General features: G+C 37.7%; 3 protein-coding genes across 3 annotated transcripts; all 3 read left to right on the top strand.

Moving 5' to 3' along the window:
* LOC102180086 (ubiquitin-like protein 5) lies at positions 34,367 to 34,564 on the top strand. Its single transcript, XM_013968287.1, has one exon. It carries the CDS (start codon positions 34,367 to 34,369, stop codon positions 34,562 to 34,564), a length of 198 nt encoding a protein of 65 aa, XP_013823741.1.
* ATP5G3 (ATP synthase, H+ transporting, mitochondrial Fo complex subunit C3 (subunit 9)) lies at positions 46,718 to 49,889 on the top strand. The gene is made up of 5 exons (XM_005675936.3): positions 46,718 to 46,847; positions 47,035 to 47,146; positions 48,288 to 48,365; positions 48,871 to 49,064; positions 49,624 to 49,889. The coding sequence occupies exons 2-5, from the start codon at positions 47,108 to 47,110 to the stop codon at positions 49,736 to 49,738; spliced, it is 426 nt and encodes a 141-aa protein (XP_005675993.2). The 5' UTR covers positions 46,718 to 46,847; positions 47,035 to 47,107; the 3' UTR covers positions 49,739 to 49,889.
* Positions 64,168 to 143,889, top strand: ATF2 (activating transcription factor 2). The gene is given in 15 exon segments (XM_005675937.3): positions 64,168 to 64,338; positions 75,144 to 75,243; positions 86,863 to 86,937; positions 88,420 to 88,489; positions 99,764 to 99,860; positions 102,883 to 103,001; positions 103,129 to 103,257; positions 106,947 to 107,125; positions 108,628 to 108,742; positions 111,922 to 112,008; positions 123,101 to 123,250; positions 126,075 to 126,281; positions 136,891 to 136,996; positions 141,340 to 141,545; positions 141,547 to 143,889. Coding segments are annotated over 13 exon segments (1,521 nt in total). The 5' UTR covers positions 64,168 to 64,338; positions 75,144 to 75,243; positions 86,863 to 86,905; the 3' UTR covers positions 141,571 to 143,889.

The raw sequence follows: 144,179 nt of genomic DNA, 5'->3' as shown, positions 1-144,179 counted from the left end.
CAAGGGTTTTTTAATGAATTCTGACAAGACAGAAAAGGTCAAAGCAGATTTCTTCAACATGTTCAGATGTCCTGATTATAAAGATTTTTATAAGAGTATTTAGGCTATTCCTTAAAATGACTGCAGAATTCTGCTATACTTGATGGGTCAAATTTTGCCTGGAATACTCTTCTCTCTAGGGCCCCCACCTTCTGCCCTGCTAGCCTCCTCATCTTGCTCTTGGGTGTGATAGCACCTGCCAGAAGTCTTTCCAGGACCCCAAGATATAGCCAGTTGCCCCTTCTAATATCCTCTTTATGCCCAGCCTTTACCTCTATTATAGCACCAAGTTGTAATTACACTATATTGTAATTGCCTGTTCACTTGATTTTTCACTGTAAGACCAGCTTCCTGGGGCCAAAGACTGAACCTAGAATGAAGCACCTCTGAAGCTAGCACAACACCTACAAAAAGTACGTGCATTTGTAAGATTAAGGGACATTCTCAAAACAACTGACCTGTACTCTTTGTAAAAGTGTCAAGGTTGTGAAAGACTGAGAAACTATCCCAGATCAGAAGAGACTGAGAAGCCTTGACTCTAATCCTGTTTTGGATCCTGAATCAGAAAAGGAACATTAATGAGACAACCAGCAAAATTTGAATAAGCTCATAGGCTAGTGAATAGTATTTAATAAATGTTAATCTCCTGGTTTTAGTCACTGTACTGTGGTTTTGTAAGATAACATTTGGGATGGGTTAAACTTGAGAGCTTTTATAGCCCAAGGTGCCTCAAATGCCAAGTTATTACCAAGTTCTGAGCAGTTTAATTAATAAATGGTGTTCATGACCACAACCTTATGTAATCCTTTCTTTGCTATTTACTCTTGAGCTTTGTTCCATTCACTTTCAGATTATTTCAGATTATTATTAGATTTAATGAGACCCCGAGTGCCTGCTGTGTGCCAGGCACAGTGATAAGAACTTAGGGTTGATGCAGATGGGGTAGGATGTGATCCTCGTCCTCAGAGAGGAGTGTGAGTCACAGAAAAAATCTAAGCAAAAAGCAAATGAAGGGTAGTGACACAGTGAGAAATGTGCAACTGTTCCCCAAATACCAAATTGGGACAAGACTTGGAAGGCGTCATGCTAAGTGAAATTAAGTCAGATAAATACAGCATGATCTCATATGTGGAATTTTTTTAAAAAGAGCTTATAGGTACAGAGAACAGATTGGTGGTTGCCAGAGTGCCAGAGGCAAGGGCGTGGGGTGGGCGAAATTAGTGAAGGGGGTTAAAAAAACACAAATTTCTGGATGCTTGGGGCTGGTGCACTGGGACGACCCAGAGGGATGGTACGGGGCGGGAGGTGGGAGGGGGGTTCAGGATGGGGAACACGTGTATACTTGTGACGGTTTCATGTTGATTTATGACAAAACCAATACAATATTGTAAAGTAATTAACCTACAAATAAAATAAATAAATTTATATTGAGAATGATTTGCATATAAAAAAAGATACAAATTTCCAGTTATAACATAGATAAGTCTTAGGGACACAATATATAACATGGTGACTGTTGCTAATAACATTGTTATTCTTGTTGCTAGTGGTGTCTGACTCTTTGTGACCCCATGGAATGTAGCCACCAGGCTCTTCTGTCTGTGGGATTTCCCAGGTAAGAATACTGGAGTGGTTGCCATTTCCTTCTCTAGGGAATCTTCCTGACCCAGGGATAGAACCTGCGTCTCCCGCAACGGCAGGAGGATTCTTTACCACTGAGCCACTAGGGAAACTCTTATAGCTAATAATACTGTATTATTTATTTGAAAGTTACTGAGAGAGTTGATCTTAAAAGTTCCCATCACAAGAAAAAAAATTTTAACTGTGTGGTGATAGATGTGAACTAGACTTATTGTGTGATCTCTTCACAACATATACAAATATCAAGTCATTATGTTGTACACCTGAAGATAATATAATTTATATGTCAATTGTACCTCAATTAAAAGAAAAGAACCAGCGCAGAAAAGCGATGACTTTCTTGAGAGGACAGAGGCTTCCCCAAAGAGGCGATATGTAAACTGGGTCTTGAGAATAAATCAGGATTTACCAGCAGACAAAATTGGAAACAACATTCCAGGTACCACATGTATAGGATCTCAGAGGCGAGAAACAGCAAAGTGAGTTCAGTACAGCTAAAATAAAAAGCATCCACAGAAGAGTGGATTCCTTTTTAGTAGCTTTATTGGGATATAATTCACATCTCATAAAATTCACCCATTTAAAGGGTACACTTCAGTGGTTTTTAGTATAGTCACAAAGTTGTACAACTATCATCACTATCTAATTTTAGGATATTTCATTAGCCCCTAAATGAAATACCATACCCATTAGCAATCACTTCCCATCCCCACCCCCCACACCCCCAGCCCTAAACAACCACTAATCTACTTTCTGCCTCCACAGATCTGCCTGTTCTGGACATTTCATATTGCAGAATCATACAGTATATGGTCTTTTGTGGTTCTTTCTTTTACCATAATGTGTTCCAAGTTCATCTGTTCTGTAGCATAGATTAGTACTTTATTCCTTTTCATTGCCAAGTAATACTCCAGCATATGGATACATCACATTTTACTTATGGACATTTGGGTTGTTCCCACTTTTTGGTTGTTACTAAGAATGCTGGTATAAGCATTAATGTTTTTATATAGGCATACTTTTTCATTTCTCTTGAATGAAAAAGATAGATTTAGAAGTTGAGTTGCTGGGTTTTATGATAACTCTATTTACTTTTTGAGGAATTATCAGTCTTCCAGAGTGGCTGCACCGTTCTATTAATACATTCCCACCAGCTACATATGAAGATTCCAAATGCTTTACACAACTTCACACTTCTTATTGTCTGTCTTTCTTATTATAGCCATGCTAGTGGGAGTGAAGTGGCATATTAAGCTTTCTAAGGCCTGCTGTAACAAATACCACAAACCGGGTAATTTAAAGCAAGAGAAATTTATTCTTTCACGGTTTGGGGTACTAGAAGTTTTTAATCAAAATGTCAGCAAGGTCATGCTTTCTCTAAAGCCTCTAACAGAAAGCCATATCCTTCTCTTAGTTTCCTGTGTTGCCAGTAATCCTTAGCAGTCCTAGGCTTGCAGGTACATCACTTCAGTCTCTGACTCTCTTCTCACACAGCGCTCCCCTGTGTCCTTCTCTTATCCAGTCATATTTGTTTAGGACCCACCCTAATCAAATGTGTGCTTCCCTGGTGGCTCAGGTGGTAAAGCGTCTATCTACGATGCAGGAGACCTGGGTTCAATCCCTGGGTCGGGAAGATCCCCTGGAGAAGGAAATGGCAATCCACTCCAGTCCTATTGCCTGGAAAATCCCATGGACAGAGGAGTCTGGTAGGCTACAGTCCATAGGGTCGCAAAGAGCCGGACACGACTGAGCACACTTTCTTTCTTTCACCCTAATCCAATAGAATCTCATCTTGAGCTGCGCATCTGCAAATAAGACTCTGCTGCTGCTGCTGCTGCTGCTGCTGCTGCTGCTGCTGCTGCTTCTAAGTCGCTTCAGTCGTATCCGACTCTGTGCGACCCCATAGACGGCAGCCCACCAGGCTCCCCCGTCCCTGGGATTCTCCAGGCAAGAACACTGGAGGGGTTGCCATTTCCTTCCCCAATGCATGAAAGTGAAAAGTGAAAGTGAAGACGCTCAGTCATGTCCGACTCTTAGCAACCCCATGGACTGCAACCTAACAGGCTCCTCCATCCATGGGATTTTCCAGGCAAGAGTACTGGAGTGGGGTGCCATTGCCTTCTCCAACTCTATTTGCAAATAAGGTCATAGTCACATGTTCCAAAGTTAGGACTTCATATCTTTTGGAAGGACACAATTTAACCTACAAGTTATATCACATTTCCCAAGTGGCAAATATTGCTTAGCATCTTTTCATGTGCTTACTGGCCACTTATATGTATATCTTCTTTAGAGAAATGTCTATTCAAATACTTTGCCAATTTTTAACTGAGCTATCTATCTTTTTATTCTTGAGTTGTAAGAATTCTTCATATATTCTGGACCTTTATCAGATATTTGATTTATATTTTCTCCCATTTGTGAGCTATCTTTTCATTTTTTGATAGTGCTCTTTGAGACCCAAAAGGGTTTAACTTGGATGAAGTTCAGTTTACCGATTTTTCCTTTTGTTATTTGGGCTTTGGTGTAATATCTAGAAACTATAGACTGATTCAAGGTCATAAAGATTTAAGCCTTTTTTTTTCTTCTAATAGTTTATAGTTTTATAATATCTTACACTTCAGTTTCTGATCTCTTTTGAGTTAAGTGTATATGGCATGTGATATGGATCCAAATTCATCTTTTGCAGGGGTATAGCCAGTTGTCCCAGTACCATTTGTTGAAAATTATATTCTCCCCCCATTAAATTGTCTGGATACCATTGCAATATGAATTAAATGTATGGACTTGTTTCTGGACTCAGTTCTCCTTCATTGATCTGTACGTCTATCCTTTTGTTGACACTACTATTTGATTACTGTGGATCTGAGATCTGGAAGTGTGAAACCTCCAACTTTATTCCTATTTTTTAAAATTGCTTTAGTTATTCTTTTTTTTTTTTTTTTAAGCTGTGCTGCAGACATGTGTGATCTTAGTTCCCTAACCCCTGGAGGGGAAAGGCAGAGTCTGCCAGGGAAGTCCATGATTATTCTGAGTCTCTTGTTTTTTTTTTTTTTGTTTTTTTTTTGGCTGCACTGGGCCAAGATATTAGTTCCCTAACCAGGGATAAAATCCACATTTTCATATGAAATATAGAGTCAGATTGTCAATTACTGCAAAAAGCTAACCAGGATTTTTATAGGGATTATGTTGAATCTGGAGATCAATTAAGGGAGTATTGCCATCTTAACAATAGTAAGTCACCAATCCATGTGTACAGATATTTTTTCTATTTATTTAAATATTCTTTAATTCATTTCAACAATATTCTGTGATTTTCAATATGAAAATCTGACATTTCTTTTGTTAAATTTATCTTACATGTTTTATTTTTGTTATTATAAATGAAATTGTTTCTTAATTTCATTTCATTGTTCATTGCTAGTATGTAAATTTATTTTGTATATTGATCTTATATCTTGCTATTTGAATTCATTTAAATAGCTTTCTTTTTAGTGGATCCCATAGGATTTTCTATATATAAAGACTGTGTCACCTACAAAATGAGATACTTTTACTTATTTCTTTCCAATCTATGTGCCTTTTATTTCTTTGTCTTGCCTAATTGAGTGAAAGAGGAGAGCGAAAAAGTTGGCTTAAAGCTCAACATTCAGAAAACTAAGATCATGACATCCTGTCCAATCACTTCATGGCAAATAGATGGGGAAACAGTGCAAACAGTGGCTGACTTTATTTTTCTGGGCTCCAAAATCACTGCAGATGGTGATTGCAGCCATGAAATCAAAAGACGCTTACTCTTTGGAATTAAAGTTACGACCAACCTAGAAAACTAGACAGCATATTAAGAAGCAGAGACATTACTTTGTCAACAAAGGTCCATCTAGCCAAGGCTATGGTTTTTCCTGTGGTCATGTATGGATGTAAGAGTTGGACTGTGAAGAAAGCTGAGCACCAAAGAATTGATGCTTTTGAACTATGGTGTTGGAGAAGAGTCTTGAGAGTCCCTTGGACTGCAAGGAGATCCAACCAGTCCATCCTAAAGGAGATCAGTCCTGGGTGTTCATTGGATGGACTGATTTTGAAGCTGAAACTCCAATGTGAAGAGCTGACTCATTTGAAAAGACCCTGATGCTGGGAAAGATTGAGGACAGGAGGAGAAGGGGACAACAGAGGATGAGATGGTTGGATGGCATCACCGACTCAGTGGACATGGGTTGGGGTGGACTCCGGGACCTGGTGATGGACAGGCATGGCATGCTGTGGTTCATGGGGTCACAAAGAGTCAGACACAACTGAACGACTGAACTGAACTGAACTTGCCTAATTGCCTTAGTGGAAGTGAAAGTCTCTCAGTTGTGTCCAACTCTTTGTGACCCCATGGACTTTATAGTCCATGGAATTCTCTAGGCCATAATACTGGAGTGGGTAGCCTTTCCCTTCTCCAGGGGATCTTCCCAACCCAGGGATCGAACCCAGGTCTCCCGAATTGCAGGCAGATTCTTTACCTAATTGCCTTAACTAGAGCGTAAATGCTAAGTGGAAGGGGTAAGAGTAGATATCTTTGTCTTTTTTATGATCTTAGCAGGGAAGCATTCAGTCTTTTCACCACTAAGTATGATATAGTTGTGGATTTTTCATAAGTCCCCTTTATCAGATTGAAAATTTTTTCTTCTTTTTCTAGTTTGTTAAGTTTTTTGTTAAGAAAAATTGTTGGATTTTGTCAATTGCTTTTTCTATGACTACTGAGATATTCATGTGGTTTTTGTCCTTTGTTCTAGAATATTGTGTATCAATGTTTATTCTTCTTTAAATGCTTGGAATTCATCAGCGAAATTGTCTAATCCTGGGCTTTTCTTTATGGGAAGTTTGTTTTGGTTTTTTTATTATTATTATTACTGCTTCAGTCTTTCTACTTGTTATAGATCTATCCAGGTTTTCTATTTCTTCTTGACTCCATTTTAATATTTTGTGTCTTTCTAGGAATTTGTCCTTTTCACTAGGTTATACAATTTGTTGACATATGATTGTTCATGGCATATCTTTGTAATCCTTTGGATTTTTTTAAGTTTAGTGGTTATGTTCCCTCCTATCCCTGATTTTAGTAAGCAGAGTCTTTCTCTCTCTCAGTTAGTTTAACTAAAGAATTATCTGTTCTGTTAATCATTTCAAAGACAAACTTTTCAGTTCATTGATTTTTTTTTTCTGGTTTTCTTGTCTTTATTTCTTCCCTAATCATTATTATTACTTTTTTTTTTTTTTTGGCTTTGGGTTTCGTTTCCTCTTCTTTTTCAGTTTCTTAAAGTGAAAAGTTAGGCCGTCTATTAAAATCTTTCTTCTTTTTCACTACAGGCATTTATAATCTGTTTACTGCTTTAACTGCATCCCATACATTCTGGTATTTATGCTTTCATTCCCATTCATCCCACCTACTTTCTAGTTTTGTTTATAATTTCTCTTCTGATCCATTGGTTATTTAGGAGTGTTTAATTTTCATATACTTCTGAATTTCCCAAATTTTCTTCAGTTGTTGTTTTTTTAAGATTTTCCCCTGTGTACAACAGGCACTTTACTTGTGATTGCAATGCAATTATACCAGCGGCGTGCAAACAAAATGGGAGGAAGGGAAAGCCAGAGAGAGTGGGATCCTGGGATGAGCAAGACAAGAAGGCAGGAACATTGGGATGTAGCAAAGGGAGGCTAGAAAACCCCTTGGGTTCGGCAAGTTTAGCACAGGATCCCCAATGCGCCAAGACTGGGCACAGGAAGTCAGTTTCCTAGGGTATCCATCACCCACTACACATCCCTCCCTCCTCCAAAAAGCCCCTAGGGTAGATTCCATTTCTTTTCTCCATTACAAAGAAATCTGTGTCAATAGCTGACTCCTCCAACATTTTCATTATAATGAACACCCATTTTGAAAGCCACCTAGATTCACAAAACCTCAGCTTTGCCCGGATATCTTTTTTTTCCCCTCAAGAAGCACATTATTTTATTTACAGTCCCACTGTTTTATATGTACATTTATGGGCTGTCCAAAAGCACTTTTTTTTTTTTTTAAGCAATCCTGGCAATTTTAAATGCTCTAAGCAGCTCCTGAAGATCAAGTTGTCAAATTCCTCACCAAGGACAGCCTTAGGTCATCTTCGTGCTTCCAGAGAGTTAAGTATTCAGTTGGCAGCAGTCTATGCTTCCAGCGTCCATCACCTGCAAGGATGGCGATACTCATTTCCGCCAAATTCTGCACCATGACATGGTTATCAAGATCTACACCTGAAACGACACTCTCGCGTTGACCTGACTGCACACCACGACATGGTCGGCATACGTGCTGTTACACAGTGAAGCCTTTCCCTTTCACACGCACAAAATTCCCTCATTAGAAATTCCCTGACACACAATGAACTCAAAAGCCCCCACCCCCATCTCCTGGCATGGAAAAGCAGACTTGGGCCGCTTGGAGCCTCCTGAGATCTCAACGACAACGTGGCGGAGGCCAAAGCAGGCCGTTGCCCTCCACGCGTTCAGGTGCTGGGAGCATCTTGCCCGGCCCGGTTGCGGCAGCAGCCTCCCGAGACTCAGGGAGGCCTCAGGGTCCTGCCCGGTGCCCAGGCCCTCAGAGGCCTGGCTGCGGGACGACCCGAGCCATCCGAACCTCTAGCAAAGGAGCATCCCCACAGAGAGCCGAGACCAGAAAACTGCCCAGATATCTTTATGTTATTAGAGTCTAAGCGAAAATGCCAGCGTAGTGCTTCTTTTCTTGAAGTGCCTCTCATCCGAGGAGTTTTTTTCTCAATAGGCTATTTTACTGTTTTGAACAGTTTTACATTTAGTGTCCCACAAAGAACAGGTAAGTCATGGAAGAAATGCAAGACCATATCCCTTATCTGAAAACCTGGAGGTCACATGTGCTTTAGAGGTCAGATATGCCTCAAAATTCAGACTTTGTGATTCTATACCAGTCATGAAACACACAGTGAAAACCAAAATGTCCCTTCCAGTAATACATATCACTAGCGGCCATTTCCTTGGAGTGGATAATCAGGGACCACAAGCTGTGAATTCATGGCACCTCCCACAAAGACAGCAGCAGTCAGGTGTTATGCCCAGAGTCCGAGTCCCCAAAACTGAGAGAATAAGACGTCCACAGCAATGCAAAAGCATAAAGGGGTTTTATTGCCAGCTCGAGCCAGGGCTCCTGTCTCATCCAGCGCAGTGGAGTCTTGAAGAGAGCCCTGAACCCAGATTTACAGCAGTATTTATAAGTTTAGAACAAAGACAGGGATTTGGCAAGGGTTGATTGGCTGCAGGGGTTTCCTGGTATTTACTGATTGGCCAGTCATCATCCCTCTGATTGGCCAGAGTTACCATCTCTCTGATTGGCCAGAGTTACCATCCCTGGAAGCCCCGGAAGCATGACTCAGGGATTATTTTTGGCCTAGTGTACCTCTCTGAGCCTGTCATGGCTCTGGTGAGGTTGTAACATTCCCCCCTGTCTTTAGATCATATAGAGGAATCTTCCTCCTTGTTTTGGGGTACAGTTTGATATTGCTGTCTAAGCAGAAATAGTTGAACTGTATTAATATGTTTTTTATAAACGTAATGAGCCGGGTGTTTGTTTTGGGGCCCAGTAGTCGGACATTATCTTTTCAGGGTGGTATAGGATTTTGGGCATTACAGTCACTATTATACAGAACTCTCTGTTTTGATTAAAAACTGATGCATGTAAACATGGAGTTAGCCCGATGTGTGAACAAATCCACCATCTTTTGTCTCAGACACAATCTAATTTGTCTTATTTAGTCTTGTAATATTGGCCACCTGGGCACATAGTGGGGCTTTTTACTTTTAAAGATAGGGCATATGGGAGGGGGCCTCTCATACGTAACTTTAAAAGGGGTTAAGTCCAGCTTGTAGGGGGTATTACGCGCATGGAAGAGGGCGAAGGGAAGGAGAGTCACCCAGTCCCCGCCAGTCTCTACTGCCAATTTTGCCAAAGTTTTTTTAGAGTCTGATTTATCTTCTCAACCTGTCCTGAGCTCTGGGGATTGTATTTACAATGTAGCTTCTATTTGGTCCCCAGAGCTAGGGCCAGTCCCTGTACAATCTGACTCACAAAGGCAGGCCCGTTATCAGAGCCAATAGTCACTGGCAGCCCAAACCTAGGTACTATTTCTTTTAGGATCTTTTTAGCTACTATCATTGCTGTTTCTCTATTAGTAGGGAATGCTTTTACCCACACAGAAAAAGTATCCACCAAAACTAACAGATAACGGTATCCATACTTGCCTGGTCTTACCTCTGTAAAATCTACCTCCCAGTGTTGCCGTGGCCTCTCTCCCCGGTACCTCATTCCCGTATGCTGTCCTTTTTCTGGCTTCATCATCTGGCACACTTTGCAGGCCTGGACTATGTCTCGTACAGTCGCCTGTTGTCGGGGAAACCGCAAACGTGCTGTCGTGTAATAGGGTTAGGGTCTTTTTTTTTTCTAGATGGGTGGTCAGATGTAGGTGCATACAGAGGTGTTGACCCAAGTTGGTGGGAAGTATCAAGTTGTCATCTTGGTCCCAATACCATCCGTCTTTGCCCTCCTGAGGGCTGGCATTTTTTTTTTTTAATCTAATTGAGATCAGAAGAGGAATACTTGGGGGTTGGGGGCAAGGTTCCCATACCTGGGGGTGGCAGCCCCACAGTTAGTATAGGGGCTGTGCAGTCCCTGTTAGCCGCCTCATGAGCCGCCATATCAGCGGCTCGGTTGCCTTGAGCCTTAATGTCTCTTCCCTTTTGATGTCCAGGGACATGTACTATTGACATTGTTCGAGGCTGTTGGACGGCTATTAAGAGTCTGTGGATTTTAGGCAGGTTTTTAACTTTTTTTTTCCTCAGCTGTCAAAAATCCCCGCTTTTTATATATTGGGCCCTGGATGTGTACGGTGCTGAGTGCATACCGACTGTCGGTATAAATAGTGACTCTTTTCCTTTTGCCCTCTACAGAGCCTGTATTAAGGCTATTAGTTCCGCTTTTTGGGCAGAGATACCTGGGGGAAGGGCTTCAGCCCATATTATCTTTCCAGAGCCATCAACTATTGCAGCTCCAGCCTTTCTCTGTCCATCTTTTATAAAACTGCTTTTATCTGTAAACCATATCAGCTCACTGTTATTTAAAGGCACATTTGTTAGGTCTTCTCGTATTGCCGTCATCTCAGCCAATATCTCACTACAATCGTGGAGGGGGCTGTCTTTCTCTGGGTTGGGTAAGAGAGTGGCTGGGTTCAGGAAGCAGGGCATCTGGAAGTGTATCCATGGGGTGTCCAGCAGCAAAGCCTGATAATGGGTCAAACGAGCGTTAGAGATCCATTTATTTGGTGGCTGCTTTAGAATCTCTTCGATGGCATGGGGAGTGTAGACCAGGAGTCGCTGTCCATAAGTCAGCTTGTCAGCATCATGGACCAGGAGGGCAGTAGCCGCAATGATTCGGAGGCAAGGTGGCCACCCCACAGCCACTGGGTCCAGTCGTTTGGATAGGTAGGCCACTCGTCGCCTCCAAGGCCCCCATTGCTGCATCAAGACTCCTTTTCCCATTCCCCGTTTTTTATCTACGAACAATTGGAAGGGCTTGGACGGGTCAGGGAGAGCAAGGGCTGGGGCTTCTAGGAGAGCCTGTCTGAGTTCTTGAAAAGCCCGTTTCATTGGCTCAGTCCAAGTCCAGTTTTTTGTTTTTTGTTTTTTTTTTTCAGATAGTGGCCGGGCCTTTTCAGCAAATCCCAAGATCCATAGCCGGCAATACCCAATGGTCCCAAGAAATTTTCTCACTTGTTGAGGAGTTGCCGGCTCAGGGATCTGTAATATGGCCTCTTTTATGGCCTGTGTCAGCCATCTCTGTCCTTGTTTTATTTTATACCCTAGGTATATGACTTTTTTGTTTAGCAATTTGGGCCTTCTTTGCACTAGCCTGGTACCCCAAGGTCCCCAAAGTTTGAAGGAGGTTGCCTGTTGCTTTTAGGCATGTTTTCTCAGTGGTTGCGGCTAGCATAAGATCATCAACATACTGCAATAGAACAATGTTGGGGTGGTCAACCCGGTACTCATGGAGGTCTTCACCCAGAGCCTCATTGAATAGAGTTGGTGAATTCTTGAAGCCTTGCGGAAGTCGAGTCCAAGTTAGCTGTCCTGAGGTCTGGCTGCCTTCTTTTATCCATTCAAATGTGAAGATCTCTTGGCTCAAGGGGGCCAAGGGTAAACTGAAAAAGGCATCTTTCAAGTCCAGGACAGTATACCAGACATAGTCTGGTGGGAGGCCACTCAAAAGGGTGTACGGGTTGACTTCACAAAGATCTTGCACAGGCCTAAAGTTCGTTCCCCCTGGCATTTTTTTACAGGTAACAAAGGAGTATTTCATGGAGATCAGCACCGTTTAAGAATTTTTGCCTCCAAAAGCCATTGTATATGTGGTGCGATTCTTCGCCGGGCTTCTAGGCTCAAAGGGTGTTGTTTTACCCGGATAGGGGTGGCGTCCGATTTAGTTTGACAATGATGGGAGGCCTCTGCTTGGCTAGCCTTACCCCCGCAGTTTTTGCCCAGGCTAGAGGGTATTTTTGGACCCAAGGTTGTACATTGGGGTCAATGGCCATGAGCGGCTTTGGCTGATACAGTCTGTATTTGTCCCTCAATGCCAGAGACAAAACTTGTATGGGATGTCCGGTCCCATCTAGAACTGATATCTCTCCATGGTCAAAGTGAATTTGGGCATTGACTTTAAATAGTCTCTTTCCAACAAGGGTGCTGGGCATATTGGTATCACAAGAAAAGAGTGGGTCACCTGCTGGGCCCCCAAGTTCACTTGACTACTAAACAGTAGTCCATCTATATCGTTTAATCCCGGTGGCCCCTTGTACCCAGCTGGTCTTTTTAGACATCGGTCTGTCTTTTTGATTAAGGACTGAGTATTGAGCTCTTGTGTCCACCATGAAGCCAACCGGTTTCCCCGCCACATGTATAGTTATCCAGGACTCGGGGAGGGGTGCCGGGCCCTGAATTTTTTTTCCTCTCGCCTAACACGTTCCTCCCTTTCCTCTGGAGTCTCTCTATGATTAAAACCCCTCTCTGTTGCCCTCACCACATCTTGCAGGGATTGCTCTCCCAACCTCTCTATTTTTGTAGCTTTTTCCTGATATCTGGGGCTGCCTGATTCACGAATGCTAGCATGACGGCTGCGTGCAACTCATCGGCTTGTGGGTCCATGGGGGTGTACTGTCTAAAAGCTTTCATTAATCTCTCAAGGAAAGCTGCCGGGCTCTCATTTGGCTCTTGTCTAACCAGATTTATTTTAGCCAAATTTGTTGGCCTCCTGGCGGCTGCTCGGAGGCTGGCCATGAGAGTCTGGCGGTACACTCGGAGCGCTCCCTACCTTTAGTGAGCTCGAAGTCCCAGCAGGGCCGCGTCAGGGGAAATCCCTCATCAGTCAGGTTAGGCTGTGTAGTGGGTCTCCCATCTACCCCCGGCACATTTTTTTGTGCTTTTGACAAGATCCATTCACGTTCCTCTGTAGTAAAGAGCACTTGTAACAACTGTTGACAGTCATCCCAGGTGGGGTTATGGGTGAAAAGGATAGATTCTAAAAGGTCAGTGAGGCCCTGAGGTTTTTCAGAGAATGAAGGGGTCTGAGTTTTCCAGTTGTAAAGATCACTGGTGGAAAAGGGCCAGTACTGGTATGTCCATTCTCCGTCTGCTCGGGCAGGCCCCGCCCGAACTGGAAATGCCTGGACTGTGGAGGAGGGGGCTTCTGGTTTGTTTTTTTCCGCCATATTGGTGATGCCCCTGGTTCTTCCCCGAGTTCCTTGGGTGGGGCCTCCTTCCCGGGCTGGGGCCAAAGGCTCGGTGTCCCTTTGTATCCCTCCAGAAGAGACCTGAGGAACCTGTGGGGGCAGAAGAGGATCCGCATAGGGGGGCGGGGAGAGTTCAGTCTCCAGGTCAAGTAAATTAGGGTATAGTGAGGATTCCTGGAACAGTGGTTTCACCTGGTTGCTGTGTTTTTTGTCTTCTTTCTCTTTGGATGCTTCCACGACTAGTACCTGTGGACGTAATGAAGCTGAGGGCGGGGAAGAGGGAAGGGAAGTGAGGGGCTGAAAAACAAAAGGTTTTAGCCATGCCAGGGGGTTTTCCACCAGGTCCTGCCAGACCAAAATGTATGGAGTTTGGTCTGGATGGGTGCCCCGAAGGGTAGGAGGCGAGCACCTTCTCTCTGACTGCTCGAATAGTAGGCAGGCTGAAGGTGCCTTCTTGTGACCAGCTGACATCAAAAGCAGGCCACTCGGCAGAACAAAAAGTTACTAACTTGCTTTTCTTCACCAGCAATGATAGATTCTGTGCTCTAGACTTAAAATCAGAGAAGTGGTTAATCATAAGAGACAAAGGAGTAGAAGTTGTTTGTCCCATGATCACAGAAAAGTACACTGGGAGCCAACAGAGCACACAAAGAGCAACACAGACAACACAAATAGACAAACAGATAACAAACGCAAGGTGGCCACCAACAATGCACTCAGTCTTACCTGCAGGATGTTCACAGAGCCAGCCGCCTCCCCGGCACGATACCAGGCCTCAGCCTTACGCTGGACTTAATCCAGTAACCAGAGCCAGCCACCTCCCCGGCACAATACCAGGCCTCGGCCTTACACTGGACTTAATCCAAAACTAACACCGGTGTTCAGATATCTCTCCTCCTAGCAAGGAAACCCCTTCTACCGGGAGAATGTTATTCTTCCCAGTTAAAGGGATCCCGAACGAGCCCACAAATATTATGCCCAGAGTCCGAGTCCCCAAAACTGAGAGAATAAGATGTCCACAGCAATGCAAAAGCATAAAGGGGTTTTATTGCCAGCTCGAGCCAGGGCTCCTGTCTCATTCAGTGCAGTGGAGTCTTGAAGAGAGCCCTGAACCCAGATTTACAGCAGTATTTATAAGTTTAGAACAAAGACAGGGATTTGGCAAGGGTTGATTGGCTGCAGGGGTTTCCTGGTATTTACTGATTGGCCAGTCATCATCCCTCTGATTGGCCAGAGTTATCATCTCTCTGATTGGCCAGAGTTACCATCTCTCTGATTGGCCAGAGTTACCATCCCCAGAAGCCCCGGAAGCATGATTCAGGGATTATTTTTGGCCTAGTGTACCTCTCTGAGCCTGTCATGGCTCTGGTGAGGTTGTAACATCAGGCAGGTGGGATGCACCTTTTGTCCTCCTTCTCCACCCTCCCAACCCCTAATCCCCCACCTCCCTGGTCTCCCACAGAGAGTAAAGTGCTGGAACCTGGGGGCAGACGGAGACCTGTTGTTGATTTCTAATTTAATTCCATTATGGAATTAAACCATATCAACTTACTTGATGTGGTTTCAGTCCTCTTAAATTTACTAAGACAGAAGAATGTACTCTGAATCTCAAAAGTCAGGAAGAACTTTCAAAGGGTTTTAACCAAGATGTAAGCAGTTAATTTAAGGTATCAAAAAGTCACTCTGGAAGAAGAGCAAAGTGTGCACGATTAGAGGATGACATGGAGGAGGAAAGGCCCGTCAAAAGGCTATTGAAAGTTGCTCAGACAAGATGTTCCTAGACTGAGGCCGTGATAAGGAAAAGAATGAATGAACCAACATTATACTCAGGAAAGAGTGTCACTAAAGATGAGAATAATTATCTAGAAGGAGGAAGTCTAAAATGACTCTTGGGATTCTTGGAGCAGGGGAACTGCTCTGCATAATAATATAATGGTGGATAATGCCATTATACATTTGTCCAAACCCATGGAATGTGCACCAGGAGTGAGCCCTGATGTAAATTATGGGCTCTAGATGATAATCCAGTGTAGTGTGACAAATGTTCTATTTTGGTGCAAAACACTGGCAGTGAAGGAGGCTAGAGTGTGTATGGTAATGGGTAATATGGGAGCTCTTAATTTTGCTATGAAAACGAAGCTGCTCTAAAAAATAGTTTATATTATAAGAAGAAAAATGGTTTAAATAAAATAATAAAATGACTCTTATTTGAGATAGTAGTGACTTGATACATTCTATGACCCAAATAGGTCCAATCAGAGTCTTGGACTTTGAACCTTGAGCAGTGAAATTCAAAGCACTGAGGGCTGATCTGCACTTTCACCATGCCCCCAAAAAACTGTCCTCCTGCTTTGAACCCAGAGCTGTGCCAGTTTTCATCCATCCACGGCCAGGATTAGGGTAAGGGGGTGGAGTAAGTGAACATGGAGTACAAAATTTAAGAGGCACTCCAAAAGCTCAATAATCAAGATAAATATTTAATGCAATATTTTTAAAAATCCAGATTAATGCAGATCTCCATGATGAACAAAATATCAAAATCTTAAAGATAGGATCAGCGTTACTGATTTTTCCTTTTGCCTCAGGCTCAAATATGGCTTGAAATGGCACATCTGAGCCTTGGTTGTTCACATTTTCCTTTGTTTCCATAAACCAGTCCCCGTCTTTCCAATAATTCCTCCTTTTCATAAGTTAACCAGAAAATGTTTCCTTAGTTCACAACCCCAAACCCACCTGAGATGGAGTCTAACTTTATAAGTAAAGGTATTGTTGTTGTTATTCACTGAGTAATGTCTGACCCTTTTGTTACCCCATGGACTGTAGCCTGCCAGGCTCCTCTGTCCATGGGATTTCCCAGGCAAGAATGCAGGAGTGGTTTGCCATTTCCTTCTCCAGGGGAATCTTCCCAACCCAGGGATCAAACAGGCATCTCCTGCATTGGCAGATAGATTCTTTACCACTGAGCCACCAGGGATATTCCTTGGCTGCCACTGATTCTGAAGAATCAAAGCTACTCCATTTTGTAAGGTTCTGGGAAAAGACCCTTTGGAAATCCCCTGACCTCACCCCACCACCTGTGAACCAATCAGAACCCTTGGCCATCCCAGGAAATTCGAGTCAAGCCCGGGAAAGGAGAACCAATCAGAACTCAACACCTAACCCTTCACCAGAAGGTGACCAATCAGACACGGAGACTCCCGTTTTTTGAATTTTTCATGTGATAATACCCTATATAAGCAATGTAACCCAGAGCTCAGGGCTCCTCCCTATAGCTGCTGCGTCGGTGTCGGTGGGAGCCCCAGCTCGAGCTTGGTAATAAAAACTCTTTTGCTTTTGCATCGGATATTGGCTCCCTGGTGGTCATTGGGATATTTCCCGACTTGGGCATAACAATTCCAAGTTACTCTTCTAACTGATTGACCTTCTATTGGACAGATTCTATGTCATCCTGGTGCAAACCTAAAACTCCGTTTACCTGAAGACTATTTGAAATCAGAGGTTTTCTTTTAAAAAAAAAAAAGCCACTGATTGAGAAAGAATCTCAAAATAATTACACTGAGTGAAAGAATTCAGAAAAAATGAGTACATATTGTGTGATTCCATTTACATAAAACTCCAGAAAATACAAACTAATCAATAGTAACAAAAAGCAGATCAGTGACCACTTGAGAGGTAGGGGCGGGATGGGCAGGGAGGGATTACTAAGGACATCAAAGAAACTGGGGGATGATGGATGTGTTCACTATCTTGACTGTGGTGTTGGATTCAGGTATACACATATGTCAAACCTATGAGAGTATACACTTTAAATATCTACAGTTTATTGAATGTCAATTATACCTCAATAAAGATGTTTTTTAAAAGCCACCTATTGGCCTTTAGATGTTGCAACTTTACTATAATTTCCACCTTTGGAAATTTTAAAAGTTTTACTTGAATACTACATAAAATAGTTTGACTTGATATTTCAGATGTTTAATATATTTTACTTATTCCATTTCGTCCTTTCTCTATACAGAGGTGGATTTATTCAGATAATTAGAAATTGTTCCAAGGGAAGATTTCCCAAGGTTGCAATGGAATAGTAATTTAGTCTATGAACAGCATAACATATCATCTGAGAAGTGTATGAAAATTATACCTGATGTGCTGATTTCCTGCTCAAAAACTCTTGTGTGCAAACGATTCTCCACTTTTGAACAGATTGTCTTAAGGTTTTTGTTCATTTCTAAGCTGTGTACTCCACTCTTGGGTCATACTTTCTCAAAGGAGAGATGTTTTACAAGCTGGACTTGTCCATAGGCTCATTCCCTTAATCCTATTTGAGTATAGCCACAAATCCAACCTTGAAAATAAAAAGGAATAAAAAAAATTTTCCTTGAAAAAAGAGATAAATAATAAAGAAAATAGAATTTAATTATAATAAAATAGCATTTAATTACTATAATTAAATAGCATTTAATTATAATATATTAAATTTTCTTTAATTTAACTTTAGAACTTGCCCTTGAAAGAAAGAAGTTGTATACAGAAGTTGGAAGGATGGTCAATGGAGACCTCAGTGGAAATTCTGAAGGAAACTTCAAGACACTTCCAAGGGCTTTACAGGCTAATAAGGAACTATTATTTCTAAATCTATTTTCCTCATTCAATCAAGTAGAGAGAGGTGATAAAAATTATTTTCTATAGTCACAATTCATTATTCTGCTTTGCTTTAGGTCTTATGGCCAGAGGTTCCTTTCCCTGGAAGTTGAGGTAAATAATGGTTCAGTCTCTGACACATCTTTCAAGTCCACTTAATCAAATATAAAATCCAAACCACAGGAAAGAAAGAGGACTATCTTTTTTCAGTTTTCCTTGCCCCTTCATTCTCCCAGCCCCAGTTTCCCTTGTACAATCCCAGAATAATCTATATGATTTCTTAAAAGATTTTGCAGTCCTTATAAATTAATGGATTTCTTCCTAAAAATTAATAGGTTTCTTTTTTAATTGTTTTACTTTGTATTTATTTTCAAGAGCTAGAGGAGTTTTTAATCTAAAAACTAATGTTTTAATCTAAAAATATTCAAAGATCTCCTTAAAACCCACATTTGATTATGGGACAAATGAAATAAATACACTTCAATTTGTAATCAATGTAATTGATTTATAATGTATTGGAATTCTATAGCAGAAAACTCCATTTTCTGCTGACATTTTTATAGAACTCTTCTGATTTTAAGAGTCAAATCAGAGACTTCAGAAAACTGTTGATCAAAGGGAAAAAAAAAGGCTAGCTCAGAAAAACAGAGTGGAAACCTTTGTTAAAAGGCAAAGATGACTTTGCTTTTGGCAAAGTGGCACAGTGGGTAGGAATCCTCCTGCCAAGGCAGAGGGTGCAGTTCGATCCCTAGTCTGAGAAGATTCCACATGCCGCAGAGCATCTGTTCTGTGCATCGCAACTACTGAGTCTGTGTTCCATAGCCTGAGTGCCTCAACTACTGAGCAGTTACCGAAGCCCGTGTGGCTAGAGCCTGTGCTCCACAAGAGAAGCCACTGCTATAAGAAGCAGAAGCACCGCTACCAAGAGTAGCCCCTGCTTGCCACAACTAGAAAAAACGCACGCAAAGCAGCAAAGACTCAGCACAGCCAAAAACAAAATAAATTTAAAAACAAAAACCGCAAAGATAATATATATTTTAAAACTAAGATAAAGAAAAAATTTAATAAATATACAAAAAGAAAAAAACCCAATAATGACATTTACAAACAAATGCATGCAGTTGATCCAAATTGTTGTTTTCAAGCATTACATGTGCAAAGTCCTTATGAATGGCTTCCAGCTCACTGAAGAGAGAGTACTTCTCTACATGCCCAGGTACAACACTAAGGCAGATTGAGGGAGAAATGTAATCAACCATTTGTTGATTATTTATTTTTTAATCATGTCCTCAAGTATCTACAGATGTAAGAAAGCATGTAGCCTCAGACTGGAGCTGTTTGCAAACAGCAGGATCACCTGGCCCAAGAAACAGCACTCACTGTGTGATGAAAACCATCCCTCCACAACCGTGTTTGGTTAGCACCTATGCCCTGCTGAAATTGGCATAGCACATTCTTCGTGGGCTTGCTGCCAGCCTAACAGATGGGCATGAATGTAACTCTGCCAAAGAACCAATGTGTGCAGTGAGCTCACAACTGTGGTTAGACAAGTTTCCAAGGATGTTGCATCTACTTAAGCTGCTCAGAAAAAAATTTATTACTTACATGTCTTCAGATGGCATTAATGAATATGTAAATTGGTGGTTCTCAAAAGCATAGTTCCTTGTATCAGCAGCAGCATTGGCACCATTGGGAAGATGGCTAGATCTACAAATTCTCAGGCTCCATCCCAGACCATTGAATCAGAAGCTCTAGGAGTGAGAACCAGCAATCTGATTTAACAAACTCTCTGGGTCAGGGGTCCCCAATTTCTGGGATCTAATGCCTGATGATTTGAGGTGGAGCTGATGTAATAATAATAGAAATAAAGTGCACAATAAATGTAATGTTCTTGAATCATCCTAAAACCATTCCCAGCCCCCTGTCACCACTGACCCATGGAAAAAACTGCCTTCCACAAAACCAATCCCTGGTGCCAATAAGGTTGCTGTTCTAGATGATGCTAAGGCAACTCGAGAACCACTGCTCTAAACCATGTTCTCAAATGTTCAGATTACTTGAGAAATTAAAAAAAAAAAAAAAAAAAGACTGATGCCTATGTCTCAGGCCCAGAGATTCTGATATAACTGGTCTAGGATGCAGCCTGTGCCTCGAGAATTTTATTAATAAAAAAATCTCAGGTGATTCTAATGGACAGCAAACGTGAGAAGCCCTTTTCTAACAAGCCTGGAATACCCTATGAAGACTTTGGGAAGAAAGACTTCAGACTTCCGCAAATGCAGATAAGTCTATTTTGAAAGAGCGTTTGTACAGATCTTTGCTTAAATAATTCTTTGACTTTTTGATCTCTTTATTTTAAGCTATTGGATAGGATAAAGTTTATATAATCTGTGGCTTTTGGCAAAGTCCTGTGTGCTCTGTGTTACCATCAAGATCACCCTTTCTCAAAGCACTGTAAACTTTACACCCGATTTCAGGGTACTGTTTTTTCTTTAACCATTTTTTTAAAATTGAAGTATAGTTAATTTGCAATGTTGCATTACTTTCAGGTGTACAACAAAATGATTCACTCATACACACACACACATATATATATACATACATCTATTATTTTTCAGATTCATTTCCATTATAGTTTATTACAAGATATCAAATATAGTTCCCTATGCTATACGGTAGACCCTTCTTGTTTATTTTATATATAGTGGTATGTGTATGTTAATCCCAAACTCCTAATTTATCTCTTCCCACCTCAGTATGCTCTTTTAATCTCATGAACTCAGCATCTTCTAATATGATATCCCCAAACTCTTTTCTACTGGTATGTCACTGCTCTGGTTCTCTTGAATACTGAAACCTAGTCTTCTTCCCAACCAGGAAAAGATCTGTTATAGTATAAGAGAATTAAAACTTCAAGAAGTCTAAATTGAGAAAATAAAAAACAGAAAAAAAAAAACAAACCCCTTTAGCCCTGTGCTCTGCTTAGTCGCTCAGTTGTGTCCAACTCTTTGCAACCCCGTGGACTGTGCATGGACTGGGAATTCTCCAGGCAAGAATACTAGAGTGGGTTGCCATTCCCTCCTTTAGGGGATCTTCCCAACCCAGGGATCAAACCCAGGTCTCCCACATTACAAGCAGATTGTTTACCATCTAAGCCACCAGGGAAGCCTTTTAACCCTAAAGCCCCTTTAACCCTAAACTTACTCAGCACATTTAGTGTAAGTATTCAACAAAGAAAGCAAGAGCCAGGAAACTTGAAATACCCATTAATTTGCTGTGCGTTCACTGCCAGTGTCACGTCAAGGCACAAGCAGACATGGTAATATTTGCCCATCCCACTAGAGTGAATGGGAGAGGTTGCTGCCAACTGGCCACTCTGAGGGCAAGAGATCAGGATCCTACACAGACCAAACTCACTGCTGGAGAGCTCTGAATCGATGAAAACTCAGATTCATGGATTAAATCTTAATATAATTCTTTGGGAAATGAGACATCAAATACTTGATTTCCCTTCAGTTTTTCAGCGGCTAATCTATTGTAAGATAATGATGATAGCCCTTGGTACTATTCTGGTCTCTAAGTCCATTTAACACTGATAAGAACTATGTGAAGGGTGAAGTTAAGCAAGGAGACTTTGCTTCCTATGGGGGAATCTCAATTTGGTCACCTACTAGCAGTGTGACCTTGGGCAAGTAATTTAATTGTGCTTTACCTCAATTTCTCTACCTGTGAAATAGAAGAATGATAGTATCTATCTCATAGGGTTATTGTGAAAATTAAGTGAGCTAATGAGTTCAGTTCCGTCACTCAGTCGTGTCCGACTCTGTGACCCCATGAATTCCAGCACGCCAGGCCTCCCTGTCTGTCACCAACTCCCAGAGTTCAGTCAGACTCACATCCATCAAGTCGGTGATGCCATCCAGCCATCTCATCCTCTATAGTCCGCTTCTTCTCCTGCCCCCAATCCCTCCCAGCATCAGAGTCTTTTCCAATGAGTCAACTCTTCACATGAGGTGGCCAAAGTACTGGAGTTTCAGCTTTAGCATCATTCCTTCCAAAGAACACCCAGGGCTGATCTCCTTCAGAATGGACTGGTTGGATCTCCTTGCAGTCCAAGGGACTCTCAAGTGTCTTCTCCAACACCACAGTTCAAAAGCATCAATTCTTCAGCGCTCAGCTTTCTTCACAGTCCAACTCTCACATCCATAATGACTACTGGAAAAACCATCACCTTGACTAGATGGACCTTTGTTGACAAAGTAACCTCTCTGCTTTTGAATATGCTATCTAGGTTGGTCATAACTTTCCTTCCAAGGAGCAAGCGTCTTTTAATTTCATGGCTGAAAGATTGATTATATTCTTTGCAGCCAAAGACGGAGAAGTTTTATACAGTCAGCAAAAACAAGACCGGGAGCTGACTGTGGCTTGGATCATGAACTCCTTATTGCCAAATTCAGACTTAAATTGAAGAAAGTAGGGAAAACCACTAGACCATTCAAGTATGACCTAAATCAAATCCCTTATGATTATACAGTGGAAGTGAGAAATAGATTTAAGGGGCTAGATCTGATAGATAGAGTGCCTGATGAACTATGGATGGAGGTTCATGACATTTTACAGGAGACAGGGATCAAGACCATCCCCATGGAAAATAAATGCAAAAAAGCAAAATGGCTGTCTGAGGAGGAATTGCAAACAGCTGTGAAAAGAAGAGAAGCGAAAAGTAAAGGAGAAAAGGAAAGATAAAAGCATTTGAATGCAGAGTTCCAAAGAATAGCAAGGAGAGATAAGAAAGCCTTCCTCAGTGATCAATGCAAAAAAATAGAGGGGAACAACAGAATGGGAAAGATTAGAGATCTCTTCAAGAAAATTAGAGATACCAAGGGAACATTTCATGCAAAGATGGGCTCGATAAAGGACAGAAATGGTATGGACCTAACAGAAGCAGAAGATATTAAGAAGAGGTGGCAAGAATACACAGAAGATCTGTACAAAAAAGATCACGACCAAGAAAATCACGATGGTATGATCACTCACCTAGAGCCAGACATCCTGGAATGTGAAGTCAAGTGGGCCTTAGAAAGCATCACTACGAACAAAGCTAGTGGAGGTGATGGAATTCCACTTGAGCTATTTCAAATCCTGAAAGATGATGCTGTGAAAGTGCTGCACTCAATATGCCAGCAAATTTGGAGAACTCAGCAGTGGCCAGAGGACTGGAAAAGGACAGTTTTCACTCCAATCCCAAAGAAAGGCAATGCCAAAGAATGCTCAAACTACCGCACTATTGAACTCATCTCACACACTACTAAAGTAATGCTCAAAATTCTCCAAGCCAGGCTTCAGCAATATGTGAACCATGAACTTCCAGATGTTCAAGCTACTTTTAGAAAAGGCAGAGGAATCAGAGATCAAATTGCCAACATCCACTGGATCATCGAAAAAGCAAGAGAGTTTCAGAAAAACATCTATTTCTGCTTTATTGGCTATGCCAAAGCCTTTGACTATGTGGATCACAATAAACTGTGGAAAATTCTGAAAGAGATGAAAGAGCTAATGAGTGGTAAGTCATAATTAAGTGGCCGCTATTCTTATCAACAATAGTTACAGGTAACAGTGGTGTTGTGTGGACCTTATTGGCCCTCACCCTCATCTCCCTTGTCTCAGTCTCCGGTGGCCCCCACCAGTGGACCTACTGAGTGGCCATTCAGCCATCCTAACAGATGAACAGACAAGGCACAGCAACAAACAGCAAACTGGTAAGGCATGCTCTGCATCCAGACAATGAGCACAAAGTGCCCGCACTCTAGGAAGGTGTGCTGATGGCGTGGTTTTCAATTAGAGTGACAGAACAAGCTGGGGCAGGCGGGGAGGTTGGACATATTTGGAAACATTTCTGGCTGCACAGAGCTGAGGAATGCTACTGGCATTTGGCCAGTGTTGCTCAATGTCCTCAAATCAATGGAGACCAAAATGGCAATAGCATCCACATCAAGAACAAGTCAGAACAGAACCAGACCCCAGTGTGATGACTGGGTGTAAGACAAGTCGTCAGTACACGGACTTGAGAACAAGTACTAAGAGTGAGGACCAGTATCTACTACACTGTGGCCCAGAGAGGGATGTTTATATAGGACCCTCGAGATGAGCATCTATGGAAGGAAGGGGGCTTAGTCTGTTCAGGCCACTATAATTAAACACCACCAGATGGGTAGCTCAGAAACAAAAGGAATTTTTCTCACAGTTCTGGAGACTGGAAGTCCAAGATCCAGGCACCAGCATGGTCACATCTTTTGGTGAGGACCCTCTTCTGGTTCCTAGCGAAGGCTTCTACTATGTTCTCACAAGACGGAAGGAGCTAGAGAGCCCTATAGAATCTCTTTTATAAGAGCACTAATCCCCTTCATGAGGGCTCTACCTTCATGATCTAGTCACCTCTCAAAGGCCCTGCCTATTAAAACATTACCTTTGGGGTTATGACTTCAATACACAAACTCTGGGGAGACACAAACATTCAGACCAGAGCAGGGACAGGAGCAAGACTGGGAAATGGGAGAAATCAAGCTGACTCTGTGGGAAGTGCTGGAGCTAGCTGTCGTCTCAAGTTGGGCCAAGATGTCAGTGTTTTTACTTTCCCCGTTGGTCAGTCATTGGATGTGGGCTGCCCTGTAGAGGGTGACTCTTAGGCAAGGCCATTCTCTTTTGTTAGGAGTTCATGAAGGGGCTAACAGCTGAAGGCCATCTGTTGACAATACTCTTAACAGCTCAGTTATTAATAGTATTAATAAGATCCATTGGAGAAGGAAATGGCAACCCACTCCAGTGTTCTTGCCTGGAGAATCCCAGGGACTGGGGAGCCTGGTGGGCTGCCGTTTATGGGGTCGCACAGAGTCGGACACGACTGAAGCGACTTAGCAGCAGTAGCAGCAGCAGATCCATTAAAAGAGGATCAGAGTGGCATGTAACAGATGAATAAGTATGTAGAGTAACATGAACTCCCAGTGGCCAGTACCACAACACAGCCTCCTAGATCAACTTTCAGCACAAACACCTTCATCAAACACATTAGTTCTATGTCTAGAGTTTGGTTGATGATTTATGAAGTAGGGAATTTGCGCAATCTCAAGACTATGCCCTGTTAACCTAACTTGGAATGGTCTGAAAGAAGGAATCAGTCAATAAAGTGATGAAATTACCCCAACTCTCCAGCAAGACCCTAGGTGTCACAGTCTGTTTTGTGTGTTCAAGCCAAGAAATAGGCATTGGACACATTCAACTTTGCAGCTCAGACCACCATGTTGTTATGCTTAAGAGAACCAAACATAGCTTTGTTTAGGAACTGCTTCTCCTTTCCTCAATCTTGTCTGGAAGGGATGAACAACAGTCTTTCAACATGAATCCCTGTCATAAATATTCAATCCGAAGGAAGGAGTTTTGACACTAGCTCTGGTTTATCCAGTGGTCCAGCATTGCCCTGAGTGTGTTTGCTCAGCGGGAACTCTCTCAGTCTACTTCGTTCTAGTCAATCTGGTTTTCCCAAGATTTGGATCATGTTCTTATCTCCCTCCACATGCTGTCTGGGATCTTGTTTTCATCAGAACCAAAGTGATACCAGCCATTGAGTATCACCAGCATAGCTGCCGCTCAGAGAATCTTGCCACAGGATCCCAGTTCACCTTGCCTGATACCTTAATTTGGATTTTGTGATTTGGACTTCTGGTCCAGCTTCCTTGAAAACTCATCAAGTCAGTTCCCCAACCCCTGCCCCTTAAGCAAAGTTTAAGCTTGCTCTCATCTCCTCATAGACCCCACGCTGTCGAGGGTCCAAAATAACCACTAGAAAATTATATGGTCTATGACATCTAGAAGCCTCTTAGAGGGATGTTTCCAAAGTACAGACTTCAGGAATCAAATTAGTATAATAAGTCAACTCTAGCCACGTAGAGATGGCAGACTTTAACCCACAATTTCCTTGGCCTCTTTTCTTCCCAGGTCTCGGTCTTTCCCCCACAAGCAAGGTTATTTTACTTCATACATCAAGGAGTATTCCTCTAAACACACCAACCCCTTTGCTAGAACACGACTAAAGACATCGCTCAACATCTCAGACGCCCTTGGGGCTTCCTACTCAGGTTTGGTTTCCTGTCTGATTGGTATTCCTTCTGCAGTTAACTGACTGCACACAATCAATAGTCGACATTTCCCAGGCTCTTTGGGATAACTCCAGCTCCCCCAAAACTCTGAGCAGTGGCTTTGTCCAGATAAATAATAACACCTTAGCCATTTAAGTAATTAAGATAAATATCTTAACCATAAATGATATGTATACTATGCATACCTGTATAATATTATAACGAATGTAATGTTAAATAAAATGTCTTAACCACTTAATAATATCAATAATGTGAGTAATATCTTAACCATCTGATACCAATATTGCAAATAAATCCTAGCCATTTAATATAAATACAATTTATATAAATCATAAATAATACCTGAACAATTTATACCAATATTATTCATTTGAAAGGGACTCTGCACAAATTCGTACAGACTGAAGGTAGAATAGTGGTTGCTGCGGGCTGCATGAGGTGACAAGAGGAGTTATTGTTTAATGGGTACAGAGCTAGGGGTGATGAAAACATTCTGCAGATGGACAGTGCGACAGTCGCACAACAATGTGAATGTGCTTAATGATTCTGAACTGTGCCAGTCAGTCAGTCAGTCCCATCACTCAGTCGTGTGCCACTCTTTGCGACTTCACAGACTGCAGCACGCCAGGCCTCCCTGCCCATCATCAATTCCCGGAGTTTACCGAAACTCTTGTCCATTGAGTTGGTGATGCCATCCAACCATTTCCTCATCTGTCGTCCCCTTCTCCTCCCGCCTTCAATCTCTCCCAGCATCAGGGTCTTTTCTAGTGAGTCAGTTCTTCGCATTAGGTGGCCAAAGTATTGGAGCTTCAGCTTCAGCATCAGTCCTTCCAATGAATATTTAGGACTGATTTCCTTTAGGATGGGCTGGTTAGATCTCCTTGCAGTCCAAGGGACTCTCAGGAGTCTTCTCCAACACCACAGTTCAAAAACATCAACTCTTTGGAGCTCAGCTTTCTTTATAGTCCAACTCTCACATTCATACATGACTACTGAGAAACATAGAGCTTTGAATAGACGGACCTTTGTTGGCAAAGTAATGTCTCTGCTTTTTAATATGCTGTCTAGATTGGTCATAACTTTTCTTCCAAGGAGCAAGTGTCTTTTAATTTCATGGCTGCAGTCACTATCTACAGGAATTTTGGAGTCCCCCAAAATAAAGTCTGTCACTGTTTCCACTGTTTCCCCATCTGTTTGCCATGAAGTGATGGGACTGGATGTCATGATCTTTGTTTTCTGAATGTTAGTTTTAAGCCAACCTTTTCACTCTCTTCTTTCACTTTCGTCAAGAGGCTCTTTAGTCCTTCTCCACTTTCTGCCATAAGGGTGGTGTCATCTGCATATCTGAGGTTATTGATATTTCTCCCAGCTATCTTGATTCCAGCTTGTGCTTCCTCCAGCCCAGCATTTCTCATGATGTATTCTGCATATAAGTTAAATAAGCAGGGTGACAATATACAGCCTTGACGTACTGCTTTCCCTATTTGGAACCAGTCTGTTGTTCCATGTCCAGTTCTAACTGTTGCTTCCTGACCTCCATACAGGTTTCTCAGGAGGCAGGTCATGTGGTCTGGTATTAGTGGGTAGCTGTTCCCTTCTCCAGGGGATCTTCCCAACCCAGGGATCAAACCCAGGTCTCCCACATTGTAGGCAGATTCTTTGCCAGCTGAGCCATCAGGGAAGCCCTCTGAACTGTATACTTAAAAATTATTACAATAGTGAATTTTATATTATGTATATTTTACCACATTTTTTCAAAAAGGACTCTGGAAACTAATATTTTTCTTTCATATCACTCCTAGTTAGTTACCTTGGTTGGAAGGGGACAGATATTCACTCAAATCCCCACAATTATGGCTGTTTATTGTAAGACTCAGGATGGAGCCAGAATCTCATGACAGTCAAGGAACGAGGATCAGGTTGGATGAGAAACTGCACTGCAAAAGAGAGCTGCGACTCGTCCCTCGAGTGCTCCATCTCCACAGGGCTCAGCGCTCTCCCTCTCCCTACTTCTCACACTTCTTGCTACTCCTCCCACAAAAGACTAGCTTTCTCTTCTCCATCTTTTCTCCTTCTCATAGGTTCCTCTTAATTATTGTCTTGGGCTTCCTTGGTGCCTCAGACGGTGAAGAATCTGCCTGCAATGCGGGAGACCCAGATTCAATCCCTGGGTCAGAAAGATCTCCTGGAGAAGGAAATGGTAACCCACTCCAGTATTCTTGCCTGGAAAATCCCATGGACAGAGGAGCCTGGCGGGCTACAGTCCATGAGGTTGCAATGAGTCAGACGCGACAGCAACCAATACACTAATCATTGTCTCAGCCTCTTTACAGCTTAGCTTCCTCATACCTAGCTTTGCTCTTGGCCTCTATTGTGCATTGTACCCCCCTCTCTACTTTCATACCAGCTCCTACTGTTACCCACCTCATGTTCTATTTCCCAGATTGGATTCCCACAAGCGAGCCTATGATTGGACCAGCTTGTAGTAGTGCTTTTTGAGCCAGGTCACCCTATAAGCTGCTCTCCAGTCAATATTTTGGCTCCCTCTAGTGCAACCAGCCATATATAGGAAAGGAAGATTTATATGGTACAGAACATGGCCGCTTCATCTCCTCTTTAGCAGAGACCGTAGCTATAATTGACACTGTGATAGCCATGTCCAGTACAACCTCATTCCCCATATCTTCACTCCTTATGCTGTGGATGATAATCCCTTTCCAGGCACCCATGGCAATGGGTCAATGACATATCTGGGTCCATGACATCTTTGACATCAGTAAATTTCAGGAATATCTCTACTATCAGATGGAACTAAAGACCAGATCCCTGACTTATGTTAGCTAGAAGCCCTCCTTGCTTTAGGGATCACCAGAGAGCACACCTCAGGTGAGAACACATAACCAATTTGAAACACTTAGCTTGATTTTAGGACACGTTTTTACCCCCTGCTGGTTAATTATTAGGTTCCTAATGTTGGCATAACATAAATCCGAAAACTCCTTTGGACAAATATATCATTTTTAATCAGCAAATTATTTTTAGTTCTTGGTTTTGGTCATTAAGTTCTAATAATGGCCCATAGCAAATGTACTAAGTATTAATGTTTTAAATAGCACATAATCACAATTTATTGTGCAGGCAACATGCTAAGGAAAATATTCCTCCCAGTTGGAGATATGGGAGGCGCTTCCTTGAGACATCAGATGTGGCTGTCTGAGTCCTGTAGAGCAGCCTGAGCTATCAGCTGGCTCACCTGCAGCTCTGCAAGGCTTACAGCTTCTGGACAGCAGAACAAGCCGAAAAGCTGCATTGTGGGTGCCCCCAAGTGGGTACATTTTGATGTGCATGCTGAGGATTTTCTGGCCAGCAACTCCAGCATTAGGTCATGTCTGGGGAACGTTTTTAAAGATGGGAAAAAGCTATATTTTGTGTATGTTTTTTAGCATGCACCTCTTATAACCTAGCATTTACTGAAATAATATTTAATACTTCAGGTTATCACAGATCATTTATTTTCTAACTAATATCTTATGGGAAAGGTTTCAAGTTATAGCCATATAAGAGTGTGGAAGTGAAGATGATGGACTTTAATGTCAGACACAACTTGACTTTGAACACTCAGTCCCTTATTACTTGTATGACCTTGGGCAAGCTACTTAATCCCCCTAATCATAATTGTCTCATTTTAAAAATGGGATTCAGGAGTATTTGAAAGAGCATTTATCTTATAGGTCATGTTTTATAATATGGACAGTGTCTGACACACTAGAAGTGCTCAGTAAATATTATTTTTGTTTATAGACAAAAATAGTTCTGTATGTATATAAAACAATATTTGCATATATATGCAAAATAAAGTGTATTTATTGAGATATGTCAAGGAGCTCCCCAGTGCCTTTTTAATAAGTTCCTTTCCTGGTCAGTCAGACATAGGAAATTTCTGTAATTTATGACTGAGAACTGAGCAATGTATCTGGTTATGGCAAGATAAAATGAATGAAGTTGACCTGGTTCCTCAAAAATGTCAGTGTCATGACAGACCAAGAAAGGCTGAGGAAATGTTCTAGATAATAACAGATTAAAAGACACAGTGACTAAATACAATAAGTGACTTTGGACTGGGTCCTGTATGAGAGGGGAAAAATTTCCATAAAGGACCGTATTGGGACAACTGATGAAACTGAAGCATATGATGTAGGTTAAATAAAAATATTTTGTTAATGATAAATTTTCTGAATTGATTGCTGTGATTATGTAAGAAAATCTTCTTGTTCTTAGGAAATATGCAGAGAAATATTAAGGGACATGATGTGTGCAACCTACTCTCAAATGATTTAGAAAAAATAAAAATATAACATCTGTGTACATATACAGATAGATATAGAGACATATTCATGTATGAAGATAATACCATACATACACCATACATGTATACAAACAAAAGGAATAAGAGAGAATATGAAAAAGTGTAGAAAGTGATAAAATTGGTGCCAGAGTAAAGGGTTAACAGTACTTCTTTATTCTCTTTTTGCAATTTTTCTTTAATACTTAAAATTTTAAAATTTAGGTGAATTTTTTTTTTGCAAAAAATATTTTTAAAATAATGAAGTAGTTTCTTCCCCAAATATGAGCTACCTATCCAGTATTTTGACACAAACCCACAAAATTATTGCAAATTATTTGGCAAACAAAGTATGCTATATGTTAAAGGGCTATCTTACACCCTGAAGAACCCTAGAACATGTTAACTGATTCCTTTCAAAATTGAGAAATAGAGCATAAGTGTTGTTATGAATAAGAAAAATTATGAGCTGTAAGAGCTCGAAGAGACCTTAGAGAACACCTAGAAACAGGCTTTTTTCAAATAAAGAAATCATCCAAATTTCCTTAAAGATTTATCACCCACTCTAAATCACTCTAACTCATTTCCTGATCATTTAAAATTACCTATGATTCATTATTCTGAAAACTGTAATAAAGGGAAAAAATTAACAATTTATTCTGCCTTTTCTATCCTAACTAATACAAGATAATAAAAATAGTTGCCATGGGAAAGATTTTCCTTGTAGAATAATCCCAGCTAATAAGTGAAGAAGAAAAGATTGAAAAAGACCATGGCCATGTTTCAGTCCTAATGAAATAATGGATCTACGAAGTAATCATCAGTTCAGCTCAGCTCAGTCGTTCAGTCGTGTCCGACTCTCTGTGACCCTGTGAATCATAGCACGCCAGGCCTCCCTGTCCATCACCAACTCCCAGAGTTCACCCAAACTCACGTCCATCGAGTCGGTGATGCCATCCAGCCATCTCATCCTCGGTCGTCCCCTTCTCCTCCTGCCCCTAATCTCTCCCAGCATCAGGGTCTTTTCCAATGAGTCAACTCTTCGCATGAGGTGGTCAAAGTATTGGAGTTTCAGCTTCAGCATCAGTCCTTCCAAAGAAATCCCAGGGCTGATCTCCTTCAGAATGGACTTAATTGGATCTCCTTATGGTCCAAGGGACTCTCAAGAGTCTTCTCCAACACCACAGTTCAAAAGCATCAATTCCTCAGCACTCCGCTTTCTTCACAGTCCAACTCTCACATCCATACATGACCACTGGAAAAACCATAGCCTTGACTAGACGGAATTTTGTTGGCAAAGTAATGTCTCTGCTTTTGAATATGCTATCTAGATTGGTCACAACTTTCCTTCCAAGGAGTAAGCGTCTTTTAATTTCATGGCTGTAATCACTGTCTGCAGTGATTTTGGAGTCCAGAAAAATAAAGTCTGACACTGTTTCCCCGTCTATTTGCCATGAAGTGATAGGACCGGATGCCATAATCTTAGTTTTCTGAATGTTGAGCTTTAAGCCAACTTCACTCTCCTCTTTCACTTTCATCAAGAGGCTCTTTAGTTCTTCTTCACTTTCTGCCATAAGGGTGGTGTCATCTGCATATCTGAGGTTATTGATATTTCTCCCAGCAAATCTCCACTATTCATCTCCAGAATTTTTTCAGCATTCTAAAGAGACACTCTGTAACCACTAACAACAACTCTCCATTTCCCTTCTTCTCAGTCCTGGTAGCCTCTACTGTAGTAATATTTCCTATCTCTACAAATTTGCCTATTCTAAGTACATCATAAAGGAGGAATCATACAATATTTATCCTTTTGCATGTGCCTTATTTTTACTGTTTTTAATTTCATCCATGTTATTGCATGTATCAAATTATTTTGCTGAGATACAATCATTTTTTTCAGTCATAATTTTTGTTTCTATTTTTAAAAATCTCAATTATCTAAAGCCTACTTCTGTCTCTCTTTTTTTGCAACCGAAGTATAGTTGATTTACAATGTTTGAGGTATACTGTAAAGTGATTCAATTATATATAAATATATATACATATTCATTTTCAGATTCTTTTCCATTATAGGTTACTATAAAATATTAAATATAGTTCCCTGTGCTATACAATAGGTCCTTGTTGTTTATCTATTTTATATACACTAGTGTGTATCTGTTAATCCCAAATTCCCAGTTTACCCATCCCTATATCTTTCCCTGAAGAACTATGGATAGAGGCTTGCAGCATTGTCCAGGAGGCAGTGACCAAAACCATCCCAAAGAAAAAGAAATGCAAGCAGGCAAATGGTTGTCTAAGGAGGCTTTACAAACTGCTGAGGAAAGAAGAGAGATCAAAGGCAAGGGAGAAAGGGAAAGATATACCTAACTGAATGCAGAGTTCCAGAGACAAGCAAGGAGAGATATGAAGGCAAAAATGAACAATGCAAAAAAATAGAGGAAAACAATAGAATGGGAAATCTTCAAGAAAATTGGAGATATCAAGGGAACGTTTCACACAATAAAGGACAGAAACAGTGAGGACCTAATAGGAGCAAAGATATTAAGAAGAGGTGGCAAGAATCACAGAAGAACTGTACAAGAAAGTCTTAATGACCTGTATAACCACAATGATGTAGTCACTCACCTAGAGCCAGACATTGTGGAATGTGAATTTAAGTCAGACTTAGGAAGCATTACTGTGAACAAAATTAGTGGATTTGAGCTAGTTCAAATCCTAAAAATGATACTGTTAGAGTGCTGCACTCAATATGTCAGCAAATTTGGAAAACTCAGCAATGGCCACAGAATTGGAAAATGTCCGTTTTCATTCCAATCCCAAAGAAGGGCAATGGCAAAGAATGCTCGGACTACTGTAGAGTTGCACTCATTTCATATGATAGCAAGGTTATGCTCAAAATCCTTCAAGCTAGGTTTCAGTAGTACATGAACTGAGAACTTCCATATCTTCAAGGCGGGTTTCAAAGAGGCAGAGGAACCAGAGATCATATTGCCAACATTCATCGGATCATGGAGAAAGCAAGCAAGTTCCAGAAAAAACATCTACTTCTATTCCACTGACTATGTGAAAGTCTTGACTGTGTGGATCACAACAGACTGGAAAATTCTTAAAGAAATAGGAATACCAGAAATAGGAATACCAGAAATAGGAATACCACTTTACCTGTCTCCTGAGAAACATATATGCAGGTCAAGAAGCAACATGGAACAACGGACTGGTTCAAAATTGGGAAAGGAGTACCACAAGGTTGTATATTGACACCCTGCATTTCACATGAGTACATCATGTGGAATGCCAGTCTGGATGAATCCCAAGCTTGCTTGTGATTGAAATCGAGAGTGCTGGGAAAAATATCAACAACCTTTGATATGCAGATGTTACCACTGTGATGGCAGAAAGTGAAGAAGAACTAAAGAGCCTCTTGATGAGTGTGAAAGAGGAGAGTGAAAAAGCTAGCTTGAAACCCAGCATTTTCAAAAAACTAAGATCGTGGCATCCAGTCCCATTACTTCATGGCAAATAGAAAAGAGGAAACAGTGCCAGATTTTATTTTCTGGCTTCAGAATGACTGCAGATGGTGCCTGCACCCACAAAATTAAAAGACACTTCCTCCTCGAAAGGAAAACTATGACAAACCTAGACAGCATATTGAAAAGCAGAGATATTGACTAGAGTGAGGAGGTTGTGGTGTCAGTCAGTTCTAGGCAATTTAAGCTTCAGCCAGGATGACTGAAGTTGTTTGCAATGACCATCTGGGGAAGAAGGTCTGCATTTCATGCAATACTGATGACACCATTGGGGACCTTAAGAAGCTTATCACAGCCCAAACTGGCACCCATTGGAACAAGATTGTATTGAAGAAGTGGTACATGATTTTTAAGGACCAGGTTTCTCTGGGGGACTATGAAATCCATGATGGATGAATCTTGGAGCTTTATTATCAGTAGAGCAGAATTCCTTCTCCCTGCCCTTCCTTCTCCTCCCGCACTAATATGGATGCTTGTTTTTGGAAACTCATGTTAATAAAAACTTAGGGACTGCAAAAAAAAAAAGAGACATCACTTTGCCAACACAGGTCCATAGAGTCAAAGATATTTTCTAATAGTCATAGATTATTTTTCTATAGTGAAAGACTATTTTTCTAATAGTCATGTACAGCTGTGAGAGTTGTACCAGAAAGAAGGCTGAATGCCGAAGAATTGATGCTTTCATACTGTAGTGCTGGAGAAGACTTGGTACTTGAGAGTCCCTTGGACTGTATGGAGATGAAACCAGCCAATCCTAAGGGAAATCAAACCTGAATATTCATTGAAAGGACTGATGCTAAAGGTGAAGCTTCAATACTTTGGCCACCTGATACAAAGAGCTGACTCATTGAAAAAGCCCCTGATGCTGGGAAAGAATGAAGACAAAAGGAGAACGGGGTGGCAGAGGATGAGATGGTTTAATAACATCACTGACTCAATGGACATGAATTTGAGCAAACTCCAGGAGATAGCAGAGGACAGAGGAGCCTGGCATGCTGCAGTCCATGGGGTTGCAAAGAGTTAGACATGACTTAGCTACAAAACAGCAATACTCCCTTTCCCCATTAAGTTTGCTTTCTATGACTGTTTCTGTTTTGTACATAAGTTTACTAGTATCACTTTTTTTTTGGATTCCACATATACGTGATATCATATGATACTTGTTTTTCCCTGTCTGACTTGATTTCATTTAGTATGAGAATCTCTAGGTCCATCCATGTTGTTGCAAATGGCAATATTTCATCCTTTATTATGACTAAGTAATATTCTGTTGTAATATTCCATTTATGAATGGATAAAGAAGGCATATCTTCTTTATCCATTCATCTGTTGATGGACACTTAGGTTGCTTCCATGTCTTAGCTATTGTAAATAGTGCTGCTATGAACACTGAGGTACATACATCTTTTCGATTTAGAGCTTTCTTCAGAGATATGCCCAGGAATGGGATTCCTAGATCATACGTAACTTTATATTCCTTAGTATTTAAGGAAACTTCATGCTGTTTCTCATAGTGGCTGCACCAACTTACATTCCCACCAACAGTATAGGAGTGTTCCCTTTTCTCCACACCTTCTCTAGCATACATATCCCATTGTATGTATACACCACACTTTGCTTATCCATTCATTTGTTGATAGACATTTGTATTATTTACACCTTTTGGAATATGCTGAAGAATGCTGCTATAAACAGATGTACAAGTATCTGAGTCCCTGCTTTCAATTATTTTGAGTATATACTTAGAAGTGTAATTGTGGATCATATGGTAATTCTTTATTTAGCTTTTTAGAAGAGACATCACATTGTCTTCAACAGCAGCTACACCATTTTACATTCCAATGATCACTGCACCAGGATTCCAGTGTGTCTGCCGCCTAATCAACTATTGTTATTTTTCGTTGTTTTGGATCATAGGCTTTCTTATTGGTATGAAATGGTATCTTATTGTGGTTTTGACTTGCATTTCCCTAATGACTAGTGATGTTGTATATCTTTTTATGTGCTTATTGGGCATTTGTATATCTTGTTTAGCAAAACATGTATTGAATCCCTTTTTTCATATTTAGATTAGGTTGTTTGAGGAGTTTGTTGTTTAGTTGTAGGAGTTCTTTACATATTCTGAATATTAATACCTTATCAGAGATACGATTTTTAATATTTTCTTCCATTATGTGGGTTATCCTTTCACTCTCTAGATAATGTCCTTTGATGCATACATTTTTTTAATTTTGATGAAGCCCAATTTATCTTTTTCTTTTGTTGCCTCGCTTTTGGTTTCATATCCAAGAAATCATTATAATATCCATTGTCATGGAGATTTTTTCTAAGGGTTTTATAGTTTCAGAGCTTACATTTATGTCTTTGATTCATTTTGAGTTAATTTTTGTATAAATGTATATGGTAAGATTTGCATATGGTATAAATTATATGGTATAAATGTATATGGTAAGATTTGCAGTATTTCACATGCAAATATCCAATTTTCCCAGCACTATTCATTGAAAATAAGATATAAATTTTTAAGAAAATTAAAAACTCTATTCATATATATCAATATCCCTATATTCTCAGATGCTCAGTCATGTCCAATTCTTTCCATGTAAAAATATAGTGAAAGTTTGCAACTCCATGGACTACAGCCTGCCAGCCTCCTCTGTCCATGGAATTACCCAGGCAAGAATACTGGTAGCTATTCCCTTCTCCAGGGGATTTTCCCCACCCAGGGCTTGAACCCAGATCTCCTACATTGCAGGCAGATTCTTTTCCATCTGAGCCACCAAGAAAGCCCAGAAAGGAACACACTATACTGTTAATAATTTTTATTTTTAAGAAGGAAACCAATATTAGGGAGGAGGATAAACAACAGTTATAATTTTGCTGGCTATAATTTTATATTGTTTAGATTATTTATAAGCCTGTAGTTATACATTATTTATATTATTTTGGAAAGACAATTTTGATGGGATTCTTTTCCTGATGGTTTTTAAGAGAAAATTGGTTGGATGTCAAAGCATGTGATGAGTAAGCCAAAAGGGTTACTATTCTGGTAGGTTAGAGGTCCAAATTTAATAAAAACTCCAAGGCAAGAGAAGTGTAATGTGGGAAAGAATTATCAGATCTCAAGAGAAATACTATTTGTCTAGATAATCTTGGAGCAACGATAGTAAATAGAGACACTTAACAAAACTTGGTCCTAATTCTTAACACTGCACTTAGTCTGCTCCCCCCATTTGTTCTGTTTTTAACCTTCAGCTGAATTTGAGTAGCATGTATTTTGTTGACATATATAAGAGGTAACTGAACACTCAGAAGTCCCCCTGTGCTTTGCCAGGCAAAGCGGCCAAAGTTACAAGGGTGGGATGCATTGAGAGAGTAGCATGAAAACCTATAGAAGACCAGAGGATTTTAATAGCAACATAGTAGGGAGCCAGGGGGGGAGAAAAAGGCTTTTAATTTTACCTTAATTACTACATATTTTATTCTAGAATTCTCAGCAAAGAAAATCCTTATAGAAAGCAGGCTCACAATTTTATAAAATAAATAAATAAAATGCTGGTTGAATGAATGATTGACACATGAATCTGAAGGGAAAAAATGTGAAAAACTAAATAAAAGTAGAGTAATACGAGAGTTGCTTGGTGGTCAAGGTTAGGATTCAGTGCTTTCACTTCCACAGCCCAGGTTCAATCCTTGGTTGGAGAACTGAGATCCCACAAGCCGCATGGCATGTATGTGTGTGTGTAAATGTATATACACACACATATAGCTGAAACTGACAATATACCTTCCTATCACATAAAAGAATACAAGAAACTCCAATCAATATATAGATAAGAAGGTGTACACACCCACATCCACACATACATGATGCTTTAAAACAGGAATAGCCTTACCATGAATAGATTAGCGTTTGAATATAATTTGAAATATATTGGATAGGGCTACTGCCTAAAAGTACACCCAAGCCCATCACCAAGAACTGAAATTCAACATTTAATAATACTTCCCTTTGGTTTCATTAACGCAGGTGCCACAGAGGGGATAATATAATACATTTATCAGTTTTAAATTAAAACTTTTCTAACATATTGCTTTTTTAATTGTTGAAGTTCATGCTTATGGTAACATATCAAATAAGGCAGAGGTAAGCACGCATATCCACATGTGAAGAAAATTTAACAGTTTCTCCTTTTCTTCTCCAATCTCATTGCTTAAAAATGGAGTGAGTGCCTATAAATAGGTAAAGCAAGTTCTAGGCTATGTAGAACTAGCAATAAACAAAACAAAGTCCCTGCTCTCATATCAGTTCAGTTCAGTCACTCAGTTGTGTCTGATTCTTTGCGACTCCATAGACTGCAGCACGCCAGGCCTCCCTGTCCATCACCAACTCCTGGAGTTTACTCAGACTCATGACCCTTCAGTTGGTGATGCCATCCAACCATCTCATCCTCTGTCATCCCCTTCTCTTCCCACCTTCAATCTTTCCCAGCATCAGGGTCTTTTCAAATGAGTCAGTTCTTCGCATCAGGTGGCCAAAGTATTGGAGTTTCAGCTTCAGCATCAGTCTTTCCAATGAATATTCAGGACTGATTTCCTTTAGGATGGACTGGTTGGATCTCCTTGCTGTCCAAGGGACTCTGAAGAGTCTTCTCCAACACCACAGTTCAAAAGCATCAATTCTTTGGAGCTCAGCTTTCTTTATGATCCAACTCTCACATCCATACATGACTAATGGAAAAACCAGAGCTTTGACTAGATGGACCTTTGTTGGCAAAGTAATGCCTCTGCTTTTTAGTATGCTGTCTAGGTTTCTCATAGCTTTTCTTCCAAGGAGTAAGCGTCTTTTAATTTCATGGCTACAATCACCATCTGCAGTGACTTTGGAGCCCCAGTAAATAAAGTCTGTCACTGTTTCCATTGTTATCCCATCTATTTCCCATGAAGTGATGGGACCAGATGTCGTGATCTTAGTTTTCTGAGTGTTGAGTTTTAAGCCAACTTTTTCACTCTCCTCTCTCACTTTCCTCAAGAGGCTCTTTAGTTCTTCACTTTCTGCCGTAAGTGTGGTGTCATCTGCATATCTGAGATTATTGATATTTCTCCCGGCTATCTTGATTCCAGCTTGTGCTTCCTCCAGCCCAGTGTTTCTCATGATGTACTCTGCATATAAGTTAAGTAAGCTGGGTGACAATATACAGCCTTGACGTACTCCTTTCCCTATTTGGAACCAGTCTGTTGTTCCATGTCCAGTTCTAACTGTTGCTTTTTGATCTGCATACAGATTTCTCAGGAGGCAGGTCAGGTGGTCTGGTATTCCCATCTCTTTAAGAAGTTAGAGTCTAATGTGAGATACAAACAAACCGGCTATATATGATGCCAAGGTAACAATAACAGCCATGGAGAAATATAAAGTTAGGTAAAGGATCCAGGAAAGCCACACTTAAGAGGTGCCTTGAGCAAAAACTTGAATGAAGTGGAGGTTAAGCCAAGAAAACATAAGGTGTTCCAAATTAAGTAGCAAAACATGTAGTTCTACGGGGCAGTATGGTTGGGGTGCTGGAGGAACAACAAAGGGGCCAGGGAGCATGAAGCTGATGATCAAAGAGTTGTTTGTTCTTTTTATCCATTTCTGGACTCTTTGTACCTACAAAGAGTAAATTGTGGTTATGCTACCAACTAGATACAGTAGAATTCATTTGCTTCCATTTGTAGGAGATTTAATTTTCTTTTCACCTTTTTAAATGAGTTGCATGGTTCCAAATCCAAATCCAGAAAGCAAAGTATATTCAAAGAGGGTTAGCAGCAGCAGCAGCAGCAGCAGCAGCGTCTATTCCTGTTCCCTTCTATCCATTCCTTCTCATATTAGGAACCATTTTTGAACCTTCTATTTTTAAAAAAGGAAATGTATTTGTAACTCTCTCCCCTTCTTAGCTGCATTCGCATTCTTTCTCTGCTTGTGAGGTAAACAGTAGCAGACTATAAAAATATGAAATACATGATGGATTTGCGTGTCACCCTTGCACAGGTGCCATGCTAGTTTTCTCTGTATCATTATAATTCTGGTATATGCACTGCTGAAGCAAGCAATAAGCTAGATTTTACATGGGTAAGAGCTCAGAAGCGGAAACTATCTGGAAGAGATAGCTTCAGTAGCTGTTGCCATGGAGAGCCTAATGTAGCCACGAGACGCCAAGAAAGTACAAGGTGCGGGCAGAGAGAGTCAGTTGCCCACTGACAGACCAGCGGCTTTGAGAACAAAGTCGAGGACTAATCACCGACAGACCTTGCCTGCCTCACAAGCCAGCCAGGGCCTATTCTGCTTCTGCTCGTGCCCCATTCCTGCCAGTATTCCGCTGTATCACGTGCGCTGTGTGTGCTCGGCCATGCATGCATGCACATGTGCACGTTCAGTCGCTTCAGTCACGTCTTAGTCTTTGCTGCCCTAAGGACTGTAGCCCTCCATTCTCCTCTATCCAAGGGATTCTCCAGGCGGGCTCAGTTGTGTCCAACTCTTTGTGGCACCCTGGACTGTAGCCCACCAGGCTCCTCTGTCCATGGGATTCTCCAGGCAGTGATACTGAAACGGGTTACCATTTCCTTCTCCAGGGATCTTCCAGACCCAGGGATCGAAACGGCATCTCCTGCAAGGGCAAGTGGATTCTTTACTACTGAGCCACCTGGGCAGCCCCTTTGTATCATAGAACAGGTCAATAAAGGGCTTTATTGTTTTGGTTTGTTTTTTAAATAAATTCTTTAGGTACATAAGACTATAAATACAGAATCCTTCTTAGGTACACACACAGAATGTTTATTTGAACAAAGTCATGCCACAAATTTAAAAAAAAGAAAAGAAAATATTCCTTGAGTTCTCTAAGTTTGAACTTTGCAATACAAGTAAGAAAAAGAAATTCTAGAGGTCATTCCAATTTGTCCCAACAGCCTAAAATTTTAGTTAGAAGAATAAGTTTTTGCAAATTACTTCAACCATACTAAGTACCTTAGTTACTACTGAGCAAACATTTATTGAGTGACTACTATGTTTAATACTCTATGTTAGCTGCTGTGGAAGACATAAACATGAATTAGGCCTAATTCCTGCCCTTAAAAATCTTACCATCTCTGCTAGTTAGTAACTTATGACTCTCAGCTAGAAATCCATGCTTCTTTGCCTTGTTTCTATTCTACAACTGGACCCTATAGGCATTTCCGCTATGACAACTGGCAGAATGTTCGGCTTGGCCAATAGAGGGTGCTGGAAAGACACTATGAAGCCAGACCAAGAGGAAGGACTTTCCTTTCTTCTTCAGGTGGATTGGCTTGCAGCAGAGGCCTGGTTGTGTTCACCTCAGCAGTCCTCATGGTTCACTGTGCGGGCCCTGCCTCCAGCAAGTTTCTTCACCACAAGTGGACTGTGGACTGCAAGTTCCTGTGACAGTGATGCCCTCGCCTCTAGATTTCTAAGTTCCTCCTTACTGTTCATTCTTCCTCAGCCAAGGGTAGCAGCTATTCTTATAGTTCCTGCTTCTGGACCCTTTAGAATCTACTCTCCCATTTTTAGTAGTTAGATACCCTTTTCTGGTTAACAAAGTTTATATCAAATTTCCCCTGTTCAAATTACTAATATGATTTCTGTCTTGTGGTTGGTCCCAGCAGAAATACCTAGCAGATAAGGGGAAAAAGACAGATGTAAGTTAATGTAAATTCTGTGAGAGAATAGGCCACTATAATCACAGCCCCAAATCCAAAAAAGTTTCAGGTGTAAATCTACGGAATTATGGTATCAGTTTGGATTGTGTTCAGCTGCACATAACAGAAAACTGACTTCAGTGGCTTAACCAAATAGATTGATTTTCTCCTGTACCATGAAGTCCCTAAATAGGCAGTTAAGGGCTGCTGTAGCTACTCTAAAAAGAAGTTAACTTAGACTCCTTATTTATTTATGTTTTAATTGAAACATGGTTGATGTATAGTAAAGTTCGAGGTGTACAACATAGTGATTAACAATTTTTCAGGATTATGCTCCATTTACAGTCATACAAAATATTGGCTATATTCCCTGTGCTGTACAGTATACCCTTGTAGCTTATTTATTTTATACATAACTGTTTGTGCTTTTTCATCCCCGACCCCTGTCTTCCCCATTCTCCTTCCCCTCTTCCCAGTGGTAACCACTAGGTTGTTCTCTGTATCTCTGCTGCTGCTGCTGCTAAGTCACTTCAGTCGTGTCCGACTCTGTGCGACCCCACAGACAACAGCTCACCAGGCTCTCCTATCCCTGGGGATTCTCCAGGCAAGAATACTGGAGTGGGTTGCCATTTCCTTCTCCAATGCAGGAAAGTGAAAAATGAAAGTGAAGTCGCTCAGTCGTGTCCGACTCTTCGCGACCCCATGGACTGCAGCCCACCAGCCTCCTCTGTCCATGGGATTTTCTAGGCAAGAGTACTGGAGTGGGTGCTACCTTGTTTTATTTTTATATTCCACATATAAGTGATATAATATAGTATTTGTCTTTCTCTGCCTGACTTATTTCACCTTGTATAATGACCTCCAAGTCCATCCATGTTGTTTCAAATGGCAAAATTTCATTCTTTTTTATGGTTGAGTGTTATCTGGCTCCGTTTCTTTCCCAGCTTCTCCATACTTAATGTGTTGCTTCTGTAATCATGGTTGCAAGACTGCTGCTTCACCTCCAAACACTGGGTTCATATTCCAGGCAAGAAAAAGAAAAGAAAAAAAAAATAAACCAGTTGCCTCTAACTTCTTTGCAAGCATTCTTAGAGGCACTGCCAAGTAACTTCAACTCACAAACCACTGATAATTCCTAACTGTAAATGAGCCTGGGAACCTCAGTATTTTTTTCAACTGGGAGCAGGATCCTGTAAGTAAGAGAGAAGGGGAGAATTAAGCTGAATAGGTAACTAGCAGCACCTGGCATATTAATTGGAAAAGGAGTAAGTTACTTACTTCGAGATGGGTTAGTCAGCAGAGGAACATGATCACATATTTATATACGTATTCATTTTCTTTTAATATTAATGATCAAGCAGTAGATTAGATGAGATGAGTAGCAAAGTCACATTGCACAGGAGCATGCAGGATAGGGAAGGATTTATTTAGAAATTATAGTTCATACTTCTTTTTACTGCCCCATTCCTTTCTTCCTCATGCCATCATCACCCAGTTATCAGATATTACCTAATTCTAATGTCCCATAACTTAACATGACTGACTCCACAGCCTAAGAAAAAATGTAGACAGGATTAAATACTTATGACTAACTTATTATTTGACTTTCTCTGTGTCTCTGTCTCTCTGTTTTAAACACGCGTGCACACGCACACACACCGTTCTCAAAGGTAGAACATCTGTTCTTTGAACACCTAAAATTCTTTGTAAATAGTTAAACTCTAACTCACAGAACCCACAAAGGATCTATTCTCTTCTAGGCCAACTCATCTGCTCCTTGACGTGCTGACACATATTAGGAGGGAGTCTGGACACAGAGGGTACCTCTCACTCCTATAGGCAACTAACCTATACGCACCATGGAAGTGAGACTGTTAGGGGGCCTGGCTTTTCTCCTGCCTCTTCTCAATAGTTACTGCTACTGATTTATGGCTGGAGAGGAAGGGCTTTTCTCTAAGCCATTTCCATACACAAATTTCATTTAGAATAATTTTTCCTTTAAGATAATCTATTACTGAAGTATAAGGCCTGTGATGATTAATTTTATGTGCCAACTTGACTGGGCACAGGAGTATGTATATTAAACATTATTTCTAGTGTCTGTGAAGGTGTTTCTGGATGAGATTTTTTTTTAACTGGAGGATAATTGCTTTATAGTGTTGTAGTGGTCACTGTCATACATCAATGTGAATCAGTCATAATTATATATATAATTATTTATATATACATATAAATATATTTTTTATATTTTACATTTTATATATTTTATATAAATATATTAAATATATATATATATATCCCCTCTCTAGTGGGCCTCCCTCCCCACCAAGATCAGCATTTGAATCTGTGGACTCAGTAAAGTAAATTGCCCTTCCCAGTGTGGGAAGCCATCATCCAGTCCATTGAGGAATAGAACAAAAATCAGAGAAAGGAAGAATTCACTTTTTTCCTCCCTATCTCACTACTGAAGTGGGCCATTCCATCTTATTTTCTCAGACTGGGATTTATATCATTGGCCTCAGTGATTCTCAGGCCTTTAGATCCAGTTCAATTATACCATCAGCTTTTCTGAGTCTCCAGCAATCAGTTCATGGAACTTCTCAGTCTCTATAACCACATAAGTCAATTAATTCCATATGGTCATTGTGTGTGTGTGTGTGTGTGTGTGTGCGTGTGCGCACACACGCATGCAGGTACACACACTAAGTCATTTTCGTTGTGTCTGATTTTTTGCGATTCTATGAACTGCAGCCCTCCAGGCTCCTCTGTCCATGGGATTCTTCAGGCAAGAACACTAGAGTGAGTTGCCACGCCCTCCTGCAGGGGATCTTCCATATCTCCTGCATTGGCAGGTGGGTTCTTTACCACTAGTGCCACCTGGGAAGCCTATAGATATATGTAAACAATAATGCTTAATATAATAATGCTCTGTGTTAGTCCAGGTTCTCCACAGAAACAGAACCAGTAGGATCCTGCCAAGAGAGGTCAAATTTTTCTTCCAGCTAGTTTTGTTTCTCTGGTGAACCCTGACTATGACAGAGCATTATTGTTTCTTCAACTTTAGACATCAAAGGACATCTTACCACATACTTCAGGCAAGAATTGAGTGCTTCAGAAAATATACTAATGAGTTTTCCTTGAACTGCACATGTGAATTAACTCTTTTATGTGCTAAAGATTGAGCCTAAAATGATTAGCTTGTGTGTGAGTTTGAAGCATTTGCCTCTGAAGCTGGATCAGTGTCTTAATTGCCTATGAAGTAGATCAGTCTTAACTCGTTCTTCAAGTTTTAGTTCTGAGGGCTTCTCCCCAGGATTACTGCTAGATGATACTGCACTGTTGTGCCAACTAGAAAAAAAGTGATCCTCTGGGTCCATGTTGTTTCAGGGCTCTAGGCCAAGTAGGTCGGATTTCAGTCCCTAGACATCCCTAGATACTTAATCTTTCATGTTGACTTGTACCACTTTCACAGCCACTTGTTAGAACTACTAAATCTGATTTACAGAATTCAAGACCTGACAGAAGTCCAGTAAGAGCGATTTTTTTCCTAAGATATTTCTGTATTCATCTGAAGCCCAAAGATACCCACAAATGTTAAAGTTGGGTCAGTTTTGAAAATACTCGGACTTTCTTTAGTCCCTGGCCCTACAGGAAAAAACATTTACAATCCCTTAATTCTCCCAATCACAGGGATGGGAGAAAAACCAACCTCCCTCTCTTTACCAAGAGGTAACTTTGTGCCCAAGTCACAAAGCTCTTAGATCTATTCATTTGCTTATTCTTTTGTCCCAGTACTTTTTTTGGGGGAGGGGGGCTTATTCCTTTGTCCCAGTATTATTTTGGGGGGGGGCTCCAAAATCACTGTAGATAGTGACTGCAGCCATGAAATTAAGACACTTGCTCCTTGGAAGAAAAGCTATGAGAAACCTAGACAGCATATTAAAAAGCAGAGACATTACTTTGTCAACAAAGGTCCGTCTAGTAAAAGCTCTGGTTTTTCCAGTAGTCATGTATGGATGTGAGAGTTGGATCATAAAGAAAGCTGAGCTCCGAAGAATTGATGCTTTTGAACTGTAGTGTTGGAGAAGACTCTTGAGAGTCCCTTGGACTGCAAGGAGATCCAACCAGCCAATCCTAAAGGAAATCAGTCCTGAATATTCATTGAAGGACTGAGGCTGAACCTGAAACTCCAATACTTTGGCCACCTGATGCGAAGAACTGACTCATTTGAAAAGACCGATACTGGGAAAGAGTGAAGGCGGGAGAAGAAGGCAACAACAGAGGATGAGATGGTTGGACAGCATCACCAAATCAATGGACATGAGTTTGAGTAAGCTCTGGGAGTTGGTGATGGACAGGGAGGCCTGGCTTGCTGCAGTCCATGGGCTTGCAAAGAGTCGGACAGGACTGAGCAACTGAACTGAACTTGTCCCAGAAGGTCAGGCCCACTTTCCCCCAGAAGATTATTCCAGACTTCTGGAACTCTTTTTCAGATTCCTTTACAGAAATGTATTTTCACTTTCCGCTAAGCAGTGAATAAAACGTTTTCCCACAGAGTCCTATTTCACAGAGAAGAATGACCAGGAAGGGATCTCTTTTAAGAAAGAAACCTACCAACTGATAAAAGGCCAAATCTCATTAAGAAAGTCAACTGAAAGATTAAGTCCCACTATCCTGCGACCAGCTTAGATCAAAGGTGAAATAATCCGTTCGGTTCCCTCTCCCTGGGCTAGTTTTCAATATCTACTTTTTGTCTCTCCTTCACCCTTCTTCTTCCCGCCACTCCATCTTGGGGCGGCTGTCTCTGTCCTTCCGGACTGGTTACCAATAAAGTTGTTACAAAGTGACCTTGAGCGTTTTCCGGGCTGCACCCAATTCCCCGCCTTCTCCATCCGGGTGCTGCGGTGCGGATAAGAGCGGGACTGCGCGTGCGCGCCCAGCCCCATTCCTTCGACCTCTGCCGCCGCGGCCGCCGCCACCTCCGTGGAAGGTAAGCGGAGGGCGCGGAAGCTGGGTCTGGCCGTGGTGAAGCCGCGCCCTAGAGGGACCCATTCATTCTGCCGGCACCTCGTTTGGCGCTGGGCCCGAGCTGACCGCGTGCACGGGAACCCGAGGGACTTGGGTGGAAGTACGGGCCCTCGGAGGACACTTGACCTTAAGCCTCTTTGCCTCCGCAGAGAGGAAGCGGGAGAGGAGCCCACGTCTCCTGTCACCCAAGTCCTCCAGCTGCGCTGTCCCGAAGAGTGCAAGATGTTCGCCTGCGCCAAGCTTGCCTGCACCCCAGCTCTGGTGCGTAGCCCAGACTGGGCCTGGAGCTCGAGGTCCAGACCTCTTGGCCCGGACGTCCACGTTGTTGAATGGGTCACCTCCGCGTGGAACTCACGGCCCTTTCAGGACAGTTCCCTCACGCCTCTTAACCTCTGTGTCTTTTTATCCCTTTCCTGGGGTTTCTTACTTCGCTCCTCCCCTCCACTCTGGCTATGGAGAACCGCCGAGGCCTAGTTCCTAGTTGTCAGGTCCAGCTCGGTGTAGGTCAAACCCTCCTTGCTCCTTGTCCTGGAACGGCCCCTCCCCCACCTCCGCCGACACCCAGTTGGATCGGGGCACGCAAGGGTTAGGATGCAGAGAAGGGTGGAAGGGGCCTCGAGGCCTACATTCGCTACTGCTGCGGTCTCCATTACGATTTGTAGGTCAAACTCGATGCTGCAGAGGAACTTTGCCTTACCCTGTGTGGGCGGAGGCGGCTAGTGCAGGAGCTGAAAGTTTCTACTGCCTTTAGGGTGTTATTTCCAAAACCATTTTGGGGCACTTTGTGTGAAGATCTGGGGGGTTTATCTTAGAGAATCAGGTCTTGGTTCTGAAGGAATTCTCTATGACCTTAGTGGACACTCAAGGGCAGGAATATGTCCTGATGGTCAGACTGTTTAAAAGATTGTTCTTCCACCAATGTGGAATTGTTTAAAATGCTTTTTAATTTTATGATTAATGGACATATAGGAATAATCTTAGAAATAGCGGGAGCTCATGTTAACTAATGGGCTATTTAAAATGACAAGCGTTTATAGTACTTGTTGATCCACTTATCAGAGAATGTGGGGTATTTATTGCGGGTTTTCTGATCTGAATTGTGGTACTATAATAATTGAAATTTTAAAAGCAATACTTACTCTTTCTAACTAATTGTTCTTAAAAGTTTTGTTCAGAGTATTACAAATACATTATGAATAAGTTTTAAAATTTCATTAACAGTTTTGTTAAAATTGCTTCATGCATTGAAACATGATCAAATAGCCAGGATAAGAATCAATAGAGAAAAATCATGATGTTTCTGACTCATTTTTGCAACTTGCCTTTTTAGAATTCATGGTGTGGGAAGGGTCCTTGAAGTCATATCTGTTGTCTTAATACATGGAATCTTTTTCATGAACAGATCAGAGCTGGATCCAGAGTTGCATACAGACCAATTTCTGCATCAGTGTTATCCCGACCAGAGAATAGGACTGGAGAGGTAAAATTAACTAATGCTACCAAAGAAGTCTTAGGGTCTTTATCAAAGCAAAGGGGGAAGACCTCGTTAATGAATGGTTTTAGGCAGGCCTTTCCACCCTTTCATGCAAAAAATTTGCAGAGGATGAGCCAATGAAAAAAACTTTATCCAAAACTTAGTCACCTGAATTTTGGCCAGGAAGTATAATTAATATATATGTTTAAGTGTTTTGAGTTGCTGGTGTTTATGATTTTGATAACAGTTACTGAAGAGCCTACTCTATTAAAAAGCATATGCACATACACTTTCTTAATTTTCAAAGACCTTATGTGGTGTAGAACCTGTTGTTCCTTTTCTGCAAGACTGGAATTATTCTAAGCCCTAGAGTTTTCCATTGTGCCACACCATCTTCTATTCAAACTCAGCTACAAATATAGAGCAGTGCTTATCATTTTGACAGTACCATGATTAAAATCGCTAACTATGATTACTGATTTGACCTTTGCCTTTATTTCCTGCTCTCCAGGGCTCTACGGTATTTAATGGCACCCAGAGTGGTGTGTCTCAGTTAATCCAAAGGGAGTTTCAGACCACTGCGGTCAACAGAGACATTGATACTGCAGCCAAATTTATCGGTGCAGGTGCTGCCACAGTAGGAGTGGCTGGTTCTGGTGCTGGTATTGGAACAGTCTTCGGCAGTCTCATCATTGGTTATGCCAGGTAATTTATATTGCCAAATAAATAGTTTGAAACATGTTTGAAATAGTTGGAAACTTAGAAAACTAGTGACATAATAATAGCTACTTTCTATTAAGCGCCTTTCTGTGTCTTGCATTACATTTTGAGTACTTTGTATGCATTATCACTGGTCCTAAAACTCCTTGGAGAGACTCCAGTTTACCTATTAAGGACTAGAGAAACTCCTTGTCTAAAGTCAGAGCAAGAGAGCTCATGCTTTAAAAAAATACCAGTTTCCATTATTTAAGACCTTTTATTTAAACTATCAAATCTTAAACATACTTTTATAGGGATAAGAAGGTCAGAATCCTTCATAATGGATGAAGACTGACCATTGACATAGGGAGATAATGCCTCCCTTTTCCCATATGATTAGGAATGAAGGGAAAGGAATGTCACAGGCAGAACCAAGAGAGATCTGGGCAGAACGCTGTGCCAGTACTTTTCAGCTTACAGAGAACCCAACACTAATAATCTGGTTCTTTAACATCTATCAACCATGCTAAAATTTGAATAATATGATATGTGTTGTCTCTTTTAGAAACCCTTCACTGAAGCAGCAGCTGTTCTCATATGCTATCCTGGGATTTGCCTTGTCTGAAGCTATGGGTCTCTTTTGTTTGATGGTTGCTTTCTTGATTTTGTTTGCCATGTAACAGAAATTACTGCTTGAAATGTTGGCATTCATATTAATTACGGATATAATTCTGTGTATCTTACTGTGACTCCGAAAACTGTAGTGTTGGTGTCATGGAAATGTCTGTTATTTCCAAAGTCATTTCATTAAAGATGAAAACTTTAATTTTTGCTGTGATTTGTATTTACCTAAATTTAAATTTAGATCATCACTGAGAAGAACGTGTATTCAGGCAGAGGCTGTATCAGTCCCTGATGATGGGAAATATGCTAATATAATTTTTATGGGAATTATTTTAATGTTTTGCACATTGTAAATTATAGGGCTTTAGTTTATTCATATAAAGGGGAAATGTTTGCTTTGAGCTTCTATGAAATATGATTAAATCAGATTAGTTAATTACTTAAGATGGTCTTATGTTTTGAAGGGCTAACATGAATTACAATACTTGGAAGCAGTATTACCTTCCAAGACTAACCTGGCTGGTCTTACACACCTGGATCTAAAAATAAATCATGTCAGGTTTTTAGGAATTGAAACTTTATTAAATGGGTGTTGGGATTAGGGAGGCAATTTTTGATTGTCAGTAAGTCTCACATTAAGCAATTGTGTGTCTGTAGTGAATCTTATCTGTCTTCTTAGAAGAAACTCAATATCAAAAAGTAAACTGAATTGGCTGCAATTTAAAGCCAAAAGTTGCTACAGCCTTGCTTATCTTTGGTACTAACAAATGCTTATAATAGGAGTCTTGGGAATGACAGCTGGTTCAGTTACGGGCTTCCCTGGTGGCTTAGGTGATAAAGCATCTGCCTGCAATGTGGGAGACCCAGGTTCGATCCCTAGATCGGAAAGATCTCCTTCTCCAGGGGATTGCCATTGCCTTCTCTGATCCTTCCCACTACCTAGTGTCAAAACCTATAGAGCTAGAGCTACTGCCACTCTTGACTGGAAAATGCCATGGATGGAGGGGACTGGTAGGCTACAGTCCATGGGGTTGCAAAGAGTCGTACACAACTGAGCGACTTTGGTTTCTTTCGCTTTCAGTAGTAGTTTATTTGTAATACTATGTGTTGCTTATTGGTCAAGTTTTGCCTATTAAAATGGAGAAAGTCTACTATAGAAAGACTTGAGTTTTCCTCGTAGCAGATATATACTTCCTCAGCAGATACATTATTTGTCATCACAGTTGCATTGTTTCTGTAAAAGATTAAGATGACAGTTGGGAAAGCTTCATTTTACTCCTTTAATCCCTTCTGCCTAATCTGATTTCAGTTGAGAAAAAGCCATCAGTTTCAAGGGTAAGTACAGTGGTGGAAAGACCATCTCCATCAGAATCATCTAGGATGTCTATAAAGTACAAATTGCTAGGCTTCAGACCTACTGAATTAGAGTATCTGGCCTTGAGACTCAGCCATCTGCATTTTTAAAAACGTTTGCCAGGTAATTTTTGTGCACACTATTTGAGAATCACTAACTTTTCCGTATCCTTCCCACTGCTGCTGCTACTGCTAAGTCACTTCAGTCATGTCCAACTCTTCGCGACCCCATGGACTGCAGCCTACCAGGCTCCTCCATCCATGGGATTTTCCAGGCAAGAGTACTGGAGTGGGGTGCCATTGCCTTCTCCGATCCTTCCCACTACCTAGTGTCAAAACCTATAGAGCTAGAGCTACTGCCACTTTTTGGTTAATCATCTAATGTATGTTACATAATTTCCTGGAGCCTTCACTATTTTCATAAATAGTACCACTCAGTATTTGAATTCGGCAATTTAAATGAGAAGTATTATATGACCCAGCAATTCCACACCTTGGTGTATATCCAAAAAAAATTACAAGCATTCAAGCAAAAGCTTTATATACGGATGTTCACAGTTGCACTGTTCACAGCAGCCAGAAGGTGGAAACAACCAAATTGATGTTTGGATGAACAAATGATGGTGTTTGCATAAACTGATGATAAGATGTGGTATATCCACGTAATGGAATATTCAGCCATAGAAAGGAAGGAGGTACTGATAAGTGTTACAACATGAATGAACTTTGGAAACAGACTAAGTGAAAGAACCCAGACACAGTAAGACTGCATATTATATGATTCTATTTATATGAAATACTCAGAATAGGCAGATACATAGAGACACGGAATTCCTGGTGGTCCAGTAGTTAGGACTCTGGACTTTGACTGCTGAGAACCCAGCTTTGATCCCTGGTTGGGGAACTAAACCCCACAAGCCTTGCAGTGCGTCAAAAAACAGTCCACAGAGACAAAGCAGATTGGTGGTTACTAAAGGCTAGTGGGAGATTGGGAAGTGCCTGCTTAATAGTTGGGATTCTTTTTGGGGTAATCAGTGTTCTGGTGATGGTTGTACAACACTGTAATTGTACCAAGTGCCACTGAATTATACACTTTAAAATTGTTGAATATGTATTTTACAACTTAAGTACTGTACAATTAACATAAAGAAGTCATACCAAAGTTTTTAAGTCCTAGGGAAATACTTAGATTAACCAATCCTTTGTAACAACTTCATTTTGTTTATTTTGTTAATTTTTAAAGGCATAATTCATTTATTTTTAAACTGTTTGGCTGTGCCAGGTCGTCTTTGCAGCATGCAGTATCTTTAGTTATGGCATGCGAACTCTTAGTAGAGGTATATAGGATCTAGTCCCTAAGCAGCAATCTAACCTGGGTCCTCTGCATTGGGAGCCCGGAGTCTTCACCACTGGACCACCAGCAAAGTCCCCAATTCATTTTAAATAAGATCAACTTAAGTCAGACAAACCAAAACCTGCTCTTAGTGCTGGTTTGGTGTTAAAGAGGCCTGAAACATTAATTACGGAACAGGTTTCTTAAAAGATGCCCTTAGCTGAGGAAATCCCCTGAGAATGAAAAGGAAATTGTGCTATGACTGCTTGGCTTCTAAATTACTGAACAAAAAAATTCTTAGAAAATAAGTATAACTTAGCAGTGTAACCACAGGCAATTTTAATTACAATAACAAGTTTCCAACACTGGAATATATCTTTAACAGCAGAAATGTTTATTGTACAACATTTTTGCAGCAAGTGCTACCAACCTTACTAGCAAATATTAATGGTGTTTGCTTTTCACTAACTTTTTAGTTTCTGAACAGAGGCCAATAAAGATGTTTTCATGTCAAAGACCAAATGAATTTTCCATGTCAATAAGAGTTTGGCCTGTTTAAATACTCTGAGAGACACCATCACCCAACGGTGGTAGAAGAATGTTGTTCCTGATGGTATTTCAGATTTCCGTGTATACTTATTTAGTGACACGTTGTTAACCTTTCCTCATTGCAAAAATGTATTTTTGATGCCTTTGGGATTAACCTCAAATGCAGATTTGAATATAAAGTATAACTAAAGAGAATCTTGTCATCTAGCCACAAACACTAGACACTTAGGGAAATAACTGAAACAAAGTAGAATGGTGAGTTCCAGAAGAGTGGCAGAAAGTACTATGATGTTCAGAAGGGGTAGGAAGAGTTTTCTAGTGATGGAATTACATGAAGAAGAGTTAATTTTCTGCTAATTGAACGTTGAACTGGTGGAATGAAGAAAGCCCAGATTAAGAGGATATCTTAGGCAGTGAATAGCATGAGGTAAAGTTTATGAGAAACAACTGCCAGGGTAGGGAAATAGTATAGGCTACAAAGGTAAACTGAGGCCAAATTATGTAATCTGGCAGATGTAATTCATTTGCCCACAGCCAGCTATTGAAGGTCTAGATCTGCTTAAAGTTTAATACAAGAACAGTGTGTAGGATGGACTGGAGCCAGTTATGGTCAAGATTGAAGCATTCTCTTATTAAAGACTTGTGGGCTCGAAAACGGGAGATGTAGTCCATTCTGAAGGAGATCAGCCCTGGGATTTCTTTGGAAGGAATGATGCTAAAGCTGAAACTCTAGTACTTTGGCCACCTCATGCGAAGAGTTATTGGAAAAGACTTTGATGCTGGGAGGGATTGTGGGCAGGAGGAGAAGGGGACGACAGAGGATGAGATGGCTGGATGGCATCACTGACTCAGTGGATGTGAACTCTGGGAGTTGGTGATGGACAGGGAGGCCTGGCGTGCTGCGATTCATGGGGTCACAAAGAGTCGGACACAACTGAGCAACTGAACTGAACTGAAGGTATATGATGTGGAGTGTATGTAGAATAAAAGAAGTGCAGAGCAGGGGTAAGGACAGTGACCATGGACTCAAAAAGACCTGGGAATACCTTAAGTTTACACATCAGGCTGATCGATCCTTGGCACAAGAGCCCACGATGATCAAAAAATTAAATCTTACAGAAGGAAGATAATCTGATTTCCAGAGATCCACATTATTAAATTCAAATGTCCAGTTTTCAACCCCCCAGAAAAAACGATCACAAAATATTTAAAGGAGTAGGAAAGTATGGCTCATTCAAAGGGAAAAAAAAAATCAGAATCTTCCTGATAAAGACCTGATGGCAGATCTAGTAGACAAAGACTTAAACACCTATCTTAAAGATGCTTGAGGAGCTAAAGGAAAATGTGGAGAAAGTTAAAAAAAAAAAGAGAATTCCCTGATTTAAAAAAATTTTAAATTACAGTAATCAAAACCATGTGATACTGGCTTAAAAATGGATACAATAGACCAATGTAATAGAGAGCCCCAAAGTAAACCCTTCCATATATGGCCAAATAATCTTCACACTTTTTAAAAGTATAGTATAGTTGATTTATAATATAGTCTTGGTTTCAAATGTATGGCAAAGTGATTCAAATATTTTTTCAGATTATATTCCATCATGGTTATCACAAGGTATTGAATATAATTCCATGTGCTTGTAAGTAAGCAACAAGTAAGTCCTTGTTGCTTATCTGTCTTATGTACAGTAGTTTGTTAATTCCATACTCCTAGTAATTTGTCCCTCCTCTCTCCCTTTTGGTAACAATATGTTTGTTGTCTGTGTATCTGTTTTGTATGTAAATTCATTTATACATTTTTTGAATTCTACATATCAGTGGTTCAGTTCAGTTGCTCAGTCGTGTCCGACTCTTTGTGACCCCATGAATTGCAGCACACCAGGCCTCCCTGTCCATCACCAACTCCTGGAGTTTATCCAAACTCATGTCCATCGAGTCAGTGATGCCATCCAGCCATCTCATCCTCTGTCGTCCTCTTCTCCTCCTGCCCCCGATCCCTCCCAGCATCAGGGTCTTTTCCAGTGAGTCAACTCTTCACATGAGGTGGCCAAAGTATTGGAGTTTCAGCTTCAACATCAGTTCTTCCAATGAACACCCAGGGCTGATCTCCTTCACAATGGACTGGGTGGATTTCCTTGCAGTCCAAGGGACTCTTAAGAGTCTTCTCCAACACCACAGTTCAAAAGCATCAATTCTTAAGCACTCAGCTTTCTTCACAGTCCATCTCTCACATCCATACATGACTATTGGAAAAACCATACCCTTGACTAGAGGGACCTTAGTTGGCAAAGTAATGTCTCTGCTTTTGGATATGCTATCTAGGTTGGTCATAACTTTCCTTCCCAGGAGTAAGCGTCTTTTAATTTCATGGCTGCAGTCACCATCTGCAGTGATTTTGGAGCCCCCCAAAATAAAGTCTGACACTGTTTCCACTGTTTCCCCATCTGTTTCCCATGAAGTGATGGGACCAGATGCTGTGACCTTTGTTTTCTGAATGTTGAGCTTTAAGCCAACTTTTTCAGTCTACTCTCAGTTTCATCAAGAAGCTTTTTATCATATAGTATTTGTCTTTCTGTGAATTCACCACATATAATATCCTCTAGGTCCATTCATGTTGCTATAAAAGGCAATATTTCATTCATTTTTATGGGTGAATAAATTTTTTTGTAAAATAACTTTTTATAAAAATGCTAAACTGTTCAATGGGGAAAGGACAGTCTTTTCAGCAAATGATATTGGGAAAACTGGATATGCTCATGCACAAGAAAAATGTTGGACCCTTATTAACAATCTACAAAAATTAACTCAAATTGGATTAAAGATTTAAACATGAGACTTAAAACTATAAAACTCATGGAAGAAAACAGGGCAAAGTTTGCAGACAGTTGGATATGGCAGATTTCTTGGATTTGACACCACAGGTACAGGCAACAAAAGAAAAAATAGATAAGTTGGACATCATGAAAATTTTTTAATTTGTGCAATAAAAAATCTTAACAATGGGAGAAAATATTTGTAAATCATAAGATTAAATTCCATATAGAGTAGTCTTAAAACAACAACAAAACAATTTAAGAATGATCAAAGGACTTGAATAGATATTTCTCCAAAGAAGACACTCAAAAGGCTAACAAGGATACGAAAAGATGCTCAACGTCACTAATTATTAGGGGAATGCAAATAGCCCACGAGAATAGCTACATCAAAAAATAACAAAAGTTGACATGGATAGGGAGACAATGGAATCCTTAAGCGCAGTAAGTAGAAATGTAAAGTAGTATGGCTGCTGTAAAAAATAGTATGATGTTCCTCAAAAAAAAATGAGAGTAGTCAAAATCATGGAGACAAAAAGAATCATGGTTGCTAGGGGCTGAGATAGGGGGAGTTGGGGGGGGGTATAAAATAATGAGTGTAGAGTTCAAATTTTACCAGATGGAAAGAGTTATGGAGATGGATGGTGGTGATGCTTGCACAGTACTATGAATGTATTTAATGACTGAATGTATACTTAAAATGGTTAAGATGGTAAATTTTATGTGTATTTAATCAAAAACTTTTCAAAGGGAGGGATTAAGGGCCTAGAGATTTCAATAAGGTTGAAGATCCTTTCAATGTTTAGACAAGTTCTTTTAAATTTCAGTGTTCAAGATCTCAGAAATAAGGTAGGTGCAAGGAATGATGAAATTTTGTGGGTAAGTTGCTGAATGGCTAAAGTTGGGTAGAAAATAATGTTATTGAAGTTAAGCTTAAGGAAGAATTGTAGAGAAATGGGAAATAACATTTAAGAATCACACTATCTCATGCTTCTACTGTAAGCTTAAAATTCTGTTTGATCATTTTAGCTAATATGGTTTTGTTTGCATGATAAGTAAAGAAAAGTTTGTTTTATTGCAGTACTGTCCTCTGCAAAACCTTTTAAAAATGTGGTTTCTACACATGAAATAATGAGTTGCTGAATTTCTGTACATGCTGAGAATATATAAATTTCATAATTTCATGGTATTACTCTATTGATAATATGATGAACTTCAGAGACGGTCTATGACTACTTGCCCAATTATTAGGGGCAAAAAATTTTTTTTTCAGATCTAATACCATTCTCCTCTGCCTCAACAAACATAGCAACATTATGCCTTAGCTTGCTTTGATAGTTAACTAGTAGTGAAAATCTGTCATAGTATAGAATTTATTGATTGGAAGGACTGATGCTGAAGCTGAAACTCCAATACTTTGGCCACCTGATGCGAAGAATTGACTCATTGGAAAAGACCCCGATGCTGGGAAAGATTGAAGGTAAGAGGAGAAGGGGACGACAGAGGACGAGATGGTTGGATGGCATCACTGACATGAGTTTGAGGTTGAGTTGGTGATGGACAGGGAAGTTGGTGATGGACAGGGAAGTCTGGCATGCTGCAGTCCATGGGATCGCAGAGTCAGATATGACTGAGCAACTGAACTGAACAGGATTTATAAGAAACAATAGCATCTTAATAGTTTATTTTTTAAGTATTTAGCATGAGTCTGTTTATACTTCTCTCTTTCCTCCACTTGTCCCCATCCTACACTTCCCTCACACACAGAAGCTCACTTGTGCATAGTCCTAAAGGTTTTCTGGTGATGTGTATATCATAATTTACTTGAACAGTGCTACTCAAAGTGATGTCCGTGAATCAACACCATTAGTATCATCTGGGAGCTTGTTAGAACTATAGGTTCTGGAGCCTCACAGCAGATCTTTTGAGTCAGAATCCGAAGTTTAACAAGGAACCCAGATTATCTGCATATATTAATACATTAAACTCAAAGCTTATAGTGCTTCTCAAAGCAGCACTACCAGAATACTACAATTGCCAGCATGCCACGACTCAGACTCCTTTATCTTTCAAAAAGCTATCAACTCACTCATTGGGAGACTTGTTTTCTCCTCCCTAATACAGTGTACCACTTGCAGTGATACATTATGCAGTGATACACTGCAGTGATTCTTAAAGTGTAGTCTGAGAATTCTGAGAGCCCTGAGAGCCCTTCAGGAAGTTCATGAGGTCCTCTCTTCCATTTACATAACTCCGTGGGGCTAGATTTTCATCATATACTTCAACTGCAAATCAACTGCAGAAGATACAATAATGCAACTATCTTCTCTTAAGCATGACATAATAATTTGCAAAAATTTTATTCCTTTTGTTTTGGAAAATATTATTTTTCCCCAAAATGTTACTTATGTTAGCATGTGGTTATGAGGTACAGGGTCCCAAAGTCAGGAAGTTGAGAAACACTGGTCTAATTTGTCAGAGAGAAAACAGCCTTCAATACACATCTCAAAAATCTATAGAAATGTCAATTTTGTAAATTGGGAGTAACCTGTCTCCCTAGGTCATACCCTTTTAGCTATCAATCTCGTTATAATCTTAAAAAATTGGTTCTTGGCAAGAATCTATACTTCTTTCTCCCAAATGAGGTAAGTAATCTGTCTCTTAGATATTTTGTAATTTAGAGCTTCTTTCTCAACAATAATGAAGGGAAGAACTGACCTAAGATCAACAGGGACTCGTAAATCCAAGAGCTCCTGATTGTTCTGCCTATTAGCGTTAGCTACCATCCTGCAGCAGATCTTGGTAGAGACTCCTACAAGGACTCATGGTTGTTGTCAGTGGCTGCTTTTGAACAAAAACCATTTAGTCAGCAATTCCCAGCCATGGAAATTCCAGGATCTGCTCCTCTTACAAAAAAGTCACAGGATTTGCTTCCTCAAATAGCTGCATAGGTTGGCTGAGTCTCTCGGATGCTGGACAGCTCAGTATTATTCCCTCAAGACTTGTATCTAAAGGACAGTTCAAAGCATTTATCTACTTCTCTAGAGAGGTCTAAACTATCTGTAGTTCTCAAGTCCTGTAAAGCTGTATAAAAGGAGTAAGCTTATAATACTGCATGTTATCACACTCCTGCTTTTTCTCCATAGCACTTAACAACCACTGAGTTATCTTACTATTTATATACACACTGTGTTGCCCCTCCTCCCAGCATGAGGATCTGCTTAGAGGACTTTGCCTTGTTTAATGTTGTGGTCTTAGGGCCAGGAACAGTGCCTGACATATTGAGTATGTTTTATGCTCCATAAATATTGACACTTGATGAAAAATAGACAAAGCATTTGGTTGACAGTGAACCTGAGAGACTGTCCAAGGTAAGAAGATAACTGGAAAGAGCTAGGTAGTAGCTAGGGCCCAGGAGAGTCCATATGACTAGACCTACCTTGGTTTCTAATAAATAAGGAACTCATGGTTTTGGTCTTATTTGGGCCTCAGGTTGATAAGTAGACTAGATATGGGAGCCAGGCAGGGTAGACACAAAGGACAGATAAAAGTCTTTATTCTGGGAATAGTGCTGCTTTACTGGTAATTTAATAGTGTGTGGAAAGCAGACCATAATGATGACAAACCCTCTCTGTAGGGAGTGGGATGAGAGAGATAAGAGAAGTCATTGAGATGAAGGATGAAAATGAGCCCTTAAATTCCATTCTCTCTCTTTGGGCTGGTGTCACTGAAGCTGGCATAAGCTAATTGGTGTAATTTTAAGATAAATACAGCTCCATAATGCCACACACAACGATAAATTCTTTTGAGAACCAAAGATTGGGGGTGGGAGGTGTGTAGTGGTCTTTCTTGCACTTGAAATGTTCAGAATGGAAATTTCCATGGTGAGAACAGGCGCTAAGAGAGAACCATATCATAGGTCATGGCTGTCAGTGTACAAGAAAACTCTGGCACTGTACGAGAGAATCTGCTATGAGATAGAAGCTACCCCAAAAATCAACTAAGGTATCTTAGGCTATGCAGTCTTCATCTTTCAGATATCAGGTGGGTGGGTAATTATTCTGCTTCACACCACACAGACACACATAAACACACCCTTCCTGATTCCACAGGCAAAATCTAAACCACTGTACTGAGCTGCACCTTGAGGATACCTGTGAAAATGTACAGACTCTTTCCCCTAGTCCAAGGCAGACATAAGGAATGCCCTGGACTATGCTATGTTTTGTTTAGTTACAAACAGAAACTACATCTTAGAAATTAAATCTTCCCATTTTACTCTGTATAGACAGATATTTATCTATCTGTATATATAGTAGGGTTTTAGTAGCATTCTTATGAGCAATAACAAGAGTTATGGATTAATAATCTCATAAATACTTCTAAATAAGATGGAAACACAACATTCTGTGGCATTGGGAAGGTTTTGAGAGCATTTAGAGGCCACCATTGTTTCTTGTGTTTATTTAGTAACGGACGCTTTTTTCAACAGAAAGATGTTTTCTTCAAATAGTCTCTCCTTGTATCGAATGAACACCAGTTTTATTCAGAAGTTATGCCAGTTTCTTAAAGGTGGTTCACCAGGTCCTCACTAATTTTCCTAGGAGTATAAGTTAGATAGATACATATGGGGAATAATAAGACAGGCAAAGAAACAGTCCAGAAGTTTCCTGCCCTTGTAAAAAAAAAACTTGTAGTGAGCTTACAAGTTCACAGGATCCGAACTGAAAATACTGACTGCATTTTGTACACACCGAATGTTTTCTCCATTGCAGAAGAGCTACAGTGAAGGACCTGTTGTGGAACTAGATGTAGATGAAGTAAGCTACTTTGCTATGCCAAACTGCTACATGTATATATAACAGATTTGCATTCATTCCACCTGTTTTTCCCTCTGACCTCCTTCATTTTTAAAAAAGTTTTTAATTTTTTGGCTGCATGGCATGTGGGATCTTAGTTCCCCAACCAGGAACTGAACCCAAATTCCCTGCATTAGAAGCATGGAGTCTTAACCACTGGACAGCCAGGCAAGTCCTCCTCTGACCTCTTTTATGCTTTTCAGTTTTGATATATTTTCTCTTTAGAAAATTAGCAAAAGGTATCCTCACAACTGGAGAAGGCAATGGCAACCCACTCCAGTACTCTTGCCTGGAAAATCTCATGGACGGAGGAGCCTGAAAGGCTGCAGTCGATGGGATCGCTGAGGGTCGGACACGACTGAGTGACTTCACTTTGACTTTTCACTTTCATGCATTGGAGAAGAAAATGGCAACCCACTCCAGTGTTCTTGCCTGGAGAATCCCAGGGACAGGGTAGCCTGGTGGGCTGGCGTCTATGGGGTTGCACAGAGTCGGACATGACTGAAGTGACTTAGCAGCAGTAGCAGCATCCTCACAACAGATCAGGGTACCATCTGTATTACTAATGATTCTTCTCTTGTCTAAAAGGACTCCCAAAGACTTTTTAAAAAAATGTTTTAACCCATTATGTAGATAATTATCAACTTGGCAAAGTCCTGGAGGAGGAGGGATGAAAAGGAGAAATATAAAACCAAACCTACTGCCAACTGAAAATGAATCAAAACTAGAGAAAAGAATTTCAAATTTTTGACGTAAGTGAATGGAAAATGTTTTTTTTTAAGTCATCTAATTTGAAATGCTGTGACTTTTATAACTCACTTATAAATGAGTGACATGTGACAGTATGCAGTAAACAGGGTGACATATACACCTTGTACTCCTTTCCCAATTTTGAACCAGTCCATTGTTCTATGTCTGTTCTGACTGCTTCCTGATCTGCATACAGGTTTCTCAGGAGGCAGGCAAAGTGGTCTGGTATTCTCTTTAAGAATTTTCTATAGTTTGTTGTGATCCACCCAGTCGATTTAGGATTTGAAATAGCTCAGCTGGAATTCCATCACCTCCACTTGCTTTGTTCGTAGTTATGTGTCCTAAGGCCCACTTGACTTCACACTCCAGGATGTCTGGGTCTAGGTGACTGATCAAACACACCATTGTGGTTATCCGGGTCATTAAGATCTTGTTTTAGTTCTGTGTATTCCTGACACCTCTTCTTAATATCTTCTGCTCCTGTTAGGTCCATTACTGTTTATGTCCTTTATTGTGCCCATCTTTGCATGAAATGTTCCCTCGGTATTTCTGATTTTCTTGAAGAGATTTCTAGTCTTTCCCATTTTATTGTTTTTCTCTATTTCTTTGCATTGTTCACTTAGGAAGGCTTTATTATCTCCCTTTGCTATTCTTTGGAACTCTGCATTCAGATGGGCATATCTTTCTTTTTTTCCTTTGCCTTTCACTTCTTTCTTTCCTCAACTATTTGCCTCCTCAGACAACCAGTTTGCCTTTTTGCATTTCTTTTTCTTGGGGATGGTTTTGATCACTGCCTCCTGTACAGTGTTACGAACCTCCACCCATAGTTCTTCAGGTACTCTATCAGATCTAATCCCTGAGCTCCTGAGGTTTTAACAATCAATGTTACGCTACACTAACAGTACTACAGTGTTACTAACATATAGGGATGGTACTTTCATTTTAAGTTGAGACATAAACTGTGTCAATACTTTGGCTTCTTTCAGGTCTCTTGAGTAATGATATTAGTTTTAAAAGAGGGGTTTGTTGACTCACATACAGGCATACAGGCCGGAAACCTGCTAAATGCCAGATACCGTGACTAAACTGCAGTTCTTTTACTGTCAAATACATGCCCCACAATCTTCCAACAGTTTCTGTTTCACTTGAGTTTGGAGATGTTCGAGAGTACCGTTTGTGCTCATGAAAGTGAAAGTGTTAGTTGCTCAGTTTTGTCTGACTCTTTGGGACCCCATGGACTAAAGCTCGCCAGGCTCCTCTGTCCATGGAATTCTCCAAGTAAGAATATTAAAGTGGTTTGCCATTCTCTTCTCCAGGGGATCTTCCCAACCCAGGGAATGAACCCATGTATCTTATGTCTCCTGCATTAGCAGGTGAAGTTTTTATTGTCGAGCAAATATGTTCATATGTAAACTCAATTCATAATTTTGCTACAGACTAGAAATGATCATGTAATAAGCAGAAAAAAAGGCACTGGAAAAAAATGCAGATTTTTGCAGGGGTCCCTATCATACTTTTCAGTGGTGCTAGTGTGCATTTATTGAACAACCAATATCCCTACAGTTAACATTTGAAACATTTAAGTTGTAAAAAGAATTACAGATTTCTACTTCTGCTTGTTGGGAGTGTATTTGTGTCAACTGCGGCGCAATAAATATGATCTCTTTTGTTTTTCATGTTAATCAAATGACCCCCCCCACACACACACACACACACTTTTTAAACAGGTACCTTCAAAGTTTGACAGATATTTTCTTGGTATTGCATCGACCTGTGAAGCAGTAGGATAGTAAGGTGGAAAGAGCGCTATTTCTATGCCCTGTTGAGTGTCCTTTGGTTTTTCTCTAAAGTGTTAACACGGAGTTGTTCATGTTCTAAAGATCTGAAATTATTTCTACTAAAATTGATGTATTTTTGCCTATAACTACTTAGTAAAGGAAAATTGATAAAATAGGAGACACCATAATATGGAAGATTTTCTCTTATTAAAAACTCCCTGTTACTATTTTAAGTTAGGGAGATATAGTGTAAAGCACTGTATTTCCTTTTGGTAAGTTACTTTGAACATAATTATATGCTAACATCACGTACAGGGCGCTAAGAGCCGGAGGAATCAGTTTCACCTATAGCTTAGTAAAATTCGAAAAAATGCCATTCATAGTAAAGGCTTTCTCGTTTATCTTCAGAACTGACATCTTGCTTTCCCATTTCAGACGTGTTGGGGGCTCTAGAGTTAATTTCCAGCACACTCTGCTTCTTCTAAACCGAAGCTCTGCGTCTCAGGGTTCAGTTGTAGCTGGAAGGTGGGTTTTGGTGAGAGCCTCCCTACGCTTTACTCTTCTTTCTACCTAGGACCGGGAAGTGACAGCAACGGAAATACCAGGTTTCCGGAGCTGGGCTCAGAGGACTCCTGCTTTCTCTGCCGCCGCTCGCAACCTTCCCAGAGTTCACCTTTCCTTCCTGCACACCATCAACCTCACGCGACCTCAACATCCACCTGCTCCAGCGCCCCACACTCGCGCCCGCCTCCCAGCCGTCTGCCAATCACAGTCTTCAGCTGCTCGCGGGTTACAGACACACAGCTCTTTTGACTCTCTGGTCCCGCCCCCTCCATAACTGCTTCCCGCCCTTCGAGTTCTTTACCCAATAATCAGCGCCCGAGTATCCTTTGGTTCCCGCCCCACTTTCCCTGCCCTCCTGAAGTCCCACCCCCTTCCTTAAGCCGGACGGAACCACCTGACCCGGAGGCGCTCGGTCTGAAGGAAGGCTAGAAGGGGAGTGTGCGTGTAGGGGAGGGGCGCGAGAAGAAAGGAGGGATGCCGGGAGTGGGGCGGAGAGAAGGGTTGTCAGTCCGATCTCGCGAGAGAGGACGGAAGCCTGTGGGAGCCCGTGGCCTTTAAAGTGCGGTTCAGCCCTTTCCTCTAGGGGTAGTTTGTAAACACCGCGGAGCTTGGGTCTTCCCAGCGACCGAAAAGAACATGAACTAGTGAGCTGGAAAGGTGAGTAGTGATGAGGAGAGGGCCGCAGGACTGGAGACTGTAGGGATACGGAGAAAGAAGGCACTAACATGGCGACGTCGCTCACCATAGTCCCCACCCCCCGCTTCCCATCACCTCGGGCTTTCCTGCCTCTGTGCCTAGCCCTCGGGGCAGCTGTGGCTGCGCTGCCGCCTCTGCGGCCCGCGCGGCGTCGGCTTCAGGAGCCGGACTGGCCAGGCCGGACCGTTAGGTAACTGGCATTTGTTGTTCCGGCCCCTCCCCGCTCGCGCGCTTTCCTAACGAGGAGGAAAAAGGAATAACGGCTTCTCTTAGACCCCTCCCCCGATGTACCTTCCCCTTCTCTGGTCAGTTCAGAGGTCCCGGGGGCACATGTCGGAGTCGCAGAGGGCGCAGGGAAACCCCCCTTCAGTTCTGGGATGGAACAGGAAGAGGGCCGGCTCTGGTCTCTGCACTCAGTGGTTGGGCACTGTATATGATGGTGGCGTGGGGAGGAACTGGAGGCGCCGTTGAAAATAGGGTCAGGGTCTTTGGCTGCGGTGGAAGCTGACGGAACAAATGGAATGGAGAACCTGGGAGTTGGAAGTCTTTGCCTTTTCTGTCCTTTCTGCCCCTTTTCACTCCCGCCACCCCCCACTTTTTCCCGATGGGGCGGGGCTGAGGTGCGGGTGCAGATTGATTCTAGTATTTTCCCTCATTTTTTTTTTTTTTTAATTTAAGCCTTCCTGGGTAGACTGCAGAGAATCTGTAGGGGTATAACCTTTTTTTTTTTTTTTCAATTGATGCCCTGGGGACCAGTACCGAGAGTATGTGTATGTGTGTGTCGGGGGCGGGTGGGGGGGGGTGCGGTTCTGTGTTCAGTGGTTCAACTGACGCTAGAAGGAGGGAGAGAGCGAAAGAGATGGGGACTATTTTTGTGCCCTTATATCGTATAAAATTATCTTTGCCTTTCCTTAATGAAGAGTTTTAAAACTGGCCAGGCCAAGAGCAAAACTACTGTGAATATGATGAAGTAAAAGGGATTACTCCTGATGGACTTTAGGCTATTGACTGATACCTATTATTGTGTGAAAGTAACAATTTCTAGGGAATATTAAAATTTGGAGACAGTAACAGTAGATACACTTAATGTATAGATTTGAAATCAGAACAAAAACTGTTGCACTGAGCACATTTTTTGTCTTATCTGAAGAAATTTATAACTACTGTCAGTCTCTTCTAGGCAATACCTTAAAACCTATATCTTTGGTCTTTTGTACCAAAACTATGAAGGTGAGAAGCTTCTTAGAAAGTCATCTCTATATGGTTAAGTGCCCTGAAAGACAAATATAATAGCAGTTATATTTTGTTATTTAATTGATTACACTGACTTCAATAATCTACTAAAAACACTGTTCTCAAAACTGCAGGAACATCATTGTAAAGTATGTTAGAAAAAATAGAGATGCCTTTCTTCATATCAAACAATTAAGGCCATCGATAATTAAATCCTAATCTTTGTAAAATAATCTGTAAGAATAGTCCACATTTACAGTGCTGTGTATGCTGCTTCCCCAAGACATGTTTAATCTTATTCTGAGAGGATGCTGGCGCCATTAGGTTTTTAACTAAAATATAATATTGTGGTAATTTAGAACATAAGTGCTTGTTTTTTAATTGTCATTAAGGATGGAGCTTTCAGGTGCTTTTGTGCGTATGTTTTTAAGGTACATAATACCTTCTGCAGATTTGATTGTATTTTCTAGAAGTTCTTTTTAAAACATTTTATTAGAATGTTTATTTCATATTTGGGGCACTATATTATCTATTAGATAATGTAATCCAGAAAGTCCTACATTTACTTTACTTGGAATGTTTGTTTCATGTTTTAAAACTAAGATTAACAGTAAAAATGATTGTGTCAGCTCTTTCATAAATTGGAGTATTTGTATTTAGGATTTAGAAGCTATATAAATTTCGTTTTTAAAAACGATATACTCTGCCTCAAATTTCTACTACCTATAATTAGCATTAACTTTCAATTAATCGTCTACATTTTTTCTACTTAAATTTTTGAATTTTGGAAAAGTTGGGGTTTAATGACTTGTATGTTCTCTGCTGGTAAATTGTTGTTAGATCATATTAGATCAAGTAAACAGTCACACTGTACATGCTGTTTCCACTCATTTTCGTTTTCAATCTCTTCCTTCCAGTATGAAATAAAGACTATAAGCTGGTACTTCTTTCTCTTTAATAGTCTTACTGTAATGTCCTCCGACAAAGTAGTTGAAGTCTCCCTATTTAAAACCAGATTTTCACCAGTCTCTCATTGAAAACCCAGTGAGTAGCAATAATTTATTTTTTTAATTAATACATAAAATGTTATTCTAGGCTCTAATTAAAATGTACTGTAAATAAAACAAATTAGCAGTTATAGTCAGTAGTTTAACTTACTATATTTCTGTTTATCTTATTCTCACACCTATTCCTTAAGACTAAGAACGTACATAAAATTCCTAATGTTCTCTTAATGTAACTTAATGAGGAGGTAGTAGTAATAGTATTCACCCATTCATATCTAGGGGCCAATCCCACAGAACATCTTATTTCTGTTTTTTAAGGTTAAAAAGTTAGTGTAAGGTATAGTTTCAAAGAAATTTGAGGAAGTTTGTGGATCTTTAAGGCCAACAGTAATTGGAATTATTTTACATATATATTGTAATTGTAAATAGATAATTATTACTTTCACTTCTTTTTAACAAGCTTGAAACTGATACATTCATTTATATTTTTATTTTTAGTGATGCTTTTTTTTCTCTTGGCATTTTGGTAATTGCAGTAATTAAAAACATTTTTTGCAACAAGAAGGTATGTAAATAAATGCTTTGGGAGCTAGGCCTATTCACCCGTGTCTGCAGTCTGTGTCTTAACAAAGATAGTGATTCTCAGTCATTTTTTCTGTCACAATATCCAAGGAATAGAAAGTACTCCCAACAGCTGTTGTTGTTTAGTTGCTAAGTTGTGTCCAACTCTTTGCAACCCCATGGACTGCCAGGCTCCTCTCTCCTTGGGATTTCCCAGGCAGGAATACTGGAGTGGGTTACAATTTCCTTTTCCAGGGGATCTTCGAAATACAGGGATCAAACTTGTCTCTCCTGCTTGGCAGGCTGATTCTGTACCACTGAGCCACCTGAGAGGCCCAGTCCCAATAGTAATAGTAGCTTATTATTGGAGAGATTCTCAAGATTCGTTGAGAAAGACAGGTGGGAATGACTGTAATTGGCAAAAGCCAGTTGGTAAATCAACAGGTGTATTTTGGTATTATATGGCTACCTTAATAATGACCTTAAGTTTATAAATATGTTCCCTAAACATTCTTTAGTTTGCCTCATGGAACCTGAATCTTTTTGACATTCCAGTTTTGTAACTTAGTTTTTTTCTAATTCTATTGTTTGGGTTAGTGAGTTTCTTTTTATTTATTGGATACTTGCTAAGATAGTGTTACCAGAAATCACTGAAATGATAAAATTGTGATACTGTGATTTCTATGCAATCCAGTTATCATTTTCTTCTACTTCACCAATCCCACTATAAACATTTCAGTGAGACCTTTTATTTCTTCCTCTCCTCAGTGGAAGAGATGATTCAGTTTAAAGACCATACTTCTAATATTTGTGCTTTTGATTTCTTTACTAATTATTTACTGTAAGTACAACATCATTTCTCAGTCACAGTGTTGAGAGTCACTGGTATCTTTTATCTTTTGTAAGATAGATTTTAATGATTGTGGAATATGGATGTTGGAATGAGGGTTACTTCTGAGGTAATATCTCTTTCATTTACTTGAATTTTGACATACTTTGTATGGTGTAGGAGGAGGTAAGCTTACTAGTGTTGTTATGGGAATTGTACATAATCTATATCTTATTTGTGCCCTCTTCATAATGAAAAGTTATTGATGTACTCCTGAGTGGTGATTATGAATTATTTTAATTCTTGCTGAGCTGTGAATTTTCTATTTAAACAGAGATAAGTTTTTAGTGAGGAAAAGCAGTGATCAAGAAGCGCATTTTGTTCATCTGCCTTGAGCAAAAACAATGCTGGAGGTGTTATTTCACATAACTGATATGATTACCAAGTCTAAAATAATGTTATTGGTAAAAACTTGGATTAGCACTGTTCATATTCATAACCACTAATCTGTAAGTTCTTTGTGTTTATATATTTCTAATCTTGTTCTATTGTAATTTTAAACTTTAAAATAAGAACTTGCTTACCTTGTATCACCTAGGAAGTAGAGGTCTGGGAATAATCAAGACTCACTTGAGAAAAGAAGTTTGACTTAAAAATTGGACTGTAATTTTTATTAAAGATTATTTTGAGACTTTGGGCTGATTTCACTATTCACATACAGCTATCCCTCAATATCCATGGAAGTTTGGTTCCAGGATCCCCTGTGGATACCAAAATTTATTCATGCTCAAGTCCCATATATAAAATGGCATGGTATTTGCATATAACCTAAGTATATCCTCCCATGTTCTTTAAGTCATCGCTACATTACTTATGATACCTAATACAGTGTAAATGCTGTGTAAATGGTTGCCAGCAGGAGACAAACACAAGATTTGCTTTTTAGAACTTTCTAAAATTTCTTCCCCTCAATTTTTTTTTTTTTTTTTTGGGCCACACTGCTTGGGATATTGGAACTTCCCTGACCAGAGATTGAACCTGTTCCCCCAAATATTTTTGATTCAAGGTTGTTTGAATCCATAGGGCCATCTGCACTCAAAATGTACTTTCATGAATACAGTATTGAGAAAAGTCTGTGATGTTCTTCATGTATCTCATCAACTTTGAGGAATTTCATCAAAACTTTGGTATACTCTTGGGAGTGGTGATATGTATGAAAAACATCTGTCATGTGTGCTGTGCGTATGTATGTGGAATTTTCCAGACAAGAATACTGGAGTGGCTTGCCATTTCCTACTCCAAGGAATCTTTCTGACTCAGGAATCTAACCTGTGTCTATTGCATCTCCTGCTTTTGCAGACAGATTCTTTAGCACTGTGCCACCTGGCAAGTCCCATGTCTGCTGGGAGTGGGCAACAATTAAAACTACTGCTTTCATCCTTAAAGCTGAGCTCATATTTTTCTCACTTCCTTACACTGATGAACTAAACATGTACCAGATAACTTGAGGGGATAACATCAAATTCATGGGTTAAAGATTAATTAAAAAAAACTTCTGTCTAAAAATTTAACTAGTTCTCACCTTCAGACTTAAAAATAAAGGAGGTAGTAAGATTAGGATTATTAGGAAAATGTACACTTAAAGTCAAAATAAAACAGTAAAATTTATAATAAACTAAACAGATACTGTATGAGTGCTGTGCACTGTACTTAATGTATTTTACATAGACAGTAATTTCACTTTTTTTGGACAATTCTAAAACTAGTATATTTTTCTTACTGGAGAGGATAGTAGTGATATCATACCATTTAAATTTTTCCTAGCTTAGAAACTCAAAGAATCTTAAACCTTGAAAGGGGAATGAAGTCCTTCTAGCTTACAGCTTCAGGTTTTCAGCTTCTTAGGTTTAAGTTTATTATGACTATACTGCTGTTCCCAGTATGAGCTCTAGGATCATTTCTTGGCTTTTTTTTTTTTTTTTTTTTTTTTTTTGGTGCTTACCAAGATATGAGAAGGAAATTAGAGCACAGAGAAAACTCTAATAAATCTGTGCAGTTCCTTGATCTGCAAGCCTGTCCTCCTGAGTCCCTATGATTTTTGCTTTATTAATTTTCTATTCCTCATCAAAAATAACCACATACTTTGCATTATAGAACAACCGAAATTTATCTCACAACTTTCGTCAGAAGTCCAGCTGGGCCCTCTTTTTAGGGCCTTACAAAGTCTAAATCGGTATGTTCACAGAGCTGCATTTTTTTGGGGAGGTGGGGAGTCTCTTGAGGAAGAATCCACTTTCCAGTTCATTTGGATTGTTGACTGCATACAGTTACAGGACTGCTGATCCTCTTTCCTCGTTGACTGTCAGTTGGAGCTGGTCTTCACTCGTAGAAGCTAAAATGCTTTCAGTATTGCTGCCTCCAGTAATGGCAAGTAAAGTCTATCTCTTGCTTATCTCTGACTTCTGCTACTGTCAGAATCTGACAGAGAAAGTTCTCTGCTTTCACTGGGTCATATGTTCAGATTGGCCCATTTGGATAACCCAGGATAACCTTTCTGTTTTAGAATCTGTGACCATTTTTATATCTGCAAAGTCCATTTTGCTCTGTAACATAACCTATTGATAGATTCCAGGGGGATTGGGGTTTGGACATCTTTGGGCAGCCATTCTGCCTGGTATGCTCATACATCTACTCCTGAAAATAAGTTTGATGAACTATGTACTCTTGCACATTTCTAAGTTTATTCCTAAAATTTTTCTTTGTAAGTTTAGTTTTAGTTGGCTTAAAACTCATCATCCAGAAAATGAAGATCTTAGCATCCAATCCCATCACTTCATGGCAAATAGATGGGGAAAAAGTAGAAACAGTGTCAGATTTCATTTACTTGGGTTCCAAAATCACTGTGGACCGTGACTGCAGCCATGAAACTGAAAGATGCTTGCTCCTTGGAGGAAAAGTTTTGATAAACTTAAGACGGTGTATTAAAAAGCAGAGACATCACTTTGCTGACAAAGGTCTGTATATCAAAGCTATGGTTTTTCCAGTAGTTGTGTATGAATGTGAGAGTTGGACCATAAAGAAGGCTGAGTGCCAAAGAATTTACACTTTCAAACTGTGGTGTTGGAGATGACTCTTGAGAGTCCCTTGGACAGCAAGGAGAGCAAACCAGTCAATCTTAAATCAGTCCTGAATATTCTTTGGAAGGACTGATGATGAAGCTTCAGTACTTTGGCCACCTAATGTGAAGAGACAGCCCATTGGGAAAGACCCTGATGCTGGAAAAGATTGAGGGCAAGAGGAGAAGGGAGCAACAGAAGATGAGATGTTTGGATGGCATCACTGACTCAATGGACATGAATTTGAGCAAACTCCGGGAGATAGTGAAGGACAGGGAAGCCTGGCATGCTGCAGTCCATGGGGTTACTAAGAGTCGGACGCAACTTAGTGACTAAACAAGTTGAAAAAAAGAATGATTTCTGACTTTTCAAGATATTGACACCATTCTAAGTACAGTTGATTTTTGAAGAACCCAGGTTTGAACTGCATGGGTTGACTTATGTGGGTTTTTTTTCAGTAGTATATACATTACTGCGTCACCTGCCAGTAGTTCAGTCTGTGGGAGCAGAACTGCAAAAGTGGAGAATCCACAGATACAGAGGACATCTCTTAAGTTACATTCGGGTTTTGGAAGTATGGAAGATTGGTGCCTGGAGTCGTTCGAGCGTCAACTGTGATCCTTAGTGATTCGATCTGTCATTGGTTTAAAAAAACAAATGACTTAATTCACCTTTACCAATTGAGCATTTTTATTGTTCCTTTTTCTTACTGAACGTATAATTAATAATTTTATTTGAATCCAGGGTATTTTAATGCTTTAAACTATTTTGATCACATCACCTTATCCTACTTCTTTGCAACAAATATAAATTGAACTTTACAAAGTTTCCTATTGATTTCCTCTTTGCTTTGTTCTCATGAAGCTCACTCTCAAGACAATGCATTTTTCCACAGTATTTTGAGAATAGAAGAGGCAATCATTAAATGAAAGGGTTTTTGTTCCTGTCATCACATTGTTCAATACATCTGAATTCAAAATATTCCTCAACACGAGGCACGACACCATTCTTAAAAAGCCGTGCTTTGCTTTAACAGCACTATTTATAAGGGCGCCTTGATTAATGGAGGCTTGAAGACACTCTTATTTTAAATCAGCCCCTTGTTTTGTTCCATGGAGATTTTTACAGTCCAGAGCAATGCATTGTAATATTTGGTATGGCTAAGAGGTATGGGTTTCTTTTCAAATACGGAATTATGAACACTTAGGGAAAGCAGGCAGATTATTATTAGGAAAGCAAACATAGGGAAGTTGAAGATACAGGAATTTATTTTCTTAAAACATGTCTGTCTTATGACTCCGTTGAAAAGTCTTAGTGTATCTGCAGTGATACAAATACCTGTCTGAATGTTGCTGCCTTGAAAGTCTATTCCCCCACCCACCTAGCTCTTCTGCTTCCACAAGGCCAGAAGCTAGCTTCTCTCCCAGAATCACCCTTAAGTAGTTAATTCCTTTCTCACACTAATGTCTACCTTTTTGGGCCCTGTTCCTTGGCACAGTTTCTCTTTCCTGAATACTTGCCATTAGTAGTGTTTGTCCCCTTTAGCAGACAGAGATCCTACCCCTTACCTACAAGTTGATTTTATCCAAGTATAAGACACACATAGCTGGGGTAGGATAGTGTAAAAGAGAGAGTCCTTACCTTTGTGCCCTTCAAGTTACAAACAAATAAACCTTTATTTTTAATGTTTTTCAAAGTCTAGATAATTAGCTTAACCTTGTATGCATTAAACATGAGCTCTGTTTGGCAGGTTCAGCTGGCTGGCTTAATGTTGTTGCTTTTGCTAGAAGTAAAGATCAGAAGGCTATCTTCCTGCTTTCTAGATATAAGTTCTGGTCTTTTGTAAGCAGCTGCTGAACTAAATGGAAATATTCAATAGGAAAATCTGAAGCCATATTTAACCATTTCCATGAAAGAAATAATTTGCAGAAATTTATCTTTCTCTGGAGGATGTGAACCTTTGAGCTATCCCACAGAGCCATTTGTCCTTTGAATTGCTGCTCCTTTCATAGTCCCCATTTTGCATTTGTCTAGCAGAATACCCTCTTCTGGTCCCTTTTCCTTTAAGGAACAGTCTGTATATAAAACAGAATTTTGTTGCCAGCTTTGAAATAAGAGTCATTATCACTTTTGGTATTTGCATCAGAAGTTTTAAACATATTAAGGCCTTTTCAGCCAACTTTATTCAAGGTAAAGTACAAGTTCTCCTTTCAACAGTTTGTGCAATAAGGAGATGGAGCTCCAAATTCACACTTGGCTGTCACGTGTGGGAGCTCAGTACTCAAGGTAGGGAAAAGTTGACTTTCCCTTTAACTTTGTTCCTGGGATCGCTGCCTTTTCCTAATGCAGTTAGTAACTGAGCTTTCTGGCAAGTTATTACCCAATTCCACCTTCAGTTCAGTTCAGTCGCTCAGTCGTGTCCAACTCTTTGCGACCCCATGAATCACAGCACGCCAGGCCTCCCTGTCCATCACCAACTCCTGGAGTTCACTCAAACTCATGTCCATCGAGTCTGTGATGCCATCCAGCCATCTCATCCTTGGTCGTCCCCTTCTCCTCCTGCTCCCGATCCCTCCCAGCATCAAAGTCTTTTCCAATGAGTCAACTCTTTGCATGAGGTGGCCAAAGTATTGGAGTTTCAGCTTTAGCATCATTCCTTCCAAAGAAATCCCAGGGCTGATCTCCTTCAGAATGGACTGGCTGGATCTCCTTGCAGTCCAAGGGACTCTCAAGAGTCTTCTCCAACACCACAGTTCAGAAGCATCAATTCTTTGGCGCTCAGCTTTCTTCGCAGTCGAACTCTCACATCCATACATGACCACTGGAAAAACCATAGCCTTGACTAGGGCACTCCGTGACTTACCTAACGGTCCTGTGTAATCATTTTTATGGAAAGTTTATGGAAAACCTAGTGAGATTATCCTTCCAAACCTTAACTATTTAGGTTGTTTCTTTACTCTGGTCTTCAGATACAGATTGGTCTTGCATATTTAGAGAAGTTCTTATTAACGTTGGTCTTGCTCCTTGGCTGCTGGCAGAACTATCTACTTTTTAAAGCTCCCATCAGTGGACTGATAAGACATCTCTACAAGGTATCAACCATCTTCCATTTTAGAATGACCAGAGTATGATGACAGACAAAACTAATTATCCACCAATATTCATTCTCATCTTTTTTCCTTATTGTAGATGCTCCATTTCTCCCCACCCCCACCTTGAGCATATGGAAATAAAGAATGTATTTCCCAGCTTCCCTGCTAGCTCTAGCCATGTGACTTAAGTTCTGACCAGAATAGAGGTTTCCTATAAAATTTCTGAAAAGTGTCCTTGAAAGGAGGCTATCACTCATCTCCCCATTTCTTTCTTGTCATCTGCTGTGACGGTTAGACCTTGAGTTATTTTAAGCCATGATGAAGATGCTACATGTTGAGAATGGCAAAACTGCAAAATAGAAGGAACCTGGGTTCCTAATGGTCATGAGGACTGCCTGTTTCCATGTGAGAGAAATAAACTTTTGATTCACTTAAGCCATTGTTTTTTGAGTTTTCTCACAGCTAAACCTAATCCTAGCTGATAGAGGTGTAAAAAAGTCAAGTTGTTTCCAAATAAGAACCACATAAACTGTTGTGTAAAGCACAGTGACGCAGGAGGAACTATTAATGTTCAGTCTAAGAATTTTGCTGCTCAGATTCAGCACTGCCATTTTACAGTAATCAGCTTCTGTTACATTAAAAAGTTTTTTCTCTTTTCACCAAGACTCCATTGCCATGCTTCCATCCTTGGAAGTACTACACCTCTAATAGGTGGCAGTGTGCCAGGAGTTGTGGGCGGCCACAGGATAGGTATCTTCCTGGAAGATTTTTGAGGGAACCTTAATTTTAATATTAAATAATGGAATGGAAGGCAAAATTCACATGCACTTTAAAATGTAAAATAACCATTTATAAATTTTTGTAGTGAAGTTATTTAGCTCTTGCAGAGTAATGACTTTTCTCTTTTCTGCCTCTCCTTTGCCCTAAGGATATTTAGATGGAAGCTTGAGAAGCAGCGCTTACTTAATAAGAGCTGACAGATACCTGGCAGCAGAGTAGATAAAGCTCATGGCCTACCAGCTAGAAAGGTAAGAGATTTGAAGTTTTTACTGCAAAGGTGGCCTTTTATTTTGTGATTGTCTCTCAAATATTATTAAATTAAAGAGGTATTTCCAGACAGCAATCCTCAGAATGTTAGTGTCCTACCGTATTGACTATTGTTTAATAAAAAAAAAAATTCTGAGGTTTGGCAGATTTGGAGATGTCCTTTTGGAGCTACAATGCATATCAGCATATAAAAGCACACCAAAGACTTTACATAAAAGTACATAATTTTAATTCAAAGGGTCCTAACTTGTCTGACTAGGGAGTCCTCTATAGCAGAGTCCGAGTATGAAAGTCGCAACCCTTGTAGGACTTTATAAGGATAGTAACACGAGTTAATCCTTGAGATATTTTCTATATTTTAAAAACATTTTGGACAGAAAGTCCTACTCTCTTGGATGTGCTCAATAACTGGATTACTAAAAGAGACATTCGAAATTACAAGGTAGGGGGATAGTGGAGGGAGGAAGATCAGTGGTGAGTGGCATTAACCAAGAAACAGATGAGTGGGAAGTAATAGCACTCTAGGATGAGAGAGTGAGCTGATTAAAGTTTGCATTACTACAGTCAAAAAGAATACGGTGGGTGTCAGAGGCCAGTCCATGCAAGGGTCTGCAGACACCATTAAGGATTAGAGACCTAATCATAAGAGCGTAACGTATCCTTTCCTCATTTTGACTGGCATTGCTTGAATATAAATCATCTTTCTCTTTCCTGAATCTAGAAAGTTTATAACTGATTTTCTTATGCATGGTGTTACTCTCACTAATTATCCTCCACACTTCTATTAGTGATGTTGCAAAAATGCCCCTTTGATTACCTAAATCGCCTATTTAAAATCTTTACGTTTTTTATTATTCTTTAATTTTTTTAATTTATTTTTTAATTGCTTACAGAATTTCATTATTTTCTGTCAAACCTCAACGTGAATCTTCCCATTTTAATAGCAAGATTAAGCAAACTTCTTTGAAGAGCCAAATAGTAAGATTTTAGGCTTTATCGGGGTCACATATAGTCTCTATTGCTTCTTTTTCTCCTCCGCCCCTCCCACCCCACACACACTCCTCAATATTTAGAAAGTTGAAAGACTTTCTTAACATTTTTGCACAGGGCCATAGTTTATAACCTCAGGGTAGGGGTCAGAAAAGGGAATGAGGTTGGACTCCAGACTCTTTGCTTGGGTACTAAAGGCCCTTTGAAATTTGCTTCCTGCTCTGGTCCCAGCTCTCTTCTTCAATCGTATATCCCATAGTTTAGCTATTAGAAGTTCTTGGAGATCCTTCTGTGTATTCTGCTATTTCCTCTGCCCAAAACATCATCTCTTTTTTCTTTGAGAAGACTTAAGTCCAGGCATTACTTCCTTTAGTACCCTTCGCAGATCCTTTGTCTCTCCAGGGTTGGCTAGGTACTTGTCTTAATGACAGGGTAGAAGATCAGATAAATTTAACTTTAGAGAAAAGAAGAGCTCATACTCAGTATACAAAAGATTCTCACTTCACCCAGTCACAGAAAGCCTCAGGCTTCATAGAAACTTTCGCTCATCTTGGCTACGTGGTTTTTTGTCCCTGTTCTTTGTGTCTACTCCATTCTGGCTTTCGTTAATTTCTTATCAGTATGAACATGACAGAAGGTTTCTATGAATCCTGAGTATGATTTTAAATGTCTAATGTATAGCTCTGGTTGACTTTTTTTTTTTAACACATTTCTTGAAGAGGTAATCTGATTGGCCTAACTTATTCAGATATCTTTCCTGGTTTACCTGAATGAAACAGGTATGTCGGGTAATGGAAATATAGGATTGCCCTTTGCTGGCCACCTGGCTCTAAGAGGGGATTATGGGTGGGGAAGAAAGGTAACCAGCTCTAGTATACTCCTGTTCCCCTATGTTCCCATAGCACCTATGTATATCTTTATTATTGTATGTACATCACTAAATTAGTATTACTATTTTCACTTGTTTGCCTTCCTTATTAAACTAATTTTGAAGTCAGGAAACATATCTTATTCTTAATGCAGTATCAGGTACAAATAGTCAAATATTTTCAAATAAATTTCATAAAATACATTTGTATTAGAAATGTTTGAGAATTCTGCACATCATAGGTAACATTAAATATCTGATTTTAGAAATCTGCTTTGAAGCTTGAGTACATGCTTTAAATGTAGATGTTACAACATTTGTAGTTCTGTAACTAGAAGATCAGTAAAATTCATATTTTAGAATGTAGTGATTTCCGAAATTAACCACCAGAAACTGATTCATTTCCCCCACTTCTGTTTTCAAAGATTCATTTGCTTATACTAGTTTCTGTGAAGTGATTTCCTTTCTACTTGTTTTTGATAGATGTAAGAAAAGCAAATATTTTAATCAGTTGTATCATTTGAATGATATAATTCAAAATGGCACGGGAATATTGATATTACAGTGTAAAGGATTGTCTATCTTAATATGTTTAATATTGTCTATCTTAAAATGTTTAACCCACATTTCATGTTTTAAATTAGGGAGTTGCCTATAGGACAGCTAATTGCCTAAATTTTAGTCACCTCTCAAGTCTTTATTCAGATACAGAAATTATTATTCTGTTTGCTCTTAACTTTCAATACAGAACATAGTTTTTCTGTTCTTTGACACAATATGAAAGTTATAATCCAGAAACAATCAGAGAGTTGTTAAGAGAATCTGTATATTAGTATATTCAGTATATATTTTATATATACTGTATATGTACATGTAAATTTATATTTATATGTACATATATAAATATGTATATTTATATACTATACGAATATGCATATTTATATATAAATGTATATATTTTAGTATATACACGATGCTAATTATATAATGGTTATATGTGAATTATGATTGTGCATGTTATTTCTCTACACTTTAAGCTCCTTCCATAAGTTTTTCCGTTTTTATTTTTAAATTTTTTTAGTTTGGAACCGTTTAAGATAAGTTGCTAGCATGATGTCCCATTCCCACAAATACTTTATTTTCTACAATAGTACATTCTCCTCTTAAATCATAATACAACCATGAAAATCAAGAAGTTAACTTCAAAATATTGCTACCATCTAATCTGTATATTTAAGTATTGCCAGTTATTCCAATAATGTCTTTTCTTTATAGCAAACGGATTCGGTCTAGAATCTCATGTTGCAGTTAGCTGTCACAACTCATTGGTCTTTTTTGATCTGAAACAGTTCTTGATCTTTCTTTGACTTGGACACTTTGAAAATTATGGGCCAGTTGTTTTGAGGAGATTTACCTCGATTTGGGCTTGTGTAGTATTTCTTCATGATTAGATTCAGATTATGTGTCTTTGGCATGACTATCATGAAAGTGATGCTGTGACCTCCTCATTGCAGCCCTTTGGTTGCAATCATATGGATACTGATTTTTCTTATTTTTAGTATTGTTAACTTGTATCATTTGAGTAAAGTGATGTTTGCCAGGCATTTGTTCTATATATTACTCTTTTGCCTTTAGTAATTAAAATGTATTTTATGGGGAGATAGTTTGAGAGGATGTAAGTATCCTGTCTAATCAAACTTTCAGTTTATTCTTCTATATTGGTATGTATCTTTTATATCAGATTAATGAAATCCTATTTTATTTATAATATCTATTACTGTCATTTATTTTGATTCTGAAATTGTCTGAGATCTAGCCACTTTCTGGCTAAATCCATAGTAAGTCCATCTTTCTTGCACAAGATTTCAAGGCCCATCATGTATTTTTCCTGCTTCAGCCCTGGAATCAACCAGTTCTTCAAGGATCCCAGGTTCCTTTTGGTTGAAAATGGCATTTTGACATCAAGGTCTGGGTGCCAAGTGGGCTTCTTACTTATGTGATATCAGTGTTCCTAGGCCCTCTCAGTGACACAGCTAGGGAAGTATGTGAATATATGTGCATATTTATACACATATTATCATCTCTGTTTCTATATGTTTACATTGAAAATCATGAGTTCATACCAGTATCTCTAAATCTCATCATCAGGATTTATTCTGTGTAATTATTTTCATCCTCTGTATAGTGTTGCCTGTTTTCATCCACTGTATCCTTGAGAAATTCACTTATTCATTCATTACCTGTGTTACATGTAATGAATTGCCTGTTGCCACCAGACCTTCTCCTCTCAGCAGGTAGGTATCCTCTTGCTTGGCCCTGATATCCTGTCCTGGGCTGATGCCATCCCTGTTCTTCACCTCACGTGGATGCCTCCTCACCCTTCTGGGGCACCGACATCCCACATCAGACTGCTTCCCCCTGCTTGCATAGACAGATCTTTCCTCACCTAACAGTCTCCTGTCCAGCTCAAGCCGCCTCCCCCCATGAGCACCTTTCTCTTCTTGTCCAGGTACTTAGACAGGCTGAACTTAGGCTGCTCCCTCAATGGCCTGACTAATCTGTCTCCCATGAAGATACCCTTATATATGTTTTTCCTTGGAAGGTTGTCTTTTATATTCATTTTAAAGTTACAAGAAATGGTTTGCTGGTTAATTTCAACCACTTCCTTCCTTTCATCTTTCCTTAAAGTATTTTTCGTTACTGTTTTTTAATTGGTGTCTTATATTATGTGTGGTTTTATTTGATAATGGGTCTGTTGAGTAACTCTACAAGTCGCCAGAGAGTCTTTCTGTACTATTTTTTTTTTAAGTGGCTTACAGAAAACAGGTGTATAGTTAGTAAGCAAAGAATTGCAACACAAGACAGTTCATATGCACAGTATAGCAAAGCTTGCCAGCTGGCAGGCACAGTATAGCAGGAGAAATTTCTTGTACCATTTTTTACCTTGAGTAAGTCATTTCACTGTTTGGGGCATCATTTGTAGTCTGCATAGTTAGGACTAGATCAGGAATACAATGAGGTAAATAATTAGAAAATCCATGTTATAAGAAAGAGCCTCTGACCTGTATTCAAGAGAGAATTTTGGATTAACATTTTATTTTTTTGAATGGGCAAAAGGCACAGATAAAGTTGATGTTTAAGGATACAGATTTGAAAGGAGTAAGCTATGGTGATCTAATGTATAGTATAATGGCTATAGACAACAATATTGTGCTGTAATTAGGTAATGTAAAATAAATATACAATGTCAGTTGTATTACAACATACAAATGTATCAAGGTAGCATATTTTACACCTTGAATTTACACAATGTTGTATGTCAGATATCTCTCATTTTTTAAAAAAGATTGGGCAAAGGAAGCATTTTCGAGATTACAAAGAACCATTATATATATGAAAAGGTTCAACCTCATTTGTGTGTCAATATATGCAACTTAAAAATTTTTTTCCCACTAATTTAACTAAAATGTTAAATATTCACTGTTGGTGTGGGCATTGAGAAATTAGGTCTTTCTGTACACTACAGGTAAAGTAGAAGTCAGTGTTATGTATCTGAAGAGTTTAGCAATATAAATTAAGTCTTGAAAATGTGCCTTCACTTTGATATAGTAGTTTCCGTTCTAGAAGTTCATCTAATGAAAATAATAACAGATATTACACAAAGATTTGTCCTCAAAAATAGTCACTGATGATAAAAATCAGTAAGAGAATAGTTATAATAGAGCTCAGACGGTGTCATCTGCACTGCAGGAGACCTGGTTTCAATCCCTGGGTTGGGACTATCCCCCAGAGAAGGGAATGGCAACCCATACCAGTATTCTTGCCTGGAGAAACCCACAGACAGAGGAGCCTGATGGGTGACAGTCCATAGGGTCACAGAGAGTCAACACGACTGAGCCACTAAGACACACACATAATGGAGTAATAGAGAATTAGTTATAAATATGTTGTATCTGTATGACACTGTAGATCTATATGGAATACTGTATAGCCATTAAATGACATTTAATAGTTAATGATTCTATCAGGGGTCCCTAACGCCCCAACTGCAGACCAGCCTGTTAGGAACTGGACTGCACAGCAGGAGATGAGCGTCAGGGCAAGTGAGTGAAGCTTTGTGCCATTCACCGATCCCCATTGCTCTCCTCATGGGTCAGATTACCACCTGAACAATCCACTCCCACCCCAATCCTCCACCTCCGTCCGTGAAACAGTTGTCTTCCACGAAACTGGTCCCTGGTGCCAATAAAAGCTGGGGATTGCTGATACTATTTAATAATGTGGCAGAATTGCAGTTCAGTTCAGTTGCTCAGTTGTGTCCAACTCTTTGTAACTCCATGAACTGCAGCACACCAGGATTCCTTGTCCATCACCAGCTCACTGAGCTTGCTCAAACTCATGTCCATCGAGTCAGTAATGCCATCCAGCCAACTCATCCTCTGTTGTCCCCTTCTCCTCCTGCCTTCAGTCTTTCCAGCATCAGGGTCTTTTCCAATGAGTCAGTTCTTTGCAGCAGGTGGCCAAATTATAGGAGCTTCAGCATCAGTCCTTGTGATGAATATTCAGGACTGATTTCCTTTAGGATTGAAAGTTTGATCTCCTTGCAGTTCAAGGAACTCTCAGGAGTCTTCTCCAACACCACAGTTCAAAGCATCAGTTCTTTGCATTCAGCTTTCTTTATAGTCCAAGTCTGACATCATGATATGACTACTAGAAAAACCATACCTGTGACTAGACAGACCTTTGTTGGCAAAGTAATGTCTCTACATTTTAACAGGCTGTCTAGGTTTGTCATAGCTTTTCTTTCAAGGAGCAAGCATATTTTAATTTCATGGCTGCAGTCACCATCTGCAGTGATTTGGAAGCCCAAGAAAATAAAGTGTCACTGTTTCCATTGTTTCCCCATCTATTTACCATAAAATGATGGGACTGGCTGCCATGATCTTAGTTTTTTGAATGTTGAGTTTTAAGCTAGGTTTTTCACTGCAGATGGTGACTGCAGCCATGAAATCAAAAGACGCTTGCTCCTTGGAAGAAACGCTATGGCGAACCTTGACAGCTCAGCATTTCACATGATGTACTCTCCATGTAAATTAAATAAGTGGGGTGACAATATAAAGCCTTGACATACTCCTTTCCAATTTGGAACCAGTCCGTTGTTCCATGTCCCATTCTAACTGTTGCTTCTTGACCTGCATACAGATTTCTCAGGAGGTAGGTAAGGTGATCTGGTATTCCCATCTCTTAAAGAATTTTCCACAATTTGTTGTCATCCACACAGTCAAAGGATTTAGCATATACAATGAAGCGGAAATAGATGTTTTTCTGTAATTCTCTTGCTTTTTCTATGATCCAGCCTATGCTGGCAATTTGATCTCTGGTTCCTCTTACCTTTTCTAAATCCACCTTAAACATCTGGAAGTTCTCAGTTGCACACTGTTGAAGCCTAGTTGGAGAATTTTGAGCATTATTCTTCTAGTGTGTGAGATGAGTGCAATTGTGCTGTAGTTTGAGTATTCTTTGGCATTGCCTTTCTTTGGGTTTGGAATGAAAACTGACCTTTTCCAGCCCTGTGGCCACTGCTGAGTTTTCCAGATTTGCTGACATATTGCTGACATTTTAATAGCATCATCTTTCAGGATTTGAAATAGCTCAGCTGGAATTCCATCACCTCCAGTAGCTTTGTTCATAGTAATGCTTCCTAAGGCCCACTTGACTTCGCATTCCAGGATGTCTGGCTCTAGGTGAGTGTTCACAGCATCGTGGTTATCTGGGTCATGAAGATCTTTTTTGTATACTACTTCTGTGTATTCTTGCCACCTCTTCTTAATATCTTCTGCTTCTGTTAGGTCCATACCATTTATTTAGATAATTGCATTTTAAAGGAAATTGTAATACTCTTTTTTTTTAATTAAAAAAATATAGGATCAAGACCATCCCCATGGAAAAGAAATGCAAAAAAGCAAAATGGCTGTGTGGGGAGGCCTTACAAATAGCTGTGAAAAGAAGCGAAAAGCAAAGGAGAAAAGGAAAGATATAAGCATCTGAATGCAGAGTTCCAAAGAATTGCAAGAAGAGATGAGAAGCCTTCTTTAGCGATCAATGCAAAGAAATAGAGAAAAAGAGCAGAATGGGAAAAGACTAGAGATCTCTTCAAGAAAATTAGAGATACCAAGGGAACATTTCATGCAAAGATGGGCTCGATAAAGGACAGAAATGGTATGGACCTAACAGAAGCAGAAGATATTAAGAAGAGGTGGCAAGAATACACAGAAGAACTGTACAAAAAAGATATTCACGACCTGGATAATCACAATGGTGTGATCACTCATCTAGAGCCAGACATCCTGGAGTGTGAAGTCAAGTGGGCCTTAGAAAGCATCACTATGAACAAAGCTAGTGGAGGTGATGGAATTCCCGTAGAGCTATTTCAAATCCTGAAAGATGATGCTGTGAAAGTGCTGCACTCAATATGCCAGCAAATTTGGAAAACTCAGCAGTGGCCACAGGACTGGAAAAGATCCGTTTTCATTCCAATCCCAAAGAAAGGCAATGCCAAAGAATACTCAAACTACAGCACAGTTGCGCTCATCTCACGCAAGAGAGTTCTAGGAAAACATCTATTTCTGTTTTATTGACTGTGTCAAAGCCTTTGACTGTGTGGATCACAATAAACTGGAAAATTCTGAAAGAGATGGGAATACCAAACCACCTGACCTGCCTCTTGAGAAATCTGTATGCAGGTCAGGAAGCAACAGTTAGAGCTGGACATGGAACAATAGACTGGTTCCAAAAGGAAAAGAAGTATGTCGAGGCTGTATATTGTCACCCTGCTTATTTAACTTCTATGCAGAGTACATCATGAGAAACACAGGGCTGGATGAAGCACAAGCTGGAATCAAGATAGCTGGGAGAAATGTCAATAACCTCAGATATGCAGATGACAGCACCCTTATGACAGAAAATGAAGAAGACCTAAAGGGCTTCTTGATGAAAGTGAAAGAGGAGGGTGAAAAGGTTGGCTTAAAATTCAACATTCAGAAAACAAAGATCATGGCATCCCGTCCCATCATTTCATAGCAGTTAGATGGGGAAACAGTGTCAGACTTTATTTTTTGGGGCTCCCAAATCACTGCAGATGGTGATTGCAGCCATGAAATTAAACAACGCTTGCTCCTTGGAGAAAAGTTATGACCAACCTAGGCAGCATATTAAAAAGCAGAGACATGATTTTGCCTACAAAGTTCCATGTAGTCAAGGCTATGGTTTTTCCAGTAGTCATGTATGGATGTGAGAGTTGGACTATAAAAAAAGCTGAGCATTGAAGAATTGATGCTTTTAAACTGTGTTGTTGGAGAAGACTCCTGAGAGTCCTTTGGACTGCAAGGAGAGCAAACCAGTCCATCCTAAAGGAGATCAGTCCTGAATATTCATTGGAAAAACTGAGGTTGAAGCTGAAGCTCCAATACTTCGGGTACCTGATTGGAAGAGCTGACTCACTGGAAAAGACCCTGATGCTGAGAAAGATGTAGGCAGGAGGAGAAGGGGATGACAGAGGGTGAGATGGTTGGATGGCATCACCGACTCAATGGAGATGAGTTTGAGTAAACTCCAGGAGTTGGTGATGGACAGGGAGGCCTGGCGTGCCGCAGTCCATGGGGTCGCAAAGAGTCAGACACAGCTGAGTGACTGAACTGAACTGATAGGTTGTAGATGCTTGCCAGAGAGCGGTGTGCTATAGTAACAGTTCTGTGTCTGCAGTCATTGTCTTCTCTGGCAGTTTAGAGTTGAACAAAGCCTCCTTCCCATGCTTTCCTAGGAGCATATTTCCACCCTTGATGTGAAAGGGAGATAAACCTGGATTTAGAGGTTTGAGATTAGCATTTAAGCCTGCTGGAGGAATTATAATCATTTATGTCTCAAGGTGCTTTGTCTGTTGTCTTTACAACTACCTCAGCTAGATATTAGGAAATAGTATAAGGAATGGGAATTGTTATTGGTTGGCTAGAAAATAATCTGCTGTGTAGGTAAGGAACTTCTTTTTTAGAATGAGACAGTAGTAGTCATGGGCGGGTAGAAAAGAATACCATGGGTTAATTCTTTCAGAAAGCTTTTCAGTAAGTATTGGATTGGTTCCCTGCACTACTTCTATATTTTTAATATTTTAACTCTTATTCTTAACCAGATTGTATTGAAATTTCTGTTTTCTTTCGTCTGCTTGAACAAAAGTTTCTCAGAGTGGAGGGTCTGTTTGTTTTTTCACCTTTGTGTCTTTGTGTTTGATGTTTAAATGTTTCCTGAACTCAACTGAGTTTAAATATTGCTTTGATTTTTCAAAGCAGTATGAACTGCATCTTCTTATTAGTTTTAGGAGTTTATTGAGATAGGTAACATAATCTAAACTTATCTGGTCCATATCATATAGCAGTTTATTCATTTCTTAGTATTTAATGGGGTCTTCCCAGGTGTCACTAGTGGTTAAAGAATCTACCTGCCAGTGCAGGGGACACGAGAGGCACAGGTTCGGTCCCTTGTTAGGGAAGATTCCCTGGAGTAGAAAGTGGCAACCCACTCTAGTATTCTTCCCTGGAGAATCCCAGAGACAGAGAAGCCTGGCAGGCAATAGTCCGTGAGGCTGTAAGGAGTCAAGATGACTGAGGAGCTAACATGTTCTCTTTCTTTCAGGAGAACTTTCTTCTTCGTATCTCTTATATCATCTCTGATTCCGGGACTCAGAACTGTAGCTATTTGCACATTTCTCCACAGGAATTACCCAATTCTGTTGAGCAGGACATTCTTCACCACATTTATAAGCAAAACTATTTAAAAACAAATTTTTTTCTCTTATGTACCATTGGCTTTTATGGATAAGCATATAGTTAACGCTGTTCGCCACTAGATGGGGTTTCAGTGAATGTAATGGAGTATTGCTGCTGCTGCTGAGTCGCTTCAGTCGTGTCCGACTCTGTGCAACCCCAGAGATGGCAGCCCACCAGGCTCCCCCGTCCCTGGGATTCTCCAGGCAAGAACACTGGAGTGGGTTGCCATTGCCTTCTCCAGTGCATGAAAGTGAAAAGTCAAAGTGAAATCACTCAGTCTTGTCCAACTCTTAGCGACCTCATGGACTGCAGCCCACCAGGCTCCTCCGTCCATGAGATTTGCCAGGCAAGAGTACAGGAGTGGGGTGCCACTGCCTTCTCTGATTAGCTGAGTTTAAAAATGAGGCACTCACCTAAGTAGTTTAAGTATGTTGTACTTGTCCTTAAGCTAATATCAGATAAGTAAGCTATGAAGTTAGGGAAGAGAGAGCTCCTTCAACTACATTGTGGGACAAATAGACTTTGATGAATTAGCCTGAAAACCAGACCACACTGACTGCATTTGAAAAAATTTAAAGCTTTCTGAATAGGTATTTTAAAATACGAGGTCTCGTCTTTTCGCCAGACTTCAAAAGTCAGGATTTTCACTCTTTTAATTATTGACCTTCAACCATAACCTTAAGGGCTAAGCTAAATGTTTCTCTTTTACCTTCTTTATGGTAGAGTTGGATATATTTTGCATTTATATGGGTGTTTTATTTTAGGAGCAGAGCTCTATTATAAAGATTCTTAATAGTGAGTGGGTTTTTGGATGACAGTAGTTACAGAGAGTGTAATTATCTGAGTGTTTTTATTTTTTACTATGTTTCAAGAAGTGTTTCAAAACTAAATACTTAATAGTGTGAAACCACTTCATTTTTCAGTATTCTTGCCATGAAAAAGAGGACGTGATAAGTTGTTCAGCTTATGAAATTCAAGTTACATGTGAATTCTGCCAGGTGTGTATGCAATAATTTGGTATTTTGGGCTATTTTTTAAATTGTTTTTATTTTTCATATTGTAGATTATAAGTATTTTCATAGGTTATTTCTAGATCGTGTTTTTTTAATAAATAAGGAATATTTACAAGTATGTAGTTTAGCTGATATTCCTATTGTATTTTTAAATTATTAAATAGAGCATCAAAATACACTTAACTATGACAGAGATAAATACATATATTTTAGGGTTTTGATTTCTCCTTAAATGAGTTCCAAATAATACTAGTCCCGTGAGGTGAAAAAAGGTTAAGATAGAAAATGGGTGTGGCAGATATGCTATATTCTAGGTGCTCTTCTGTCATTTCCCTTGAACATATTAAGTCTTTGAAAAGTCCTGCCTCCCAGAAGAAATATTCTAGCACTTCCCAAATCTGACTATTATAGCGATTGTCATCTCTGTTTGTGAAGGGCTTTTTCTGAAACGTTTTTGAAGGTTACATATTTATGAAAGGCTAACAAACTAGTGTTGAAAAAGAAATAATTTTACAGAATTGTTAGTTCAGTCAAATATAGTTGTTACATGTAATTTGTAGGAAGAAAGCAAAAAAAAACCCTGCAAGTTAATGGAAGAACTAATTGGGAACTTTCAAGTCTAAATCGAAAAGTAGGAAAATAATGTTGACTTGAAAATGTCTTTTTTGTAGTTTTTGGTTTAAATCAGGATCCAGGAAAGTCCCCATATTGTATTCTGTTTAATATGGTTTATTCAACCTCTTTTAACCTAAAGCAGTTCCCCTCTACTTTCTCTGTTCTTTTGTTCCCCATGACATTTATTTTTGAGGAGACCAGGTCTTTTGTGCTGTAGAATTTCTCTAATTGTATCTGAGTAGTGGTATTTGACCTTTTTTTTCTATCTCCTTTATTTCCTGTAGTATAATCTAGAAAAGCTTGATTAGATTTCAGGTTTGGATACAGCCGCACCCCCTGCCCCCCACCACGAATACTTAATGTGCTTTCCGCTGTCTCATCAGGGGACTCACAATATTTGTCCCACTTTTGGTGATGTTAATTTAACACTGACCCATGAGTTCAGATGCTGTTGACGTGACCCAGCCATTATGAAACTCCCATCACCTTTGCTCCTGATGGTTTTATCAGGCATTGATGAGAGTTGCCTGTCCATTATTTCATTGGTATTTAAAGTAGTGATCTTCAAATTATTTCATTCTTTCCACACATATGCTACTGAACAGGAAAGGTTTAACCTAATAGATCAGAGTTCTTAACATTTTTTTCTATAATGTGAAATCTGCATGTTGCATGTCTTTATTCATAATAAGAAAGTGGAAGATGGGGTTAAAATGTCAGTAAAACTTTATTTCACATTCAGATAGAAAACGTAAAAAGCTTAATGAAAATCAAGTAATATTACATTTTAAGTTCTTTATTTAAAAATCTGTACTGTAAAATGTTTAACTACCTCTGAATGTTTTATTATAGGCAATACAAGGACCTGTGGAATATGAGTGATGACAAACCCTTTCTATGTACTGCCCCTGGATGTGGCCAGGTAATACATAAATTATTTGGTATGTTCACATTTATTAAACACTTATGACAGTGAATGTTGTCATTCAGGGGATTCCTTTACGATATTTTGTACAACTTTGGAGTTAGAAAGAAAATAACCCAGAAAAATTTGGAGAAAAAAATTCATTTTCCTCAGCAGCATATCTGAATTTTAAAGAAGACAATCTAATATGGAAAAAAAAAAGTTAAATCTTGTAAGGGAAAGATGGAAAACCTGGAGAAAACACAAGGTTTAAAAGTATTTTCATTTGACCATTATTGGTTGAAAATCATTGTAAACTGCGCAGTTGGAAATCAGATACATTATCTTGTATGAAAATTGTTTTATTTGCTGAACTCTCGTGAAATTAACTAATTTTTACCTCTGAGCAAACCACTAATGTACAGCATATCACTAATTACTAATGTTAGTAAGTCTAAAATCTTTAATATAGGCTTGTGTGAAAGCATTTTCAGAAAATAATATTTTATTGTTTCAGAAGATCTTTCAGTGTTTTTCAATAGGCCATTAAATAATCTAATGTTGTTATAATAATCTTAAAATAACTATAGACACTGAGGAATGAGAAAATAAATTTAATGTGAAGTAAAATTATAGAATACTTAAATATACAAACTATAAATCATAAATATTAAAATGTTTCTTTGGTTCTCATTGTTTTCTTTAGTTGATACTTTGAGATATAATTTATATACAGTAAACTGCATAAGTGTACAGTTTGATACATTTTAACATATGTATGTACCCATAAAACCATCACAATTCAGATAGTGAGTGTATCATCATCTCCCGAAGTTTCCTGTGCTTGTTATGCCTCCCTCTCACCCCTCCCAACCCTGTCAACCTCTGTTCTGCCTTCTGTCACTATAGGTTAGTTTTTATTTCTAGAATTTTATGTAAGTGAAATCATACAGTATGTACTTTTGACTGGATTCTTTCATTCCACATTACTTACAGTTTCTCCATACTATCTGATCAATAGTTAATTCCTTTTCATTGAGGAATAATATTTCCTTAATTCACAAGCAGTTATTTATTCACTTGTTTATGAACTTTTGGCTTATTTCCAATTTTTAGTTGTTAGAAATAAAGCTATTGTGAATATTTAAGTACCAGCCTTTGTATGAACACATTCTTTCTTTTCTCTTGGGTGACTACCTAGAAGGGTAGTGGTGGGATCATATGTTACATATAATAGGAAACTGTCAAACTGCTTCTAAAAGGGAGATACCACTTAATATTTCCACCAGCGATCTGTGAGCAGTCCTGTTGTATAATACCCTTGCCAATATTAGGTGTGATTCTTTTAATTTTAGCCATTTTCATTGGGTGTATACTGATTTATTGTGTGTTAATTTGCATTTCATTGATGAAAAGATGAGCACTTTTTCATTTGTGTATTGGCCATTTTTATACCTTATTTTTTGTGAAATATTTTCAAATCTTCTGCTTGTTTTTTAAAATTGAGTTGTCTTTTAATTATTGAGTTGCATGAGTTCTTTAAATATTCTGGATACCAGTCCATCTTCAATTTTTTATTTATGTCTCTGGTTTCCAACTTGATTTTCATAATATGAAAATAATCTGTCCATTAAAAGATGGACAGATGTTTCTAATTTTGATGAAGTCTGATGTGTTAATTTTTTCTCTTTGATTGTTGCTTTCTGTGACTTATCTAAGAAACTGTTGCTTACCTTTAAGACACAAAAATACTCTCCTTCATGTTCCTCTGAAAGTTTGGCTTTTCATTTAGGTCTCTTGCCTTCTGAATTAATATTTGTGCATAAGTATGAGGTAGGAGTTGAAGCTCACTTTTTTTCCCCATATGGCTTTTCAAAGATTCTAGTGTCATTTGTTGAAAAGATTTTTTCCTTTCTCTGTTAAATTGCTTTATCCCTTTTCTTGAAAACCAAATGATTTGTAAAGCATGGATCTATTTCTGAGCTTCTATTCTGTTTTTTTTTATCAATCTGTCAATTTTTATGCCAGTATAGTGAGCCTTCCAGTCACTTAGGGTAAGTTCTCTGATCTACTTCTCCTTTTTCAGGATTGTTTTAGATAGTCTTTTAATTGTAGACCTTCTGGTGAGGGTATAGTGGTATATAAAGATTTTAGTTTACATGATGTCCAGTGATGCTGAGCAGGATAAAAGTGGGGCTTCCCTAGTGGTTCAGACGGTAAAGAATTCACCTGCTATGCAGGAGACCCAGGTTCAATCCCTGGGTTAGGAAGATCCCCTGAAGAAGGAAATAGCTACCCTCTCCAGTATTCTTGCCTGGAGAATTCTATGGACAGAGGAGCCTGGTCTTGGGGTCGCAAATAATCAGACACAACTGAGCGACTGACGCTTTCACTTTCAGAGGATAAAGGTAGAAGTTACCAGAGTCGGTGACATTTTAAATGGGTTGGTCAGTGAATGCCTCTGTAATAAGGTGACACTTGAATAAAGACGTGGAAGCAAACCCTACACATACCTTGGGGAAGAGTTTTTCAGAGTGAAAGAACAACAAGTTTAAGGCCAAGAGGGAAGAAATGGATTTGGTGTGTTTAAGAACAGAAAGATGACTGCTGTAACTGGAATGTTATAGCGATTGACTAGGATAAGGGTAGGAGATGAGGTCAGAAAGGTAGGGAAATAAAAAGAGCCCATAACCTGTAGAGCTTTTTTGTTGACTATGGTCTAAGGTGTTTGGGTTTTATTCCCAGAGGAATGAAAAGCCATTGCTGAGCTAATAGTGGAAGCTGGGAAAGTAGAGACTGGCAGCAGTCAGGTGAGAGATAATGGTGGCTTTGACTGGGTGGTAGTAATGGACATATAGAGAAATAGAGTGATTTGACATATATTTTGGAGATAAGTTTTGTATACATTTTTCTATAAATTCAAGAAAGCAAATTTCAAAATCCTTTTCCACTAAAATTTTGGATATGATTTACTCATAATGGTAAATTACATTTACTCCTTGGATTTGGGACTAAGTTAAATAGAAAGGTGGTCCATTTTGCTGAAATGGACTGTACAGAGAGAGCATAATTCTGTAACCCCTGGATGATAGCTAATACAGTATATTTCTCAAGCCAGCCCTTGGACCATGACTAATTTTGCTGTGTTGTTCTAGGAATCATTCTTGAAAACTCAGTCTCAGACAAGTCCCTGATTCTTTGTCTTATTCTTTTCTGCTTAAAATAGTTGGAATTGTCATCTTGTGATTGACTCTTTAGTAATATATATGCCACTTTTAATAAAAAGCATTGTATTTAAATTTACTTAAGAAATAAGGTTAAATGAAGGTTAGCTCTCATTTGGCATTTAAACAAATGAAGATTAAATGCCAACAAAAGATCAGAGAGGATGAGAAGAACCCAAGATCAAATTAGTAATGTCTAACTTTCCGGGTTTTTGGTACCTCAACCCCAAAACTGGGAGATAGAACCAGTGAGAGAATGAATTCAGTAAAATTAGGGGAATTAAGGTAAATGGAAATGAGATAATTTTCAGGTCGAGAAAATATTTTAAAATTGCTGAGGAAAATTACACAATCTGTTCAAGCACATCCATACTGTTTATAGACACTACTAATGCTTCCTTAGCTGACGAGATGAGGCAAATGGAACACTATACAACACATCCCAGGGGTAAAGCCAGAGCTTATTCACCTCAATACCAGATCCAGGAAGTCTGGGAACTTTCTGATATTCATTATTTGAGTTCTCGTAGCATACTGCCTTATACATGCCCAATCCGTGGCACAAATAGCCAAGAGACTGAGAGGAGACTACCCCTCAGGCCACAAAGAATAGGAAGGAGCCTTTGTAGAGTCTTCTGCAGATAGCAAGGGCGTTCCAGTGCTTTATCAGGCCTACAAGTGACTCCACTGTTCTTCCTCAGTATATATATCAGCAGCATTTCCATCTAATGATGCTGTCTATAAATCAATCTATTATTAGTTTGACATTTTCAACCACTAGAATGTTTATATTTTTGGCAAAACAGTAGCCATTTTACTTCATTCATATTAAAAATACTCCTGCACTCTCCTTCATTGCTGGTAAAAGTGCAAGACGGCAAATGCATTTACACTTTGACCCAGCAATCCCACTTCTGGGATTCTGTCCCACAAATGTTATGTCAAAACTATGAAAAGACATATGCCAAGGTTATTAAGTATATGTTCAATATATTTTGGTACCTGGGAATCGTTGGACAGTGGTTTTCCATGGGAATAGAAGCTGAAAACTACAAAGCTCCTTTGCAGCTTTAGTTTGGAAGTGACACGGCATCAGTTCTGTAGCATTCTGTTGATCATGCAAGTCACCAGACCAGCTCAGACTCAAGGGGTGGAGAATAGGTACCATCCTCTGGATGGGACAACCAACGTTAACGACACGGCAAAGGAAGGAGGGTATATATCCTACCAAAAGGAATTTGTGGCCATGTTTTACAATATGCCACAGATGAATACTGCAATATTGCTAGGTAGAATAATTCTTGGGATTGGTCTCAAAAAAAAAAAAATGCATTGGGTGAATTGTGAGTAGAGGTGAAATGAGACAGACCATAGGTTGATAATTGCTAAAGCTGAGTGAAGTGTACCAAGGGTGTTTATTACACTATTTTTTAAAAATTTACTTAAATTCAACAGAAGAAAAAGCAACCTATGGCTGAATATAAGAACATGTATGTATCAGAGATTGCTTAAAAGACTTAATATTTTTAGAAAATATGAAAAAATATTGTTAGAATAGTTTTTTAGACTCCCTATTATGAAAGGATATAACGCTTATTTTTCTTCTTACTTCTCCTTCCCTCCTCCCTTGATGTCTGGTAATAATTATTTTTCCATTGGTAGAGTTAGGAATACAGTTTGATAATCCATAATCCCCATATGTCTTCAGTTTTACTTCTGTATTTAAGTAGTATCTCAGAGAGGAAGGGTGAGAACTAAGCTTGAAGGCACTCCAGTGTTTAGCAGTCAGAAAGAGGGGAAGGACACAGAGGAGGCAGAGAAGCAGCAGACAGTGAAGAAAACTGTGTTCTAGAAGTCAAGTAGAAAAAGTATTTCAAAATGTGGAGAAACAGTGTAGTCATACAGTTGATAAGGATAATTCAGTATTTACTATTGAATTTAGAAATATGAGGACTGTTAAGACACCCTGATAAGAGTAGTTTCAGTGAAAGAGCAGTGACGACAGTGAGACTGGGGTTAGCCTTGAAGAGCAAATGTGGAGAATCAGAAGTGGAGACATCGTAAGATACTTTTTATTTGTAATTTAGCTTAAAGGGAAATACTGCTGAGGGAGGATTAAAGATGGAGCTTTTTTGTTTTGAATTTTAAGGTGCGACTATCATAGCACACTTTACACTGCAGAGAGAGGAACTGTTGTAGAAATGGAGTCCTTAAGAGAGGATGGGATCCAGTGTTCAAGTGGAAGGACTGGCCTTAGATAGGACCATGGACGATTTATCCATAGTACCTGGGAATGAAAAGTCGGGAAGAGATGTGGAAGGTTTGAATAGAGAAAAGGAACCATATCAAAACTTAGACATACAAGCATGTTTCTTCGATATGGTCACCATAAAAAACTACATTTCTGTATATTCCGTTGCACAAAAGAAATTATCTTTAGAGGCTATGGCATATTGTTATTAAGAGATTTGTATTACTTAGGATGCAGGCTGAGACAAAGAATCAACCTTAACAACAGACTGATGGGCTTGTTTTTTAATATAATAACCAGGAAGTAGGAGCCCCAGGTTGGCTGATTCTGTAATCCTCATCATGCTACTTCCATTTTTAGGTCCAAAATGGCTTTTCAGCTCCTGACATGAAGTCCACATTCCAGCAGTAAGGGAGGGAGAAGGGGAAGCAGAGAGGAGCGTGTATACACGCATCATTTTAGGAGCATTCACTGGAAGTAATGCAAATGATTTTCACTCATTCTTTTGATCCAAAAGAATATGGCCACCTAACTGCAGAGAAAGATAGAAAATGTGGTCTTTGTTCTGGGCAGCCAAGTGCTCACCTAAAATTTAGAAATTCTTAATTTGAAGGAAAAAGAGTAATAGATATTAAGGGACAGCTGGCAGTCCTTGACATAATTTTCAGAGATGATTTTGAATTTGGGAACATAACAAAAATTCATTTGGAGCCAGAGTCTGTTTAAGCTGGGCAATACTAAAGCTACCAGTTGTGAGTTTAGTTGATAGTAATATATCAGGGTTGGTTTCTTAGTTTTGATAAATGTGCCACAATAATATGAGAACATTAGGGGAAACAAACTGAGTAAGGAGTGTATAGGAACTCTGTGTACAATTTTTGCAACTTTTCTGTAAATTAAAAGTTTTCCAAAACAAAAATTTTATTCAAAACAGTGACGAAAAAGGTCTACGTGAAAAACTCAAAAGTTGCTTGTGAACCATAGAATAGAGCTTTCAAATATTTATCAAGTGTGTAGCATACCATGTCTAAATTTGTGCTCCAGCTTGTTTCAAAAAAGATTGGAGGAATTAAAGTTCCATATAATATTTGTTATAGTAATAAAAGCAATTATAATGATACTAACGTTTTTAAACTTAGTCACTGTGCTACGAAGCTTATGTGGGTTATGTTATTTAATCCTGCACCAGTCATGAAATTGATGCTGCTGGCCTCATTTTACACATGCACAATCAAATATACATTATTGAATCCCTCTCAGTCACAGAACCTGTGAACACTGGAGGTAAGTGTGAACCCAAGCCTACTTTTGTGTTATGTTTATAGCAAAATATCCCAAAATAGAATGTTTAGCCTTCAAGGTATATTTCAGTAGGGGTCTTTGTATATGTGTCTTTTTCAGTGAACATTAAAAGTTTTTCTTTTTTCTTAATTACAAAAGTATCACTGAGAACACTGACAAAGTAAAATCTAGAGAGGATGTCTGTTAACATTTGGTGCATTTCCTAAGTTCTTCCCCCCTTTTATTTTTCAAACAAAATTGGGATCATACCGCATGTATTAATGTGTATTCTATTTGTATGCCGATGACATTATATAGTATTATCCTATACATTTATACAGTGTAGCACTATACTATATTACATAGTATCTTATACATTATATAGTATGACATGCTGTGTGTTAATTGAAAACATGAGTTTGAGTTCCTATATAGTGTTCTGTTGCCAGAATATGTCCCCAAATCTATTTACCTATTCCTCTTTTATGGCCTAAAAATTAATTATTATGGCCTAAAAAAATCACAACATTGTGATGAATATTCTGTATAACCCCTTATGTACATCTCCCTAATTCCTCAAAATACATTTTTAGAAACCAAATTATCGGATCAAAAGGTATACACATTTTTAAGGCTCCTCATACATTTTTTCGTATTTTTGAAAACTAAAACAATTTTTTAGTTTCACTAATAACTTTATTTTTCTCATCATGAACACTTCATTCCTATGTATTAATAACTTTTTTGGCATATATTTGTTCTCTGAGATACTTAAAATAGTCTAATCTATGTTATAGTAATACCTTATAACTGTTACTGGCCAAGTGATAACTGGGCCAAGGTCAGCATCATCCGTTTGTTAAATCTTGCTTGGACTAGGAATGGTTATGGTCTCTCTCTAGATTCAAATAGTAATTTCCTAGGAAATCAAAAATTCTATTAAGCGTTGATTTTAGAAGCACCAATCCTGATGGTGGTAGTACAAATTATTTTTTGTCACTAGTTAACAACATTCTTCCAGATTTAAATTTTAGCTTTAAAATACTTAATGGACTTAAATTTCAAATAGGTTTTTAAAATTGTAAAAAATTGTATATTTTGTTGATAATGTTATTTCAGAGAGACCTAAAGAAATCAGTGCAAAATTTTTAACTGCTGGCTCTTTCTAGTAAATTTTTTTATGTCCCAGTCTCTGTTAGGTATTTCATAGATTGACTTGATAATTTCATTTAGTTTAACATGATGTTCCATTGAATTTGGTAAAAGAGACGAAGTTGAGATAATTTAGTGAAAGAGTCTTTTAACATTGAAATTCTTACATTTTATTGATAATTGCTTTTGGTGATGCTCTCATTGAAAATTTTTTCTTTGGTGAAATATTAATACATTATAACTAATTTTTAAAGGAGATTAAGATTTCATTTTATTTACTCTGAAGTTCCAATGAAAGTGTGGGAGAGTGTGTGTATGTGTGTGTGTGATCAGTAACTCCCTGGTGTTAAATTAGAGTACTTAAATTCGTGAAAGAAGTAGTAAAATGGGCTATTGGCCTAATGACCTTATAATTTAATACCTATCAGTATTTTAAATTAGGAATAATCATCTATATCATGGATATAAATGCATGTGTTAAATGCAGAATGATTGATTTAAGTTAATTCTGATAAGAGTGTTCACACTTTGGAAACACAAATTCCTCCCAATATCTGAGCTTAAATTAATTTTTTATGGAAGCAACTATTTCACCCCCTCCTATATTTGTCAGGTTACCCTTACTTTTTAACCTTGTAAGAGATTGTTGGCCTATTCTGACTTTCTTGACTGCCTTTCCCATTGTTTATTCAGCTGTGTGTTCAAAGTCTTTCTGATTTAACAAAACACTGCACATGTATAACATTTTCATTGGAGTAGTGCTCACAATTGCCTAGAAGAAAGAAATTGTATTAATTCAATATATTATTACTAGCAGTATCATTATTTTTCTACAAAACTTATTTTTAGAATAAACCTTTTAATTTGTCTGGAAAAACAGTTCAAATAGATTCTTGCAAAAATATTAGCTTGTAGTAGCTGTTTTGTATTTGTTGAAAAAATAATGCATTTTACATATATGTGTCTTTTCCTGGTGACTGCCTTTTGACACTGTTTTAAGTTTCTCGTTAGAGGTAAATAAGTCTTCTCAGATGATAGGCAAGGTTATAGATATAGATAATATCTGTATCATGATATAGATCCATGATAAATTGATACTTGTATAAAGTACCAATTTCAGTGTATTTTACTCATGTATAAAAATATTATATGATTAACAACTCCTTTATAAATAGCATTTAGATAAACTTGATCTCTGTGTTCTCTTTGAAACTTTGTGAATTCATATTCCTGGCATTTCTCCTTTTACTATTCATATGATCTTAAATGTATTTTAGGGTCCTTTACCTGCTATTTTTCACTTAGAATCAATCTTGTTGGTATTTTCACATATTTTGTACAAAACATAGTGTAATTTATTGTATATGTAGTTGCTTGATTTGAATATTTGTGTTCAAACCAGTAACTAAGCACAGGATACCGTTGGGATAAAATACCTAGGAGATAACTTTCTAAGCTTGTCTGTTAATTATGTTGACTTTGCTGTTTTAAAATCTAAGACCTCTACTAAAATGCATTTATTTGCAAATGTTTAATGATTGCCTTCAGTGGAGAAGCCACATTGTTGGGTTCTTTGGAACATAAAGTGAATCTTGCTTTAAGATGCTTGTAAGACATCAAAACTGTAATGCAAAGTAAAAAGCAATGAAGTAGTGCTGGTAAATGCTATCACTGTGTTTATTCTCCAAAAGCTTCATATTGGAAACTCTTATCAAAGGATGACTATTTTTTATTTTTCCAAATTTGGAAAGGATTCTTATACATAATAACAGAGCAGTAGGAAAATAGCACTTGCGTAGGGCAGAGCTAGATTATGATTGCTCAATGATTGTTTCAATTGTAAATGAGTAAGTCAAGGGATAAAGTTACTCTTTGCACCTATATGCTCATCTTCAGTGGGAATATAAACAGGTTATAAAGAGGGGACATATTAATAATTTTCCACTGGTGTACAGTAACTTAAAAACAATATAACCAAATTAAATTAACGCTTAATTCACCTTTAGGAACAATCTATGGTTTGATGGTTTTTGTTTCTTTTAGATTGGGCTTAAAGATTCAGTTCTTTACTTGTAAGGAGATCATTCTTTCAGTTAGCATTTATTGACTACTTACTATATGTTAAATTTAGGGAAACTGAAATAGTAGGAGCTCAGTCTACTTGAAATATGAAAACATCAATAAAATATTGCTAGGTGCTATAAACATATACTGTGCAGAGCAAAATCAGATATAAATGACAGGGATTAACTTTTTACAGTGGGCTTGTGGGCTGGACTAAGGATGATACAGGTCACACTTTTAATATTGAGGAAAGAAAGCATAATAGATAGAAATATTTCTTTCTTTTACATTGTTTTAAGGTTAACCCTAAAGCTGCTATCATTAGTTGCATGAGAGGATTTACGTACTGAGTTGAATAGGGAATGGTAAGACCACAGAATAAGGAATCCATTTTTTGGTGGTTTGGAAAAACCATGTTCATTATTTTAACATCCCATTTTTAAGGATATAGCCTAGAGAGTGAGTATAGATCTCTTAATTTGACATCTTATAATTATTTCTTTGAAATTAAAAAGTGCGTGCTCTATATTTCAGTTGTAAATGTTGCTAAAGATAAGGAGCATCTTCATAAAGATTGATATCCAGACACAGGAGATATTTAAACAATGTATTTATTATATTGTAATCGTAAATGTCACCTTTAGCATGTAGGACCTATCAAAGTTAAGTGTAGCTTTAGAAATAATTTTGCTTCATTTTTTTTATATGAGTATGATAAAAAATGGAAAACCACTTTATTCTAAGTTAAATTTTTTATTTTAAAATGAATTGCTTTATTGTATTCGCTGCTATTTCTTTGCTGGATTATAATCAAGGCATTCTTTTTTTATGTGGTAACATAAAGCACCTGATTTACTTCTTAATTTGTCCAGGAGTAATATTTTTATAAGAAAGTTCTCATTTTAAAAGTGGTAAGTAACCTGAAATCTAAGTAAAATAACAATACTTTCTTCAAAAGTCATTATTCCATGGAGTATATATTTCTACTATGATATGGCAAAAATTAACAGTGATCTATTTTTAGTGTCCAAATGAAATTTATGTAAAGTTTCTTTGCCTCAGGTTTTTTTTTAAATGCTCTCAAATGAGTTACATGACCTAGTATTATCATTATTGCTCATTCTTGGGTAATGAGTTTCTCTATGATTGAGACCTAGTATGTTTATCTATACTAACAGTAGATTCTTTATTGTTAACAAACTGCTATGTCTTTGTTAATGGTGGTTTTACATGTTGTTGTGGAAATGAAAATTTCCTTATCATTTAACTTCTTTGATCAAATTGAAAATCTTAACTATATTTTAAAACTTTTTGCCACAGCGTTTTACCAACGAGGATCATTTGGCTGTCCATAAACATAAACATGAGATGACACTGAAATTTGGTCCAGCACGTAATGACAGTGTCATTGTGGCTGGTTAGTATATGCTTTTATTAATAGTTTATATACATATTTCACCTGGAATGTGCACAATTTTTGTGTATTCTCTGTAAATAATATAGTCTGGTGATATTCCAATAGCTTCATTTACAATAAATGTTGGCAACATGTATTTTACCCATTACATTTTCATGTTTCCTTCTGACCATTCATTTCACTTTTTTGTATAGTTTTCGAATATAGACTTCAATATCATTTTTTGTGGAAGTTAATTAGGATCTGGGAGCATTCATACCATTTCCAGAATTTACATTTAACTGATAATTCAATTAACATGATGTTTAGTCATTGTTTCTTTTAGCTGTTTACATCTGCTTTACAGTGCTATGTAAAGCTAGAAAATGATCAGGCTCCTCCTGTTGGAGAAAGCAGTTAGCAGACTTGTTCATTAGGATTTTGTTTATGTTTCTGTTTGGACTAAACATCTGTGTTAATAAACGGGGCTTAAATTCAATCAATGCTTTTTATTTTTGGATGTTGCTCCTATGAACATACTGTATCACCTAAATGGATGATTATCTTCCAGTATGTGAAGAGAGAAGCCCAGTGCATGCACTGATTTATTGTCCTTCCATGCTGTCAGCTACTTCTTTTTTGGGTATTTATAGATGCATACCTCTCTGTATATGTATACACATAGAAGTATTGTGATAAAATGATTTTATATAAAATTTAATATATAAATTTCAGCGCTTTTGTCATAACCACAGTCATATATTACAAATATTCAAATTAATGTTTTAATTTTTTTCTCTTGTAAAGCTTAGGTTATACTATTTGTAAGTCTAGAGTTATACCTAAATACTGAATATTATTAATACTTTAAATTATTACCCAGCTTGAAATCAAATTATCTCTCTTAAGCATTGTATATGATAATGAGGAAAAAAGATAATTCTTATTATTCAGTATCAAGATTTTTGTCTTGAAAAAACTGGAGGTAACAGATAATTCACCAAAAAACAATTTGTTTAGGAAAAATGTAGGGGAACACTCAGCACATCTTCATTTCTATAAGTAAAAGGAAGCAGGTAAGAGTGTGGTATGTATTTCTTTAAAATACCGTGTATCAGATATTGAGAGAGAAAACCAAAAATGCAAACAAAATAACTACAGCCTGGAAGTTTCACTCCCCTGGGCATGAAGGTCTTTCCTTCTCTGGAACTTCTTGCCTTAGAGCCATCTCTCTCTCTCTAACCTTTAACTCAAAAATATTTTGAGATTGGTTTCTAGAACTTACTTTCCTATCTGTTTACATTTAATGTGCTGGAAAAGTAGAACACATCTAAACATAGCACTTGACTTTTTTTCTTTAACTAAATATATTTGAGTAGTATAGCGTAACTGTGTAAATATAGTGCATGATGCGTGTGATATATATTTGATGATCAATAGCCAAAAACCATATGCATGTTTAAACAATTGTGCCTGTGTTGACTTTTTTCTTTCCAAGCCTGATCATTACAGTAATTGCTGATAAAACATGATTTTTGCATATGTATTTTATTTTTAAGACTCCTCTCCCTTTAATTGGAGAAGGCAATGGCACCCACTCCAGTACTCTTGCCTGGAAAATCCCATGGACGGTGGAGCCTGGTGGGCTGCAGTCCATGGGGTTGCGAAGAGTCGGACACGACTGAGCGATTTCACTTTGACTTTTCACTTTCATGTATTGGAGAAGGAAATGGCAACCCACTCCAGTATTCTTGCCTAGAGAATCCCAGGGATGGGGGAGCCTGGTGGGCTGCTGTCTCGGGTCGCACAGAGTCGGACACGACTGAAGCAACTTAAGAGCAGCAGCAGCTCCCTTTAATACAAAATAGGAACCTTCTCTTAGGCATAGACAAATCTTTTGAGCATGAACAGAAGAGTCAAATTTAGGTTCAGTTTACTATTGCAATCATGATGGATGGACCTAGGTTTGATACAAGAATGCTGGGCCCTTATTATAATACCATTTTGTATGTCTTTCGGGGAGTATAGGTTATGTACATTGCAGACTATTAGGTAAAAAGATGACAAAAAGTCCTTCAGTAAGTTTGATACTACTACTACTGTCTGAGGTAGGCCTATATTATATCTAATGTGTATAACAAATAGATAATTTTAGTGTAAAATATTTATATGTAGTAAACACATTAATACTCTGTGTATACGTTGGGTTGAGGGTGATGATACAACAGTAAGTGATGCCCACTCTAGGGATCCAGTAATTAACAAATACATATTTTAATTTCACAGAAGGTTTTATGAGTATTATATCTTAAACCAGGAGTCAGTCTTATGCTTTTATTTAGTTTAAGCTAGATCCTTGATGTAACTTATAAAGTTGATGCCCTAAAGTATATAAAATGTGAATAGAATTGAATGTGCTATTAATCATAATCAGTGTGAGCAAACAGCCTTGAAAATAATAAAACTAAACAAGCAAAATTCATAACTTAGCTGTTTTTCATTCAGTGTAGACCTTACCTAGCTATTGTTTTGTAATTGATATGTGCTCACGTGTACACCCAGTTTGTGTTTTAGCGCAACACTGTTTTATCTTAAGCCTGCTTTCATAATAGATTATGAACACTAGTGGAAGGGCCAAGTTAAAGCAAATATACATGTTCTTGTCTTAGTTTTCCCCAAATTGCATGTGTTTTAAGTATTTGTAAGTTTTAATAGTGTAAATTTTTAAAAAAATTTGTGTTAGATAATGATAATAGTTTATCTCTGAATAGAGGATGCTTATGTCCCTCTATCAGAACATGTGGAATAAGGAACAAGAAGGAATTCTTTTCATACTTTTATTGTTCATAAAGTTGGAGGAAATACCTTAAACTGCAACAAGAACTTAACCAAATTTTGTTTGCTTTAAAGGAAGAGGTCTTTCCAAAGAGAATTAACAGCTGACTGAACCAGTCCTGCTAATTCATTAATTTACTTGCTAAAATACTTTAGAGTCCAGTATGATACTTAAATCTGTGTAATTACTTATTGACATTTATTTCAGATCAGACCCCAACACCAACAAGATTCTTGAAAAACTGTGAAGAAGTGGGTTTGTTTAATGAGTTGGCAAGTCCATTTGAGAATGAGTTCAAGAAAGCCTCGGAAGATGACATTAAAAAAGTATGTTATCAGCCATGAAATTAAGAGTGCTTCTGACAGAACAGTTTTCACTTGTTGCTTTCTTATTTTAGATATACTGATTGGCTGTTTTTAAACTCCTAACACTTTGTTTAATTTGCATTTTTAGATGCCTCTAGATTTATCTCCTCTTGCAACACCCATCATAAGAAGCAAAATTGAGGAGCCGTCTGTTGTAGAAACAACTCACCAGGATAGTCCTTTACCTCACCCAGAGTCTACTACCAGTGATGAGAAGGTTAGAAGTTTGTTTTTACAGAAGAAACTCAAAGTGGAAAAAAAAATCAGCATTCTCAGTGAAGTCTAATATTTGATCTAGATAAAATTTTAATATAATATGCATTAATCAGCATCAGGTTGTACTTGCCTTACATGTGAAACCCTGTGAATACTAAGAAATTTTAGGGAAAGAAGATAATTTGTTTATCTATATTTTTTTATGACAAATTGTTGGAGAGAATAGTAGTAGTCATTTAACATAAACCTGTTATTTTTTTAGAGGATACATAAATTTATAAATTTAATTTCTCTGGGTTTTGCTTTTTTTTTTTGCTACTTTTGTACAGTGACAGCTTAATTAAGAACCTTTGCAACTAAAAATTGTTTGAACAAAGGTTATATAGACTTTTAAAAGGTTAAAGGAATAGCTACTTACTTCAGCAGTGATCTTTGGTAATAGCAACTAATAGTATGACGATGACACTGTCTTACTTGGTATAGTCTTTTTGTAGTAATTTAGTGCCTCATTCCTAGATCTGACTACTTTGGTACCAGGGACCAACTGGGGTATATTATGTGCTGAGTTACCATTATTACAGATATTTCTCAATTAATGTTCATTCATTAGCACATCTACTAAACACATTTATTTGGAGGCATCGGGCACAATAAAAGGCAATGACCGTGTTCTTTTGTAGGTTATGTTACTCTTAAATCATAGCCTAACTAATGGACTTTTGCCATGGCAGAGGAGCTAGAAGTAAGGCAGGAAAGGTAACTATTCATTGATGCCTAGGAATAAATGCTTTGACCATTAGGTGTTTTGTATTTTTTTATTTACTTATAATAAAAGTACATTCTCATTATTAAAAAACTTTAAGAATCCAGAAAAATATAAGAAAGAAATTACCTTTTACCCCATAACTGAGCTGTAAGAATTACTAATATTTAGAAACATTTTTCCTAGATATATGCATAACCTTTATACATAGAAATATACATATATATATTGGGCTTCTGTAGTGGCTCAGATAATAATGAATCTGCCTGCAGTGCAAGAAACCCGAATTCAATCCCTGGGTTGGGAAGATCACCTGGAGGAAGGAGTGACTACCCACTGGAGGATTCTTGCCTGAAGAATTCCATGGACAGAGAGGAGTCTGGCAGGCTACAGTCCATGAGGTTGCAAAGAGCTGCCTAACACTTTCACACATATACAAGTGAATAGTTACATAGAAGTATAAAGGGATAAAAAGATAAATATCAAGAAGAATCATAGTTTACTTTTTTATATCATGTTTTAGACAGTCAGCATTAATGAAGATTTTCCCATGCCATTAGAAAATTTTCCAAAGTCATTATTTTTAATGGTTGCACTTTATTTTGTCATTATCATAATGTATTTACAGATGTTGAATGTAAATATTGTTTCCACATTACACAGTTATAAGAAATGCTGTTAAATCTTTGATATAAATATCTTTTACCTAGAGAATATTCCAGTCCCTTCACAGTCAACAGTTTTTTCCTGCTGGTTGCTGCTTTAGCCCTCTTAGGGGCACTTCTTCTTCCTGCATTCTTCAGTCATTAGCTCACACTGGGCAGGGCATAGTTATTGGAATAGTTGTAAGAAGTAAATTCTGAGCCCCCTTCTTTCTCAATTTTTTCCTTCTTAAATGCTCTCATCCAGACCTGTAACTTTAAAAACCATCTACCTGGTTTCCAAATTTGTATCAACCCAGATATTCCCCAGATTTCCATATTCATATGCAGCTCTTGTCTTGACATTTCCCTTTATGTGTCATGTTAAATGTAGTATGTCTAAATTAGAGCCCTTCACCCCCCCCCCCAATCTTCTTCGTCTCAGTAAATTTCCTCTCCATCCACCTAGTTGCTCTGGCAAAAATAAAGAATACTTAATTCCCTCTTTTTCTTCTCAATGAAACCAGTAGCATATCTTACCAAACCTACTTCCTGAATATATCCTTAATTTATCTCTTTCATCTTCACTGTCACAACTGTAGTCCAAATCATCTTTTACTTGGATTATTGTTACCTTCTAATAATTGTTAATAATTATTTGTTAATATATTGTTCAGTTAATAAAACTTTTAACAATTAGCAGGACTTTCTACTTCCATCTCCAACCTATTTTTCATTAGCTGTATATTTTTCTTAATTGGTGGCTTTGTTTTTCTTTTTTAAATTCTTTTTAATTGAAATGTAACAAACATGCAGAAAGTGTCCAAACACAAGCATATACAGAATACTTAGATTTACGTAGATGTATATCTGAATATATATGTTTGTGAGTGAAAGTCACTCACCAGAATACTGGAGTGGGTAGCTGTTCCCCTCCAGGGAATCTTCCCAACCCAGGGATCAAACCCAGGTCTCTTGCATTGCGGGTGGATTCTTTACCAGCTGAGCCACCAGGGAAGCTAGACTGTATATTTTTAATATGTCACTTCCGTGCTTAAAATCCTTCAGTGGTTTGCCTTTGCATTTAAGGTAATTCACACTTCTCCGTAAGCCATCATTGATTTAGACTTGTATGCTTATCCGACCTCACCTCATTCCTTTCCTATGATAGTGTTCATCAGATATTCTAAGCTTTTTCCTCCCTCAAAGACATTGCTCTTGGTATTGCTTCCTTCTCCCTAGAATGCGCTCCTCATCTTTTCAGTACCAGTTCAAATGCCATTTTTCAAAGAAGCTCACTTTACCTCACTATGCTATCTAAAGTAGCCAACTCCAACTTTCCCTCAGTTAATCTCTCATGATTTATTGATATTATGTTATACTGTTAGTCTGTAAGACATTACTGTCTAAAATTTTCTGGTTTGTTTTACTTGTTTACTGTCTCTTTTCCTCCTAGTCCTTCAGGGCATGTTGTAATTTCTCAAACTTGTCAAGTAAACGAAGTTCCAATAGTACTAGTTTATCTTTCTTCCTGTGTAGCTTAATAAAATTGTGAGAATAAATGGCAGTATAAAGGCAAATTCAAGGAACATGGTGGACCAATTTTTATACTAGTTATGGAGTTCTGGATAATCTGTTTTCTAATCTGTAAATTGGGGAAAAGACCATCTGTAAGGTTCTGTGTTTTTCTTTACTTTGGAAAGATCTTACTACAATAGTTTAGTTTTACATTCAAGGTATTAATATTACTTCACCTTTTGATACTGAGAAATTATTGGTAATGTAGAGATAGTTACCTGAAATTGGCAAACATTTGTATTACTTTAAAAAAATTTTAACATTTTTATTATTGAATTGATATCAACTATAAAAGAGTCTCCTGGACCTACTTCTTCTTTATACAATATAATGATGGAGTAGGACAAGGAAGTCCCATCTGGATTTTAAGTTCTGTACTTCCATGAGAATGGAATTGTAGTTTTATTTTTTACTAGAATTCTCATGGAGTTATATAACCAAGTTGCCCAGCCTAAGTTATTTCTAGATAGATGGTAAAACAAGTTGTACTGAAAAAAACCACTCAGATGTTTTTTAAATTAAAATATTAACACTGCATTTGAAACAATTTTCTCATAATTAACTTTAAATAAATATTAATATATTTGGGGGTGATACTAAGTACTAAGTTTGTGGGGTTTTTTTAAGACGTGTCATTCTGTTCATTAAGGTACATGAATTGACTTGGATTTTTAAATTTCATTGTTTCTCCATCTCATTATTAAATAGGAAGTACCATTGGCACAAACTGCACAGCCTACATCAGCTATCGTTCGTCCAGCATCTTTACAAGTTCCCAATGTGCTGCTTACAAGTTCTGACTCAAGTGTCATTATTCAGCAGGCAGTACCTTCACCAACGTCAAGTACTGTAATCACCCAGGCACCGTCCTCCAACAGGCCAATTGTGTAAGTGATTTGGGCCAGTCATTGAATTTTCTGAATTGTTAAGTTTTTGTTTTCATGGTTTTCCTAAGACATTTAATTATTCTAATTATGGCCTTAGTTTTGTGTGTGTGTTAATCATTTTTGCATGCTTTTATTTTTTGAAAAAATACTTGGGTAATTTTTTTTTTAATATGAATGTTTTCTAACACATTAGAAAACATATACAGAGCTTAATTTTAAAGACAACACAGATTGTGATTTTAAGATGGTCTCTTATTTTCATGCTATTTTACACAAAACACATAAGATTATCTTTATCACTAGATAACATTTCTTTCAGGGCTTCCCTGGTGGCTCAGATGGTAAAGAATGTGCCTGCACTGTGGGAGACCCGGCTTTGATCCCTGGGTCAGGAAGATCCCCTGGAGAAGGGAATGGCTACCCACTCCAGTATTCTTGCCTGGAGGAATCCCATGGACAGTGGAGCCTGGCAGGCTATTGCCCATGGTGTTGCAAAGAGTAAGACTCAGCTGAGCGGCTGACACAAAACATTTCTTTCAGTTTTTACAGGGAGCTCTCAAGAGCTTTCTGATAAGAATTTCTCTCAGTTAATATATTGCAGTTTGTTCTCTAAGTAAATTCATAGCTTTCCCCATTTTTTTTCCTTTTTTCCTACACTGCTTGCATACATTGTGCATTTAAGATGCAATTAAAACTAATTAAATTTTACAGTGTGCTTTGCAGTGGTTCAGAAATGTTGGTTTAATTACTTGAGCAGCACATATACACCGTGTATGATTTTTTGTGGGTATTTTGTTCATTTTATAAGAAATGGTATCAAGTTTGTATCTGTTACATGGGCATTTTCCTTGGGCTGGACCTCTTGTTCTTTTTTTTTCTTCCAGTTTTATTGAGATATACAGTGAACGTTTAGGGCTTCCCAAGTGGCGCTAGTGGTAGAGAACCCACCTGCCAGTGCAGGAGACATAAGAGATGCTGGTTCGATCCTTGGGCCAGGAAGATCCTCTGGAGAAGGAAGTGGAAACCCACTCCAGGATTCTTGCCTGGAAAATTCCATGGACAGAGGAGCCTGGCAAGCAGCTGTAGTCCATGGGGTTGCAAAGAGTCAGACATGACTGAGCACACCACACACATACACATTACGTCCCTAGTACTTATGTGTCTTCCAACTATAAGTTAGTATCTTCTGACCACCTTTGTTACCATACAGGGATGATATTACATTATTAATGATTATATTCTTCACACTGCGAATTCATTCCTGTGACTCATTTACTTTGCAACTGGAAGTTTGTACCTCTTAATTTCTCTCATCCCTCCATTCCCTTCCCTCTGGCAACCACCTGTCTGTTCTCTGTTTCTCTTCTGTGTTGTTTATTAATTTTTTAGATGTCTCCAGAAAATTTATTTTTAAATTATAATAGTAAAAATACTTTTATATTTTTTAGACATCATTGATACAGATTTCTTTTTTCTAATTGCCCTTCTTTTGTTTTCCTTAGTCCTGTACCTGGCCCATTTCCTCTTCTGTTACATCTTCCTAATGGACAAACCATGCCTGTTGCGATTCCTGCATCAATCACAAGTTCTAATGTGCATGTTCCAGCTGCAGTCCCAGTAAGTTTTTAGACTATTTAATATTTTCTTTATAGAAAACTGATCTTTATAATCAGAAAATACACTTGGGGCTGCTTGATTAGTTTATGAAACTGAATTCAACAAAATACTTAGTGTTAAGTAATATTTACTCATTGATATTTACTGTGATAGCATAAATCTTTCAAGGCAAACATAACTGGATAAATAACATTTTTCAATCCTCGAAATCTTAATTGTTTTCCTTTTATTTTTAGTATTAAGAACTAATTCCTAAGGTTCAAGAGGGAGAGGACTTATGTATACCTATGACTGATTTATGTTGCTGTTTGGCAGAAACCAGCAAAATTCTGTAAAGCAATTATCCTTCAATTAAAAAATAAATTAAAAGTAAACGTAAGGTTGAATTTTTTTAAAAAAACTAATTCCTTATTCAACCCATTTCAATTTGCTAGATTTGTAGAATTCAAATATTAACCTAGGGGACTTCCCTGGTGGTGCAGTGGCTAAGACTCTGCGCTCACATACAGTGGGCCCGAGTTCAATCCCTGGTTAGGGAACTAGATCCCACGTGCCTCAACAAAGATCAAAGATTCCATGTACTGCAACCAAGACCCAGCACAGCCAAACAAATAAAAATAAATGTATTAAAAAAAATATTAATATAGATCTCTGTTTTGTAAGAAGATATTTATACTGGAACATTTATCAGGTAACTATGTTATTTTGATTATTAGAGAAATTGTTTATAAAAGCATTCTGAACTTCTATGGTCATGTTGGGTTTATGGAATTCCTTTGCTGTCCCAAGCATGTGAAAATCTAAATGGTCTACTAGAATGGACAGTAGGTAGTTCCCATTTTTCCTAATGAGAAGATCAAAAAGAAGTTTTTTGAGGGGCATGTTAATTATATAAATGTTGAAAGACATAGTAGTTAAATATCTACTTATACTATTCAGTAACTTAGTATTTAAAGGCACATTCTTTGGAATAATATAAATAATGCTTTTTTCTATTCTCACATTACATAAAATAACAGAATCTTCAAATGTGTCTTTAATATTCAAGTTTTTGTCATTAGAACCACTTTTTAAGGAACCTCACAAAGTTTTCCAAAACACATTATTTTCATCCTCATCTAAATAATTTCAGTGTAACACTTTTTGAATCTACTATGATAATCCTGGAAATCTTACATTAAGTCCTAATACTCAAAAATACAGTCTCTTTTCTTCACCTTGTAGATAGATATTTCTGGTCAGTACAATATAATCATTTATTGTATAGTTTTTAAAAATTATTTTTAAAATCCTCCTTACACTTTTGGTGAGATTATATCCTCAGAACACTTTTGGTGAGATTATATTCTCGTGAATATTAACTAAAATTAATATTAAATACTTACTTTATTAACTAAAGTGACCTTTCTAAGTATCCAAAATTAGCATTGATTGTAATATTTCAGATATTTCCACAAAATCAAGGTAATGTGTTGTCTTCAAATGCAACTTTGTAGTTCAAAATGCATTATTTGAGAGTTTTATAAGGACTCAAATATAAGGTGACTACTCTCTCTTTTCTCCGGATATTTTTTATGGGGAAACATTCTTGTGTCTGGGTTTATATGGTATCCTGTTAAATGTAACTGCAGTGAGAGAAACTGAAATGAAAAAGAGATATACTTCAGTATACAATAACTAATCATTCAGTGTTGATATTACGTTCTTTTAAAAGAAGGCAAAAGACAATGGAAAATCTGTTAAGTAGTACTATTAGTGAAATTACTAGAGGTGATCAGGTTCTCCTTTGTCATTATGCTTTATTTAATGTATTAAAGAACTTTCATGTATATATTTTATAAATTTTATATGTATATATTTTAGAAAAGCATAGTTCATATGTATATATTTTAGAAAAGCAAAGTTCATTTTTGAAATTACTTTTTATGCCTAGTTATACAAGTTTTAACATTCTTTCTCATTCAAAATGGGGGTGTGACAGATCTGTGAGAAATTTTGCATCACTCTGAATATTATTCATTTCTATAAGAAGGAATTATTAAAAAAGTAAATTATGAAAATTGAAGATTAAAAATGAATGTCTCAGAAAAATTGACAATTTTTGAAGGATAAATCAGGATTAAGATCATTAAGGGTTCAGATACATTTTTCTGATTCTGCAGTCTCAAATAATTTTATCAATGATTATATTTATATTAACAATATAAATAGTAATATATTGGGTTGGCCAAAAAGTTCATTCAGTCCCTCCCCATAAGATGGCTCTAGTGGCACTCAGTTGTCTTTAATTTCATTTGAAACAATTTTGTTAGATTGTATTGTGACAGCTGTCATATCAGTGTAAAAAAAATTGTAATCAGTGAATTATTTATAGCCATTTTAATATTGAAGATGAAAGAAAAAGCAACATTTTCAACACATATATGCTTTATTATTTCAAGAAAGGTAAAAACGCAATTGAAATGCAAAGAAAAAAAAAAGACTTGTGTAGTAAATGAAGAAGGTGCTGTGTCTGATACGTGTCAAAAGTGGTTTGTGAAGTTCGTGCTGAAGATTTCTTGCTGGACGATGCCCCATGGTTGGGTAGTCCTGTTGAAATTGATAGTGATCAAATCAAGGCATTAATTAAGAACACTCAATCTTATATCATGAGTTTGATAGCTGACATACTCAAAATATCCAAATCAAGCACTGAAAATCATTTGTACCAGCTTGATTAATCATCACTTTGATATTTGGGTTCCATGTAAGTGAAGTGAAAAAAACCTTCTTGACTGTTATTTCTACATGTGATTAGAAAGGTAATGAAACCATTCCATTTTTTAAACAAATTATAATGGGAACCTAGAATAGTTCTTTGCTCAAAAAGATAAAAAAGTTTTGGGAAGACAGAATCATTAACTTGTCTGAAAAATGGCAGAGGGTAGTGGAACAAAACAGTGAATATGTTGTTCAGTACAATTCTTGATGAAAATGAAAAATGTGTCTTATTTTTACTTTAAAAACAGAAGGAACTTTTTGGCCAACACAATATATACTTTCTGTTAATGTATAATATATTGTCATATACATTTTAATATATACTTATTATGTAAGTTATAGCAGCCATTTTGCAAATAAAGTACAAATCTCATTTTGAATATATTCTCTAGTAATTATTTTTCAATATCTTCTGATAGCTTGTTCGACCAGTCACCATGGTGCCTAGTGTTCCAGGAATTCCAGGTCCTTCCTCTCCTCAACCAGTGCAGTCAGAAGCAAAAATGGTAGGCAAGATTTTGTTTGTTCTGTACATATCTTGACCCTGTTTTGAATTAGCTTTTTCAGTTAAAGCCCACTTCAGATGTACAATTTAGATCAAATTTTATAAATTTGTGGGTTGTATTACATTATAGGGGCACCAGAAAGTTTGGAAAAGGAAAGTTTTAATTAGCATAGTGATAGGGTACTAGTACTTGAAAGCAAATAAATCGATTGGGAGTAAAGTTCTAGTTTTTATCATTGGTTTGTCTGATGTTTGATGTGGCTTTTTAGGCAAACTCCTCCTGCTGGAGGCTAGGGATATTGCAGCTGAAACTAGAAGTAATGAAGGCAGCGCTGACATAATGAATGACTTTAAACAGTCATACAAATGAATAGAACAGTATTAAAAAATTCTGAAATAGTGTACAGTATATATAAAGGAAAACCATATTTTTGACTTATGTTTCAGGCACTAAGAAATCAGTGTTAAGGGGTAAACTATAGAGTAGGAAGCAGAAGACATTTTCATTTTACTCATAATTCTTCTGTTCACTACCCTCAAACAAGCCACTTTAATTTTTCTGAGACTCATTTTCCTCATCTGTAAAATAAAGGGATTAAACTTTGATTCCTGGGGTCTTTCTTAGCCTCAAATCTTTCTCACTTGCTTATCATCTTAGTAGATGACCTGAAGCTGCTGCTATGAGTGGGAGGATCAGTGGGGTAATTTTCTTTTAAATCAAAATAATTCTCCCTTCTATAATTTAATGCACTTTAGAGCTAATTTTTAACTAAAATCAATCAATAGTTGTTAGACACCTATTATTTGTTTCAGTTATATGCTAGGCACTACACTGACATTATAAATTTTTACCCATAAAAACCATTATGTATTATTGTAAGGCTTTAAATTTTTTACTGCTATTCTCCATTAATGCAAATAATCAGTCTGAATTTGGCATGTGAGAACTTTTTTTTAAACAGTAAAACTTATATACTGTCTGAATAAATAATAGTTGGTTGAAGAGTATTAAAATTAGCTGGTTATTGATGATAGTGAAAAAACTTGAAAATCCAAGAGGAGAATTTTTCATGTGACACCATGTTTAGGTCAAAGCCATGGAACTAACTAAGATGAATCTTTTTCACCTGATAGCAGGCCTTCACTGGGAATGTGTTTTACACTTCCTACTTAATGTAACTAGTATAATGAAAAATTGAATTAGCGAGAACTGTGTAGAAGAGAATAGAAGTTAGAGATCCTGTTGTTGTTCTCTGCATCTCAGAATACTTTTACATATTCAGTGGACTTTTCCCTCCACAGTTTGTAAAGAACAGATCAGATTTAAAGAAATACTTTTGGCTATAAGATAGAAACTAGTAAGCTTCCCTGAATAACTGAATAAATTTGAGAAATTTAATTAGTAAGAATAAAAATACTTTGTATGCTTGTACACTGAAAAGTACCAAAGCTGTATTTCACATGTTTATGTATGAAACACAGTGATAGGTTGAAGGCCCCCCAAATTGCATGGGGAGTCACAAATTGCGTCACTTAAATTTAACAGTCCAATTAAATTTCTTAGTAAAATATTGCTAACATATAAAATAGCCATATTTAGGTGATTACCTGTTTAAATTGGGATAGTAAATAAGATTGTCCTATTTTTTAATTAAATAAAAAGATTCAGAAATTAGCCTCCCCCCTCCTTTTTTTTAAGCTTTTTGTTATGGAAGATTTCAAGTATTACATACAAAGTAAATAAGATTCTGTAATGAATCCCCATGTACTCATCACCCAGCTTCAATTGTTAGCAGTGTAACTGTTGTTCTTCCTCAGACCACTCCTTACCCTCACTGAATTATTTTTTAATAAGCCTTTCTTAAATGTAAAATTTACATAGATTGAAACGGACCAATTTAAACTGTGCAATTTGAGTGCATTCATGTAACTCACCTCTATTATGGTACAGAACGTTAACATCTACCCATGTTTCTTTATGTCCCTTCCCTCAGTCCATCTCCCCCAGCTGTTAATATTTATCAACAGCAATGTAAATAAAATCAATATATACTCTTGCGTTTAGCTAAGTATATGTCTGTGAAACTTATCCATGTTGTTGTGTGTATTGTAGTTTCTTTCTGTTGCTGAGTAGTTTGCTGTGAGTATACCACAATTTCTTTATCCATTCTTCTGTTGGTAGAACTTTGATTGGTTTGGTTTGCTTGTTTCTAAACTTGAATTAAAATGTCAGTGTCATTGATTTTCTTATTTTATTAAGCATCGGGGGGCTAAAAAGATTTACTAAATAAATAATTGTATAATTCTAATGGGAGAAAGTTGAGACTAGGTTCATATCCTAGTGCACAGAGGTTTTTTAATGATCAGATAAATAAATGATCATGGGATTGGATTCTTTTCTCTGTCAGTGATAGAACTCTGAATTCCATTCTCTCCAAATGAATGGTCCCCAGCTCACATCCCCTAGATTCATGTTACATGTTAAATAATTTTTCTGACTTTTTACCAGTCTGAAGCCCCCCAGCAAACATTATAATTTCTTCTTTCACTGCTTCAATTGGATTTTGCTTTGTTGTTTTCAACTCTGAAAATATTTAAACATCCTCCCTGTTTGATTTTGCATCTCTGTTAAGGATTTATTTGACCTTTGTGGTCACAGTCTGTTAATGTTAAATAGTACAACAATAGTAACTCTGCTAAAATGTGGTTAAAAAATAATGTATGAGAAATGGCACCATTGGAACACAGAACAATAAGTAGTACACTATAGCTGAAGAGAAACTTATTTGTATCCTAAGATAGCCAAGGATGCTTTTGCGGTGGCCTGGTTTTCATGTGCCCAGTGCTTACTGGAAGATTTATAGGCATTGTGTTTGTTACAAATATTTAAAGAAGATCTTTCTTTTTTTATGAAGAAATTCTTTCAGGACAAGTTGTGCTTGTTTTGTTTTTTTAAGAACTTTAAGTCTTTGGAAAAGTAAAAACTTAGTTTAAGTAAAAATGTATGGGGGGGTCCACAAATAAAAGATTACCTAGTATTTTTTAATACTCTAGGAAAATTCCTGGGATCTACTGTTTTCTACAAAATTTCACTGGCTCTCACCAAATGTAGATATAGTTTAGGGGTTTTGTTTGTCATTAAGCACATTAAACCATAGATATTTGCTACCTGTGTTACTCTTCTAAAAAAAAAATAAATTTCCTATGTAATATTTGTAATCAAAAAGTAACTCATCTGAATAAGAAAATGTTAACCATCCAGGAATTTCATTTAAGAAGATTTAGTTCAGTATTTAAGTTGTATTCCCCAGAATCATTTCTTTAAGACTTGTGTGACAAACTGAGAGATATCTTTGCACGCAGTGGGTAGCTGGTAGGTCTTCTGCAGGGGGTTTCTACTGAGAGCTGACAGAGGGCATCTTGGCAAATGTTCAGAAACCTACATTAACTTAGTTGGGCCCTGCATGGAGTCTCATGTTCAGCAGAATTCTTCTGACCTCCCTCTGCATGCCAAGCTAATCAGCAAACACCAAATGAGCCCACTCCAACAAAACAGACTCTCTCCCAACCTACTTCATTTTCATATGTTCTCTGGGGGTGGGGAGCAAGATTTCACAAGGACTGATGATGCTGCAAAGACCACAATAATGATAATTAACTTGCTGAATTTAGAAGATTATGCTGTTAATTAGTTGCAAAATAAAGATAAGTAATAGAGCAGCAGATGGTAGGATAACACCCAGGAGAAGGAGGGTTATTACTCTGATGAGCTTTTGTGGTGCTTATGAAATATGGATCTGACTTTTTCATAAATTGTTTCTAGAGAACATTGTGTTTTTCTTTGAACTATGATCGAGTAATTTATTCCTACCAGGTACTGACAGATGTGATAAAAATTTGCTTTCATGGGTATGACATATAACATAGAATTTGAATAACATTATTTTTAGCAGATTGCCTCTGAAGATGGATCTCAGATTGGTCAGCACAACAAGACTATATTCACTTTTTTTTTCCCCTACATTTACTCTTTAATTAACACAGTCTTTAAGACAAAAAGTTTTCAACATAGTAGCTGAATTTTACAACACTAAAATTTAACTCTAACATTAAAGCACTAGTCTGCTTAGAAAATAGTAATAAAGATTTTTGCTTTCTTTCCTTTAGTTTAAAATTAAAATTATGCTAGCTTTTATTGTACATACATATTAGAGAATATAGACTTTTTAAATCTTATATAATTTCTCTGAGTACTTAATCTTCATTTACTTATATTAGATTTCTCTATTGATAGAATTTTGATCCAGTAATGGACAGACCAGTGTCTGATACTCTTAATGGTTACTAAAATATACTTAGAATACTTAATGTGAGGACTTCCCTGGTGGTCCAGTGCCAAAGACTCTGTACCCCTAATGCAGTGGGCTGGGGTTTGATCTCTGGTCAGGGAACTAGATTCCACATGCTGCAACTAAGACCCAGCACAGCTAAATAAATAAATATTTTTTTTAAAAAAGAATACTTAATGTGAGACAAAAGCTCTAGTTTGAAAAACCTTTTGTTTAAAATATGTTTGTTCAGTGAACCAGGAGTCAACAGACAGAATTTCTGGTCCTGGATCTGCTTCTAACTTGCTCTGTGATCCTAGGAAATAACTTCACTCTTGGGGCCTTAATTTCTTTATCTATAAGATGGTAATTGGACTAGTTGAGTAGCTCCAAAATTCTGTTGTAAAATAAATATCTATCATATTTATAGATGTTTTCATTAATTTGGGGGACCAAATTACCCTTCTTTAAAATGTCTCAACATATATGTGGGTGGATTGTAGATATCCTTACATTAGTTGTAAAACGTATATGAATCACCGTTTAAACAACTTTCTCCTAACCCACTGTAATTTTTTTAGCATACATTTGTTTTTAAATATGTTTGTTTTAAAAAGTTTATAGTTAAAAAAAAATCTGTAGTTCAGAGCAGTGTTAATTAACCCTTGAAAATCTTTTCCTTGCATTTTGTATCCAGTGGCACACTTCCAAGTTAGACCCATTGTAATCAATGTAACAGCATGGAGCAAACATTAGAGCTTCCTCACTGGATGAGTACTGTATACCCTAGGGCAGTCAAGAGAGGATAATGAATGAATACTGATGCTGCTTTTAAGTGCTCTATAAGGTAGTAACTTGCCCTACTAAAGATTATTCAAGAGAGTGATGTTTATGTACTTCAGACTCCCCTATGTGCAGTTACTGTATTTCATTAATTCTAAGAGCTAAGCTCTTTACTATAAAACTTTAAATGCTCTTCAATTCTATGTTTTCTACCTGAGGACTTAAAAATGTTTTACCAACAAATAATTTACCAAGCTTCACATTTCAACCAGTACTTATATTTTTATACATTTTATATCCAGAAATGAAAGCCCTAACCTAACACTATTATAGATTGGCTTTTAAAAGATGTAATTATGCACACTGACCACCTCCCCAGATCCTCCTCCTCCTGTTTATATGACCCACACTTTCAAATTCCTCTCTTTTTGCTTTCACTTCTTTGACCATTTAGTTTTAAGTATTCCTTCCTGATTACAGCCAAGTACTGCTTTGGTCACCTACCTAATGAGTTTTAATCCATCTACTTCCACACATTATCCCATCAGTTATGACTGTCCCAATTTCCTGAATCTTAGCTGCTAATGTGGTTATTTCTGCTTGTTTATAAGAGAAGGAAGAAAAAATGGAACTGGGAACCTTAACCTGGATTCTGAAAGATGCAGTGTACCATGTGGTCTTGAGAATATATTTTCCAAAATAAAATACATCTGGAGGAGTTCATGGTGGTCCAGTAGCTAAGACTCTGCACTCCCGATGCAGGGGACCCAAGTTTATCCCTGGTCAGATCCCACATGCCACAACTAAGAGTTTGCATGCTGCAACTAAGACCTGGCACAGTCAAATAAATTAAATATTTTTAAAATTTTTTAATATACTAAATATTAAAAATTTAATTTAAAATTTTAAATATTTAGCTTCAGGCTGAGCTAAACCTGTCCTTAAAATGATCCCTGAGTACTTTTTTTCCTAAGTATATTTTGAAATACAAAAGTAAAGGAACTCTTGTGATTCTTTGGTGTCCATACTCTAACACCTGAACTGTGAAAATAGAGGGCTCAATTGTTGAAAAAGGTTAGGAAGCTGATAAAAATTTAAGAAATCCTTATATAACTCAGGTAAGTTTTACTAGGTTGGTCATAACTTTCCTTCCAAGGAGTAAGCATCTTTTAATTTCATGGCTACAATCACCACCTGCAGTGATTTTGGAGGCCCCCCCAAAAAATCTGACACTGTTTCCCCATCTATTTACCATGAAGTGATGGGACCAGATGCCATGATCTTTGTTTTCTGAATGTTGAGCTTTAAGTCAACTTTTTCACTCTCCTCTTTCACTTTCATCAAGAGGCATTTTAGTTCCTCTTCACTTTCTGCCATAAGGGTGGTGTCATCTGCATATCTGCATATTCAAAAGCAGAGACATTACTTTGCCAACAAAGGTCCGTCTAGTCAAGGCTGTGGTTTTTCCAGTGGTCATGTATGGATGTGAGAGTTGGACTGTGAAGAAAGCTGAGCGCCAAAGAATTGATGCTTTTGAACTGTGGTGTTGGAGAAGACTTTTGAGACTCCCTTGGACTGCAAGGAGATCCAACCAGTCCCTTCTAAAGGAGATCAGTCCTGGATGTTCTTTGGAAGGAATGATGCTAAAGCTGAAACTCCAGTACTTTGGCCACCTCATGCGAAGAGTTGACTCATTGGAAAAGACTCTGATGCTGGGAGGGATTGGGGGCAGGAGGAGAAGGGGACGACAGAGGATGAGATGGTTGGATGGCATCACCGACTCAATGGACGTGAGTCTGAGTGAACTCCGGGAGTTGGTGATGGACAGGGAGGCCTGGCGTGCTGCAATTCATGGGGTTGCAGAGTCGGACACGACTGAGCAACTGAACTGAACTGAAGTTTTATATATTTAATCTTTACCTCAGCACTACAAGGAAGTTTTCATTTTTCCCAGTTTTACAGACAGTTTGTTCAGATAGTTTGAGACAGAGTTATTTTCTAAACAGTAAAGTATCTTCTCATCTGTATACATTTTGTATGCTAATATATATATACAGTATATCTTATGTATGCTAACCAGTGAAGAAACTAGGACTTTATGAACTGCTGTTTGCAGTTCATAAAGAAGTACTCAGTCAGAAAAGATGGGGAAAACATACCTAATCTGGGGTGATATGGCTTTAGCGGTTACAGTATCAGACTTGGCATTCTGAATCCTTCATGGTTGTCTTTCGCACCACTTGGCTTGCAGGATCTTAGGTCCCTGACTAGGGATTGAACTTGGGCCTATGACAGGGACAGAGCGAGGTCCTAACCACTGGACCACCAGGGGATTCCCTTGGAGTTGTCTTTTGAAACGTCAAGCTACCCAGCCTTAGATTATCTTTCTTGATTTTTCCATTTTCTTTTTTTTCCCTTCTTTTTTTGGTGGGGGGAGGTAGGATAATATACATAACATGTGCCATGGAAAAACTGCACTTTGAAAAGAAGGAGATCCAGATTTAAATCTAGGATCTTAACTAGCTTAATGGCTGTGTGACCTTGGGCTAATGATCTCTAGTGTCCTAATCTGCCAAATTCAGACTGAAATTGAAGAAAGTGGAGAAAACCACTAGGCCATTCTGGTATGACCTAAATCAAATCTCTTATGACTATACAGTGGAAGTGAGAAATAGATTTAAGGCACTAGATCTGATAGAGCGCCTGATGAACTATGGATGGAGATTCGTGACGTTGTACAGGAGACAGTAATCAGGACCATCCCCAAGAAAAAGAAATGCAAAAAAGCAAGATGGCTGTCTCAGGAGGCCTTACATATAGCTGTGAAAGGAGAAGCAAAAGAGAAAAGGAGATATACCCATTTGAATGCAGAGTTCCAAAGAATAGCAAGGAGATATAAGAAAGACTTCCTCAGCGATCAATGCAAAGAAATAGAGGAAAACGATAGAATGGGAAAGATTAGAGATCTCTCCAAGAAAACTAGAGATACCAAGGGAACATTTCATGTGAAGATGGGCTTGATAAAGGACAGAAATGGTATGGACCTAACAGAAGCAGAAGATATTAAGAAGAGGTGGCAAGAATACACAGAAGAACTGTACAAAAAAGATCTTCATGACCCAGATAATCAGGATGGTGTGATCACTCACCTAGAGCCAGACATCCTGGAATGTGAAGTCAAGTGGGCCTTAGGAAGCATCACTACAAAAAAGCTGGTGGAGGTGATGGAATTCCAGTTGAGCTATTTCAAATCCTGAAAGATGACGCTGTGAAAGTGCTGCACTCAATATGCCAGCGAATATGGAAAACTCAGCAGTGGCCACAGGACTGGAAAAGGTCCGTTTTCATTCCAATCCCAAAGAAAGGCAATGCCAAAGAATGCTCAAACTACCACACAATTGCACTCATCTCACACAGTAGTAAAGTAATGCTTAAAATTCTCCAAGCCAGGCTTCAGCAATACGTGAACCGTGAACTTCCAGATTTTCAAGCTGGTTTTAGAAAAGGCAGAGGAACCAGAGATTAAATTGCTAACATCTGCTGGATCATGGAAAAAGCAAGAGAGTTCCAGAAAAACATCTATTTATGCTTTATTGACTATGCCAAAGCCTTTGTGTGGATCATAATAAACTGGAAAATTCTGAAAGAGATGGGAATACCAGACCACCTGATCTGCCTCTTGAGAAACCTGTATACAGGTCAGGAAGCAACAGTTAGAACTGGAAATGGAACAACAGACTGGTTCCAAGTAGGAAAAGGAGTCCGTCAAGGCTGTATATTGTCACCCTGCTTATTTAACTTATATGCAGAGTACCTCATGAGAAACACTGAGCTGGAGGAAGTGCAAGCTGGAATCAAGATTGCCAGGAGAAATATCAATAACCTCAGATATGCAGATGACACCACCCTATGGCAGAAAGTGAAGAACTAAAGAGCCTCTTGATGAAAGTGAAAGAGGAAAGTGAAAAAGTTGGCTTAACAAAAGCTCAACATTCAGAAAACGAAGATCATGGCATCTGGTCCCATCACTTCATGGCAAATAAATGGGGAAACAGTGGAAACAGTGTCAGACTTAATTTTTCTGGGCTCCAAAGTCACTGCAGATGGTGATTGCAGCCATGGAATTAAAAGATGCTTACTCCTTGGAAGGAAAGTTATGACCAACCTAGATGGCGTATTAAAAAGCAGAGACATTACTTAGCCAACAAAGGTCCATCTAGTCAAGGCTGTGGGTTTTTCCAGTGGTCATGTATGGATGTGAGAGTTGGACTATAAAGAAAGCTGAGCACTGAAGAATTGATGCTTTTGAACTGTGGTGTTGGAGAAGACTCTTGAGAGTCCCTTGGACTGAAAGGAGATCCAACCAGTCCATCCTAAAGGAGATCAGTCCTAGGTGTTCATTGGAAGGACTGATGTTGAAGCTGAACCTCCAGTATTTTGGCCACCTCATGCAAAGAGTTGACTCATTGGAAAAGACTCTGATGCTGGGAAAGATTGAGGGCAGGAGGAGAAGGGGACGAAAGAGGATGAGATGGTTGGATGGCATCATTGACTCGATGGACATGGGTTTGGGTGGACTCTGGGAGTTGGTGATGGACAGGGAGGCCTGGCATGCTGTGGTTCATGGGATCGCAGAGTCAGACATGATTGAGCGACTGAACTGAACTGAATCTGTAAAATCAACACAGTGTTTATTAGAAACTGATTTAAAAACTACTGATGGTGGATCTCAGGTACATTATGCTATAGGAAAGAATCTAGATTCAAAAGGCTTATTATATACACTGTATGGTTCCATTTATATGATATTCGGAGAAGGCAAAACTTTGAGAATCAAAAAACAGACGGGATTTTCAGGGACTGTGTTGTGAGGTAGTCATATGTGGATGTGAGAGTTGGACTGTAAAGCTGAGCACCAAAGAATTGATGCTTTTGAGCTGTGGTGTTGGAGAAGACCCTTGAGAGTCCCTTGGACTGCAGGGAGATCAAACCAGTCATTCCTGAAGGAAATCAGTCCTGAATATTCATTGGAAGGACTGATGCTGAAGCTCTAATACTTTGGCCACCTGATGTGAAGAACTGACTCATTGGAAAAGACCCTGATGTTGGGAAAGATTGAAGGTAGGAGAAGGGGGATGACAGAGGACGAGATGGTTGGATGGCATCACCAACTCGTTGGATGTGAGTTTGAGCAAGTTCTGGGAGTTGGTGATGGACAGGGAAGCCTGGGGTGCTGCAGTCGATGGGATCTTAAAGAGTTGGAGATGACTGAGTGACTGAACTGTGGTGGGAGGAGAGTGTGACAAGAAAGAATCATGAAGTTTTGGTGCGTGATAGGACTGTTCTGTATCCTGATTGTAGGAGGAGGTTGCACAGCTGTATGTGCTTGTTAAAACTCATAGAAATATACGCTGAAAAGACTTTGTTTTACTGTATGTAACTTATACCTCAACAAAACATTTTTTACACTACTGACCTTGTTTTTAAAATCATACCCAGAATCTACAATGATTAGCAGTGGAAAATGTCTACTAACACTTGCTTAAGCAGATTGGTGGTCTTTTCATATATACCTCATTTCTAAGGTATCTGGATCAGTTATAGATATTAAGATATGCACAGATGAAAATAAATTACAAATTTTTTAAATTATTCTTAGTTGAAGTAAATGAAAACAATTGTATTAGAATCATGTAGGGGACTTTGTCTAAAGCTCTTCTCTAGTATCTACCCCTTTATGCTATTTCCAAAGAAAGAAGAGAGGAAAAGTTGCCAAAAAAGACTCAGGAAAGCTTCCCAAAGGTCCTTTTATCTCTCTTACTGATATTTAGGAATGCAGTGGAATATAATAAATCAAAACTAAGTTTAAAGCCTATGTATTCATTAACAGATGTCTCATTTGGTTAACTAAAAGTGTGTTGGGAGTTAGATTTGGGTAGAAAGCAGGGAGCATTTTTTTTTTAATTGGTATTTGCATTTCAGAGATTAAAAGCTGCTTTGACCCAGCAACATCCTCCAGTTACCAACGGCGATACTGTCAAAGGTCACAGTAGTGGTTTGGTTAGGACTCAGTCAGAGGAATCTCGACCACAGTCATTACAACAGCCAGCCACATCCACCACAGAAACTCCGGTATGTGTGTTTTTATCATTCATCACCCAGTTTTCCTTAAAAACAAAACAAAACCATACAGTGTGACTTCAATGACTATATACTTTGAAAAGATTTTCTGGTCAATTTTTTTTTAATTTAAATTTATTTTAATTGGAGGCTAATTACTTTACAGTGTTGTATTGGTTTTGCCATACATCAACATGAATCTGCCACGGGTGTACACGTGTTCCCAGTCCTGAACCCTGCCCCCCCCTCCCTCCCCATACCATCCCTCTGGGTCATCCCAGTGCCTCTGGTCAAATTTTTATTCCAAAAGTGTATTTAAAAAGCCTTAAGAAAAGGTAATTCAATATAAAAGTTGAACATATAAAAAATAAATAAGCAGTTACTACTGCTGAGGGCACTCTGTAAATGTTTCTCAGAGTATCTGTATGTTGGTTTAAAATGGTACAGTATCCATCAATAGTATTTAAAGAAAACTTTTTTACTATTGGTTGTATTCAACAAGTAATTTATATATGAACCATATTACTGATATAAGACAGTTCTTGAATTAACACTTGTGAAATGTCACCAAAGTAGCAGATAGGTTTAACGGCAGCTGTTTATACTAGAGGCCCATTTCACTCTAATTTGTGTCTGGCCATTAGATGATTGCTATTTCTATATAACTGCAATAAAGTGTTACTGTATTTCTGTTAAATGTTATAGAGCTCTATTTAGATGTTTTTCTTCTCTACTTAAAGAATATTAGCATTTAAAAGTAAAACTTTCCAATTAAAGAAACACAGCTGAACAATAAGTTTAATACTACCTCCTAAGCATAGGTGTTTAGATAACAGTATTTTACCTTTGTGAAACTTAAGATAAAGTGAAATAGTTGTGGTTGTCATCCACCAAGGAACTTTACCTAGGGGCCAAAAGAGAGGAAAAGTGAGTGTGTTCTTATGTCTTAATTCAGGGTTAGCCAACTGGCTCCTGAGCCTAATGCAGCTTACAGCTGTTGATCTATGGCTGGCAAGTTCAGTATGGCTTTTACATACTTAAAAGTTTATTTAAAAGAAAATGAATGTAATTTATTTTCTTGTACTAACTATAGTTTACCTGGATCTCATTTTTATTTATATTTTTATACTTTATTGTATTGGAATGAAACTCCAGGACAGCAGGACTTTTATCTGCTCTGTCACTGCTCTATCACTAAAATAGTTCCTGCATATTTTTCAGTGAAGTAGAATGAATGAATCAATACAAAAGGGAGAGAAGGAAGACTGTATGCTTCTAAGTAGCCTCAAATCCTTGTTAGAGGTAGAGATATATATAATTCAGGTTAATTACCTGCAGAACGTAAAGATTTCTGCCTATGGTGTAGATGAAGAGAATGTAGAAATTTTTGTTTACATCATTTTAAAATATCATTAAAGTAGAGGCAAGATATTTGTTTTCAGGCTGCTACTTTGGATCATGTGTCTATGGCCACAGAGTGCTTTCTTTTGCACTGTTTCCAAGGGTTTATATCCCATCTCCTGTATTCAGGTGTTCTGTGGCACAATTTTGGGATTTGTGAGAGACATGAAGATATTCTATAATCCTAAACACCGGACAGTATCACTAATGACTGAAGATTTCTGTCTGGCTGATTTTGCAGGGCAGGTGGACCAATTAAAATGAAAATCTAGACTCTGGGATTCTACCTACAAGGAAAATGAGCATTAATAATTACACAAACCTGACCCTTAGAAAAAGAGTGACCCCAAATTTCAGAAACTGAAGAAAAGCTGAATACACTAAAATGTGTATGTACTTTCAACTCCTTAATTTTAGAGAAACCAATTTTTTAAAAACATTAACAGTTTAATGCTATTTTTTAATTGCAAAAATAGCATAGAAACCATGGTGTCCCATAGTGAATTTAAATAAAAAGTTATTTTTTATTAGTACCTTAATAATTATCAAAGGATTGAATAATAACATAGTGTTTGCTTAAAAGTGCACTTGGAAAAATAAAAGGTCTGTATATCATCATTTGTATTGCATTTTTAAGTTTCCTTGTATTCTCTCTATAAACATGAAAATATTATTTATACAAATGTTGAAGAATAGAATACAATCCTAAAGGAAATCAACTCTGAATATTCATTGTATGAATATTGATGCTGTAGCTCCAATACTTTGGCCACCTGATGCAAATAGCTGACTCATTGGAAAAGACCTTGATACTGGGAAAGATTGAAGGCAGGAGGAGAAGGGGGTGATAGAAGATGAGATGGTTGGATGTCATCACCGCCTCAATGGACATGAGTTTGAGCAAACTCCAGGAGATAGTGAAAGATAGAGAGGTCTGGCTTGTTGTAGTCCATGGGGTCACAAAGGGTCAGACACAACTTAGCGACTGAACAACAACAAAGAATACATTCGTGTGACAGTTAGTGAGAATCTAGGTTTAGCAATGCTTATTTATTTCGAGGAATTTGTTAAACAACAGGGTGATTTGCACATTGCTTCAGAATATTGATGTATACAATGAGACTTAGAAATAAAATTAGTACCTGTCACCTTTGCAAGGGGCTTCCCTGATAGTTCAGTTGATAAAGAATCCAGCTGCAATGCAGGAGAGCCCGGTTCGATTGCTCGGTCGGGAAGATCCACTGGAGAAGGGAAAGGCTATCCATTCCAGTATTTTGGCCTGGAGAATTCCATGGAATGTATAGTTCATGGGGTCACAAAGAGTTGGCACAACTGAATGACTTTCACTTTCACCTTTGTAATCCTTTACTGCCTATTATATTAATTTTAATCACTACGTACAAATATAAAAAGCTTTCATTTGTGTCTATTATAGGCTTCTCCAGCTCACACAACTCCACAGACCCAAAATACAACTGGTCGTCGAAGAAGAGCAGCTAATGAAGATCCCGATGAAAAAAGGAGGAAGTTTCTGGAAAGAAATAGAGCAGCAGCTTCAAGATGCCGACAAAAGAGAAAAGTCTGGGTTCAGTCTTTAGAGAAGAAAGCAGAAGACTTGAGTTCATTAAATGGTCAACTGCAGGTATGGTGCATATATGTAAATTGTTTATTTTTAATAATTATGAACACATATTTTCCTTATTTTTTCCTAGTTAGCCATTCAGACATTTTAGGACACAATATTGGGTGTGTATGGAATCTGTAGTAAAGTGTAGTTTAATAAACCTATTTGAATACCAAGATGAAGTAATATAACTTTAAGTACTGATACAGTGAAGAAATTTTTAAATGTAAGTGTTTACTTGCATAGTACAAAAGTACCTAAACTATCTGGTTTAAACTTTATAAAGTTATGATATAGAGTTCAACAGAATCTTAAACTGTAAAATATTACTGGTACTTCATTTTTCTTATTTTTTGGTTCATGTCACAACTGTAGAGTTGGTTCAATTTGCAGTTTTTGTTTTTAAGTTCTTTTGTTCTTTGAATTATAAATTTTGTTTTGTTTTGTTTGTTTTATTTAAAGTGAATATAGTGCTCGTGAAAGGTGCCAGATTGACAGCTTTGGAACTGAAGGACTAATTATCCACAGAACAGGTACAATATGGCCAGTGGCAGTAGAAAACATTTCATACTGCCCTGCCAGTGTGCCTCAGATTTATTTCTTAGGAACCCTATGTGGTATAAAGGTTTTAAGGCTCCTTCCTATTCAGTCTTTGGTAAGATTTTCAGTGATGGCATTTGGCAGCACTAAGTCTGTTTCCTTCCTTCTGTTTTTCCTTCCTTTTTTGGTGTTGTTTTTAATGTTGTAAATATTCTCGAGTAAAATCTTCTAAACTACCAATTGATGAGCATCAGTGAGAAAAATCAATGAATTTATGAATTAAACTGATGAATTTAAATTCATTATGAATTTAATGAATTATAGTTATTATTGGTCAATCCTCTGAGCTATCCATTCCTACTTAAAAATTAATCATGATTGATGATTGTTCTCATCTTACATCTTTAAAGATGTCACCAGTATCAGTGTCTTGTTTAAACACTTAGGAGAAAGCTTTCTAGCTTTTTTAGCTCCAGGGATAGCATTTCACCTAATGTAAATTTTAATAACTTAACACTTTTTCATATGTGAGACAGACATCTTTTAAAACTCTGTGTTGGGCTTTGAATATTGACATATTAGCTTTAGAACAAATAAATTATCTTGCAAAACTTACTTTTAACCATTTCAAAAAAAATTAAATATGATTTTAATTTTACCATATTACAGAGACTTCTAATATGTACTTATATACTAGGATATGTTAAATAATATATTACCTAATAAATTCTTCAAGAACGATTTTCATATCATAATTTTTCAAAACAAACTTTTGAATTTTTTTCTTTAAAGTGAAACATTATAGATACAAATTTATGTACTCTAAAAATGGTTATCAGATTTCTGAATATTAACTATTACTTAAATGTTTGAGTATTCATATTAATACATTAACAAAGTGATTTAGGTGGATCTATTCTTAAACTAACAAAATCATTCTTCTGAATGACTTGGCTTCTTAACAGTTACATGGTATTAAAAATAACATTCTTTGTTAGCCTCAGTTGTCTTACCCATGGAATAGAGATAATAATACTTGCTGGTCCTCCTGCTCTGGATTGTTATTTACATCAAATTAGAATTTTTGCAGGCATTTTAAAATATATTAATTTTAATAGGATAAATTGATCAATGTTTTCTTCTGTAATTTGGCTAATTATGCCTTTTTAAGAAGTGAAAATGTTTCAAAACTATAAAGTGGTATATAAATATATGGTTATATTCTCAAGGTACTGGACTTCAGGTTGGGCCAGTTTTCTGTTCTGACCCAAGTTATAACAATATTAACAACTTTTAATGAGATTGTTGTTCAGTGGCTAAGTCATGTCCATCTGTTTGTGACCCTGTGGACTGCAGCATGCCAGGATTCCCTGTCCTTCACTATCTCCCAGAGTTTGCTCAAACTCATGTTAATCATATTGCTATTTCCTTAATTATACTGCAGCCCTGGTCACCACTATGAACACCAACAGTGCTTTATTATTTCAGAAAACTTCGGCGAATTCAGTATTCACAATAAATGTAATATTTACTTCCCCCTTAATTTCATGTTTTTTCCATCATCCAAACTGTATAAAAATATCATTATTGTAAAATTATTCATTTTTATATTTCCTAATTTGAGTAGAAATTTCTTGATTGGAGGAATAAAGGCAAGATTTATCACCTAGGTAAAAGTTAGCTAACACTTCAGTTTTGAAGCAGGCATGAAACTTTTAAAATAGAAGTCACAATCAAGAAATCACTGAGTTAAACTCTGTAGTTGAACATAACCACTTAATACCTCAAATTAAAACAGAACCAGTTTTTTTTTTAATTGAGGTATAGTTGATGTATAGTATATAATTACATGTTTCCATGTACATGTCCTGATTCACAGTTGTTAAAGGTTATACTCCATTTACAACTTACTTTATTCCTTGTGCTGTACAGTGTGTCCTGGCAGCTTGTTTATTTTATACATAGCAGGTTTGTTAAATGTTTGTTTATATATTTGTCTGTGCTGGATCTTAGTTGTGGCATGTGAACTCATAGTTGAAGTATGTGGGATTTAGTTCTCTGACCAGGAATCAAACCCTGGGCGCTCTACATTGGGAGTGCAGAGACACAGCCACTGGACCACCAGGGAATTCCCTACATACAGCAGGTTTTAATCTCTTAATCCCCTATCTCTGTCTTGCCCGCTGGTAAGCACTGTTTTTTCTCAGTATCTGTTTCATTTTTGGTTATTCACTATATTCACTAGTTTTATGTTTCAGAACCAAGATACAGGTGATATCATACAGTGTTTGTCTTTCTCTGATTTATTTTACTAAGCATAAAAATCAGTATTTTTAATCGTTAATAATTGAGGAATGGATAGCATCATGGTTAGAAAGAAAGTGTTCTTAGTTTTAAAGATGTATCCCAAAACATGAAGCTAGGTGAGATGATGTGTTATCGGGTATTTAAAAAAAACTTTTGCAAAAAAGAAAGAGAATAAGGTCCTTTTGAATATATTAACCTGGAAAATGTCTAATACTGTGGGCAAAAAGTAAGTTGCTTGAAAACAGCCCAGATGTCCATCAGTAGATAAATTGTGGCATATACATCCAATGCAATATTTTTCAGCCACAAAAAGGAGTGAAATTACATGCTACAATGTGAGTAAATCTCAAAACATTATGCTTAAGTGAAAGAAGCCACAAAGTCACATACTGTATGACTCCATTTATATGAAATATATAGAACAAATTAATCCATAGAGACAAAATGCAAATGGGTAGTTTCCAGAGATGGGGGGGAGGAAGAGGAAAATAGGAAGAAACTGGTTAATGGATAAGAGGTTTTACTCTTGAATGGTCAGATAGAGAGAGGGTGGTGGTGGCACAGCACTGCAGATGTGTACTAAATGCTACTGAATTTTTCAGTTTAAAATGGTTAGTTCTATATTATGGAAATTTCACCTCAACAAATTACTCAGAAGTCACATACTAAAAATGTATAGCATAATTCTTTTTCATTAATGAAAGCTTTATAGTTAAAATGTGTAAATGTGTAGGTATGGAAATCAGTATAGAAATGAATCTTTAAATAGAGGTAAAATTTTAAGAATGACATGTTTGTAGCAGTGATAAAGGGGGTTTGGGAAGAAAGGGTACTTCAACTATGACTTTCTCTATTGTTTCAAGTGGATATATGATTTTTTGCTGTTTTTTACTTACATATCATAAAAAATAAGCTTTAAAAAAGTAAGTGACACATTCTAGTTTTCAGAATATGAAGAGTTAATATGCTTATAATAGATTCTGGAGAAAAAATTTCATTCAGTCTGCCAACAGCAAAACTGTTAACTGTGAAGAACAGAATGACTTGTAAAGAAAATTGAATGTCAAAGAAATAATTAAACTCTACTTTATGTGAAAACATTCATCAGTTCTACATTTCCTTAATAATTCTTCACGTGACATACACGTTTAGCTGATCAGGGCAGTAATGACCCATGGTTACTTATATATAATAAAAGGTTTAATGAGTGTTGAGGTGTGACTGTTCATATTTTTACCAAATACATATTAGGTTTTAAGAAAATACTAATTATTCAACTTTACTGTCCCACTCACTGAATTTAATTATATTTTAGCTTTCTAGAATCATTGCTTTAAAAACAAGCTCATCAAATTGTATTAGAGACATTTATGGTACTCTAGACCAAGAATTGGATGCTGTTGGTTATAATCTATTATATTTTCAAAGGTAATATATGATTTTGTCTTTTACTTGAAATGGTTTTAACACCGTTATGTCTTTGTCTTTTATACTCATCTTGTGGGTTAGTTTTCAGTTTAGAATTGCAGCATTTCCTTTATGAACAAAAGGCAGACTCGTAGGAGCTCTTAACAATCTGTGATAATACCTGTAGAATTTGTTGTGGATTTTGCTTTTAAAACTTAGGCACTGCAAATGTGTGTGGACTGGAAGCTCGGTAAACTAATAGAAGCATTCTTTGATAACAAGATATGTGAGGAGTTTTCAGTAATAAGTTAATGATACAGAAAAGGTTTTGTTTACTGGTCCATTGACTTAGGGGGAATGGGATCGGTTTTTTAATCCTGGTACCTAAACCGTATTTTACTTTAGTGTTTATCACTTGAAATAGGAATGGCAACAACTGGGAGATGGTATCCAATACCTGAAAATTTAAAAAAATGTTAATTCCTGAAAAACTCTAGAACTGTCTTTCTTCTCCACTCCCACACTGAGTTTTTCACTATATTCTAGAGGGGAAAAGGGTAATAGTGATGCCACTTCTATCTCACGTATTTTATTCTGAGTACTTCTTTTTACTGTTGTTGCTCCATCGCTAGGTTGTGTCTGACTCTGCGACCCCGTGAACTACAGCACACCAGACTTCCCTGTCCTTCACTGTCTCCCGGAGTTTGCTCAGACTCATGTCCATTGAGTCAATGATGCCATCCAATCATCTTTTCCTCTGTTCCCTTCTTCTCTTGCCCTCAGTCTTTCAAAGTATCTGGGTCTTTGCCAGTGAGCCAACTCTTTGCATCAGGTGGCCAAAGTATTGGAGCTTCAGCTTCAGTCCTTCCAATGAATATTCAGGACTGATTTCCTTTAGCATTGACTAGTTTGATCTCCTTGGCTGTCCAAGGGACTCTCAAGAGTCTTCTCCAGCACCACAGTTTGAAAGCATCGATTCTTCAGTGCTCAGCCTTCTTTATAGTCCAGCTCTCATATCCATACATGACTATTGGCAAAACCATAGCTTTGACTATATGGACCTTTGTTGGCAAGGTGATGTCTCTACTTTTTGATAATGCTGTCTAGGTTTGTCATAGCTATTCTTCCAAGGAGCAAGAGTCTTTTAATTTCATGGCTGCAGTTTTTACTAGTCTTTACTAAAATCTTCCCAAGCCTTTACCTCCCCATCTGTCAAACTCATAGAATAAGTACTATTTTAAAGATCAAATAAGAGAGGTAATAGAGAAGTTAAGTTACTTAAGCTACTTTTCACAAAAATCAGTGGTAATAGCAATGAGAAACTCCCCAAAGAAGAAACTATCCAATATTATTTCTTTAATTTGGGGGATAGTAGCTGAACTAGAAAGTCAAAGATCATGAATTTATGGAACCTGATCATCAATCTGTGGCCAAATATCAGTGAAATGGTTTGATTGGTTAATCAGTTAGCTAGCCTGTTATTATTTCATCAGTCTAATCTGCTTCAGACAAACTGTAAATATATATATATATATATAAAATTTGTTTATCAGTATGTAATTAACCTTTGAGTAGATACAAATAGATTAGAGCAATGGTATAGACAATGCCAAATAATTACATTTTCTCTTAGACCATAACTAGCATCTGCTTTATCTTACCAAATACATTTTACTTTGACCCCCCCCCAAAAAAAATCAGTAATTGGTCACATTTGAATGGGACTTGAATGTTTTCAGAAAGACAGTTAATATATTCTGCAAATAAACTAATAACAGATGAACCAGAAAGGTTTTGGAGGCTGAATCCAATTATAATCAGTCTAAAATACTCTACAGATATAGAGGTATAAATACTTCTTTTTTCATTTAATATTAAATCTGTTTATGGCTTAACATTTATTTCTTTCAGATTCACTATGACTTAAGCAAACTGGTTCTGTTATGGCTTTAAGTCATGGTTTATGGAACTGCCTTGTCTAAATACTGTCCATCTTTTTAAGTTCTTTCCTTTATATATATATAATTATGTGACTATAATTCTTGAATGTTTTGTTTAATTTGTTGAGTTTTCTGCGTTTGTCATAAATGATTTTAAAAATACTGGCCAGGCTTTGGCAAACTCTTCTAATTTTGCCTAATGTAAAGGTTATATATCAGGATAAGGCTCCTTTTATCAACTCCTACCTGGAACCTGATGTAGACCATAAGCATATGCTTATACTTAGGGCTCTCCAGCTCAACTAAATCCATTTCTTGAAGGTTTGGCCTCTCTTATCCGACTGTGTTTGCTTTGCAGTATTTCTTACAGTCCCAGTTCTTTGCTAGCAACCATGTCCCATTGGCTGCTTTCAGTCTAGTGCTGATAACCAGTTTTTAAAGAAATTGAGTATTAGGATACAATAAAATACAAACTATTGATTTAGTTTAACCTTTTGATCAAAAGTCATTGAGCTTCAGGATTACCATTAGGAAAATCTCTTTATCATTATAAAATATTTTAGATCAGGATGATGTAAAAGATTGGACTAAATTTGTATAGAGCACACCTTGAGTTTGTTGGGTTTTTTTTTCCTTGTCATTTAAAGGTATAAGGGGAAAATTACATTATTTACATTTTGGATAAAGAACAGCATACTTCTGTACTGTATCACTTCAGTTCAGTCGCTCAGTCGTGTCCGACTCTTTGCGACCCCATGAATCGCAGCACACCAGGTCTCCCTGTCCATCACCGACTCCTGTAGTTTACCCAAACTCAAGTCCATCGAGTCAGTGATGCCATCCAACCATCTCATCCTCTGTCGTCCCCTTCTCCTGCCCCCAGTCCCTCCCAGCATCAGGGTCTTTTCTAATGAGTCAACGCTTTGCATGAGGTGGCCAAAATATTGGAGTTTCAGCTTCAGCATCAGTCCTTCCAATGAACACCCAGGACTGATCTCCTTTTTAGTATATGGAAATTATAATATTTAAACATTTTTAAATTTCCTCCTCTCTTCCAGTTTTTGCCCCTGATTGGAATTAAAGTCAGTTAACACAAATAGAAGTTGTGAAAGTGTTAGTCGCTCAGTCATGTCCAACTCTTTGCGACCCCAGGGACTGTATAGACCACCAGGCTCCTCTGTCCATGGAATTCTCCAGGCAAGAAAACTGGAGTGAGTAGTCATTCTCTTCTCCAGGGCATCTTCCCAACCCAGGTCTTCCACATTGCAGGCGGATTCTTTACCATCTGAGCCACCAGGGAAGCCTTATAACAGGAGTCAGATACCTTCTCTTTAAAGTCCTTATTGTTCATTACCCATTTTTAGCTAGTGGCATCTTTACATTTGTTGACTTGTTCATGGACCAGGTAGTCTGAGTAGGTGAACAACCGTAATACCACCAACTGTTAGATGGAATATCAGTTTCTGTATTCAAACTTATCAGTTTCAAACCTATCATTTAAAGAGAGATTTTTTAATATATTTATTTTTGAGTGCATAGGAATATTGTTTAAACACCCAGAATTTTATTTAAACTATTTTGTATCAGATTATCAACTTGTGACTGCTCAGGAATTTTATCTAGTACATCATTTCCTTTCATAATATGGTTTATGATGAATGTCCATATAGAGTATTTAGTTGAGAAGGCATTTGTGATTTTTTAAATTCTGTAATTGAGATGATGCTATTAAGTATGTCAGTCTTCCTTTTCTAAGAAAATGAACAGGGTGACTATGTGGTGAGGTTGTTCACAAAAATAATGAAATTAGAACCACTGACCAGTTTTATATTATTTAAGCTATTTCATTTCACCCTCTTTAGTGGGGTTTTTTGTTTTTTTTTTTTTTTTTTACCTGCTGGAAATAGATTTTAGAGAAGACCATGGTAATTCAGTGTACTCAGTTTATGCTAGGCCATGGGCTGTGTTCTGGGGATATAGAAAGCAAGGTGATCCCTGCTCTTGAGAAACCCCAGTCTAACAGAGGTGGCAAAGTAAACAAAAAACAATCCAGTGTGATAAGTGCTATCACACTATCAAACACACATACGTACATTTATGTAATTATGGCTGTGGAAGCACAGAAATACAACATGTGTATTTATACTGTCCTGAGTTGACTTTTAAAGATAGTGAAATAATTAGCAAGGCAAAAAGGAAAGGTTTTCTAGATGGAAATAACTATATTTAGCCATACAAAATTTCTGTTTAAAGGTCAAAATGATTAAATATTGATTAATAGGTTCAAACTAATGAGAAGGGTGGTTACAGGTACTCGATTATAAAAGATTGTGTATTCTTGACATCAGTTCAGTTCAGTTGCTCAGTCGTGTCCGACTCTTTGCGACCCCATGAATCGCAGCACGCCAGGCCTCCCTGTTTATCACCATCTCCCAGAGTTCACTCAGACTCACGTCCATCGAGTCAGTGATGCCATCCAGCCATCTCATCCTCTGTCGTCCCCTTCTCCTCCTGCCCCCAATCCCTCCCAGCATCAGTCTTTTCCAGTGAGTCAACTCTTCTCATGAGGTGGCCAAAGTACTGGAGTTTCAGCTTTAGCATCATTCCTTCCAAAGAAATTCCAGGGTTGATCTCCTTCAGAATGGACTGGTTGGATCTCCTCGCAGTCCAAGGGACTCTCAAGAGTCTTCTCCAACACCACAGTTCAAAAGCATCAATTATTCGGCGCTCAGCCTTCTTCACAGTCCAACTCTCACATCCATACATGACCACAGGAAAAACCATAGCCTTGACTAGACGGACCTTAGTCGGCAAAGTAATGTCTCTGCTTTTGAATATACTGTCTAGGTTGGTCATAACTTTTCTTCCAAGGAGTAAGCGTCTTTTAATTTCATGGCTGCAATCACCAATACATATCCAGCCCTATTTCATGTTAGAGAAATTAATGAGAGAAACTTGTAAATGGGAGTCTCAAAATCAAGCTGACAGCAGAAAGAGGGAGAAACATTTTGGATTATGTATGTTGGATTATTCATAATATGGTTTCTCATAAGTACTGTCATTAATAGAGATAATTAGGAGTATTGACACTAATGAGTTCAGTATTCCATAGAAATTAATTTTGTAAATAACAGCTGGTTTTTTAAAGCAAAACTTTAAACCTTTTCTTTCGTACTTTAATCACTGTACACCCATTCTTGTCTCAAACACAATGTTCTAAACATAATTTAACTTTTTTTTTTAATGGTTCAGAGTTCTTGTAAAGCATCAGTTTTCGTTTTGTGCTTTCACACAGCATTTACAGTTAGTTGTTATTGGGGTGTGAGGAACTGTTTGACTCGGCAGACTTGCCTTTGGATTACTGAACTTTTATTCTTCTTGTGTGTTCCTATCATCAGTCACTTAAGGAGACCTAATGAGTCTAATCTACTAAAGTATTTTACATTCAGCTTTCTGGGTAAGAGATTTAGGGATGGAAAAAGAAGTGCTTTAACTTTTATGTATACCTTTTTGCTGTATTTCTTCATTTAATTTTGGGTTCATGGATGAAATGTGAATAGTTAATGTAAGCCCAAATAAGTAGAGGTATTTGTAAGTTAAGATTTTTTAATGTTATTAATCTATTACATTCATATTATTTGTAGCTCTTGAGTATTGGTAATTATCACTAATTTATGTATTAAGGTTTGGGGGTGATCCAAAGGAATTAATTGGGCTTTCTCAACTTGGAACTTCAACATAGAATCTACCAGATTAATGCATCCAAAACAGACTGAACTGCTCATTCTGTAATAAGAAGAAGGACAAATCATCATTGATTTATCAGATTTAAATTTAGATGTGTACAAATGGTTTAGGTCGAAGGCAACTAAGCCGTTTAGACATTATGTCTACTTTCATTGGTTCCGTGTCCAAAAACACAGTGCCTTGTGATGTACTTTAGATAGCTGTGATTCTCCAGTTACTGTGTTTTCCCCTATGGAGATTTTCCTGGTTTCTAGAAAGCTGTTTAATTAGTTTCCAGGATAAATTTTTTTTATTTCCAAGTGAATAGAGTCAGTGAAGTTTTATCCTGACTCCCTTGATACTTCTAGTTGTTCATATAATCAAGAGCATGTAACGTGTAAAATAAAAATACCTTTGATAGGTAACCTGTGTAGTATATAAGCAGTTCCAAGGCAAATGATAATGTAAAAAACTGAAATACGCTATCCAGTTGTGATTTAAATTTTTATGTAAGTTGCAGGTTTTATGTAAATATTAAAATATAAAAGCTAATGTGTAACGATTAAATAAATTTAAGCAGCACATTTTTGTTTATTCCTTGGCATTTTATAGATATCTGATTTTCATATCTTAATCTTCACTTGTTTTAAACAGTGAAAATTGTTTAGTCTGATGTTGGTAAGGTACCTAAGTTGTTTCTCCTCCAGAGTGAAGTCACCCTGCTGAGAAATGAAGTGGCACAGCTGAAACAGCTTCTTCTGGCTCATAAAGATTGCCCTGTAACCGCCATGCAGAAGAAATCTGGCTATCATAGTGAGTAATGTTCCATTACCTATAGCCTTAGGCTGTATCAGTGAAATACTGCCAGAGTGAACCAAGTTACCATTAAAAAAACGGAGACTGCAATTCTAATATTTAGTATTAAATATCAGAAGTTCTGCAGGGTTATGGAATGGAGGATATACTTCTCAGAATCTAGAGTTTAATTTTCCTATATCTAGCTTTTTCCTAGAGATTACTATAGATCAGCAAAATGAGTTGGTTAATAATTTAAAATATAGTGAAAGTACTTATGATATTTTGTTTATATTCTCAGAGTAATAGTTTTCTTGGATTGACTGAATACTTCTTTTCCAGCCTCCATTTAGTAATTTTTTTTTTTAATTAACTATCTTTACTTAACAATCAGTAACAGATCCTATTGTTACAGTAGCAGATCTTAGGTATTCTTCCTTAGATAATCAGCATTGTGCAGTTTTATCATTCTGAATGTTTATATTGAGCCTTCTAGTTACAAAAATACTAAACTAGAACAGTATTGAAATTGTCTGCTTGTAAGTTTCCTCTTAAATATTTCCCTTTAAAATGAGGTGTTTTTTTTTTCTCTTTTCAGCATTTTAGAGGTTAATTGTGCTTTCCTTCTTGTAATGTCCTATTTTGATAAGATGCACAATGTTGGAACCAGCTGTTAGTCTTGAATAAATGGCCAATTTTGTCCATCGTACACAAATTTGTAACAAATAACATAGCTGGGAATGCATTAGGAACATTCATAATATATAACCCATAGCTTTCATTTTTATGATTTAGTGATATTTCAGGATATTTGTAAATGTGAAGATTGTTTCAACCATATGTATCCACTTCATTTTAATTTGCCAGTGTCAGTAATTCAAAGGAAAGAAACATTTTGTATTGGATGCAAACAGTTCCTCAGGTGCTCACGATAAAACTTAATGGCCACCATCTTTACTTGTAGTCATTGTAAGCAGTTTCATCAGAATGGGCAATATTTTTTAATTTATAAGATTCAGTAGATTTAGCAACTCTATGCCATGTATATTTAGAACATTGATTTTTGTCAGTTTTGAGCAAATATATCTCAGTCCTTTGATATCTCATCATTTTGACAGGATTGTGAAACACATTGTGGAGTAAATTGGAACCATATAGAATTATGTTTGGGGTTGTATTAACAATGACTGCTGCGGGGATGAGGCCATTATGGCTCCCATCTGACTTAACAACATAATTTCCTTTAGAAGCTACTGAGTTCAGCATTATGCATACATGATTTTCTTAACAAGAGAGCTCTCCTGAATTTTAATATTCAAAAAGAAATATACAAACAACTCTATAAAAGTAGAAGGAAAATTAACTCTTAAGTTGAATTCAATTTATAATTATCTTCAATTTTTTAATCTAAATTTATTGGATAACCCCAACAGTTCCCTGTTATCCAGGCAGTATATACTCAGCAAATGCAAACCAGTTCTTTATTTGAAGCCATAAAGATTTTTTTAAGTGTACAGATGTATAGGTTTGCATGCTGTATCCTCAAACTGACTGAAAATCTAGATTAATAAGTTTTTCGTGAAGATATACAAGGTTGTGAAAAATGTAAAAAAAATAAGATATTTTGAAGTTTTGGAACAGTTCCCATCTGTCTAGTTATCTATATGTCAGACTGATTGGCATCAGTATAGTTCTTGTATAAAATTAGTTCTCTTCAGCTCTACAAATTGGATTTTGTAGAAAATTCAAAATTTTTATTTCAAATTTGAAGTCTGGAAAAAAATGTGACTTCTCTGTTTAATAGTCAAGGTAAAGATTGCTTAATGTTTAAATCTCAGAAAAAATCTGGAGAAATTTACAAGTACATAACTGCTCATCATACAGTAGCAATTGCTAATGATAATGAGCTGTCATACTAGTTAGCGCTTTCAAAACAATGTGATATAAAACTCAGGTTTAGATTGAGTAATATCACAAAATATTGCAGGTAAAAGTGACAATATAAAGTCACACAGTCATAGAGTCTCTTTTTTAACAACAGAAAGTCCCATATCCTAGGAAACCTTTCAGTCATGAGAAAACCATGACATTGATTTTAAGGGTCAAAACAAGAGTGGAAATATGAAAACATTTTTAATGTTTGGATTCCATGAAGAATAAAACATAAGAGTAATTTTACTGCCATTAATTCATCTTCTGTAAACCTCTGGGCATAATTAACATAACAAACATAGTTGTTTCTGTAATCATAAGAGAGAAGCAAAGCTTATTAGACCCTAAATGTGAGCTTATATTTTCACTAATGAAAATATGTATACACATTAATGGAACTTCAGAGAGTGAATTGTCAGATAATGGTTTCTTTTGGTTTAAGCAGTGCTAAAAATGGCTCTTAGAGTAATAAGATCTCTTGTGTCTTTCTATTGTTTGTGATTTACACTAGCAATTTTTCTCCCCTTACCATCTCGAACTGGACATAGATACAGCTGTATGACATTACAGAGGTATTTTATACGTAATTTATAAGTGAGTACCTGATTCTTTGTACAACCTAAAGATTTGTTTTACTTAATTCTGAAAGCTTGGAGAAAGATACACCTGTCCCTTATCACTTTTCATTTTGAGTCCATCTCCCCCATTGTATATTTACATGTCCTCATACCACTTGTCACAGGTCACTCTATTTCTGAAAGCCGTTACATCCCTAGAACTTACATTGAGAGGAAGGTCATTTTGTTATCATGTTGAATAGTGGTGAAATAGAGGGCTTTTTACTGTGCTCTCCAGTTAAACTGTTATTTGCCAGTGTTTTCTTTGAATGCATTATTATTGTATTGGCTATTTAACTGAATTGTAAATATTTTATAACATTCATTGTTGCTTAATCAGAAAAGTACCTTTATGCTTTACATAATTTTAAAAAGGATTACTGATTGTGGTGTTTTGTTTTGTTTTTTTAATTTTTTTTTTTTTACTGTATCTTGACATCAAATTTTTATCCAGCGGTGCAGTTTTATATTTAAAGCAGATTATTAGAGACGGTGAGATTCTTTCAAAAATGCATGGATTTGAGGCAAAAGTACCAATTCTGTAAAGGTTACTATATTTCAGAAAACCCTCAAAGGAAGAATTATATTTGAACTAAAGTTATGCTTGCCAGATTCCTCCCCCTCTATCTTCTACATTACAAATCACTGGGTAAGTCCTGCTTCATGGGGCCCACAGTCTTAATAATTGACTTTCAGAATGAGCACCTGGCCATCAGTAAGCAGGCCAGTATGTACTCTCAGATTTCACAGAAAGCCAGCTAATTGTTATTTCTGAAAAACAAATAAAAATTATTTTAATACCAAATGCAAAAGTGCAAAAGAACACATCCTATATAACACTGTTTTTAAAGTGTTCAAAAATGAAGCTGAAAGCTCTGTTTAGAGATTTGTACTTATCTGGTAAAACTTCAAAGGGAAAACAAGGGAATTATAACAGGAATACGTATAGAATGGTGATTACCTTTGGTGAAGAGAGGACCCTCCAGGAAGCACCAGTGTTAATTGCAGTCTTTAAGTTGGGAAGCTGAGTTCACAGGTGTTGATGAGATCAGTTGTCTCATAACTTGCATACACTGTAACTAGTTGTGGGTGTTATACAAATGGAATTCTTGGTTTCTCTTCTGTTAAAATAAGAAAGATGTAGATTTGTTCAAGCCAAAAAATTGGTTATTTATTTTCATAAATATTTAGAATGCCCTATCTCCAGTTTTATATGGATTTTTATTTGAATCTCAGTGCATGCAACTATACAGCTGGTGGCATTTAGATTCTAAATATTGCTTATTCTCATGTGTATAAATCATTAGAATCAGGTGTTATAATCATCCATTGCTGCAGTAGATAGAAAGTCAGAATAAATATAGTTCTGCAGAGGGAATTATTTGAAGACATAATTTGTATGTTAGAATTCATTTTGATCATGTATATTTTCTAACCTTTCAATAACAAAACCAGTCTATTGGCCTGCATGTCAGATGTGTTGCTGGGTGTTTCATTTTATCTATAAGAAACTTATCTCGCAAATTCCTACTTAGTTTTCTCTCTCAACACTATCCAGCAAGCAATTCCCCGGCCCGGGTGTGCTGGGCATCGAGGCGTCCCGCGCGCATGCCTGCGCCTTCATTCGGCGCGTTGCAGGCAGCGTCGCCTGTCAGGCCTAGAGCCCGCCTTCAGCTACGCAGCCACCATCACACCACTCTCTAAGCTGATTCCCAAAGATGGCATCTAACTTTTCATTCTGTACATTGACTCAGCCTGATAAATTTTTACAACTATTCTAAGAAACTGAGTAGTTTTCTTTTTTCCACTCAGCTGCTGATAAAGATGATAGTTCAGAAGATTTGTCAGTGCCGAGTAGTCCACATACCGAAGCTATACAACATAGTTCTGTCAGCACATCCAATGGAGTCAGTTCAACTTCCAAGGCAGAAGCTGTAGCCACTTCAGTCCTCACCCAGATGGCGGACCAGAGTACAGAGCCTGTGCTTTCGCAGATTGTCATGGCTCCTTCCTCCCAGTCACAGCCCTCAGGAAGTTGATTAAAAACCTGCAGTGCAGCAGCTTTAGATACTCATTAGTGACTTCAAAGGGAAATCAAGGAAAGACCAGTTTCCATTTATGCGAAATCTGTGGTTGTAAATTTTTTTTTGTTTTTTACTTGAAATTAAATTTGACTCTAAAGTTGGTGTAGCAGCAGTTGGTGATCAGACTGAACAAGTTTTTAGTCTCTGGAAAAAGACTGATTTTGCTTTTTTTATAAATATTGTTAGATTTATTAATTTTTCTGTGCTCAATGTGTAAATTGTATTATAATTCATTGTGGTTTATTTCACTTTTAATTTTGGGGTGTTTTAATAAATGGGGGTGTTACTGAATCTCTCTTCCTACTTCCATTTCTTTTGACCACCTCTTAACCCTCAACTATGATGGTAGTTTTGTTATATCATTTATACCAAAGTTCTGCATAGTCCCTATTGACTTTGTAACGTTAACAAGGTCATAAAGCACTAGCAAGAGAAAGAAATTTGCTTTTAATCTTTTGCCTTTTATTTTGCACATTATGCAAAAGGAAGAACATTACCGGACACTTTTTAAGTGAGTGAAATGTGGTAAAAGACATACAGTGCTTTTATGCACACTCTTAGTGAAGATCAGTAATAGTGCATTTTCTTTAGGATTTTAAATAAGCATGAATATTGGAATCCTTTATCATTTCAATAATGACTGTTTTTCAAGTCTTAAATTCAGTATTTTAAATCCTATGTTTTGAGGCTAACAAAATATGAAATTATATAAAGTACAATACAGGGTTATTGGATACCTAATAATTTTTTGATATTAGATTTTTGGTTTTGTTTATTTTTTACAGATTTCAGGTTTTAAACTGAGAAGTTTATGCATAATCAAGTAAGGTATGGTTGCCAGAAAAGCCTAAAAATTACTACTTAGAAAATTTAAGACTGTTTACCCCCATTGTCTTGTACTTGCAAGCTAACTTGTACTTATTCTTGTGGAAGCACTGTCATCTTTTAGTAGCAAATTTTGATAACGTTTCTCGTGGGAAAAAATCAGTATCTATCTTTAGAACAATGTAACTATAATGTGGGACACAAGAGTGAGTGGGAGAGTGTGCGTATGTGTGTATGTGTGTGTCTTTCAATAGTTTATGCCAGCAATCTTTGCTTGAATGTTTAATGATGCCTTCGGTGTGATGCTGGCCAATAGATGATTGCAATTTAAGATGTCATTACTGTGCAGGCTTGGATAACTAACATTCCATGATGTAGTTTGTTTCTGATGAGATGATTGTAGGTACACTTTTCTCATTATCCAATCATCTGTGGGATACTGAGTTTTCTAATGTGCCATTATCTATTTTTATTCTGCAGTTATGTTCAAAATACAGTACAATATTTTAAAATAGACAAAATTGTTAAAAATAAAGTAGTAGATGTGTGTAAGAAAACTTTGTAAAATAGTTATGAGTCCTCCCCAGTAGCAACTTCTGGCATTCAAGCAGGATTCCATTATGTAAATATCTGTAACACATTTATAATAAGTTGTGTAGTTTGTTCTGCATCCATACTACACTATTTGCTAAAGTCTCAGTGCCATCTCTGAATGAGACTGACATTTTAAAAATCTGTATGGAATATCCTTGACAATTCAAGGAAATATCCCACCTTGCCTAAGTTCCGAACTGGGAAACATTCAGATTATACAAATGACAATTCAGGACTTTTAAGTATGAAGATAATAGGAATTTTATTATTTGGCTTATAAAAACTGAGAGCATTTTTTGTTGATAATTCTACTTCTAAAGTTTTTTTTTTTAACTGATTTTATAATTTTCAGGTACTCAATTTCTAATCATGACTTTGCCATAGTTATGCTAAGGAGTTGATCTCAAAGGCACAAAATATGAATTCTTCAAGAAGGCTGTTTTTTATTGTAGTTTGGATGGGTTAGGAAAAGCCTCCGTTTTTCATTCTCCTAGGTCAGTCAGTGCATTTTTCTTAAATTTTATTATTTATGCAAGTTAAAGTTCTTTGGTAACAGGAATTCTTGCAACTGTAAAATAAAACTACATAGATGTAAGAAGTCATGTAAGCGGTTAATGAGCTTATTACCAAGGTTAGCAAAACTCATTGTAAATCAGTCTGTACTCAGCAAATAAAAATCATTATTAGTTGTATAAACACAAATTCCATTTTGACTTTCAGGATGTCACACTACTTCTGTACCTAGCATTTTGGGTCCTTATATTTGCAATGTTACACAAACTGTACTATTTTCTTTTATGTGCAGTTTGCATGAGTAAACCATCAAAGAATAAATTCTATCTTTAAATTATGTTCATAATTTGCTTGTTCTTACCTGTCTTTCCTAAAGTAAGATTACATGATAATGATGTTTTTCTCCTTCAGAATGTTTTTTACCTGAGAAGAACCTAATATTCTGTTTCCTGTGATAAAATTAATTTCTTCTTAGAGACCTTTCTGCTGCAAGGTCACTCAGGCCTCTTTCTTCTTCTCTGCATTCACTTTAACCCCTATCCATACAAAATGAACCTTTAATTTATGTCTCCAGCCCAGAATATTCCCTTACCCACATACACAGCTACTATACACAGATGCACCAGCCTTTGGTTT

This window comes from Capra hircus, chromosome 2 (genome assembly GCF_001704415.2).
Source record: "Capra hircus breed San Clemente chromosome 2, ASM170441v1, whole genome shotgun sequence".
NCBI lineage: Eukaryota > Metazoa > Chordata > Mammalia > Artiodactyla > Bovidae > Capra > Capra hircus.
This window is presented reverse-complemented; position numbering and strand designations above follow the sequence as displayed.

Excerpts from the sequence above, each read along its gene's own strand:
- LOC102180086 (XM_013968287.1), top strand. The coding sequence starts at position 34,367 with ATGACTGAAGTTGTTTGCAATGACCATCTGGGGAAGAAGGTCTGCATT.
- ATP5G3 (XM_005675936.3), top strand. The coding sequence starts at position 47,108 with ATGTTCGCCTGCGCCAAGCTTGCCTGCACCCCAGCTCTG. Across the intron at positions 47,147-48,287 it reads TTGCCTGCACCCCAGCTCTG|ATCAGAGCTGGATCCAGAGT; the intron begins GTGCGTAGCCCA and ends TTTCATGAACAG. Across the intron at positions 48,366-48,870 it reads CAGAGAATAGGACTGGAGAG|GGCTCTACGGTATTTAATGG; the intron begins GTAAAATTAACT and ends CCTGCTCTCCAG.